We start from the raw sequence: 143,569 nt of genomic DNA on the forward strand, positions 1-143,569 counted from the left end.
CTCCTAAAAGTCCTGTGTAGAAAAAACCACCTTGTGACCACAAGGAGACCCCAAGAGCTGATCTTTCTTGTTGCTGGGGCTCAGGCACAGTTGGCACCTACAAGGAGAGCACATGTGGCTGAAAGGAGGAGGAATTCTGCCCTCCATTCCTCAACTCACTACTCACATCACACCCAGATTTTCCTCCAGGCGTGCATAGATCTGTTGCAGCAGGGCAAGTAAGAGGTGTGGGAACCTCTCCTTCATGGCTTGCTTGTCATTAGAATTCAGGAATAAGTAAAGGACCCAGACTTCACGAGTCTAAGAGAAAGGGGGAAAGAGATGAAATGTACTTTTGCATCTTCTTGGACCAGGATGCCATCATGCATTGGAGAATGAGACTCTGCAAGGATGGACTACCAGTCTTCATAAAGCAAGAGAAGCCTCTCTCTGCAACCAGCTTCTGAGGGCTCCTTTGCTCTTACCTGCCCACAAATTGGATTACATAGGAACATAGGAAGCTGCCATATACTGAGTCAGACCATTGTTCTATCTAGCTCAGTATTGTCTTCACAGACTGGCAGCGGCTTCTCCAAGGTTGCAGGCAGGAATCTCTCTCAGCCCTATCTTGGAGAAGCCCGGGAGGGAACTTGGAACCTTCTGCTCTTCCCATCCCATGAGAGGAAGAATATCTTACAGTGCTCACACTTCTAGTCTCCCATTCATATGCAACCAGGGCAGAACCTGCTTAGCTAAGGGGACGCTTGCTACCACAAGACCAGCTCTCCTCTCCAACAGGGAAAGGGTTGGCCAAGGCCTTTTTCTGACTGAGGTGGACAATCCAGATGGCCCTCTTCCCATTAATTCACATGGGCAACAGTCCATTGGAAAGTTTCCCTCCCAGGCCCCAGTGACATGAATGGGTGTGTGAGAACAAAGTAATGGTCTTTATCACAGTTCCCCTTCATCTCAATGCGAGTTGTACAGAATTCACCAGAGAGCTGGGCCCAGTGGGTCAGAGGGGTCTGCAGTTCTCACACAGCCATTCATCAAAATCTGCCACATGGGGAGGCCGCCTCATTTTGCCTCTTGGTAGTGTCACTTCTCCATCGGAGAGCCACTAACATGTTACTGTCAGGAGTCCAGGTCAAGAGCAGAAACAGCATGGAGAAGCCCGGGCCAGTGAGTGCTTGTCATTAGCTCCCGCTCTCCCAGCCTTTAAGGAGACATTCAAGACCACTCTTTTGATTCAGGCTTTTGTCCAATGAGATGCTGCCTGCTCTCTTCTTAAATTGCAACAGAAAAGTTATTATACACCAAAGAATCCAAACACTTGAAAAATAGTGAATGCACATTTTGCTCCATAATTCCACTTCTACAAGGGCTAGAGCTTAGCTTTAAATTTAAAAAAAAATTAAATCTGGGGATCCATGTTAGGGTTAGGATAGGGCAACTTTGAATCCCCATGATTTCCTATGGTGGAAATATACAAAATCAGTAAAAACTAAAAAAAATCATTAAAAATCAAACAAGTGCCCTACTGCCTTGAAATTTGGGTGGTAGGTGGCACCCATGGGGACCTACCCACCACCCAAATTTGGTGCCCCAGGACCTTTATGTGTCCTATTTGTGTCCCAAATAGATCCAAATCAAATCTAATAAAATCCAAATCAAATCTGGGGTGATTTGGAGGGACAGATTCGGACACAAAACAAATCAGGGATGATTCGATTCGGGCACAAATTGAATAAAAAAATTGATTCATGCACATCCCTAATGCCTGCAATGTTGAGGTTTCTCAATAGCACGTTTTTACACACACACACACCCCACTTTTGGTGTCAAGCACTATGATTGGATTACTTTATGAGTACATTCATGCCTCTTTAGAGTGGCTGACTCGGTGAATGACGGGCTGCAGCAGGCACACGAGTAGGGTTTCTCTCCAGTGTGCATACGCTGATGGCGCTGGAGTAAATCTAGACGTGCAAAGGCTTGACCACATGCTTCACAGGAGAAAGGGCATTCTCTGGTATGTGTCTGATGGTGCCTTTTTAATCTAGTCAGTTGGATGAAGGCTATGCCACATTCCAGGGGTGTAGCTATGGGAGAGAGGGCCCGTGTTCATCCCTCTCTCTGGCAGCCCCCCAGAGTGAGGAAGATAATGAAGAAAATAGGGAGAGGTGGATCTGGAGGGCCCTCAGGAGCTGGGGGCCTGTGTTCTTTGAACCCTTTCGCTCAATTATAGCTACGCCCCTGCCACATTCTTTGCACTTGTATGGCTTTTCCTGCTGGTGGATGAGCTTGTGTTTGGAAAGCAAGTTAGCTTTACCAAAATCTTTGCCACATATTGGACAGAGGTACCATTTTGAACCTTTTGCTATAGGGTTCCTGATAGCAGAGTCTATTTCTCCTGAGCTAATGCTGTCATCTTGATTCTGCTGCAGTACAGACCAGGGGGTTTTGAGGTTAGCACTTCCTAGAACAACACTGGAGCACTCGATCTTGTGCAAGCTGTGGAGGTCGGCAGTGCGAATGAAACCCTTGCCACACTCTGGGCATTTGCGTGGTTTGTCTGTAGAATGGGTCAGTTTGTGCATTTGTAAGTTAGCTGCACGGAAAAATTCTTTGCCACAAATGTGGCACCAGTATGAATGCCTGTGCTCCTGAAAGCCACTGAGACCTTGAGAAGGTTTTTCATTTTTCCTGCTCCAGTCATGCAAAAATTTGCCCAGCAGGGACAGCAAATTCTCATCATCAGATGAGTTAATAAGGATGATAAAGTTGTCCTCTTCTTCCCTTACATTTGGTAGATACTTTAAATGTTTCTTACCTTCAAAGTGCAAGTTATAATTGTTACCAGCAGGAACATACAGTGGGTATAGGAAAGAATCACCCCCTTTGATAGACCTTAAATTCTGGTTCCCTTACATCCTGAAATGAAAACACAAAGAAAATTCCCTTCACCAGCTGTACTTATCCAATGCAACCTATAACACCCAACTGAAAAACATCACAATTACAGCCCAGAAAAACTGTCAGAGACAAAAAACAAGAATTACTGAGATTGAAAAAGGATCACCCCCCGCCCCAATGTCAATATTTTGTTGAACCACCTTTTGCTTTAATAACAGCCTTGAGTCTGTTGGGATACTTCTCTATCAACCTTGCACATCTAGACGGAGCAATATTTGCCCACTCCTCCATACAGAACTGTTCAACTTGAACTTGAACAACTTGAACAGTTCTGTATGGAGGAGTGGGCAAATATTGCTCCGTCTAGATGTGCAAGGTTGATAGAGAAGTATCCCAACAGACTCAAGGCTGTTATTAAAGCAAAAGGTGGTTCAACAAAATATTGACATTGGGGGGGGTGATCCTTTTTCAATCTCAGTAATTCTTGTTTTTTGTCTCTGACAGTTTTTCTGGGCTGTAATTGTGATGTTTTTCAGTTGGGTGTTATAGGTTGCATTGGATAAGTACAGCTGGTGAAGGGAATTTTCTTTGTGTTTTCATTTCAGGATGTAAGGGAACCGGAATTTAAGGTCTATCAAAGGGGGTGATTCTTTCCTATACCCACTGTAGACACCAGATGTGGCTGAATCCCATTGTCGGGAAGTAGGTTGATGCTTTTGAAAACACTGTCAGTGAGCTTTCCTCTTCTTTACAGGGTGTTTTTGGAGGGAGATCCAATCTACCCGAAGGTGCATCAGAATTGCTATCAGGAGCGGAAGGTGGGAGGTAGTCTTCCTCTACTTCCATCAGGAGACCAATGTCAGAGGCACAGTCAGAAACATCTAAATGATCTCCTCTGGTGTTTTAAGTGTCATCTTCAGGCTCCGAGAACACTTGCATCTCCATCATGTAACCTTGCTAGTTCCCCCCCTGGAGTCTTCAGTACCAAGTTGCTGCTCTCCCTATAAAAAGATTGGAAATGGTTTCACTGATGGAATTTCCAGTATTCATACCAGGTCAAAAGAAGACACCACACTGAAGGTCTCATTCTGAGAACAGAGCAAAAAATCTAGTGACAATTATAATTTAAGGTGACTGAATGATTTTCACTATTTCAACAGATCCATTATATTATTCTTCTATATGCACTGAACTGTTCCTGCACATCTGAGTAGTTAACTAAACTGTATTTGCTTTTAACAGCATATACTAGAAGTTACCCAGACACATTTAAGCCCTTTCCCATTGATTCAGGTGAAGGAGTGAAGAACATGTTTCATTTACTGCCACTGAAATCAATGAAGTTATAAGTGCTTAACTTTGGCTAGATGGTATGCACAGAAATAAAAGTGCAATATAAATGCCAATATAGTAAATTCCCTCTATCCCCATAAATGTATACAAAGCATTCAGAATAATCTTTAGCCTTCCTACTTTCACTTTTTTTGGCGCTCTGCTAGCAAAAGGGCTCCTTTATTAAACTAGAGATCACTATTAACAAACAGGAAGCCATTTTAGTATAAAGCCTTTAGAAAAGGAGGGGTTCCTGTTGTACCTTTTGGCTACATGCTCACGTTTATTCAGTCTAGTACAACTACTATATAATATGGAAGCAGACAGATTACTGAAACTCCTTAGCACATACAGGTGAAACTCAGAAAATTAGAATATCGTGCAAAAGTCCATTAATTTCAGTAATGCAAATTAAAAGGTGAAACTGATATATGAGACAGACACATTACATGCAAAGCGAGATAAGTCAAGCCTTAATTTGTTATAATTGTGATGATCATGGCGTACAGCTCATGAAAACCCCAAATCCACAATCTCAGAAAATTAGAATATTACATGGAACCAAGAAGACAAGGATTGTAGAAGAGAACAATATCGGACCTCTGGAAAGTATAAGCATGCATATGTATTCAGTACTTGGTTTGGGCCCCTTTTGCAGCAATTACTGCCTCAATGCGGCGTGGCATGGATGCTATCAGCTGTGGCACTGATGAGGTGTTATGGAAGACCAGGATGCTTCAATAGCGGCCTTCAGCTCTTCTGCATTGTTTGGTCTCATGTCTCTCATCCTTCTCTTGGCAATGCCCCATAGATTCTCTATGGGGTCAGGTCAGGCGAGTTTGCTGGCCAATCAAGCACAGTACACTGTATACTTTTCAGAGGTCCGATATTGTTCTATTCTACAATCCTTGTCTTCTTGGTTCCATGTAATATTCTAATTTTCTGGGATTGTGGATTTGGGGTTTTCATGAGCTGTACGCCATGATCATCACAATTATAACAAATTAAGGCTTGACTTATCTCGCTTTGCATGTAATGTGTCTGTCTCAGATATCAGTTTCACCTTTTAATTTGCATTACTGAAATTAATGGACTTTTGCACGATATTCTAATTTTCCGAGTTTCACCTGTATGTATTTGTTTATTTCGGCCCAAGGCCAGCATAACTCCTTAGCACATAGCTCAGAACAGCAGCAAGATCTGGATAACAGAAGTGCATCTTCATTACACAAAGATAAACTAAGTCCTGATGAACTGAAGGATGCTGCCTTAGAGAGGAGAGCTGGTCTTGTGGTAGTAAGCATGACTTGTCCCCCTAGCTAAGGAGGGTCTACCCTAGTGGCACTTGAATGAATGGGAGACCACATGTGAGCATTGTCAGATATTCCCCCTCAGGGGATGAAGCCACTCTGGGAAGAACAGAAGGTTTCAAGTTCCCTCTCTAGCTTCTCCAAGACAGGGCTGGGAGAGATTCCTGCCTGCAACCTTGGAGAAGCCGCTGCCAGTCTGTGTAGAACACTTGCCCATCAAGGATGGCACTAGGCTAGGATGTTTTTCAATTAGAAACATTTTGGGGTGTGTGTGGAGGGAATGTTGCTAGTATGGAAGAGCCAGCCCAGCAGCCATCACACAAGCTCTCTCCTGCAGCCTGAGATGTGGAAGTGCTACAAGGAAGAAATGTCAAGAAAGATGGAGAATGGTGGTGTGAAGAAGGCAGATGATGCAGGAGCCTCACTGAAGCCGACCCTGCCTGCCTGGCTGCTGGGAGACTGCTTGAGGAACCAAGCACAGAGTTCCAGCACCGAAGAAAGGTGGAAGATACATAGTCGGCATTTTTACAGCACACAAAGCAATTCAGGGAGGTTCTTAGAACACCCCATATTGTCAGTTGGTTTTATGAGCCCCGTATTGTGGATGGGGGCTGCGGAGGAGAGAGTGGCTTCTTGTGGCCATTTCCTGAGGAAGGGTAAGATCTGCACCCAGGACATTGTGATTCAGAGTCCCTTCACAAAGGTATTTGACCATTTTCTCTTATGGCCACCCTCTCACACACATGCCTCCCACAGGAATATAAAAACACAAGAATATAAAGGTTCCAGGTACAGTGGGAAGAGGACCACGGGCTCCTCGGCCGTGTGAGACCCTGAGCCTTCCATCCCTCAGGGATTAGCATCCCCACGAGTGCCAGATGGGGATGCCACAGAGGAAACCTGAGAGCATGGCATGCTGGGCTTCCATAAAAACCCCCAAAGGACTCTATCTATCTATCTGTCTATCGATCTATCTATCTATCTATCTATCTATCTCTTCAATTTATATACCACCTTTCCTAAAGTGGTAATTTATATACCACCCATCCTAAGCCGGCTCAGGGTGGTTTACATTAAAAATCAAAAACACATAGAAAAACAATTTAAATCAGAAAAAAATAAACCAGATTAATTAAAACTAAAATTAAAACTAGATATCATTAAGAGCAAGGCTAAAAAGATTGGATTTCAAGACCCTCATAAAGGCCTCCGTGTAAGGTAATAGACTTATGTCCATGGGGAGCGCATTACACAACCCAGGGATGGCTCCTACAGTCCCCCTACCCCAGCGATAGTTGCTCCTGCCCCACTCGCAGTGCTGTGCTGACAGATGTGTGCCCCACTCAAGGCATTCTGAGTCACACATTCAAAGCTCTACACGGCTTGGGGCCGGGGAAGCTGTCAGAGAGCATTTGCCCATATTAATTTGCCAGGGCCCTCCGTTCATCGTCTCAGGCCCTGCTCGCTCATGGCCCTGTCACAAACAGAGATTCTGTTTGTGGGGACTAGGGACAGGGCCTTTTCGGTTGTGGCCCCTCGGCATTGGAAGGCCCTCCCTGAAGAGCTTTGCCACGCTTCCTCCCTCAGTGTTTTTAAAAAACAACAACACTAAAGACACAGCTTTTTAAGGAGGCTTTTTAAGGCCCCCTCTTGGTTTATGTCTGGTAGGTTCTTTAGTTTTTAGTTGTTATAATTTCCGTTTTTTTAGTTTTTAAAATAACGTTTAGTTTGAACTTCATAGTGATTGTGGTTTTGAACCTGACATTTAACTTGTTTCCTCCATTTGGTTAATGTTCTTGTTTTTTCTTGTCTCTGATATCTATCGTATTGCTGTGAGCTGCTCCTAGCAGTAGTGTACTGGAGGTGATGTGAATTCCGGTTCGTCCTGGGTCCGCCTTTTAGCCAATCAAACAGACGCAGTGGGAATCAATTAGAGGCATTTTATTGCACTGCAGTTGCAACAGGTAATCAGAGGGCCTTACGCTCTCTAACTGATTACAATTTGGTTATAGGTGCATCTTACATTTATACAGACAATCTGAATGATGCTGACACCCCAGACATAGTATACGTGGCAACAAAAAGGTGGACTAAATATCTAGCAATAGCAATAGCAATAGCACTTACATTTATATACCACTCTATAGCTGGAGCTCTCTAAGCGGTTTACAATGATTTAGCATATTGCCCCCAACATTCTGGGTACTCATTTTACCGACCTTGGAAGGATGGAAGGCTGAGTCAACCTTGAGCCCCTGGTCAGGATCGAACTTGTAACCTTCTGGTTACAGGGCGGCAGTTTTACCACTGCGCCACCAGGGGCTCTAGTATGCATGTGAATGATTCATTGTTCATCTGGCGATCACTCCTTATTTGGTTACATCCTGTTTTCTAAACTGTCCTGTGAGAACCAAGTTTCTTTAGATACATTTTAGTGGAGAGAGATAATGACGTTGATCATGAGAGGCCTTGATGGCTCTGAGCTGGGCTGGGCTGGGCTGGGCTGGGGTTACTTTAAGTTAGAATTAGGTTTTCTAAGTAAAATGGAGTTGCTTTGGTTTTTCTAAAACACATCAGAGGGGCGGGGTCTAAATATTTTAAATAAAGAATAATAAAGAAAAGGTTGAATGGATTCGAACTTGGGTAAACCCAGTCTCTATCCACACCACTCTAACCTCTACGCTATCCCAGCGCTCAGGATTCCAAGGGTCAGATCAGTCCTAAGAACATCGGAACGGCCCTGCTGGCTCAGGCCCAAGGAAGCCCATTTAGTCCAGCATCCTGTTTCACATAGTGGCCCCCCACATGCCACTGGAAGCCCACAGGCAGCAGTTGAGGGCATGGCCTCTCTCCTGCTCTTACTCCCCTGCAACTGGGACTCAGAGGCATCCTGCCCTTCAGGCTGGAGGTGGCCTATAGCCCTCCCACTAGTAGCCCTTGAGAGACCTCTCCTCCATCAAGTGATGCAAACCCCTCTTGAAGAGATGCTTCAATAGTAGGGGCGCGGGGCATCTTGGGGCCCTCTTAGTGCCTCCAAAATCTGCTGCCTTATACTACCACCCCATCTGGCTTCATGTCAAGGGCTCCTCCAAGACACAGCTGCCACGTCTACGAAGGCTTTTCTCCTCAGACAAGCCCTCCAGAGCTACCTCAGAAGGCCAACTGCCAAAACCCAAACAATTCTCTCCCCTCCACTCCTCAAGATTCTCTTTGTATCAGGGACCCTGCTTCCCACTGGATGCTATTCATGACACTCAAGCACGAGCTGGGTCTTGTGGAAGCAAGCATGACATGTCCCCTTAGCTAAGCAAAACCCACCCTGGTTGCATATGAACGGGAGACTTGATGTGTGAGCACTGTTAGCTATTCCCCTCAGGGGATGGAGGAGCAGAAGGTTGCAAGTGCCCTCCCGGTCCCTGCCTTCTCCAAGAGAGATTTCTGCTTGCAATCCTGGAGAAGTCGCTGCCACTCTGTGAACACAATACTGAGCTAGATAGACCAATGGTCTGACTCGGTATATGGCAGCTTCATGTGTTGCTATGTTCCTATCTTTGCCAAGAATGCTGGACGAGGGGACCTTGATCTGATACAGATACTTTTGACCCTTCTGATCATTTCAGGGAGATCTGTCATTCTTTCACAATTAAGAAGTTCTAAATGAAGAGCCGGCATGGTGTAGTTCTTAAAGTGCAGGACTAGGACAGGGGAGACCCGAGTTCAAATCCTCATTCAGCCATGATACTAGCTGGGTGACTCTGGGCCAGTCACTTCTCTCTTAGCCTTAGCCTACTTCACAGGGTTGTTGTGAAAGAGAAACGTAAGTATGTAGTACACTGCTCTGGGCTCCTTGGAGGAAGAGTGGGATATAAATGTAATAATAATAATAACCCACTGCCTTGCAGGTGGTGGGGGAGGGGGTTGGTTGGCACATGGCAGTTGACAGTTGGCACTGTCCAGTGACAGTCAAAATGAACAGAAGAAATGAAGGTGTGCAATGAATCCTCATAGGGATTCATTATGAGGAAAAGCTATTATACACCAAAGAATCCAAACACTTGAAAAATGATGACTGCACATTTCGCTCCATAACTCCACTTCTACAAGGGCTGGAGTTTAGCTTTAAAAAAAAGAAAAAAGGAAGCTGGGGATCCTTTTTAGGGTTAGGATATGGCAACTCTGAATCCCCATTGTTCCTTATGGCGGAAATGTTCAAAATCAGTAAAAACTAAAAGAAAATCATTAAAAATCAACCACGTGTCCCACTGCCTTGAAATTTGGGTGGTTGGTGACACCTGTGGGGACTTATGCACCATCCAAATTTGGTGCCCCTAGGACCTTGTTAAGTGGTCCAAATTCATCTGATTCCAAATCAAAGCAAAGCAAATACAAATCAAATCTGGGGTGATTTGGAGGGGTTAGATTTGGATACAAAAAAAATCAGGGGTGATTTGTTTTGGGCACAAATCGAATCAGAAAATTGATCTGTGCACATCCCTATTTGTTCTCCACTTTTGTAGCTAGTCTCTGCTTTACCTGTAGCTTATACAGATTTATTTACTTTCACATGTATAGCCTGTTTTTCCTCCAAGAAGCCCAGAGTGGTGCACATGGTTACATTTATCCCACCAACAGCCTATGAGGAAGGTTATGCTGAGACATAAGTGACTTTCCCAGAGTCACCCAATGAGTTTCATGGCTGAATGGGGATTTGAACTTGGATTTCCCCAGTCTAGTCCAGCACTCTAACCCTTGTACCACTCTCACTTTTTCTCTAAGTTCTTTCTTCTTGTTGATGTTATTTATTAGTAGTAGTATTCATTTTTGAATAAAGAGATAGAGCTGCCCTGGTAACTTCAGAATGCATTTACTTTCCACATAAGCAGTCTTTTGTAGCTGGTCTGTGCTTTATTTGTGGCTTGTACAGTTATTTGCCTCTGTGTGTGCTTGTGTTTTGATCCTGCTGTGTTGAAAACAAATCTACACACTCTTGTAGTTCTGTTAAGCACTATAAAGCAACTGATGTTTTCCACATATCTATGTATCTCTGCTGATAAGCAATTGAGATTTGTGTGCTTGTGTGTGTGTTTGTATTTTGATCCCACTTGTTAGCTATAAATATGCACTTTGCCAGTTATTGCTAAGGCACCTGCCTAGTTAAGGCACCTGCCTAGTTCTAGCTCCACCTCCACAGCTATCCACAATTGGCTCCACCTCTCACTACCTGAGGTTCCACCCATCACCTGCCCTGCTTAATGTCCCCCCTATACCACCAGCAGCCACCATTGACATGTAAGCATCATATAATTGCCTTACTTTCTTCAGGCAAATATCCAGTTTTGAATACTTTTCTCAAAGCTGTTATCAGGGACACCAGGAAGAAACCCACACAACTCATATTGCTGAACCTGAAACTAATAAAGAGACTTACAAAGTCGTATTTGAAACTCTATACTAGCAAATACAGTAGGAAGTTTCCCAAATAGCTTTTCCAGCAAATACAGCTGGAAGTTTTCTAGATTTATAGCTGTTTTATTATGGTTACAGTTGTGGGATGCTTGGATGGTGAATGGCCTTTCTGGGCATATTCCTGACAATTGTCTCTTTAAGGAATGGAATAGCCTTTGTTAGTTGTACTTGTAAACAGTCCTGAAAATGGCAGCATGGAACATTGCGGGAAGTAGGAGCAGCCATGTGGAAAATTAAGCATGAGTTGAGTTGGAGGCGTGGCTGCCTGTCTGGGGATTGCCTTTGGGAGTGTTGGCTCTGGCAGGTACACCCCTCACTTCTGCACCTGGGCTCACCTTTGCAGTCCTCTTTCTTGTGGTGCACAGTCCACTTTGAGTCAATAGCTAGCTTGGTGGTGTCCCCCTTACATTTGCCTCCTCCCTCCATGCTTTCATTTTTTAAAAAAATCATTGTATGCTGTATGGGTGCTTAATTGTATTTGCATGAGTCTGCACTCTCACTAGCCATACTATCTGTGGTGTGGGTGGAATTCTTTTGTGGGGGTGGACTGGGGGTTGCATTACTTCTGGATTCTTGCCTGAGTATGTGTGCCTTGAATTCCTCCTCCCTAAAAAAAAATTCCCCCCTATAGAGTATTAGTGCAAAGACATAATTACATAAACCGACAAACACACTTCAGTTGCTGGGGGTTCCTTCTAAAGCCGTAACATCTCTGGGTCATTTTCTTGGGGTATGGGTCAGAGGGTTGATTGTGCTTCCCATCTGGGCAGGTTGCAGCCCATGTATTCTGCTTAGTTTCTGCTCCACACTTGCTTGCTTTTTTCAGTTAAAATTTGTTAGGAGTATTTGTGCACATTTCCCCTTTTGCCTGCGTGGGAAAACTTACTGTGGAAGTAAAAGCTCAGTTTTCAGGATTTTGACAGTACTTCACATTTAAGGAGGTGATAGCCAAGTTATTTCACCAAGTTTCTGCTCTGCACTTGCCTATATATTTTTAATTGTTAATTTCTTTTATGAGTATTTGTGCACATTCACCCTTCCATTCACCCGCCCAGGAAAATATACTGCTGCTCAGCAGCAGTAAAATCTTTGTTTTGGGGTCCGTTATCTTTCTTAGAGAACCCCTTCCTCGCCTTTTCTCCTAGTGCCTACAAAATGGTGGGCAGAAGCAGGGGAAGACACCTGGTGCATGTGACCCCCAAATGGTGATGTCGTAACAGTTCCCATGCTGCCATTTTGAGAACACTTTAAGGCATGAATGGTGCACTACCAAAAAAGACAAATACCAAAGGGGTGGGGTGGGTGGAAATGGTGGGGGCAAGCAAAAGCAAAAACCTTAAAGCAGATATTTTACTGCTAATAGGCACAAAACCTTTTTTTAAAAAATTCCAAGCAAGCAAGTACAAGGAGTAGAGGAAGGCAAGGAGATGAAATCCATGTTTTTAGAATACAAAAGCCCTCGTGTGGATAGGGAGATAAAAGTGGATAGAGAGGCATCCTGTGGATGGCCCATAGTGACTCTGGATGCTTTCCAGATTAGCTGCTCAACAGCAGCAAAATGCCTCCATTCAGGCAAGTCCCACTAAAAACATAAACAGCAGGGGGAACAGTCTCGCAGCAACTAACAATCTGAAAAAACAGCACCTTCCTTACATGGGATATACGATGTCCTAGCTCTGTATCGCAGCGATTAAATCGGAGACAAGGCATTTGCAATGTGAATGACAACCTGCTGTCGGCATAGGGACTGCAGTGTCACAAGGCAGGAAGTGTGAAAGCACACTTCTGAGATGCAACATGACCCCATTGCAGGGTCTAATCTGGAAAGTGCCCTGACTCTGGTTAATGTTTATCCCGTTCCTCAAGCAGTAAACCCAACTGTCTCGAAAACCTCTTTGTTAAGAGGGTGGAAATGAATTATATCTATTGCAGGGAAAATAGCTACTGTAGAACAGCCATATTCTTTGGCATTAGTTGTTCTTTGGCATACATTTGCTTCCAGTTTCAGCTTAGGAAAAAAGTGTGTTTCAGCTGTCAAGTGTATTGGAACACTGAAGTAAATGAACTCGCTGTTAAAGAAGGAAAAATATTATAGGAAATAATTTCTAAGTTACTAACCAAGTCAAAGTATAGCCTCTCCTAAAAGGATATAAACACCTGAAATACTGTCGTATAACACCCAAACATGCATGCAGTCTTGAAGGTCAGTACTAGCCTGAGATGTTCACCTCACCTTTTGAAGCAGGAAAAAGGGCCAAAGATACAGAGGCAGGGAAGGAAATATACCAGTTATGTCACCTTAAGTGGTGCAGTGGGGAAATGCTTGACTAACAAGCAGAAGGTTGCCAGTTCAAATCCCTGCTAGTACTATATTGGACAGCAGCGATATAGGTAGGAAGATGCTGAAAGGCATCATCTCATACTGCATGGGAGGAGGCAATGGTAAATGTAGAGTCATGCCCTTAAGTCTGTTTTTTCTTCTTCAAATAAAAGGTTATTGGGACTGCTCTGCACATGCCAAAAGGCACTTGGACCAGGTGCCAGTATTTTGGTAAATTTAAATTTATTTCAATTCCTACATGACTTTTCATTAAAATAATATCAAAGTGGCTTACAATATAATTAAAACAATGCACAATTAAAATACAAAAAGTACAGATATGAAATATAAAAATATATCTTTATTTATAACAAATCACCAGGGCCGGATGGCATCCATCCAAGAGTCCTCAAAGAACTCAAATGTGAAATTGCCGACCTCCTTGCTAAAATATTTAACTTATCCCTGAAATCGGGCTCTGTACCAGAGGACTGGAGAGTAGCAAATGTAACACCGATTTTCAAAAAGGGATCCAGGGGCGATCCGGGAAATTACAGGCCGGTTAGCCTAATGTCCGTTCCAGGCAAATTGATGGAAATCATCCTCAAGGATAAAATTGTAAAGCACCTAGAAGAACAGGCCCTGCTCGGAGTGAGCCAGCATGGCTTCCGCAAAGGTAAATCTTGCCTCACCAACCTTTTGGACTTCTTTGAGAGTGTCAACAAGTATGTGGATAAAGATGATCCAGTTGACATAGTCTACCTGGACTTCCAAAAAGCTTTTGACAAAGTTCCTCATCAAAGACTCCTGAGGAAACTTAGCTGTCATGGGATAAAGGGACAAGTACATGTGTGGATTGCTAACTGGTTGAAAGACAGGAAACAGAGGGTAGGTATAAATGGAGAGTTTTCACAATGGAGGGAAGTAAGAAGTGGGGTCCCCCAGGGATCTGTACTGGGACCGGTGCTTTTTAATTTATTCATAAATGATCTAGAAGCAGGGGTAAGCAGCGATGTGGCCAAATTTGCAGATGATACCAAACTCTTCCGGGTAGTGAAATCCAAAACGGATTGCAAGCAGCTCCAAAAGGATCTCTCCAAACTGGGGGAATGGGCGACAAAATTGCAAATGCGGTTCAATGTTAGCAAGTGTAAAGTGATACACATTGGGACGAAAAACCCCAACTTCAAGTATATGCTGATGGGATCTGAGCTGTCGGTGACGGACCAGGAGAGGGATCTTGGGGTTGTGGTGGACAGCTCGTTGAAAGTGTCGATTCAATGTGCGGCAGCTGTGAAAAAGGCAAATTCCATGCTAGGGATCATTAGGAAGGGGATTGAAAATAAAACGGCTAACATTATAATGCCCTTATACAAAACTATGGTGCGACCACACTTGGAGTACTGCGTACAATTCTGGTCACCACATCTTAAAAAGGACATTGTTGAACTGGAGAAGGTGCAGAAGAGAGCGACCAAGATGATCAGGGGGCTAGAGCACCTTTCTTATGAGACAAGACTACAACACCTGGGGCTTTTTAGTTTAGAAAAAAGACAACTGCGGGGAGACATGATAGAGGTCTATAAAATCATGCATGGGGTGGAGAAAGTGGAGAGATTGAGATTCTTTTCCCTCTCACACAACACTAGAACCAGGGGTCACTCCATGAAATTGATTGCCAGGAGGTCTAGGACCAACAAACAGAAGTACTTTTTCACACAATGCGTGATCTACTTGTGGAACTCTCTGCCACAGGATGTGGTGACGGCCAACAACCTGGATGGCTTTAAGAGGGGTTTGGATGACTTCATGGAGGAGAGGTCTATCGATGGCTACTAGTCAGAGGGCTGTGGGCCACCGCCAGCCTCAAGGGCAGGGTGCCTCTGAGTACCAGTTGCAGGGGAGTAATGGCAGGAGAGAGGGCATGCCCTCAACTCCTGCCTGTGGCTTCCAGCGGCATCTGGTGGGCCACTGTGCGAAACAGGATGCTGGACTAGATGGGCCTTGCGCCTGATCCAGCAGGGCTGTTCTTATGTTCTTATTAATTTATTTGATTTCTATACCACCCTTCCAAAAACTGCTCAGTGCGGTTTACACAGAGAAATAATAAATAAATAAGATGGATCCCTGTCTGTAAAGGGCTCACAATCGAAAAGAAACATAAGACAGACACCAGCAACAGTCACTGGAGGGATCCTGTGCTGGGGGTGGATAGGGCCAGTTACTCTCCCCCTGCTAAATAAAGAGAATCACCACATTAAAAGGTGCCTCTTTGCCAAGTTAGCAGGGATAACTTGGGGGAAAAAAACCTTTTAACTTTTTAAGTTTAAAAGTCTTTATAAAACAATAACACAAAAAACACCAAGCAGCAGAAGTAAAAAACTGTACTCTCATATAAAATCCTTGTTTTCTAAGAACTGTGATGGAGGCTGAGGAGCAGATGCCAGCCGGGCGAGTATTCCAAAGCCTGGGGCAATGACTGGCAAAAACTCGACAGCTGAGCCTCTCTCACACCGGCATGCAGTGGCAACCTTCAAACCTCTGGGGTTTGGGGGAAAGCCTGTAGCTCCTGATACAGAAATACAGGTGATGTTTTCCCTATCTCTTTATCTGTATGCCAGGAAAAGGACGACTTGCTTGTTTTTGGTTTCAGCATGCTGTTAAAAATTCAGAAGCAGATGTGCGAGGAGCTAGAAACTCTGGAACTGCAGAATATTTGAGGGGTGGTTTGTTTTTTAAGTGTGACTTGTTTATGCCATTTGCATCCCCATTGTTTTCAAGGGAAGCAATCTAGCAAGGAACAGCCCATAAGCTTGAAGGTGGCCTGCAACGTACTTCCGGCTGGGATGGGTCCTCCCTTGAGTCCGCCCCGCCGTGGGATGGTTCAGCCAGTCGCCGTAACGTTGCGTGCTCAGTTGCTGGAAGCTAAGTATAATCTGCGTCTTTTGCTTTCTTTGCTCCTGCTCAGCGTCTAGCTCGTGAGGAGCGGCGGTGAGTCTTGGCTCCAGGGTGCGTGCGGGGTAGGAGGGAAGGAGACTTTTCCGTGGGGCTTGTCTTTTGGTGGTGGCAGTACGGTGCGAGCTCCTTGGTTTTCTTTCAGCATCGCCCTTTTCCCCAGTGGGGCTCTTGCCCCGCCCAGTATGAGGCTGCGCAAATGTACATAACCAGCATGATGGCTGTGCACGCCCAACGTTTAAGGTCCGAAGTATGGTTTCAGCCTGGACCTTCGCACGAGCTCTGTAATTTGGGCTCGACCCTGCCTCATTTAAAGTCGGTACTAAAGAAGATCTTCCTGCTTTTACGGAGCTTAATCCCACCAGGCCTCTTTAGAACATACTCCTGGAGTGTGCAAAAGAGTTCTTGGAGATTGTCCAGAGAGTTTTTTGCCTACGGGTAGTAAGAACTAGCTGTTTGCAAACCCAAGTCTGTGGGAGAGATTTTCTGGAAAGAGGGTTAATTTCAGGGAGGCTAGAACTGGGAAACACCTATATTGGGCAGCAGTGATATAAGAAGGTGCTGAAAGGTAACATCTCATATTGCGTGGCAGGAGGCAATGGGAAATCCCTCCTGTGTTCTGCCAAAGAAAACCACATGGCTCTGTGGTCTCCAAGAGTCCACACTGACTAGATGGCACAACTTCACCTTTACAACTCCAGTATCGGTTCAGAAATGAATGATTACATGGGTCTGCCCTCCCTTTTGCCTCCTCTTTCCAAAGTTGTGCTTTGCCTGTGCTCTCTAAAGCATTTCTCCTCAACTACTAATCGTATTATTTAATTAACACTTTGCACATTTCTGAACATGATGACTCAGAAGTAAATCCCACTGAGTTCAGTAGGCCTTACTTCCAGATAGTAACCACCTTAAGTGGCACAGTGGGGAAATGCTTGACTAACAAGCAGAAGGTTGCCAGTTTGAATCCCTGCTGGTATGTTTCCCAGACTATGGGGAACACCTATATTGGGCAGCAGTGATACAGGAAGATGCTGAAAGGCATCATCTCATAATGTGTGGGAGATGGCAATGGTAAACCCCTCTTTTATTCTACTACAGGGCTTTGTGGTCGCCAGGAGTCAACACCAACTCGCTGGCACGCTTTACCTTTTACTCCTCCCCAACATTCAAAGGGGCAGCGATAGGGGACAGGAGACTGTCTGGCAGCCTCTTCTCATAACCTTTACCTCCTTTCAAGGCTGGTGAGGAGGCTGTGCAATGAGAAGATGCCTGCAAGCAGCCTCCTTTCTTTAACCCCACATTCCAAAGCTCATCGGTCAGGTGGGAGCATCCCCATCTGACTCTTGAAAGGGACTGGAATGCTGCTGGCCACATAAGAGGAGAGAGCTGCCTGTAGAAAGTTCTCACTGCCCCCATGGCACCTCTCCCCAAGGCTTTGAAGGGAGCAGCCCTACAGGGCTTTTGCAGTTATCTGGAAGGGTGCCTGCTGTGGGAGAAAAGAGAGCTGCCTATGGCTTTCTCTCCTCATGTGACGCCTCTTCCCAAAGGTCTGCAGGGCTCAGAATGGAAGTTCAGATCTGAGCCTTTTGCAAAGGCAACTCATGAGGCAGGAGGGTTGCAAGCGCACGCGCACACACACACCCCGCCTCACACAGCACCTCTGCAAATGGCTTTGCAGGGCTCAGAAACTTTCAGTCTATAAAAGCCATTTGCAAAGACACCTTACGAGGCAGGAGGGCTACCAAGATCCACCCCACTCGCATGGGGCCTTCAAGAACATCTCTTGCAGGACTAAGCTCTTGACCAGAGCCTTACAGAGCTCTGAACGTTTTCCACCAGAAGAGGGAAGGTTGCTGACCACCTTACCTCCACATGTGGCACCTTGGCACCACAGCTTCCCTCTACCTGGTGTCTGTAGCCATGGCCACAGCCATTCCTCATCCTCACTGCCTCCAGCTGCCCTCTGCCTGTGAAAAAGACTGAGGGCGGGGAAATTGGAGCAGCAGGAAATGTGTTTTAGCTCTTCCTGCTATTCCAACTTGCCCTCCCTCAGCCTTTTGCACAGGCAGAAGGTGGAAGGAGGCAGTGAGGAGGAAAAAAGGGCCAAGGCAGTGGCACCTTTTTTTAGGAGCGAGTGACAGTGGCACAGCCACAGGCATCCAGCCTGCTGCCTTTGCTAAGCTGTTGCCTGAGGCAACCACTTCGCCTCATTAGTGAGCCACCCCACCCCACCCCGTCCTTTGGAATAGGTCCAGACCAGCTAGGGTAGGGCTGCCTTGCCTTGTTCTGTTTTTAAAACGCTTGTCTTGTTGCTGCAAAGAATTATGTTGGCAGAATATTTGTATATACTTTGTGCCAACATGCAGTTTTAAACATTTGACCAGAAGTACTATGGAAACTGGTAAAACTAGCCTTGGAATTAATTCTCGGGGTCTCAAAAGGTCACTTTCACAACTGAGGAAAGTTATCAGTTAACCAGGTACAAAGTGCAGCTCATGATTCCATGCAAACTTTCTCTGCAGTATGAACTGAAATGAAGCTGTATCAGGGAGGACCTGAATTTGAAATCTAGACCTGCCCTGTTTCCACTTCTTTTTGTACTGGGTGCCTGCTTGAAGGCTTGCCTAGGATGGCTTCAGTTCCTTCATGCTGGGAATTACTTGTCATTTGGTTCTGTGTTGTGGTGGTGGTCTGCTTTGGTCTTCTGCTGCAGAGCTTCCAAACAACCTACACTGTAGCCTTTCTACTTGCTTGTTGTGTGTTAAATCCTTTTCCATTTACTCTGTCTCTATCTCTTAATACCAGAATGAATAATGCTTGCACATATTGGGGGATTCTTGTTTTCAGGTTGGGACTGATGCATCCTTGTTACTTTCTCCATAGTGCCAAGATGGTGGTTCTCTCCAAGGAATATGGCTATGTAATTCTTACCGGTGCTGCCAGTTTTGTCTTAATAACACACCTTGCAGTAAATGTGGGAAAGGCACGCAAGAAATTTAATGTGGAGGTGAGTATGGAGGGCCTGCGAATCCCCCTACCTAATGATGAGTCTTAGAGGTAGAAATAATAGCTTTTCATGAGCTGGAAAGAATGAGGGGCAATATTACAGCTTACACTATAATCCTGTTTGCATTTTATGTTCAATGCATATGCAGTTGGTCTGCAATGTATACACATAAGATCTAAACACATACATGTACAGTGAATTCATACTTTATGTTCAATGCACATATAGTAGTACACTTCCTATTTGCATCCTGCATTTGAGGGGGTGTATACCCAGATTTACTTTTAAAACTCGTATGCAATCTCTCACACAAAAACATGTAAGTGTGCACAGACGCTGTGTGCTCATACAATACAATGTCGGAATAGAGCTTATGTTTTAAGGGCAGATCAGTTTGAGTACAGCCATGATATTTCGGTCTGTGGTGTCACTGGGATTGCATTGTCGTGCAGTCTGTGCTGTGCTGTTTCTGCAAAGAATTAAAGAGGTCCAGTCGTCCACAATGCTGCTTCCTGCATCAGACCTCTGGAATGAGAGAGTATAAGCATAGCTTAATGAACACACAATCTCATGACACAAAATTGTGGAGCCCAGTACTACTAATAAAACTTTTCATCTTTCCCTCTTTTGTGTTAGCCCTCATTACCAGTGATCTGGGTTTTCTGGGGGGAAATGAAATCAGGAAATTTTCTGATTCCCTAAACCTACTTTCCTCTGATCTCTGAAGCATGGGGATTCTTGTAATTTCTGTACTCGGTGATGTAGAGCACTTTTTGTCTTCTCAGGGGCACTTCCATCTGATATTACTTCACAGGTTACATTGGAAAATGTATTGTGCTGATATTGGATATTGTGCTGATCAGAGGGGAGGGGAAGTATTGACTTCTGATGCTGCCTTCCTAGGTGTGGCTGGTTCAAATTTGGACCTGGCTAGTGAGCCAAGTCCAAATTTAGACTTGGCTCACTAGCCAGCCACTATTTCTGGTGGTCACCAATCCCCTCTCTTCCCTTTTTCTGGCATAAGGTCGGAGGTCTTAGGAGAGAAGCAGGTCTTCTGTCACTTGCACTGGTTTATGGAGATGGTAAGAAACAGTGTGAGCTCTCTCCTATTGCTTAGAAAGGATGTTACTTACCTTGTTAAAAATAGCAGTGGAAATGAGACCTCTGCTGAGGAGATCTATGTGGTGCAGGACGCTCACCAGAAGACTGGGGGAAGTCTTTACTGGCAAGCCAATTTGTAGAGGCCTGGCTACAGGTCTCCCTGCCCGCAGCCCTTTGAGGTTAGGAGAGAATGCCTGCTTCGATGAAACTGGCTAGAAACCTGTTCATCATTCTACAACTTGAAGGTTCTACAACTCTCATTATCCCTTACCACAAAGGCCATTGGAGATGGTGGGTATTGTAGTCAAACAATATCTGGGGACCCAAGCTTGGGAACCCCTGCTGATAGCAATGATAGCTAAAGGGTTTCTCAATGTTCAGAGGTAGTGTACCTCTGAATAGTAATGGCTTGGGATAAGCCACAGAGGAAGACTTTTCTCTTCATGCCCTCATCATGGACTTCCAGTAGGGGTGTGCACAGAACCAGTTTTCTCAGTTCGATTTGAATCCAAACTCGATTCGGCCTGGTTCTGGTAGGACCAGACCCAGTCTGGTTTGACTGCTGGACCGGTTCAAACCGGTTCGTGGGTCTACTGGTAGAGTGGAATCCAGTGAGGATTCCCCTTGGCCAATAAAATAGCAGGAGGGCTTCCTTAAGGCTAGAGAGGGGGTGGGAGGGGAGTCAGGGGTACTTAATTCAACTTGCTTCATTCTAGAGAAGGCCCGGAATGGGTGGGCTACTCTGGAGAGGTGGGTAGGTGTGGGAGCTGCTACTGCTGCAGCTGAAAATTGAGTTAAGTACCCCTGACTCCCGCCCCCTACTACTATTACTACTACCGCTCTTCAACTAAGCGAGCCACCTAATGGCTCAGCAGGGAAATGGCTTGATTAGCAAGCCAGAGGTTGCCAGTTCGAATCCCCGCTGGTACCTATATCAGGCAGCAGCGATATAGGAAGATGCTGAAAGGCATCTCATACTGCGGAGGGATATGGCAATGGTAAACCCCTCCTGTATTGTACCAAAGGCAACCACAGGGCTCTGTAGTCTCCAGGAGTTGAAACCGGCACACTTTACCTTACCTTCAACCAAAGTTCTTAAAGCGGTTTACATAGAAAAATAAATAATAAATAAATAAGATGGCTTCCTGTCCCAAAAGGGCTTACAATCTAAAAAGAAACATAAGGCTGACACCAGCAACAGCCACTGGAGGGATGCTGTGCTGGGGTTGAATAGGGCCAGTTGCTCTCCCCCGCTAAATAAAGAGAATCACCATTTTAAAAAGATGCCTCTTTGTTCAGTAAGTAGGGGTAACCCCTCTAGCCTTAGGGAAGCCCTGCTGCCCCTTTACTTGTAAAGGGGAATCCTCATTGGATTCCCTTTTGCTAGTAGAACCCCCTGAACTGATCTGAACCAGTCCAGTTTGAACACAAACTGGCTGAACTGGGCTGGTTCAGTTTGAATAGAGCCACTTCACACATCCCTAATTTCCAGCAGAATCTGGCTGACCACTGTTGGGAACAGTATGCTGGACTAAGTAGGCCTTTACTCTGTTCCAGTAGTTGCTTTTCTTGTGTTCTTATGGATTACACAGGCTGATCTGAAAGTGTCTGGTTCTGCCTTTTGGCATTGTGTGTGATTAGATAACTTTCTATCATTGAACTCTGATTTCCGCTCCCCTTCAAAATCCGGAAGAGTTTTGAGTCCTAAAGTGAGCCAGGATGTTCTAAAAGTTCCCACCACTGTCGGCATTATACATGTGTCTAGTAGTACAAGCAGACTTGCAGGCCTATTTAGAGCAGATCCTAATCTATTCTGGCCAGTTCCTGCAGTCCTCAGCTTCTAGTGTGTGTGTGTGTGTGTGTGTGTGTGTGTGTGTGTGTGTGTGTCTTCAGAAGCAAGCGTGCTCTGGACTAGAAAAGGGGGAAGAGAGAATGAGCAAGTTTCCAGGGATCTTTTCCATGGAGTAAAAGTCAGAGGAAGGGAGCATTTCCCAAGCAAAAGTGCTCCTCTGCTGCCATTGGAGGCCTTTGGCACTGCAGTTGGGAAGAGGGCCAAAGGGCGTATCTGCTCAACTCTCAGTCTGATGAGTCAGAAGCCTGACTAATGGGCTTAACTAAGAACAGCTGGAGGTGGGCTTGCAAGCACTTCTCCAGGCATGGTTTCTCAGGAAGTGGCTAAAGGGCCTCACAACCCCAAGACTGGCAAACACCATTTCCCTAGAGTGTCTCCTCCTGGTGCTCTTTAGACTGTTATGGGTACTGTGCATGTTTATAGTCAGAATATGCTTTCTGGACAAGTTCAAAGGAGAAAGCAACCATGATGTGAAGAGTGGTTTTTTAAAAAAAATTATTCTTAGTTTTTTTTTTTCCCCTTGACAGTTTTTGGTTTGTTTGAACTTTTTAGCCTTACTAAACTATTGCTTGAATATTGAATTGAATATTGCTTGAATTTGGAAACGCAATGTTTTTGTGTTCCTGGTTTTTGTTAGGGCTTTGCCATGGGGTAGTTGCTCAGGGGGCAGCACTCTTGCTGCAACTCACTAAGGAAAGGAAAGCCTCTCCCTGTGCCTCTGTAGTTAATACATTCCTACTGCCAACCAAGCAAAGTAGTAGGCAAGGGAGGGATGAAGGAAACAGCAGCCCCCTGTGGGAATGTTCAGAAAGTGAATTCATAAGGCCTGGCTTGGTCTGAGCTTGGATGATGATGAGCCACTAATTTGTGGGGGGTGGGGTAGGGGCAGGATGGGTGTTGCCAAGAGAAGGCATCTGGGTATGGGACAGGATATACCCCATGCTGCTTAGGGTGCCAAGATAGCACCCTGTCTAGTTAATGTGGTGTGGAAGTGCTTGGTACTTCTGAGTTCATCATGCCTTTATGTCAAGGAACTGGTTTTGTTGCTTTCCAGTTATGTCATTCTGGGACATGCTGGCCTTGGCTAGAGCAGGATTTTAGCTGGTTCACAATCTCCTTTAAGTACTGCTTGGCAAGGTCCCAAAGAGGCAAGGCAGCTTCACAAGGCAACTGGCGTAAGATAGTAGCTCTTTGTCACCATGCCTATGGTATGAAAGGCTAAGCCATGAGATGCATATGTTGAACAAACAAGACAGTTCAGCTGAAATACCCCATCTCTGAGACAGCCAGATTCTTGCCAAACAACTGAATTTAAGATTGTGTTCTCAGGGAAATCACTGTGGGAAAGTCCTCTATAGTAGAAGTCAGTCCAAATACACCTAAAATTGTATTCATAGCAAATGTGTGTCTTCAACCAGATGCATGATGTAAGCCTGATAAGTACATGCACCAGAAAGTCAGTGCTAGCCATTGTTCCCTGCAATGTGTGTATACATGAGTAATAATGCATTTGCCATTATGTAGTATGCAAAGTATCCTCCAATTCTACAAGGCTCCTCAGTTCATGAGAATGGATACCTACTAACTGTTTCCCCCCACTCCTCCATCAACAGTACCCAACCATGTACAGTACTGACCCTGAACATGGGCACATTTTCAACTGTATTCAGAGGGCACACCAGAACACGTGAGTAGTCGCTTGCTTTTCTCAGTCATATGGCGAATGTAATTTGGGCCTGAGTGCTTCTTGTGCTGTTCATGATGCCATTGCTCACTCATAGAGAATCTGCTTTGGATGCAGAAGGTCCCAGTTTCAATCCCTGGCATCTCCAGGTAGGGCTGAGAGTTGGAGAGCTGCTGCCAGTCAGTGCAGACAGTACTGAGCTAGATGGACCAATAGTCGGGCTTGCTATAAAGCAGCCTCCTATGTTTGTGTATTGGAAAAGAATGTGAAAAGGCTGAGTTGTAGGCTGACAGTTGTGATGCAGTCTACAGGTGGTGAGTCTCTGCACTCCTGGATACAAATAGGACACAGGTTACAGGTAACAAAGTGATCCTTGCAGTGTGCCTGAAAACACACAAGAGGGAAATGCACATTTTAAGTGGCTGTGCCAAACCGTGGGCTGTCCACTCTGCATGTCTCATTTCTCTGTTGTGGAATACAGCCAAAGAGTTATGTGCGGGGTGAGTGCTGCAATTGCCACGGTGGAATGGGGCTTATGCAAAAGTTAGTCAAGGGCCACAGAATCCTGGGGCATTTCTAGATCTTGGAAGGGAAAAGGTGCTGCAGTGTTCTGCCAAGAAGGTTGAAAGGAAAACAGAGGGTAATAGAGCATCCATCCAAGGCTTTGCCTTCTGTGTGTCATGTTGTCTGCATGCCTTCCATGCCCCACCTCCCATCTTGTAACGTCCATTCTTTTTTCTCCTGTTTATATAAGTCCTTAATATTCTGCTCTAATGGTGGTTATGTTTTGTTGGCGTGAGTCACCCAAACAGCATTGTGCTGTAGGGGTGGGATCTAAATATTTTAAATAAAGCCTCTCATCTGTGGGGGCAGGGAGGAAGCACTATAAGGTGTCTGTGCAATACAGCATGTAGCTTCCTTACCACATGTGGGAACTTGTATACGTATCCCAGGGCTGCACAGCTTCAGCCTTCCTACAGATGCTGGGCTATAACTCCCATAATCCCTGATCATTGGAAACTGGCTGGAGATGATGGGAGTTGTAGTCCAAAAACAGCTGAGGGTGTAAGTTGTGTAGCCCTGATGTATCCACAACAACCTGATGGGGCTGGATATGTTTGCTTTTGCCCATTTGGGGTAGGATCATTGCAAGCATACTAAGGTTATTCAGGTACAGCTGGAAACAGTTCCCTGTTTTCCTTGAGTTATTTCATGGTCCCGATCTGAGCAAGAAAGGTTGGTGGGAATGTAGTGGGGGGTGGGGAGACTCTAGATTTACACTGTTCCAGGTTTCTCTAAGAAACCTTTGTTTCTGTATTTTCAGGCTGGAAATGTACTCTCCCTACCTGTTCTTTCTTGCCATCGGTGGAGTCTACCACCCAGTAAGTACCAAACACTGGACCAGTGTTCCCCCTAACAGGGATTCTCAGATGTTGTTACAATTCCCAGAATCCCCAGCTGCAATAGCTTTTGCTTGGGGAATTCTGGGAGCTGTAGTCAACAACATCTGGGAATCTCGGTTAGAGGGAACACTGTTCTGGACTGCATTTGATGACACCTGTTCAACAGGACTCGTTGCCTTTTGTTTAGCTCAATACTACTTTTTTTCAGCAAAGCGAATATGTGCCTTTCGAGCCCGAGACAATTGGTTCCCTCTCCCACCCATTTCCTCAGAGCTAAACTTTCCCACCCTTTCCCACCATCAGCATGGGATTCTGCATGTGTGCGGAATCTAATGTCCAACATAGAACTTCGCCTCCTGAGCATCTGTTTCTTTTTGCAAAGAAGAAAGGTCTTCTTCCTCTTAACATTGTAGAGTAAATATGAGGGCAGAAGCTGGTGAAATCTCTGTAGCCGCAGCAGGTTGGGGCTGGTCCAAAATGCTAGTAGTTTGGGGATATGTGTTTTTTGCCTTCTCAACTGTTTTGCCCTTCTGCATAACCACTGTTCTCTGATATCCCCTTGATAGTCCTTCAGGCCCATCTCTTTCCTTTTCCTCTTGCCAAAAGCACAGAAATGGAATGAATTGTGCCCCAAATGCATTTGGTTATTTTGCATCAACTCTGTTGCCTTGATGTGATGGTTCCGTTTTGGGTGGAGTGTAAAGTGCATGTAGAAACACTGGCTAGGGAAAGCAAACGTGTTTTTTTGTTTAATTAAAATGTTTATACCCCTTGCCTACAGTACACTAATGCCTGGAGTGACTCACAACATTAATAAAACAGATACACTGTAAAATAAGACTAATAAAGTTAAACAAGTTAACATACCAGGCTAAAACTACATTTAATTTTTAAAAAAGTTTTGAATTTGAAGTTATTTAAAAAGCTAAAAAGTGAGAACTATAAAAACTAAAGAACCTACCAGATATTAGCTGGAGACAAAACGTTTAAAAGCCTCTTTTAAAAGATGTGTGTTTAATTGTTTTTTTAAAACACTGAGGGGAAAAAGCATGGTGGAGCCAGGGGCAGAGCCACCATTGGGCCAACGGGTTCAAAGAAACTGGGCCGCCAACCAGTCAGGAGCCGCGAGAGCGGCCCCGATACGCCCACCCATGTCTGAGGCGGGGACGTATTCAGGGAGCCGAAGAAAGGGCCTGGGTGAGGGAAAGACGGATTTCGAGCCGAGCCAGGGGGACCGGTCGGGTGGGGTGGGAGAAGGCGCTGCACAACTCCAGGCAGCGAGAGCAGGAGCGGGGCACTCAGCCGTCGGGGGAAGCCAGCGAGGAGCCGGGAGCAACCCCCTGGAGAGGCAGGAGAAAGTGGGGGCCCTGCGCAGCCAAATCTCCGTTGGGCTGTCTGGGGAGGAGGGAGACCGGGCAGGCGCGCGGGCACTGACCTCGATGGGGCTGACAGGCGTGGAGGAAAGGGGGTAGGAGGCTAGTTTAGCTCCCGAGCGGGGGCAGTGCGGCCCCTTCGGGAGCTAAACTAAGGCTGGCGCTGCATTTGCAGCACCAGCCAGGAGCGACTCTTCCCTGCAAGGGCAGGGAAGAGTAACTCCTGGCTGCGCGTTGCAAACACAGCGCCAGCCTAACTAGCTCCTGAAGGGGCCGCATGGCCCCTTCAGGAGCTAAAAGACTAGCAGTGCCTTTGCAACGCAGCCCAGGAGCGGCTCTTCCCTGCAGGGAAGAGCCGTTCCTGGGCTGCGCTGCAAAAGCACTGCCAGCCTTCGTTTAACTGCCAGAGGGTCCACGTGGCCCCTTTGGCAGTTAAAGGGCAACTCCCGGCCGAACGGAGCCTCAAGGCTCTGTTCAGCCAGACCACGTCCCCGCATCTGATGTCAGACGCAGGGGCGGAGTCAGCGGGGCTGCGGCGGTGGCTGCACACAGGCCACCGGTGGACCTGCTCTGCCATTGGGTGGAGCTCTTTGAGGAGGGCATTCCAAAGCCAAGGGGCCACAACTGAAAAAACCATATCTCTGGTCCCTGCCAACCATATCTCTGGTCCCTGCCAACCATATCTCTGGTAGTGGCAGGACCATGAGTAGAGCCTGAGATGACAGGTGGAGGGCTCTAACAGGTTCATATAGGTGAATGCAACAGGTACCCCAAGCCATGTAGGTCAAGACCAGCACCTTGAATCTAGCCCGGAAGCAGACTGGAAACCAATGAAGCTGCCGCAGGATGGGTATGGTGCTCATGAAGCAACTTGCGCCCATGAGCATCCTTGCAGCAGCGTTCTGGACCAACTGAAGCTTCCAAACCATCTTCAAGGGCAGCCCTTGAGGATAGTTTGAGTAACTACTGACTGCATTCAGTATTCCAGACAGAAAGCAGGATTTCTGCTTCCTCTAGCTTGCAATATTCCCCAGTAGTGGTAGTATTGTAGCAGCTTCAACTAGTAAAGCATAATTTAAGATACCTTAATTTAGATATATTTCAATAAATTTTGCATCCCCTCACCCCACACTGTAAAATTGGATTTGGGGTTGGACCAATGTTTCAACTCGAAACAGAGAATTATATCATTAAAATAGCAACTTTCATTGTGGTCTCCTGATGCTCAAGGGAGATATTGCATTATACTGTGTGTTACATCTCTCTGGCATTATTAAAATGGGTGCAGAGAATTAGTATCTTTAGGCAGAGAATTGTGCCCTGAACATATGCACCAAATTCTATTCTAAATATTGCATAACATCCATCCAAAAGGGATGCCAAATGGGCAAGTTAAACAGAGGTTAATAAAGCACACTTTTGCAAGGCCAATAGTTCCAGATGCCACATTGCAATATGCTGTGCACTTTTCTTCTCCCTCTTTTGAAAATGTGTGGTGGTTGAGCTGGGGTTTGAACATGAAATGTAGAACTATAGCGCCGTGGGAGAACTCTGTAATGAAGATTGTATCATCATAAAGCTTGAAAATTGTATTAATCATAAAATCAAGATCAATTTGTCTTACTGGTATGAAATACTACATGGAAAGTTACCTTGTGAAGAGTGTCGTCTGACCTAATTCCAGAAAATTCTCAAACAGTGGCTAAGTTGGCACTCTCAGCCCATCACTGAAGCTGAACAACAATGGACTATTTGTATACCTAGCTTAGTAGTATAGAGCCACAGTGGTGGTGGGACACTGCCTTTCCTCCATATTGCAGTCGGGTCTATTAAATAGAAACCAGTCAGTTCCATCCTTTTGGTTTACAGTTCTTGTGATGCCTAATGACCAAAGTGAACAGCTTGGAGAAAGGAAAATACATGTTTTGAGCACCTGCTGTAATATTTGGACATGGTGTCTGGAGTGAAGGATCTGACCACTAGGCCACAAGTAATCCCTTTGAACAACTTTTTGGTTAACACCTGGTGAACTAGAACCAGCACCAGTCTTCTTTATGTGCACTAGATCTGTTGCTGTTTTCTTTCCAGCGTGTTGCTACGGGGCTTGGTGCCTCATGGATCATTGGAAGATTGCTCTATGCGTATGGCTATTACACAGGAGGTGAGTCTTTGACTGGAAACTGCAATATGTTAATTAGGTGCCACACTGCATACATCTGACTATTTGTGTTAAATCCTAGCTGGATTGATCTTTTTTCAAACTCTGCCTTCTGGTCCTATATACTTCCATCCAGAATGCAAGGGCTGAGATATAAAGCATGCCACTGGAGTTAAGGGCAGTGATACCTATATCAAGGGACTGTCTTGTGTTTCTCTCCCTGCCTCCCCTTCTCACTCAGAGTAGGAAGTTCTTTCTAGATTTAAAAAATAAATGGGCAAAAGGAAAAAATCCAGTGGGTTTTTACCTGATTATCCAATTTGCTTTCAAGAGCCAAGTACACACCTCCCCAAATCCTGCAAGTTATCTCCAGCACCTACTGAAACTGCTTCAGTGCATGGATAGGGACAGAATAGAACAAGCTGCTAGCGCTTTCTGGTCAGTTGCCAGGGAAGCACTTTACCTATGTGTTGTATGGAAAGTAGAAGAAGGGCCAGTTCTCCTGAGTGAGTGAAGCAGCTGGCCACTAATAATGGTGGTTTGTTGAATTTGCTTGCTGAGCTTCTTGTGGCAAGGTTTTTAACGTGGCTGCTCCAGACCCTGAGTTGCAAAATCTACTGCACTTTGTCCTAGAGCCTAGCTTCTTGTTTGGTATCTGATGGCGTGTGCCTGGGGAATGGGACAGAAAAGCAACTGTGTAAAACAAAATATGTAAGAATCTCACATTGGTGGTTTGAGAGAGCCATATGGGCAAAAACCGCATGGAGAAGCCTGTCCTATGTAGAAAGCAGCACCATGAAAAACTAGTGGCGACTTGTTACAGTGCAGGCAGTTATGTCCTGCAGAGACTGCTATTCAGCTTGCTTTTGGAAGCTCTTGGTGGACAGCTCAAAAGAGAGGCTCTTGGCAACAAATGTAGCTGGGATGTCAGTTGTCCACTATTTGTTCCAGTGATAAGCCTTGTAAACTAGGAATGTGCATACACTGGCAGACAGCCAGTTTGGTGGCAGTGGGGTTACCTTTAAGGACCAGGGAGGTTGAGGATCAGATCTCGAGGTTTGAGAAAGAGCTGTGTGAAAATGATGAAAAATTAGTTTCTAAAATGTATAAGCTCTTGCTTTTGGAGGAGACAAGAGATGAAGTGGTTAAAACGACTATGGTAAAATGGGCTCAAGATGTGGGGTGCAACATAGAAATGGCAGCCTGGGAAAAATTATGGAAAACTGATTTAAAGTTTACTGCATGTTATGTTTTAAAAGAAAATTATTATAAAATGATGTATAGGTGGTATTTAACACCAAAAAAACTGGCATTAATGTATAAAAATGTTTCAAACAAATGTTGGAAATGTGGACACTCTGAAGGAACCTTTTTTCATATGTGGTGGACTTGTAGGAAGGCTAAAGCATTTTGGGACATGAGATATGATGAGTTAAAGAAAATATTTAAAATGACATTTCCTAAGAAGCCAGAATCCTTCCTGCTGGGAATAACACAAGGAGTGTTTTCTACAACTAATTTAACATTCTTTATGTACGCTACCACGGCGGCCAGAATAATATATGCCCAGAAATGGAAGAGCAATGAACTGCCTTCAAAAGAAGATTGACTGATAAAAATTTTGGAATTTGCGGAGATGGCAAAACTTACAGTACTGATAAGAGATCAAAATTTAGAATGTTTTAAAGAAGATTGGAAACCATTCTTATTGTATTAAAAGAACTATTTTCCTAATATTGATTTTACAACAGGGTTTGAAATTTAGTAATATTAGCAGGTTGAGTAGATTAAAATTGTGTTTGTAAGGTTTAAATCTATGTTTTGAATTATTATTATTATAGCAAGGGTTAATTATATAGTTGGTGATTCACGAGGAGGTGTGAGCGGGAAGTCCATATTTGTTTAAAGTGTTGTGTGTGATTATTGTTAAAATAAATAAAATTTTAATTTAAAAAAGAAAAGGACCAGGGAGGGTGCTTGGCCACCTCCCTCCACTGCATTTCCCCTGCTGGCACTGCGTCCAAAATTGCTGGCGTGGGGGTCGCAGTATACCCTCTTGCCACCCTGGTCAGTGTCAGACCGGAAGTGGTCAGTGCACATGCACGCTGGTGGGGGAAGCACAGCGGGGTGTAGGGGTGGTGATGGTGGTAAGAGCACCCTCCCTGCTCATTAGAGGTAACCCGCCCCTGCCGCAAAACTGGCTGAACAGCTGAACTGATTTGGAGGTCCGGAAAAGGACCCCTGAACCTGCTTGTGCACATCCCTAACGTAAACCTTTCCCTTGCAGATCCCAAGAAACGATCCCGAGGAGTCCTTGGTTCAGTTTCACTCCTTGGCTTGGCAGCAACAACCCTGTACTCGGCTTTCCAGCACCTCGGCTGGGTATGCAGTGACTAAATATGCCCTCCATAGTGCACTGAGAAGTCACTAGGGCCTTTTCAATAATGAAATTTCCAATGTAATTAGCTTTTTAAAAAATAAAAACCCAAGTGAATTGCTGGTGTGTGTTTCTTTTACCATTATTGGCAGAACTTGTTTATTTAAAAGCTTTCTTATTCCTTCTGCCAGACACTTCCTGTGACAGCCTAGCCCTGTAGTTCTCCCCTTTGCTTACCCTAAGCACTGCCTTGCAAGAACTGTAGCACTCTGGGGTGTATTTTCACCCTAATCGAGCCATTAATGTGGCATAGAAAAGTCTGTTTTCTGTAACATTTCTCTGGGCCTGCAAAAGGAAGTTTAGACAGTCTAGGGCATTTAATGCATGCCCTTCATACATGTTCTCCTTCAGCGCCTGACATCTTTCTCTCCCTCATCTCTTCTTGCTTCCCAAAGTATGTATGTAACTCTTTTTTGCAATGTCGAAGCAAGAGGAAGCCATAGATCTTGCCTTGGACTGTTTAGGTAACAGCAAACCTAGCTACCCAGAATGAGTTTAGCACCCTTTGCATCAGCATCATAGACATGCAGAAGCAGCCTAATGCTGTTAAACTTCATTGGCTGGCCTTGGAGGCTTGGCCTGCCACAGCCGACTTCGGGTTCAGCTTTTTAGGGCACTGACTCTCCTCCTTACTTGCTGGGCAGATGCACAGTCTTTGCATTACAATAGGCTCCAGGGTGGATCCAAAATCAGATTTTTGGACTAAAATTGGATTTTTAAAAAAGTAAATATACTAAATTTCAAATTCTCACTTAAGAAATGACATGGTTAAAATTTGAATCTTGTCATAAGTATGCTACATCAACACTACATCTACAACTCTCCTACCAGGTAGGGCTGGTCATGAGAACGACCTCATTGAGTTACCTATGAATCGAACATGGACAATCATTTTAGTTTCTTCTCATGAAAATAGTTTGTCTTCCCAGGAGTGCCCAGCTCCACCAGTTCTTGCTTTTTGAAAATGTCTTGTTTTTAAGGAGACGAAGATCAAATGTACAAAAACACAGGCTGGATAGTAGTGGGGTTGGGCCAAGGAAGGGTAGAAATAGGGAAGGCATTATTCAGTGCCCAGCTTTCTATATTGCCCCACACTTTGTCACAGAAAAACTCATTGCTTCTGGGCATAAGGGACATCTTATCTAGGAATACTTTTGAAGAAATGTTTTCCCTAGATGTTGCAAATGTGCTATTGAGTTGTAATTTAACAGGCTTTAGTGATCAAATTTGTGAAGAAGTATCGGTGAGAAACTTGACTTAAATCAATTATCTGAAACTGAGTTTTTCTCAAGGTGATTTAAATCCGCCCACTATAGCAGGCCCTGTTAACATGAAGCAGGAATACAAGAACATGGAAGCCAACAGGAGTCCTAAACTTACTACTTGATGGGCAGTGCTGATCTTTCCAGTCTGCAAGTAAGGAATCCTTACAGGCACTCCCTCTAGAGATGTGAAGGTCTGGGTGGGGGCAGAAATTCAGAAGAACCAAGGTCCCCCCCCATAAACCCCCCCCCCCGAAAAATGGGGGGGGGATCACGAAATATTTTCTTTTTCAAATACTAAAAATGTTTAAGAAAGTGTTCAGATGTTTTCATATAAGAAAAGGTGTTCTAGCCTTTCCTCTCCCAAGCTCCTTGCTTGCTTCACATTCCTTCATCTTCTGCAGCATGTGAAAAAGCTTGGTCTCAGTTTGGAAATACCACTTCCAATCAAGAAAGAAACTAACACAATGCAGGCAAACCCTCTGTTCTCAGAAGTCCATGAAGGTGATTTAAAAAAACAGAAGCAGAAACTGCTAGTAGTGAATAGCTCAAAGTGAGACTGATTAAATAGGAACATAGGAAACTGCCATATACTGAGTCAGACCATTGGTCTATCTAGCTCAGTATTGTCTTCACAGACTGGCAGCGGCTTCTCCAAGGTTGCAGGCAGGAATCTCTCTCAGCCCTATCTTGGAGAAGCCAGGGAGGGAACTTGAAACCTTCTGCTCTTCCCAGAGCGGCTTCATCCCCTGAGGGGAATATCTTGCAGTGCTCACACATCAAGTCTCCCATTCGTATGCAACCAGGGCAGACCCTGCTTAGCTATGGGGACAAGTCATGCTTGCTACTACAAGACCAGCTCTCTTCTCCAATAAAGTTTCATTTGGCAAAAGTTTGTATTTAACCAGTCTTTGGGTTTTTCTTTCTGAGAGTGGTTTCTGTATCTGCTTGGGGGAGACTAAATCAAGAATACATAACTGTCTTTGTTCTACTGTAAAGTTGATAGTGATTTAGGTATAGTGCAGCATCCTACTTAATAGCTGGGCATGTGTGCATCCCCAAATCACATCTTCACTTCTGCCAAGCTCACAGAGCCTCCAGGACTCCTAAGAATTGTGTCATTACTGCAGTGGCATGCCTGCCATTGACAATAATGTGCTGCATGATTTACAAACCAGTTTCTTCTATTTTCAACATTAAATTTTTGCCTACTTCCATAAACAGTCAAACTAAGAGATGCTGGTTACATTGGAGTTCAGCAGCCCATTTTTTACAAAAAATTAAACATTTAAAAGTAAATTAAATTATTACATTTGCAAAAGTTGCTAAAACAAAAACCGGGGTTGGTGGTGGGGGGAGAACCAGGGTTTTTTCCCCCATGGCTTCAAGATTTCCAGAAATTTGATATCTCTGCTCCCTACCCATCATACTTTCCGTGAGTAACTTCTCCTTTTACTTCACTGGAAAATAACTTGTGGCCTCTTGGCATCACACCTGCCTCAAGAGAGGCAGTCACCTCATTTCTACCAGTTTCCCCATAGTGCCCCCCTCCTGCTGTTTTAAAAAAGGGAGGGAGTGGAAGAGGAAGTCTGGAGGAGAACTGTGTGTGCACTAGTGTCTTGATAGTAAAGTGTACTGGTGACACATGCCATCAAGAATGGAGGAAAGACGGGCAGTAGAATGTAACTGTGTGTCCTCTGCTGTGTAGCGGGTATTTGGCAGAGCAGAGTGCTGCACAAAGACGGCCATGCCTTGTCACGTCGTCGCCTGTTTCGGTTGGCGATGGGTTGCCTCTGCATGTGCTCATCCAAGGTCTTGTATTACTGTTATGATTAAGAGAGACTGATCTGGGGGCCTCATAACACACAGTATCACCTATGTTGTCCCAGAGACGAGGTAGCCCTCTCCTCCCTAAGTTGACCAATAAAACAGGGCTGCCAGTCTTGCTCTCTTTCAAAGTTGCTCAGGTCGCTGTGCTGGCCGCTCTCTCCGCCGAGAGTTGGCGATTCCCCTCTGCCTGAAGGCGGCCCTGGGCCTTCAGTTGTGGTGCACAGAATGGCCCCTGGGGGGGAGCTGTGACTTATCACGTCAGACGAAAACTGTAACGTATGAATTGGAGAGGTCGGCCACGTACGGCTCGTTTTATTTTAAACAGCTCTCCGTTTGTGGCTCGATTGATTCGGCGTTTTAGTGAGATCCATGCGCTTTGAAATCAGCAAAGGCTTCTAATTCCAAACCAGCTGCTCCTGTTCCGCGCCCATCTCATTTCTCGCCCGTGTCAATGGGACACAACGGCGGGCGAACCATGGACCGGTCCGGGAAAGGAGGAGGGCCTCAGGCCAGCTACTGCGCATGCGCTACTGGCCTTCATTTCCTGCCATGCGTGGTAGCTCCGCGCCGTTGTTTGAGTCGGGAGGAAGACCATGGACCAGGGACCGAGTGCTGCACGTCTTCCGGCAGCTATCGAGGCGCTGAGCCTGAGCTTGCCTGGGTCCCGTATTTCTCCGGAGACTTTTCGTCTTGCCAAGTTCGACCGGCCCCAAGTGGTGGGTGGACAGGGGAAGGGAAGGCATTTCGGTAGTGAAATGCACTCTGTCTATGTTCAGGGGTGCCCATGTCCTTATTACATAGCTGTACTGAAAATGGGTTGCGAGCTTGAACCCTGTCTCGGGTTAAGCCTTGGGTAGGAGAGAAAAAAAATCTTGTCAAAGGAATAAATGTCAATTTTTATTTTTTTATTTTTAAAGAGTTGTAGTGGGGCTCCAATACTGCATGAGAGTCACTTCCTCTAACGGAAAGCCGCATTCCAAACACGGGAGAGAGCTGGCTCGAGTTCGTGACAAGGGAGGGAAATGCACTCAACACATAGGCAGGGCTATTCTTTATTGCAATTTTCTGTCTGTGACTCAGGTGAATAGCTGAAAATGTTGGATACTGACTCAAATAAATAAAACTTTGTGACATTAAGGATATAAGGATATTATATAGATATAATGAGTACCCAGAATGTTGGGGGCAATATGCTAAATCATTGTAAACCGCTTAGAGAGCTCCGGCTATAGAGCGGTATATAAATGTAAGTGCTATTGCTATTGCTATAATATATTGACATTAGGGCTATAAGGTTACAATTCTAAATGCAATTACTGTGTTCATGTTAAAAGTGAACCTGGGGTGCAAATGCATGGTACAAACAGGCAATGTACCGCTGCACCTGTGTTTGACATAACATGTGAATGACTATACCTATGTACAGATATGTACTTGTGTATACTGTACACTCATACAAGTTTTGAACATAACATGTGAGTAGGCCTGTACTTGTCACTTTTAAGGAAGGATTCTTTTTCCCTGCCCCCAACTGTCAACTTGTCTCTCTCCCACTGTAGTGGGTGGGAGAGTAGAATATTATTTCTACAGTGAGCCAGCGTGGTGTAGTGGTTAGAGTCCTGGACTAGGACCGGGGAGACCCGAGTTCAAATCCCCATTCAGCCATGGTACTAGCTGGGTGGCTCTGGGCCAGTCACTTCTCTCTCAGCCTAACCTACTTCACAGGGTTGTTGTGAAAGAGAAACTCAAGTACATAGTACACCGCTCTGGGCTCCTTGGAGGAAGAGTGGGATATAAATGTAATAATAATAATACAGTTTTGGCTGTGATCTCTAATTAGGTATTAAAATACAATTTTGCTTACTTTCCAGTTTCTCTAAAAAGAAACCACCTGGTATTGAACCAAACACTGGGGTTGCTTGCTAGTTACTGGTGTTGCAGGGAAATGAATGGTTGGTTAGAACAGCTTAGTGACTTTTCATAGTCTAGGAAGTAATGTATGAATACAGATGCAGTCCAGTATGTTTTTAAATGGGTGTTATAAGTGATGGCTGGAGTTTTTGTTGTTAACACTTAAGAAAAGGAGTAGATGCACCTCTTCTGCTGCTTCAAGGCTTTTTCCTGTTTTGCATAATACTAATTTTAAGTAGAAGCTGCTTATTTTTCATTTTGAAACATTTTTAACTATATGCCCCTTAATATCCAAGCCAACATTGTTCAGATAAATGAAGGGCCAAGTATCTAGATCCTACATTTAAAAACTGCTTTGCTGTATCTGACCAAATCCAGTATTCTACTTATAACAGTGACTGGTTTTGATAGGCATACTGCTGGTTAACATATATCTTCTGACATTGATAGCTTTGATTTGATTTTTGGAGGAGAAAACTATCTGTGCCAATGACCATCACCACATTTTGTAGCATAGAGCTCCATAAGCTAATTATATATTGGGTTTTCATTTGTCTGTTCTGGACCTACAGTGTATCAGTTGCATTGGGTGAGGTTATATTTGTGAATCATTAATGTATTCAAACCTGTTTGTTTTTGCATCCACATGTCCCAGTGCAGAGTCTGGCTGAAGAGGGCAGACATGACAATCTTGCATTTCCTCCTTTGTTGGTGTTTTGTAATCTTTAAGAGAGGGTGGCTTTCTTGTGTGTTTGTGTGCCATTGAACCAAACTAGTAATATGGCAAATGTTCTGAGTGCTGCTGTCTTTGTCTTAAACAGAGTGTAGTCTTCTGGAAACTACTATATTCTCTGCTGAAGCAAATCCAAGGTGAAGGATGGATAGAGCCAGCTGACACAGGTAGCAAATTATTATGTTAAGTTGCTCTGCAATCCTATGCAGTTAGATCCATCAATGTGCCAGAGGGAGGATGCCCCCGCCCCTCACACCCAGACATGCAAACTGGGCTGTGCTTAATTTTGTTGTAACTTGGGATCCCAGGGACTCAAGCATTTCAAAAAGTGTCAGAAGTTAAGGATGAAGGAAGGACACTCTGCACATGCCCTTATAGTTGCTTTGGGTATTCAAGTGAACTGCCCCTGAACTGCTGGATGCCTAAGGTTTTTCCCCCCTCCTATGTGCCCTCACCTTCAATCTCAGAAACTGGCCATCCTGCTCTAAGGTATAGAAGTTTAGCATTTTGTTTGCAGACTGTTATTAAGCGTTCAGGTCAACCTACAGGTCAGCCTATGGTAGGAAATAAGAGAGGACTTTGCCTTGCTGTTCTCCACTTGAACTTGTCGCCTACCTACAGTGTGTGGAGTTGTTTCAAAGGACATGGTCAGTTTTGGAACTATGCAAAGTGATATATTCTTCCTTATCTGTTTCCTAGGCACCCTAGTTAGATTTGTCAAAAGTGTAGCCTTGAGCCATGGATACAGAAGACTGGAATTCTATCAGCTTCCTTCTAATGGTTCAGAGGGGAGTAAGGAGCTGCTGTTGGTATTTTCCTGGCTCCTGTGCAGAATTGGTTTGGTGGAACAGCTGCTGACCCTGAGCAGAGTGAAACCTTGGGATGAAACAATAACATGCATGGTGGGTACCTTTTGTATAATTGCCCTTCTTATGAGTAGCAAGGTGTTGTGTGGACCTAAATGTGTGTTTCAGTTTTGTGTGTTTGGGGTTTGATAAAGGTGAAAACATTGGTCCGGGACTGGAATATATAAATCGAGTTCTGATATTAAGTGCCTTTTATTTCAAATAGTTGGGGGCGGGGGCATTCTTGGTGAGTGACCATGTCAGCTCTAGTATTGGTCTAGAGAGTATGTTTGTGTGCAATATCCTTTTTCTGGACTTGTTGATCCACAGGGCACAATAGATTTGTCAACACACACACACACACACACACACACACACACACACACACACACACTATCTTTTATGTTTTATGTCCGAAGACAAAATAGAGTGTCAGTAAGAAGCTGGTTCTGAAAAGTGTTTGTCATGAATTGATACTGGAGGAGGAGTTTGCTCATTCAAAAACCTTAATTGTAACTGGAGAAAACTCAACATCTCATCCATACATTATCAAAGAATGGCACATGGCAGGGGTGGTTAAACATTAAAATGAAAGAAGGCAAAGAACACTGATTTGAAGAAGAATTGAAATGTCTTGGAACTGAAATGGAAAACCAGTCCAGTTAACATCAATTATGATTAAGTCCTGTTGAAACAAGTGGCAAGTTTGTCATGACTGAATGTGCATTAAATGGCACACTCACTACTGGATTGGAATTATAGTCACAACTAGATTGAGCTAGATTGGGACCATAAAGTAAATAGGTGTTCTTGTGATATTTATGGTACAATGAAAGGAGCCCTTTGGAGTTTTAGCTTTTTTGGTATGTGTTTAATTTGTTAGAAAATACAATAAAACATGTTACACAGCAGTCTGTGCTAACCAGTGACATCTTATTTCCCCCTGTATCAATGAGCACACCGTCAACACTTCTGCTTGGTCAGTTGGGTTGGTCAACTGATCTCTTAAAAAGAAACCATTCAGTAAAACAGTCAGGATTCTTTTAAAAGTGTTGATGTTGTATAAAGTACAGACGGAGTTGAGCTAATTACAAAACCCCAAGCTGGCTGACCTAGTTTTGTGACAGTGAAATTAAGTGCTTATTAAGATTTTCAAGCCTATCATTTTGACAAGCAGGAGGATAGGGGCTGTAGAGAAAGGGACCATATATGTGGTTGGGAACACTGGGGTGTAATGTAGTAGTGACTATTTAAAAGTCACATCACATTTTACCACCCCATTTCCTGCTCCTGGCCAACTTGGTTGGTATTTTTAGTTCTGAAGTAGAGAGGGCAGAGATTTCTTCTACCTCCCTACTCTCCTGTCATTGAGACAGCTGCCATAGATGTGGCTACAGGCAAGATCAGGCCTGCTTTTCCATATGCAACCTGGTCCCCCCACATCATAATTTTAATTAATTAATCAATTAATTAATATCTTGCTCCTCCTCCAAGGAGCCCAGAGCGATGTACTACATACTTGAGTTTCTTCTCACAACAACCCTGTGAAGTAGGTTAGGCTGAGAGAGAAGTGACTGGCCCAGAGTCACCCAGCTAGTTTCATGGCTGAATGGGGATTTAAACTCGGGTCTCCCCGGTCCTAGTCCAGGTTTACAGCTCTTGAGAAGAAAATAAGGAACATTTTGTCCTCTACTTCAGCCGTGACTCCTGAAAGGCTTGGGAGCAAGGAACCTTCACTCCCAACTTTGCTTTTAGATGCAGTTATCTGCATAACATATGAAGGTACCTTAGAGCAGTCTTTTCTCCCTTGAGACACATTGAAATGGGTGGGTGGGGGGATTGCAGTATACTGCCTCATGCAGGAACCAATTTGTGTGGGGGTTTTTTTTGTGTGTGGTGGCAGCAGAGCCACCGCATGATTGATTGATTGATGTATTTTATGGAACGTCAGCTGCAAAAGCCAATAGTTTAAATTCCCTGCGTTTGTAGCTTACTCACACTCTTATGCGCTGAGAAGGCAGCACCTCCTTCCGGAAGTGTCATAGGCTGAGTCAGTGCAGCTGCAGCATACTGGTGAGTGTCCCATAGCACACTAGTTGGGAAACACTGCCTTTGACCATTGGCTCATCAAGGCTAGTTTTATCTACTGTGACTGGCATCTTCTCTAAGGCCTCAGAGGATCTCTTCTTTCCTAGCCCTGCTTCTGAAATCCTGTTGATTAGAGATGCCAGGAACCTGGGGTTTTCTGCATGTGTTCTACCACTGAGCTGCTGCCCCTCTCAGAAGGGCATTCTGGATTGGCAAATTAACTGGTGTTCCAGCCCTGTGGTCAGTAATTTAGATTGCAAGTCCTATTTTGTACATCTGTTTCATAAAGATTTAGGTAGAGTTTTACATTAGATGCTCATTTGGAACCCAGTTGCAAAGTTCAAATGAAGGGTGCCTTGCCTGTTCTCTATGGAGCCAACAGCAATAGGTGGCTTGTAGCAGACTAAATTAAGTCTGAATATTGAATAAGTATTATTCAATATTGAATACGTCTGAATAACAATAAGAATATTGTTGCTAAGAAACAGCAAATGAACATCAGATTATTATTTGATTGGGAAGAGTTAATGTTTGTTGGACAATTATGATTAAGAGACAATTTTGATTTGATTGGGAAGAGTTAATGTTTGTTGTAGTGGAGTTGTCAAGCACATGTCTTTCCTTTCCATTTTCAGGTAGCATAAAATTGTTTTCTCTTGTTAAATAGTCTTAGTACTGTGAAATTTCGCACATATCCAGAAGACTCCCCACTGCAGTATTAAGAATTTGGGGTAGAAGGGAAGGTACTTTATGTATCTGATTTTTTAAAAAGTCAAACTGTCTTCTATGGATTCACTCCAGCTCCATTAAAACTGAATCCACTGAAGTGGGGGTTTTTTGCATTCAGAATTACCTCTGCATTTTTAGTTTTAATTATTATGTTCTGCAAAGTCAGTTTAGCCTCTGTGTTTGCTGATCTTTGGCTAATAATAACAGAAGTAGAAAGGTTATGCTGTGTCACATTGTACATGGGGAGAGAAGACTGACCAAGTATACTTACTCAGATAACGTAAATGTGTGTGTAATTTTTCATCTAAAATATTGATTTGATGCGGGTGCAAATGTAACTAACTAATTGACAAAAACCTCTGATTAATCACCTAAATTTTATTATTGGCCTAGTTATTAGGACAAAAATACTTTTCCCCCATTAACTCATAACATTAGATACCCAGTAGTTCTGAAAATAAGGTCATGCATGTTTTGTAAGAAATACAAGACAGGATTCGGATTGTTTTCTGCAGATCATGCCCATGGCCTTTATGTGCCCTGGAGGGCTACTGAGGTGGACCTTGGTTATTTCATCCACACAGGCTGTGTTCAGGCAATAAGAGTATATAATATGGAACTCTCTTCCTCTTGAATCATGTCTGTATTAAGACAAATTGCAAAACTCTTGGAAATGAGATTGTGGCACTTATTTTGTTTAGCTTGGATTTTGTTTTTACTTTTTGCATATAAACATACAGAAAGAGAGGATAAAAGTATCAAAATACAACAAAATAATGTTGAAAAATATTCAAAAATGGAATAATTTACAGGTGATAATAGGTTCGAAACCAGAAAAGGAAAAAAGTTATCAGATTGGAGAAAAAGCTGCAAAGGATATGGTAAAGGTAAAGTTGTGCCATCGAGTCGGTGTCGATTCCTGGTGACCACAGAGCCATGTGATTTTATTTGGTAGAGTACAAGAGGGGTTTACCATTGCCATCTCCCACACAGTATGAGATGATGCCTTTCAGCATCTTCCTATATTGCTGCTGCCCTATATAGGCATTTCCCATACCAGCAGGGATTTGAACCAGCAACTTTTTGCTCTCTAGGCAAGTTACTTCCCTGCTGCTCTATTAGGTGGCTAAAGGATATGATATTGTCTTGAAATTTACCATTCCTAAACATCAGCCATTTCTAAATGAACCTATTTTGTGACTTTCTCAAACATTCAAAATATGTAACTTTAGATGTTACATATACTAATCATTTTTAATAACAATACTTAGATGTAATACTTCAGTGTAATAATAATACTTAGCATTTGTATAGCACTTTCAGATGTTCAATGTGCGTCACATAAATTATCTTGTTATCCTTACAACAACTCTACAAGGTAAGTATTATCCACTGTATTGCAACTTAAGTGGAGTGACTTACCTCAGCCCACCTAGTGAGTTGGTAACAGAGGTGAAAGGGAAATCCTGATTCAAAGCTTGGTCTTGTAGCCACTATGCTACACCACCTCTCAATAACAGTATTTCATACTCTGTAAACCAATGTGATAAGGGAAGGGGGAATTCCTCCAGTCGTAGCCAATTAATATTTTTGCAATAGCCCCTCTCAGATTTAGTTTCTTCTATGTCCAAATGCAAATATGAACATATGAAACTGTCTTATACTGAGTTTTATTCCATTGGCCCATCTAGTCCAGTATTGTGTACGCTGACTGGGGGCAGTTCCTTAGGGTTTCAGACATGGATTTTTCCCAGGGAAAAGAGCCTATGTGAAAGTGCCAGGGATTGAACGTGGGACCTTCTGCATGTCCGGAAGGTGCTCTTTCTCTGAAGAACTGCAGAAAAACCAACGAGGTGCATGCACAACAAACCACAAAGCCGGAAATAACGTGCACACTACTGGTAAAGAAAGAAAGAAAATTAATGTGAAGCTAGAATGCCATGAGTAGAACTGCAACCTGAAAACCTGGATCAGTATATAGAAAATTGAGGTTGTTCCCATTGACAAAATACACATACCATCTATCTACTGAACAGAGTTGCTGGATTGAAACCCATATAAAATGTGACAACCAAAATATATGCTATATACATGGCAGGTCCCTGACATGGTGAACAAATATGTAAATATTTTAAAACTACAAACAAAAAAGGAAGCAGAGGATGAAGGCATGTTGAAGTTGAAAACTGAGCTTAGAGCCTCTCTCCCAGCAGTAGCTTTATCCAAACAATTGTTTGGAGAGCCACTTTCCTTCCTAACTTTAACTAGCAGTGACAGTCATGCCTGCTATATACAGCTATTCATCATTTTTGTTGATTAAGTTATGCAAAAAGCTGGTTTACACAGACTGTTATATATTATTTTGGTTGTCACGTTTTATATGGGTCTCAATACAGCAACTCTATTCAGTATATAGATGGTATGTGTATTTTGTCAATGGGAACAACCTCAATTTTCTATATACTGATACAGATTTTCAAGTTGCTGTTCTACCCATGGCATTGTAGCTTCACATTAATTTTCTTTCTTTCTTTACCAGTAGTGTGCATGTTATTTCCGGCTTTGTGGTCTGCCTCTGAAGGACAGCTCCTCCCCAATTTAATAGCTCACACAATGGATCTGCAGAGGCTGCCGAATTGAAAGGGAATTGTTGATTGATTTCCTATGACAATCCATAAGACTACAGTATCACTAAAACGATACAGCTTGTACAACTAAAATTGGCCTATTGATTTAGTGGGGCTAAAACTCAGGGTTGTTCAATAGGAATGTCTTGATGTAATAATTCTTCAGTTGCCTCTGAAGGAAGTAATTAATATATTTTTTTGATTACGTGCAAGGAGAGTTAATGATTGTTGGACATTGCTGCTTATCCCAAGGCATAGACAACCTGTACAACTGTGCTCTGCGTGTGTTACTTAATTTGCCAGCAGGTGGCAGTTCAGCTATCACAGAACATCTCAGTAGTGAACTAGTTCTGTTTGAAAATTGGCTGAACAGCAGTGAATTGAAGTCTTTCGTCCATTGATAGATGCAGGGAGGGCGCAGGCATGACTGTCACTGCTAGTTAAAGTTAGGAAGGAAAGTGGCTCTCCAAACACCATGTCAGGGACCTGCCCTGCCTTAGTTCAGGGTGCATGTGTTGTGATTATATAGTGAGACTGACTGTGATGGGGTGAGGGTTTCCAGGAGGGATGCATTCTATATATGCTGCTGGTTTTTATTGGGTTCTGCTTTTTTTTTGTTCCCTGTAGGATGTTTTTATGATTGCTGTTGCTGTTATGTTTTTGTTTGTTAGCCTACTTTCCTTAAGGAAAGGAAGCTTATGAGATCACCCAGCTTTGTATATGTGTCCACATCCACCCCCTTCTGTCAACTTCGCAATGCCTGGATCAATTTGACCCAAATGGGGTACAGTTGTAGGGACGTACAGGGACACTTCAATGTTGTGGTTTGTAATGATGTTATCCACCCCAACTCAAGATGATGACGCATGAATGTCTGAGGTGCAAGTGGGAATCAATTTGGACCAAATTTAGTACAGTTGTAGGGACACCACAATGGCATACGTAGTTTGTAATGATGTCATCTACTCCAGCTCAAGATGGTGGATGCATGAGTGTTTGAGGCAGAAGTTGGTAATTATTATCAATTAAGATTAAAGGGAAAGAAAAGTAGGCAGATTAGTTCTTACCAGGACTTATTATTAGCTGCTTTAAATCTGCAGAAAAAGGGAGGTATAAAATTAAATAAATATGCAGAGGCTGTCTGCTTTGGGCTGATAATCCCTCCTTGTTTTCTAGTCACCTACCCACGGCTAACCTCATTCTATAAGCCCTGCTTTCCAATTCAGGATTTGTGTGTATGTGTCAGTGGATTGGTTCACAACTCCAAATCATGGTTTACCTTTATGTGAATACACCTGGTGGTTTTCTGCTCCTTTGCCCCCCTGCACACTCTCTCGCTACCAGTTTTCTCTCTCGCTACCAATTTAGTGATAATCTTTCGTTTGCCATTGCATCCAAACCAGGCAAACTATGGATTTCCCAAATCATAGTTTGTTTGCAAAGCAGGATTGCAAGTCTAGTTCAAACTGTGGTTTTTAGTTTAGTTTGTGGGCAAATTGTAGTGGTGTTTTTTGTGGTGAAGGCAGCTGTATGTCCTAATTTGGATATACTTGACTACTGCAATGCGCTCTGTGGGGCTGCCTTTGTACATAGTCCGGAAACTACAGTTAGTCCAGAATGCAGCAGCCAGATTGGTCTCTGGGTCATCTCGGAGAGACCATAGCACTCCTATCTTAAAAGATCTACACTGGCTGCCGATACGTTTCCGGGCAGAATACAAGGTTTTGGTTATAACCTATAAAGTCCTAAACTGCTTGGGCCCTGGGTATTTAAGAGAATGCCTTCTTCGCTATGAACCACATCGCCCACTGAGATCATCTGGAGATGTTCTTCTGCAGTTGCCACCGGCTCATCTGGTGGCAACTCGGGGACGGGCCTTCTCCATTGCTGCCCCGAGGCTTTGGAACACACTTCCTGACAAAATAAGAGCCTCTCCATCTTTCATAAATTTTAAAAGGTCAGTCAAGACGCATTTGTTCACCCAGGCTTTTAATTAGATATGTTTTAATTGTGTTTTAATAGTTTTAACTTTTTAAATTTTAATTGTTGAAATATTTTTTATTGGTTGTATTTATTGTTTTGTAAACTGCCCAGAGAACTTGCATTTTGGGCGGTATAGAAATGTGTTAATAAATAATTAATTGTTGGTTGGGGGAAGTGTTAGTGCTTAACAGCACTCAGACCATGTTCAGACAGAACTTGCTTTGAGCTGTGCTAAGTTGTAGACTATGGGGTGAGGGACTCCCAACAGATCATAAGAAGCTGGTATGGAAAAACAGTTAAGAGCATGTGTTCTGGCCTGGAAATCCAATGCCTCTCTTAAAGTCAATATGGTGACTTTAAACAAGCCACTGTCTCTGTCTTAGGTTCCCCACCTGTAATATGTTAATGATACTTATCACCTGCATTTCAAGGTTTTTATAATGGTTACTATGATATACAATTTGGGAAGAGGATTTTTGAAGGACCATCTTTTCCTACATGAGCCTACTCACCTGCTGCAGTCGTCATTGGAAGCTCTGCTGTGTGTCCCACTGCTGTCAGACATTTTATATAAGAGAATGTGGGATAAGGCCTTCTCATTTGGGACACCCAGGCTGTGGAACTTCCTACCCGGACAGATATGATTGGGGCCCCTCTCTTAACCTTTCTGTTTCATCATGCACCTGGCTTGGCTTTGATTTGATCTTACAGCTTACTGTTTTAGTGTTTTGATTCTTGGTTTTTTATTCTTGTTCCTGTTGTGGATTTTTTTGTTTGATGTTTGTATATCATATTAACTGATATACATCAGTAAATTATGAGCTGTAACTTTGTTATGAGCTGCCTTGAAGGCCCTTTGGGGCCAAAAAGCAGGATACTAGTATGTAGAATGAATCAGTGAGTACATTGTAACTTGCTATGAAAACTAAGAAAAGATGGTACATGTGTATGAAAAAGCATCAAACAGGGGTACTGTAGACAGTTTACTTTGTGTGTTTACTTAACTGACCCCAAACTTTGCACTTTCTCAGTTTCTCTGGGGCTCAGCTCTTCCTAAGCCTTGCTTCCTGATTAAAGTCACAGATCTGTGACTTATTGCAGGAGGATAAATGGATGTTGGATGTGGCTTCCATGTGGTGAAAGTGCCTACTAAAGATCTGATTTGGAGTACTGTTAGTGCTGTTTTGAAAGGCACTCTATACATAATCAGAAACAGTCTGATTTGAGCTTTTTCTTTTGATTGTCTCTCCAGGCCCAGCTTAGCTATATAAACCCTGCCTTCTCATTCAGGGCATGAATGAGAAGTTGGGTTAAGGTGGGCATTCTGATTACAATATGCCTGTCTATTGTAACAATTTTTTAAAAGCATGTCCTGTAAACTCCACTGAGATTTCAAGTCTGTCATGAATTATCTGGATGAGAACTTTAAAAGGACTAATAAAATGACTCTTAAGTCATATGTAAAAACATATCCTACACATGGCACCTTGTTAGACACAAATTGTGAGAATCAAAAGTCATCCATAGAAGACAATGTTTTCTACTTACAGGCTAGATTTCTTGCCTAGCCAAAATATTAATGTTTTGGAATTTCCTTTCAGGTTATTAAATGCAAACATTGTGACAGAGGCAAGAGAGACACTCTTTTAATGGGATATTTGCAAATTATTACTGTATCTGTGTTGGATTTGTAGACATTTGTGATTATTTCTTCAGACATGAGAAATGTCAGTGGTATTGTTGTTCCCAACCACCCAAACATTAGATGTTGTTGCTTCTTTGTGATGTGAGAGAAGGGCCCTAGCTCAGTGGTAGAGCACTTTCTTTTTATGGGTTCATTCTCCAAGCTGTCCAGTAAAAAGGATATCTGGTTACAGGCTGGGAAAGATCTCTTCCTGAGACCCTGGAAGACCTCAGTCATAGGTCTTCTGGGCTAGATGAACCAATGGCCTGACACATTATAAGGCAGCTACATAGGTTCATGTGTGTACTATCACTTGTTCTAAAGACATATTCCTTGGAAAACGTAATTTAAAAGGTTTTATTGTTGTCTCCCTTAGTGTGACACCCCTATGAGAAACCTGCAAACTGGGAGAAATATGGCTTCAAAAGACCAAAGAGATATCCGATACCTGCAGTGGTTAAATGGCCGCCTACAGTTCCGATGGCGGAGATGCCACACTGATCAGCAAGAGCAATGCAAGCTACTGTGTAAGGTAATTATTCTCAGGACTTGGAATAGCATGGTTCACACTTCTCTTGTGATGCTGTGCAAGAGTTAAGATAATCTGGGGAGGTCCAGTTGCGGTTGCCACCGGCTCGGTTGATGGCGACTCAAGACCGGGCCTTTTCTAGAGTTGCCTCGGGACTCTAGAATACACTTCTTAATGAAATTAGAGTTTCCCCTTCTCTGAATGTTTTTAAGAAGGATCTAAAAACATAGTTTATAGTTTTAAAAGCTTTGGATTTGTTGAAATTTTCTTATATTCTGCTATATACCTACTAACTTGGCAAAGAGGCACCTTTTAACGTGGTGATTCTCTTTATTTAGCAGGGGGAGAGTAACGGGCCCTATCCACCCCCAGCACAGGACCTCCAGTGACTGTTGCTGGTGTCTATCTGATGTTGCTTTTTGAGCCCTTTGGGGACTCAAATTATTTAAATTTTAAATTATTTAAAATTATTTATTTATTATTTCTCTGTGTAAACTGCCCTGAGCCATTTTTGGAAGGGTGGTATAGAAATCGAAACAAACAAACAAACTGCCTCTTCCAAAGATTCTAGGTGGTGGACGACAACAACAATACCAATCACATTTTTTTTTTAGTATAAAATTAAAGGGCAAATGCCTAGCAAAACAGGTAGGTCTTAAGAAGGGCCTTAAAAGCAGCTAGGAAGGGAGCTGAACGGATCTGGGGGGGAAGAGTTTTCCAAAGAAGAGGGGCAGCCACAGAGGAGGCCCTCCTTTGAGCCCAGGCACCACGCACTACACCAGGGCTTGGGACACTAAGGAGGGCCAGCTGAGAAGACCTCACAGGATGAGATACAACTGGCCGAGAGGGGCAAACCCAGAGATATACAGATGCTAAGCCCATAAGGGTTTTGTAGGTGAGATCAGCACTTTTATTCATTATTTATTTTATTTAACACACTTCTGTACCGCCCAAAACTCACATCTCTAAAAACAAAAATAAATGACAAATGACAACAAAAAACTTAAAACTGTAGTTAAAACAAAATAAATGACATAGTAAAAGTTAAAACATTACAATTTAAAAATTTTAAACAATATTTTAAAATGATGCTAAAATTGTTAATACAATATTAACAATATTGTTGTTAATATTATTAATAAAATACTAACAGCAAGGAGCCAGCGTGGTGTAGTGGCTAGAGTGCTAGACTAGGACTGGGGAGACTCGAGTTCAAATCCCCATTCAGCCATGAAACTAGCTGGGTGACTCTGGGCCAGTCACTTCTCTCTCAGCCTAACCTACTTCACAGGATTGTTGTGAGGAGAAACCTAAGTATGTAGTAAACTGCTCTGGGCTCCTTGGAGGAAGAGCGGGATATAAATGTAGTAGTAGTAGTAATAAAATGTAAAATAAATAAATACTTAATTAAAAGCCTGGATGAATATGTGTGTCTTTAAAGACTTTTAAAAAGTTGTCAGAGATGGGGAGGTTCTTATTTCAGCAGGGAGCACATTCCAAAGCTCTGGGGCAGCAGTAGAGAAGGCCCGTCCCCGAGTAGCCACCAAACGAGCCGGTGGCAACTGTAGACAGACCTCTCCTGATGATCCCAATGGGCGATGGGGTTCATAGCAAAGAAGACGTTCTCTTAAATATCCAGGACCCAAGCCGTTTAGGGCTTTATAGGTTATAAACAGCACCTTGTATTTTGCCCGGAAACGTATCGGCAGCCAGTGGAGATCTTTCAAGATAGGAGTGATATGGTCTCTCCGAGATGAGCCAGAGACCAACCTGGTTGCCACATTCTGAAGCAGCTGTAGTTTCCAGACTACACACAAGGGCAGCCCCACATAGAGCACGTTACAATAATCCAGTCTGGAGGTTACCGGCATATGTATAACTGCCCTGAGGTTGTTTATCTCAAGAAATGGATGCAGCTGGTATATCAGCCAAAGCTGATAGAAGGCACTTCTGGCCACCGCCACAACCTGGGAGACCAGGGAGAGGTTCGCATCCAGAAGCACCCCCAGACTGCGTACCTTTTCCTTCCGGGGAAGTATGACCCCATACAGAACAGGCAGATCAATCTCATCTCCAGAGTTTCAACCCCACACAATGAGTACCTCCATCTTAACTGGATTCAGTCTCAGTTTGTTATCCCTCATCCAGCCCATTACCTCCTCCAGACAGGCATTTAGGGAGGTTATGCCCCCTCCCGATGATGTTGACATGGAGAAGTAGATTTGGATGTCATCAGCATACTGATAGCACCCTGCACCAAATCTCCTGATGATCTCTCCCAGCAGTTTCATGTAAATGTTAAACAACATCGGAGACAATACGGAGCCCTGAGGGACACCATACAAAAGTTCCGATTTTTAACATAGGAAACTGCCATATACTGATTCAGACCATTGGTCTATCTTGCTCAGTATTGTCTTCACAGACTGGCAGAGGCTTCTCCAAGGTTGCAGGCAGGGATCTCTCTCAGCCCTATCTTGGAGAAGGCAAGGAGGGAACTTGAAACCTTCTGTTCTTTCCAGAGCGGCTTCATCCCCTGAGGGGAATATCTTGCAGTGTTCACACATCAAGTCTCCCATTCATATGCAACCAGGGCAGACTCTGCTTAGTTATGGGGACAAGTCATGCTTGCTACTACAAGACCAGCTCTCCTCTCCAAACAACAACAGTCTCCAAGGGACACTATCTGAAACCTGCTCGAAAGGTAGGAGCGGAACCACCGCGAAGCAATGCCTCCCACTCCCAACCCCCGCAGAAGCTCCAGAAAGATACTATGGTCGGTAGTATCGAAAACTGCCAAAGAGGTCCAAAAGGACCAACGGAGTCACACTTCCTCTGTCAATTCCCAATTGGAAATCATCCATCAGGCCGACCAAGGCAGTCTCCACCCCATAGGCTGCCCAAAAGCCGGTCTGAAACAGGTCTAGATAATTAGTTTCCTCCAAGACTGGAGCTGGGAGGCCACCACCCTCTCAGTTACCCTGCCCAGCCATGGAAGGTTGGAAACAGGCCTTTAGTTGCTCAACCATGAGGGATCCAAGGTAGGCTTCTTCAAAAGCGGTCTAATAATTGCCTCAAGAGAAGGAAGCATCCTGCCTTCCCTCAGAGATGCATTTATAATCTCTACCAGGCCTTCTACAACAACTCCCCTGCCAGATAGTATAAGCCATGTTGGGCAAGGGTCAAGAGAACAGGTGGTAAGTCCCACCGTTCCCGTCAGCTCGTCCACATCCTCAGGAGTCACAAATTGGAACTGATCCAACTTAACCACACAAGAGGGGTTGCTGGATACCTCCACATCAGACACTGAAGTAATTGTGGAGATGGAATCTAAGTCGACCTGAATACAAGAGATTTCCCCCACAAAGAATTCATTAAACACGTCAGAGCAGGTAATCGATGGTTCCTGATTCTGACTTAAGGGAGGAGGGGCACATACTAGCCCTCTCACAGCCCTGAACAGCTCCGCCGGATGTTAACTTGTGGATGCAATATGGGCAGAAAAGAATTGCTTCTTTGCCGCACGTATTGCCTGAGCATAGATCTTCAAATGCGCTCTATGTTGTAATCTGTCGGATTCAGGTCGAGTCTTTCTCCACTTGCACTCCAGTAGTTTACCTTGCCGCTCAAGCCCCTGTAGTTCTTCCATATACCAAGGGGTCAATTTTGAAGTGGGTTGGAGAGGACGCTTAGGGGCGATAATGTCTACTGCCCTGGTGAGTTTGCTGTTTCAGTTTCCCACCAGGGCATCAACAGGATCCCCAGCAGAACCAACACTAAAGCCCTCCAAGGCTTCTTGAAATCCTATTGGATCCAATAACGTTCTTGGGCAGACCATCCTAATAGGTCCCTCACCCTGCGCAGGTGGGGTGTGACTGTGAGTCCAACCTTAACCAGATGGTGGTCCGTCCATGACAATGGGGAATACACAGGATTCCCCACCCATGGAATACCACCCTGATCAGAGTGAAAGACCAAATCAAGTGTGTGACCTGCAATGTGCGTCGGTCCCGAGACCGTTTGGAATAGGCCCATAGTCATCATGGCCATTATGAACTCCTGAGCCATGCCAATTTGGTCCCGAAATGAACATTGAAGTCTCCCAGCACCACAAACCTGAGGGGACTCCAACACCAAGCCCGAGCCCAAGTCCGTCAGCTCAGTTAGGGACTCTGTTGAGCAGCGGGGCAAACAGTACACCAACAGAAGTCTCAGTCTACCCTAGTCCCCAAAGTTAAGTACAATATATATTCAGTATGGTCTGACACCTCAACAGGGATCCTGGTCAGGGAGATATTGTTCTTATAGATCACAGCCACTCCACCTCCCCACCCTCGGTCCCTCACCCGGTCCTCAACAGAGTACCCTGGAGGGAGAAGCTGGGACCAGACCGGGCCCCCAGCCTCCCCCAGCCAGGTCTCTGTAATACCTACCAGGCTAGCGCCTTCATCCAGAATCAAATCATGGCTGGTTTCTGATTTGTTCTGGACCCACCTGGTATTACAAAGGAGGAAGGTGAGGTTTCAAGGTTAGTTGGCACTGCTCCCCAAGGTCAAAAAGCTGGGAGGATAGCCAGAAGGGCAAACAGCTATTAGATTTCCAAGTCTCCTTCCCCTGTAACGGCCGATTGACCTGCCAACGTTACTTCTTCTGTTCCCCCACCACCACCAGAATTGCTGCCCTGCAGTCAGTGGACACAGCCCCCGTCTCCCCATCTCCAGGTAAGCCCAGACACATTATAAAAGACCCTCACTCAGGACAAATTAAGCCCCACTATTAAATGACCCCCCAAATACAAATCCCTGGACCAGGAGGCCTTGCCCTCACTGTCCCCCAAAGTGGCTCCCCCAAAGGAGTGACCCCCTTTGGTGTCGCCCCTTCAGTGGCGAACCCCACCACTGGCAGCACCCTAAATAGCCCTGAGCAGCAAGCTCCGGCAGATGGAGTCCAGGAAACTGCCCAGTCACCCCCTGTGGGCCCCAGTCCTGCAAAGCCTCACCACAGTCCAGGAGCCTGTCCTGGAGGGCATATAGTAAGCCGGGCAGGGTGGCAGAAGCAGACAGGCATGCACCCAGCCCCTCACCCTGGGGTCTGCCTGGGGGCAGATGTTCCTCACCTCTCCTGCAGGCTTCTGGGGGGTTGAAGCCACTGGCAGCACCCTAAATAGCCCTGAGCAGCAAGCTCCAGCAGAAGGAGTACAGGAAACTGCCAAGTCACCCCCTGTGGGCCCCAGTCCTGCAAAGCCTCACCACAGTCCAGCAGCCTGTCCAGGGCGGGGGCCAGAACCAGACAGGCAGGCACCCAGTCCCTCACCCTGGGGTCTGCCTGGAAGCAGATGTTCCTCTCCTCTCCTGAAGGCTTCTGAATTGGACCCGGAAGCGAACAGGCAACCAGTGTAGCGAACTCAAAAGAGGTGTGACACTATCAAATCTATGGCCACCCATAAGGAGGCAGGCTGCTAGTTGAAGCTTCCGAATCGTTTTCAAAGGCAGCCTTAGGTAGAGTGTGTTACAGTAATACAAACAAGAGGTAACAAAGGCATGAGTGACTGTTGCTGGGGCCTGCTCCCAAAGTGCCGGTCAGCTAGTGTACATCTAAAACATATTAAAGCATTTGTTTCAAGGTCTTATCAAAATAAAATTATTCAATATGGTACATAGCCACATGTCATTAAAGTATCTTTAGCTCTAGTTCTTTATACTATTGCTCTGCAGATTTGCTTGCTAATTTGCTTTGCTTCTCTTACCAGTTTTGCCCAATACTGTCCACTCATTATTAATAATTTTTTGCAGTTTCCAATTACTGGAAACTATTGGATGTGTTATTCCAGCCACCTTGTATTACTGTGATTGCTTTCCCCTTTAAATTCTAGGAGTGTTTTTCACTCTCAAGTCTAACTGCATCTAACAATTCATCCACTATCTGTGCTCAGCTTGGTGGTTTGTACTTTGGCCTTGTGCAACTGATTGAGAGGGTGGGTGCTGAACAAAGAAGGGATTTATTACAGCCATTAAAAAGTGTTTCTCTTCTGGAGTTCTTTATTACTAGTTTACTTACATGTGGCATAAAATAGTTGCACTTTGTGTTCTTGAGGCATGGCTGACCAGTGTTGAACTTGGTATGGTGCCACCTGGCAATATAGTAGGTATGCCCTCATTGGAGGCAGATTCTGAGACCTCTGCCTCCTTGGCTGTCAACAGATGTCAACAAACCTTGCTCAGGTTTACAGCAAAATGCTTTGGCCTGCCTTCATGTTCCGTTTAAAAAAAAATTATTTCCTGCACCCAAGTGAAAGCAGTGGGCTTGCTCTGATCCGGCTAATGAGACGTGTGTGTGTGTGTGTGTGTGTGTGTGTGTGTGTGTGTGTGTGTGTGTGTAAGGATATTTGTTGGATTGGAAACTGCAGGCAAATATGTGATGTGCACTAGAGCTGGATCAGGACCACTGTTGTTGAGTTGCTATAAACTGGAGTTGGACATTTGATCAAAAAGTACTTGGTCAGTTATCTTGATCAATTTGACCAAATAAGGCAAAGTAATTGACAAGTATTTGTGATTTTAATTGTTTATGGAACTGGATCCATCTGCAGCCATTCCACCTAGCAACAGCATAGTGAGTAATCAGAGAGGCAGGCCCCCTCCACTGGCCAAGCTAAGACCAACTGGCTCCTGCCTTCTGAGAACTGGATCCACCTGCAGCCAGTCACCCACCCACACAAGGGTTGTTGATGCAAGTTATTTATTGGGTTTTTAAAAAATTCCCACTTTGGGAAGCCCAGCTGAAAAGTGAGATAAAGTAATCTAAAACAGTTCCCAAATAATGTAAAATCGCTTTTCAGTTTTTTAAAAAAGTGATTTACATAGCAAAATGAATGAAAAGATGGTTGCTTCTCTCTAAGGGGCTCACAATCTAAAAACAAACACAACAGAACATCAGCAACAGCCTCTGGGAGGGATGCTATGACGGACTGAATAGAGACTGCTACTGTCCCCCTGCAACACATAAAAGAGCCACCATTTGAAAAGATTTATTTTTGCCCGGTTATTTACAGCATTAATTGAATAGGATTGTAGCAAAAATAGATAATTACTAAAATCCAAGTCAGTCAAATGTTGTGAAACAATGAAATTAAAATATAAACCAGTTTAAATTAACTCTTGTTTATAGCTAACAGTTATGCAGATAAATGCAAAAGTCGATCAACAGCTTGAGTTGTAATTGGCTATTATCCTGAAACCCCCAAAGATACTATATACAGTTAGAATTGCTGTTTAGACTAAAATTGGATAAAGTATGTGTAGCAACTACATGCAACATATTAAAAATCTGATAATACCCATGGTGTAGGGTGGGTGTGCCGCCTCCTCCTCTTTGCAATGGTATGTCTGCATGTGTGTATATTTATTATTTATTTAGCATATTTTTATACTGCCCTGTATGTAAATCTCTAGGTGGATCTCAATCCAAAAGCAGAACATAAACACCATTTAAAATACAGATAAAAACTCTAAAAACATTAAACTATAAATTAAAAGCCAGACTAAATAGGTATGTTTTCAGATCTTTCTTAAAAACATTCAGAGAAAGGGAGACTCTAATTTTATTAGGAAGCATGTTCCAAAGTCTTGGGGCAACCCCAGAAAAGGGGTTTTGTTCATGAAATTGCCTTGAGGGTGATTGGCCTGCATCTCCTAGTTTGGGCGAATATGGCAAATTTAGCTCAAAAGGGGAGACAGTTCCAATCAGCCTTAATTTGTGCAAGTGTATGAACTCAAGAAAATCAGCTTGAGAGAGAGGTTTGAATTAAATCAAAAAGGAGTTTATTAAAAATTAAATCAGACTAAATTACTATGTGGCCCTAGTTTAAAGGCACTACAAATATGCTAAGAAACAGACTATTGTAAGGCACATCTAGCTTAAAGTTCCAAATTATGTGTAAATTCCCAGGTGGAATGGGGAGGTACTTTTAAGATAGAGCGGCAAGATTTCAGAAATAAGAGAAAGGGATAGGTTCAGCCCTGAGGAGGCGGGCAAGAGGCTATATCACCTGTCCTGAAGAGAGGAAACACCAAGGTAGAGTTTCTTGTTGCAGTCTGCTGGGGTCCAGAGAGAGAGGCACAAGGGAACATTGAGATGTTTCGCAGTGGGAATCCCAGCTGTAATATAATACACGAGGAAGCACACTGGCTCATGGAATTAGGGATACTTATAACTCAAAATGTGCCTTGAGGGCACTTGTCTTTTGTCCTGCTCTGCTGAACAGGGAAGCCCAGACAACCTTTTTTTGGAGTGCATTGTGCCTTAGTCCTTCCTGGGTAGGAATGTGTGTGAATTGCCTATGGCATTCAAGGTTGATTGTGAGGACAATTGGAGTCTGCAGGTGCATTTAAAGAATATCCTGTGCTCAGAAGGGTTTCGCAATAATTCTATCAAGAGTTTTGATGGGCACCTCTTCAAAGTTACATCACTAACTCATCTCTATTGTAATGGAGGCTGCAGATAAGAAACTTGCCTTTTTTCTCCCTGGCCTAATGGCCAGGTATTGTCTCATTTTGCGAGAAGAAGAGGGGCATTTAGATTTCATTCCAAGGCTGAAATTATCTTAGATGCCAGACATTTGCGGTAGCTAGTCCTGGGAGTCTGCTTAGCTGGGCAGCCCTCATAGAGAATGTGAAGCTAATCCCGTTTCCAATTTGTGGGGCTTGTAGTCAAATCTAGGGGTGATGAGTTCACTGCCGACTAAGCAGCTTGTCCCCAGACTGGAAGCTCACATTGCCGTGTAGCTCTTGAGCATAGCAAAAGTGCCATCTCCAAGCCTGGAGATGCAGATGCAACTAGGGAGGCTTCTGGGAGCAAGCAGAATAAGTTCAGCTGGTAACAGTTTATACCCAAGTATATACCCAAGCTCCTGCAGGACTGGGAAACAAGCAGCTTTCAGTCCTCTCTTTGCTGAAACTTTATTCAAGGTAGCCAGATAGTATGAAGCAAATTTTTGGATTGAGCCTATTTTTAAAAAATCTTCTGCCTTTCAGCTATTGGAATATTACTTCAGTGCTGTTATTGGAGTGCTCAATACTTCAGCGATTTTTATTCATATGCTTTTATTATTTTACAGGGTTTTTTTCGGAAGATATAGTAGTATTTGTCACTGTCTTGTCCAAAATTAGTTTTTCCTTAGAAATTGCCAAGCCTGCCAGAAATTTACGAATCCCAAGTATCTATGCTACATATAAAAGTATTGCTGATGTGACATGTGCCATATATATATTTATTTATTTCCTACCTAACCCACATTTCTGTGTTCTAGGTACATTCATATACAACTGGCTGTCAAGCTGACCCTACTATTGGCCATTTCTCAGTCACAGAAGCAGATATTGTGAGACAACCAGATAATTACAAAGAGGTAACCATCCTTTTGAAGTATGATGGTGTGTTAGAAATCCAGAGGAAGAACTGTGGATGTGTACACCTGAATTTGAGTATTATAGTTCCCTGGAATGTCCTAATCTTGAGCCATATTTTACCTGAAATAGGAGACTTGCTAGCTTTTTGGTTTCAGCAGCTTTCTAGCCTGCTCTGATGTTCTGGGCCTTCCTGGACCTCAAAGAGACCTTAGGCTGATATCATTGTCCATTGTCCAGTGGCTTCATAAAGGCTTCATAATGAAGGGCAAAGTCATTTTCTTTGCACTTCCTGTCACCCTCAAGGAATCATTTGGCATGAAGGCCTTGATCTGTGTTGGGTAGGTTAGAGGTCTTGTAAAGAGCATGATGTCCCCACATATTGCAGGGCATTGATGGCAACCTTAGTTGTGTTCTGGTGCTTTTTAGTAATTATGTACACATCCTCACATATTGTCAAAGTCGACTCTCTAAAAGCTTTCCATCTTGAGGCACTGTAAACTGAACTTTGAGCTTTTCCCCTTCAGACTGAATTTCCAAGTGGCTAGGTCAAATGCTTTGATTGCTGGTCTTCCGTGACCGTTGATTTTCTTCCCTTTATCTTGTTTCCTCTACCTGTACCCACAAATGTAATGTCACTTTGATTTATTGATCTGCTCAAGCCTTAGTGTCATGGTTTTGTTAAAGCTTTAGACTTATTATTTACTGCTCTCTGTGCACTAAACAGAGAATTCAGATTAACTTTAAAAATGAAAACACCAGTGAATGTTGTCTGCTACAAGAGGGTATCCCCAGATTGATTTGTCAGTAGAACATTCAGCTATTTTGGACAATGGGAAAAAACCCCTTTAACAATAACATCACATCAAAGCTCATCCATTACATCAAGATTTAATGGCAAGTTCAGTGTGTGCATGCGTGTTTAGCACAAAATTGGCAAATGCAGTGCCTAATAATTTTGATTTTAAGTGCAGGGAAATGTATTTTTCTCTTAGTGCAATATGACACTTCTATTAAAGTTACTTTGAATAATAGCTAGCACAATGAAAGAACAAAAAGAGCCACCATATCAGTATGTCCTACAGTAAATTTGCCTGTTGATGGATTGTCCTATAAATAACTTGGTGACTGAGTGCCTGAAATTAGCCAGCACAAAGATGTTTACCTGGTTTCAGTGAAATCAGGAATGAATTTTCACAGAAGAATTTCTGTGAGATAATTTGCTTTGATTTATATAAAGTGAGCAAGATGGTTCTAACAGACGAAGTGTGCTTGATAGTGAGAAACTTTTCTGAAAAAAATTAACATGTTTAAAGCCTCTCAAAGTTTCTCTTTAGGGTAGTTTTATGTATTTGTATTAAGTGCTCACTATTAATTTATTTAAAATTATTATCGCAATCTATCCCAAAGACTCAGAATGGGGTTCAGCACTTCTCATTTCAACACAAACATGACCTGCAGGTGTGGTGGGCCTATTAGGATGGTCTGCCTGAAAAGGCTACTGGATCCTGTAGGATTCCAAAAAGCCTTGGAGGGTTTTAATGTTGGTACTGCCAGTGATTCTGTTGATGACCTGTGGGAACCTGGAATAGGGCACTCACTAGGGTGGTAGACATGATTGTTACCAATGATTGCGTCCCTTCGACCTGCTTCAAAAATGGTCCCTTGGTATACAGAGGAGTTGCAGGGGCTGAAGCAGCAGGGTAGGTGACTGGAACATAAGTGGAGAACTCGGCTTGAATTTGTCAGGACACAGCATAGGACCCATTTAAAGGTTTATTTGGCGGCAGTGCGTGCAGTAAAACAAAATATTTTTGTCTGCACGTATTGCGTCTGCAAGTTCACTTTCAGCAGAGCTATCTCAGGTTATGAGGAGTTTAATTTCGGCTCATTCTATCTTAAATTACTCCTCATTGTTCTGCTGCAATGCTTTTAATGGGTTCTTTGCAGACAAAATCTCCTGTATTTGGGCCAACTTGGACTCCATTATTTGTGCAAAGCCTATGAAGAGAATGTCCAGCAATCCATCTTGCAGTGTTGAGACAGCCTTGGTCGGCCTGATGGATGACCTTTATTGGGGAATCAACAGAGGGAGCGTGACTCTGCTGGTTCTCTTGGATCTCTCGGCGGAATTCGATACCATCAACCATGGTATCCTTCTGGATCGCCTGGGGGAGTTGGGGATAGGGGACACTGCTTTGCAGTGGTCCTGCTCCTATCTTTTGGGTAGATTCCAGATGGTGGAGCTTGGTTAGCCTAGCCTCTAATTATATCTAGTTTTAATTTTAAGCTGGTTTAAATGTATTTTGATTTTAATTATTTTATTATGTGTTTTTTATTTTAATGTAAACCATCCTGAGCCACTTTAGGAAGGCCAGTAGAATGAATGGATGAAAGAAATAAAGCCCAGAGACATTGAGGCTATTCTCACAACCAGCAAAAATCGGGCTAGGAGAGCCTAACCTGATTTTTTGCTGCTCGTCTAAACCACTGGGCTCACAAGTGAGCCTAGTGGTTTACAAGCGGCTAACACGCTTGAGAAGCCCTCCACTAACCGGGGCTAACAGATTGTGTGCTGCCACAGTGCGGCTCCACGCCGCAGCAACTCACGAAGAGACCCCCAACCGGGAGGCTAAAAAGCAGCCTCCCAGCTCACGGGTCTCTCCAGCATGCCCTGCACTTACACAGAGCATGCTGGAATTCCCGGGGGCTACGCAGCCCCCAAACTCCCAAGCCCCTGCTGGCTCCATGACAGAGCCGGCAGTGGTGTGGGCGCTCAATCCGCCTGCCTAGGCAGGGCTTGCTGATCATCTCCCCACAAACCCTTTCAAAGTGGGTCTCACTGACTGTGAGACACACCTCATTGCCTCTTGTATCACAATTTTAATAATAAACAGAATTATTTTTGTGGGATTATGGCCAATGACTTTATAACAATTATCGTCACTTCACTGACATCCATCAGAAAATCTTCTTTATCTCACAATAGCACATCCCTTGTCTGCTCACCTTATAATAATATCCAAATTCTTTTTAAGACTCTAGAACTGCCTTTTCTTCCATCAAATTTATTTATTAGAATTATAGTTTGCATACTATATTTTGTGTGTGTATGGTGCATCATTGCCTGTCAGAGCTGTTCTGTGTTGTTGTTTTTTACGTTAGCCGTGATTGGCTAAACTTTTATGTATAGAAGCTATATGCAGTGAGGATCAGAATCATGCCCATCTACCTACCTTGTTCGCTGTGTGTGCTTACCACATCTTCAGAAACTGTGCAATGTTTGTTGGTTTGTTTACCACCCTGAGCCATTTTGGAAGGGCAGTATATAAATCAAATAAATAAATAAATAAATAATATTGTTAAATTTATATACCGCCTTTCATCCATGTGTGCACTTTTGGGAGTCTCCGAGACAGGAGAAGCATATCCTATGAGGCAGTCAGGCATGAGTCTGCTGGCAAAGTTCATCCAGATTGGAGTTTCACCATATAGTGATGATGCAGCAATTCTGTAGGGTCTATTTGCTATAGTTATACTTATAATATAATATTTTTCTCTTTCTCTGACAGTATTCATTGTCCATCTCCACACACACACCCATTTATTTTTAAATTTCTTCCACTAGCGATAGAAAAATTATTTTCTGAAATATAAGAATATACAGCTGAGATGCAGGACACTGTGAAATTCTCCTGTTCATTCTCTAGTTTAGCTTGTGTCTCAAAACAACTTTATATGTGAATGGTGCAGATATGAGCTTAATATGCAGTTGTCCCACACTTTTATTTTGGCCCTTATTCAGGAATTTGTGCAGAGTCTTGAGTGGCTTCCAAAGTAAACAAAGCAACAAGCACTCTTCCTTACTCCCACCGGTGTATACAAAAAGACTGTGAAATTAAAGGTAAAGTCCCCTTTAAACATCCCCTGCTAAATGGGCAAAGAGGCACCTTTTACCGTGGTGATTCTCCTTATTTAGCAGGGGGAGAGTAACTGACCCTATTCACCCCCAGCACAGTACTTCCAGTGACTGTTGCTGGTGTGTGTCTTAAGTTTCTTTTTAGAATGTGAGCCCTTTGGGGACAGGGAGCCATCTTATTTGCTTGTTATTTCTCTTTGTAAACCGCCCTGAGCCACTTTTGGAAGGGCGGTATAGAAATTGAATAATAATAATAATTATTATTATTATTATTATTATTATTATTATTATTATTATTATAGTGTACCGTCAAGTCAATTTTGACTCCTAGCACCCACAGAACCCTTGTGGTTTTCTTTGGTAGAATACAGGAGGGGTTTACCATTGCCTCCTCCCGTGCAGTCTGAGATGATGCCTTTCAGCATCTTCCTATATTGCTGCTGCCCAATATAGGTGTTTCCCACAGTCTGCGAAACATACCAGCGGGGATTCAAACTGGCAACCTTCTGCTTGTTGATCAAGCATTTCCTCACTGTGCCACTATGAGATTAGCAGGTGGTCAAATCAGCAGTGATAGTTTTCCCAGGATGAAAGAAATACTGACCACTATACTGACCTTGAAGCTTCAAATTAACATGATATGGTGAGTAGTCTCTGCAGATATTATCTTTGAACCTCTGAAAAGGAGGGCATCCCCATCTTACAAAGGAAGGCATCTTCTCAGAAGGTTTGTTCAGACTTCTCCCTGGTGTAGGACTTGGAACAGAGCTCCCAAAAGATGATGAATTTGATGTTTCTTTTGATTAATTCTTTTGAATTCTGATGTTCCTTGTGCATCGCATATACTAGTAATCACTAGTCTGTGTTTTATCTGCTTGATCCTGTAGGCAAGCAGCCTGCCAGTCCTTTTACCTGATTCCAAATAGACTACTTTAGTGCAGGTCATTAAGAAATCTGCATGCTGGCCATGCAGCTTATTAATAGCTTATTAGGTGCAGAGCCATTTTTTGAGCCAGGGATTCTCATGTCAGAATCAATCAATCTCTCAGTTTAGCTTACATTTCCTCCAGAGTTTTATTAATTATTAATGGGCAGCATCCAGACTAGTTAGTCACATCAATGAGATGAATTAGTCATTACTAACTTAGTCTGAATGATGCCTATTATTATTATTATATTTATATACTGTTTTTCATCACAAAAATTCACAAAGTGGATTACATACATTAGTCCTTTTCTAAACATAGGATATAATACTGCCTCAAAAGTTTTCATAGAAGAGCTCCAGGAATTCCCATATAATAAATTTGGTAGCTAAAACAAAGTTGGGATCCCTTAACAAATAATGTGTTAAATTTCCGGTAATGCTTGGTATATTTTGAATAGTGCTGTAGGCAAAGCAGGAGGCTAATGAGGGCATACAGAAGGTTCCAAATTCTCTCCCTGGCATCTCTAGTTAGGGTTGGGAGAGACTTCTGCCTGTAACCTTGGGGAAGTCGCTGTCAATCTGGCTGTACAATACTGAGCTAGTTGGACCAATAGTCTGACTCGATAGAAGGCAGCTTCCTATGATCTGAGATTAGGATTGGCTCTGAAGTCCTATAGTTGACCAAGGCATTCACCAAAAAGCATTAGCCTGTAGCCCACGTAAACGAGATCTAATCCTGTTGTACAGTCAACTGCATCAAGATGTGGCAGAAAACCAGGTTCTTTGGAATGCCTTCCCTGTGGAGGACAGACAAGTTCCCTTATTGGACACTTAAGGTGTACTGTGAAGACTGGCCCTTCAAAAAGGCTTTTGATGCTGCTTAATGTCCTGGATGCTATTTACTTTGAATTGTTGCTGTGCATTATTTTTTGGTGTGTGTGTCTTGGTTTTGGAATATTGTTTTAGTGGGGGAGGGGGAGAGAGAGAGAGAGAGAGTGTGTGTGTGTATGATGAACTACTTTTAGTCTTGAGAGAAACAAGTTAGAGTTGTTTGTTTTAAATAAACAAACACAAATGGCTCTTTTCAGTGTTTGTGTATGAGTATGTGTACAGCTCTAATGTAGAAGTGCCCCCCACCCCAAAGTTGCAAATGAATGGAAGGAACTGAAAATTGTGGCACACTGTACATGCATGGCACTCAGTCTACAACATCTGAAAACAAAAAAGGACAATTGAGAGGTTTTTGATTTTTTTTAAAAAAAAATAGTTATCTGGCAGTGACCTTTTAGAGTCTTATGAATATATAGTACAGATGGACCTCGATATTTGCGGGGCTTCCATTCTGGGCTGCAGCTGCAGATATGGAAACCGCATATATCAAATTAAGGGAACCTATGGGATCGCAGGGTTCCCAGTCGGCCAAAAATGGCCAAAGTTGGCTGAATTTTGCAGTGGGGTGAACTTCTTACCTTGCTCTGCTGCTCTCCTGAGTCATGCTGTGGGCCCCAAATCGACTGAAAATCAACACTCCCCCTCCCATTTTTTCACAAAGACTGGAGCCATTTTGTGGCTCCGTCAAAAAAAAAAATGGCCGGAAATTACTTCTGGTCATTTCCGGCCACCTCTGACCCACAGCTACACACGAGGTCAGCATGCTGGTGTGTGTGTGTGTGTGTGTGTGTGTATGTATGTATGTATGTATGCATGCATGCATGCATGCATGCATGCATGCCAAGGTCAGGTGTCTTTTTCCCAACCGCGGATAACAAAGTTCACCTGTACTTTCTATGTGTTCAAAGTGTTTCCTATTCATTATCTCATTTCTAAGTTATTTGCAGTTGTTTTATGTTTTCATTGCCTGCCTCTTCCCTCTTGGTATCTCCTGGTGTTAAAATAGTTCAATTATTTAATCTTCAGAATCATATAACAATTGACCTTTCAAGGTCCATCAGTAAAATGTTTATATGTATTTTATTGCATACATGGATGCATGGTTTTAATAAGGTCACCAGCAACAGTTTCTTATAATTTACATAATTTACCCTACAGTGTTTAGGAAATAATATTGGATGTTTGATCTTTTGTCTAATGGGTTGTAACTTTTTAAAAGAAAAAAAATCTGTCTTGTGTTGAATCTTACATTTAATTGAAAGGTGGTGTCAGTTATGATTCATAGTATCTTTGGCTCTCTGATGCTAACGGCCTTGGGCATTTCCTCGGTTCTTTGGTAGTGGCATGAGTGAGTGTACCCTGTTTGTGTTACCTTGGCACTAGAACATTAACCTTAGTCTCTCTAAGATGGAATATGTCTTCCTTGGAGCTTGTCCCACTGATCAGTGAATATTTATCTCAAATTTAATTGTTTCACAGTAGTTGCAGGCTCCAACATGAGTTTTGCATTAAATTGCTTTGATCACCTGCACTGGGAGATAAACAGGGAATATGAACCTGCTTATACTCGTGCATTTTTCATTGACTTGTGATATAATCCAGCCATGTATTTTAGTTCACATATAAGTGCAAGCACTGAAAAGAGTGCTGCCGCTCCAAAGGAAACAGCAGAAAAGTAAAAACTGTTTCTCCCCGATTTCCAGTTTCTTCCAGGAATAGAAAAAGTTATTCTAGTAAGAACGAATCAGCCTACTTTCTTTTCACTCTTCCTACAACAAGACTAAATTTGGTTCAAATTGAGGTCCACAAGCTAGATCTCTTGCACCTCAAATGTTCATCTGTCCGCCATCTTGGATCGGGGTGGATGGCAACACAAATGACACCATTGGGGCATCCCCATGTGTTCCTACAGCTGTAGTAAATTTGGTTCAAATCAGTTAGACTGTCCAAAAGTTAGTGCACTTGTGCCTCAAAGGTTTATGCTTCCGCCATCTTTAATCAGGGTAGATGACATCATCACAAACTACACCACTGAGGTGTCCCTTTGTATCACTCACTACAGTGATACCTAATTTGGTTCAAATTGGTTACAGTCCACAAGTTAGCCTACTTGCACCTCAAATGTTCATGCATCTGCCATCTTGGATTGGAGTAGATTACATCATCACAAACTCTGCCATTGAAGTGTCCCTATGTGCCCCTACAGCTGTAGCAAATTTGGTTCAAATCAGATAGGCAGTTCACAAGTTAGCCCACTTGCACCTCAAATGTTTATAGGCTGAAAAAGTGCCTATTGATGAAAAAGGCATATTGCAACACCTAAGAAGCTCTCAAGAGCACAAGGTTGGCTCTACCAGGTGGTTGGAAAAGGAATGTCTGTGTATAATTGCACTCATATCCTTGTTCTGTGAGTAACTAGCCAAACTTTTTCCTAGTGATGGTCTATTACAATCTGGCCTTAAGGAGTGATGTCTGACCCTTCTGCAGCCTGCTGTAACCAGTTTGCAATACATTTTGCCAATAAAATTGCTTGGATCAATTCCAACTTATGTTAGAATCATCCAAGAGGATTGAAGCCCTTGTGGCTTCTGGTCCAATTATTATGGATACCTTTCAGATTGTTCCACTTGAGGAGGTAGAAAAGCTTTCTGGAAGTTTGAGATTCGCCTTCTGTACTCTTGACCTCTGCACTTTCCCGCTTATGAAAGCTGCCAGAGCTGGTTTGGGAATTAGATCTCTTATCTATCTATCTATTTATCTAATTTGTACACTGCCCCAAACTTTCGTTTCTGGGCGGTTATGGAGGCCTGATTTAATTATATACTTAATTCTGCTGCCCACCACTCAGGTACATTGTAGAGACACAGCTGTGTATGTAGCACACTTGCTACCACACTTATCAGCAAGTGGTTTCTAGAGATGAGCCTGGATCGGTCCGGAGGCCATTTTTAAGGCCTCCGAACCGGTCCAGACTTGAGGGCAGTCCAGCACTGCTGTGGGGGGCTCTTTAAGGGTGGGGAAGGGTGTACTCCCTCCCGCCGTGTTTCCCCCACTGGCGCCTTCGTGTAGTAAAGCTTTTGGGGCAACAGGATACCTCCCTGCCGCCCCTTCCCCCAGTCGTGAGCAAAAGGCTTCACAAAGACTTTTGCGCGTGCGCACGTCACGTCTCTATGACGCGCGCACACATGACACGGAGACATGGCGTGCGACGTGCGCATGCGCAAAAGGCTTTGTGAAGCCTTTTGCCAACGACTGGGGAAGGGGCGGCAGGGAGGTATCCTGCCACCCCAAAAGCTTTACTACACGAAGGCGCCGGCGGGGGAAACATGGAGGGGGGTAAGTACACCCTTCCCCGCCCTTAAAGAGCCCCCCACAGCAGTGCTGGACCACGGTTCTGTGCACATCCCTAGTGGTTTCTCCTGGCATAGAAGGTCTTCCATTACCCTGCTATGGATGTAATGTCTTAAATGCCTCCTAGAAGGCAGGTCTCAATTTGTCTCATTAGCCTCCCTTCACCATACTTAATGGCAAGCCACTGCTGTCTCTCTTGTTCTGTTTTTTTAATGATTATTTTTTAATTTACTTTTATTTATATACCGCCTGGGATGTATTCTCAACCCTGGATAAGCCGCTGCCAGTCTGGGTAGACAATCTTGAGCTAGATGGACCAATGGTCTGATTCGGTATATGGCAGCTTCCTATGTTCCAATCTCTAGGCAGTGTACATAATCCAGATTACAATATAAAAATAAAACAATTAACACGTTCACAGAACAAAAACAATTCACAGAATAAAATAATTTTTAAAATGAGTAAAACAGTTTTAAAACAATTAAACAGTTTAAAATCAGTTTTAATTAAAAGCCCAAGGAACAGGTATGTCTTAAGGGGTCTGTTTAAAAGTAGTTGGAGATGAAGAAGCTCTTATTTTGACAAGGAGTGCATTCCAAAGCCCTGGGGCAGCCACAGAGAAGGCCCGATCTCAAGTCACCACCAGAGGAGCCAGCGGCAACCATAACCCCACTTCCTCAGATGATCTTAATAGGTTGCATTGTTCATGACAAAGGAGGCATTCGCTTAAGATCCCTGGACCTAAGTCATTCAGGGCTCTATAAGGAATAACCAGCACTTTGTATTTCATTCAGAAACATATTGGCAGTCAGTGCATTCTTTAAAATTGGTGTTATATGATCCCTTCAGGTTGTCCCAAAGACCAACTTGACTGGTATATTCTGTACCCATTGTAGTTTCCAAACTACATACTAAGGCAGCTTCATGTAGAGTGCATCACAGTAGTGAAGTCTGGAGGTTACGAGCATATGTACTACTGTTTTATGGTCATTTATCTCCAGAAATCGGCATAGCTGATGTCTCAGCTGAATCTAATAAAAAGTGCTCCTGGCCGCTTTTCTCAGCCTGAGAAATCAGAGAGAGTTTTGGACCCAGGAGCATTTCCAAGCTGCGTATCTAATCTTTCAGGGGAAGTATAACCCCATCCAGAACAGGCAGATCTAAAGTGTCTCTCAGGTCTTGATCTCCAAAATCAGTACCCCTGTCTTATTTGGATTCAGCTTCAGTTTGTTATCTGTCATCCAGCCCATTACTGCCTTCAGGCAGGCATTTATGGAAGTTATGCCATTTCCTGATGAAGTTGATAGGGAGAAATAGATTTGGGTGTCATCGGCATATTGATAACAAACACCCTACAGCAAATCTCCTGGTGATCTCTCCCAGCAGTTTCATGTAGATCTTAAAGAGCATTAGAGACAGTAGAGCCTTGTGGAACTCTGTACAGTAACTCTTGCTTTACAGAGCCACGGTCTCCAAATGACACCATCTGGGATCTACCAGAGAGGTAGGAATGGAATCACTGTAAAACAGTGCGACTCAGTCCCATCTCCCTCAGGCAACCCAGAAGGATACCATGGTCAAGAGATCCAAAAGGATCACCAGAATCACACCCTCTCTGTCAATACCTAATTGAAGATCATCCATCAGGCCGACCAAGTTGGTCTCGACTGTTAATGGAACTGCCCTTGGGTATTTGGTGAACACTCAAAAATTGCGTTCAGGCTTGGTGTGGTGAAATTAGCTCAGAGTGGAGCAGTTCCACATCAGAATAATTTTTGTACAAAGCTTGGGTGGCAGGAAAAAGGAATGAGAGAGATAGAGATTGCTGAAGTTCAAAAACAAAGATTTTATTTGAGATTAAGGGGTACAATGGAGTAAGAGAGTCACTTAAAGCAATATTATTATTAAAAACCCATTACAAGATTAACCATAAAACTGCTAAGAGGCAATTTAGCTTAGTGTCCAAATTAAAGTAGCTTCTAGGCTGACTGGAGAAAGGAGGCTCAGAGAAACAGGCTCTTTGATTTAGGAGACAAGAAAACAGGAACAGAAGGAGGCTAGATTGGGTGCAGCAGTTATCATACAACCTTGTTCCTTTCTTTATTGGCGAAGGAATCCTTGTAGCGTGGCAGGGATCGATCCAAAGGGCATCTGTTCTTGTGAAGCCAACTCCAGGTGGTAGCGAGCAGGGATGTGCAGATCTGATCTGGCAAGGGAGCCTATCTAGGGCCTGGAAGCAAGGGTGGCCCACAGAGCAAAACACAGCCAGGTATGGCAAGTGTCCACTGTAGGGTCCAAGTAACAGGTGACTTCCAAAGTATGGAAACCAAGTGAGGGGCACTGGAGACCAAGTGGAGCACACTGGCTCAAGAAACCAGGGGCAATTAAAGCCCAAATTGTGTCCTGAGGGAACATTCCAATTGCTCTTCTTTCTTGGGTAGGGAAGCTCCCTGGAATCTCAAAAGATCCCATTGTTTGTGTCTGTTGTGCTGCCTGCCTTACAACACAATGCTTGAATAGATCAATGCAAATGGAGTGATTGAACGTACAAAGATGGTCTTTAGGTAAGAAATACCTGGTAAACTAATCCACATTTTAATGGGTACATTCTGAGTTTCTATCATCCACTTTAGCCTTCTTTTGTTAAGGAGGGAATTTGATCTGATTTCCCTGCTGAGGTAATTGGTTTTTAGCTCCTTTGAGGCATCTGTGGAGGGGAGGTAAACCAAAGGAGGATCAATCATGCGGAGAGACCTTGAACAGAGTTAACTTTTGTGAGTTAACTTCCGGTGTCTCCTTAGGTATCCCAGCATGGAGAAGGTGCGAAGCTAGTTTCCTTTCAATCTGACTTTGGCAGCTGTTAAAACTAGGGGTAACTGTCCCACTGCCTACTAAGTGACTGATCCCCAATATGCCAACAAACGGAGAGCTCATGATACGGTGAGGCTCCTGAGTAGGCGTGTGTCCGAACCGGTCCGGCGGCCATTCTATAGAATGGCCGAACTGCCGGACCGGTTCTGCCCTGGTTGGTCCGGTCCGGGTGGGGGGGGTATTGCTTTAAGGGCGGGGAGGGCTTGTTTACCCCTCCCGCGCCTCTTTGCCCCCGCCAGTGGCCGTAATTTACTGTAAAATTGGGGCGCTGGAAACCAGCCGCCCCAGCCGCCGCCGCTTCCGCCGCCCCCCCCCCCCGCGAGCAAATTAGAGGGGGGAAAGGCTACTGCCTACAAGGAAGGGCTACTGCCGCCCTGCCGCCGCCACCCGCCACCCCCCCACGAGTGCTCACCAAGTTAGAAGACTTTAGAGAGGAGCTCGCGAACAGAGCTCCTCTCTTATCGAAGCCTCCGGCCCAACTGGGGCCTTGGGCGCGTGCGCACACGCGCTAGAGCTCTTCTTCCACTAGAGCTTTTGCCGGAGGCCCGGTCTACCCGCCGGGAGGAAGCCGGGTAGACCGGGCCTCCGAGGCCCGGTCTACCCGGCTTCCTCCCGGCGGGTAGACCGGGCCTCCGGCAAAAGCTCTAGTGGAAGAAGAGCTCTAGTGCGCGTGCGCACGCGCCCAAGGCCCCACTTGGGCCGGAGGCTTCGATAAGAGAGGAGCTCTGTTCGCGAGCTCCTCTCTAAAGTCTTCTAACTTGGTGAGCACTCGTGGGGGGGTGGCGGGTGGCGGCGGCAGGGCGGCAGTAGCCCTTCCTTGTAGGCAGTAGCCTTTTCCCCCTCTAATTTGCTCGCGGGGGGGCGGCGGAAGCGGCGGCGGCTGGGGCGGCTGGTTTCCAGCGCCCCAATTTTACAGTAAATTACGGCCACTGGCGGGGGCAAAGAGGCGCGGGAGGGGTAAACAAGCCCTCCCCGCCCTAAAAGATAGGCTCCCCTTTGGTGCTGGTCCGGACTGCTCCGGACCATGCACATCACTACTCCTGAGCATGTCAAGCTATACGCCTGCAGTCTCAAACATAAGCAGAGAGGCTTCTGGGAGCCAGCAGAAGAGCAGTGCTAGCAACACAACCCCATAGCCCACTTGAAAGCTAGTTTGAAATGGGTCTACATAATCAGTTCCCCCCAAGACTGTCTGGAGCTGAGAGGCCATCAGCCTCTCAATCACCAACCATGGGAGATTATAAACGGGCCTATAGTTGCCTAACTCTGAGGGGTCCAATGTAGGTTTTTAAGGTATGTTCTAATGATAGCCTACTTAAGACAAAGAGGCATCCTATCCTCTCTCAGAAAATAATGTATTATGTTTATCAGACCCTTTCTAACAATCTGATTGTTAAATAAAATAAGCCAAATTGGGCAAGGGTCAGGAGAGCAGGTGGTAGGACACACAGTCTGAAGCAGCTTGTTCACATCCTCTTGGATGTGTGCTCCTCGGCTATCTGCTTTGGCTTCAGTTCTCTTATCTGTTTCTACCTTGCTAGTATTGACTCATCACAGAAATGACTTGCAGTGACCTCGGGAGATGAGTGTGCATCACAGTTGACCTCATGATGAGGTACAGGGCAGTTCACTGAGATTGCTGTCAAGCAGGTAACAAGGGAAGAAAATTATTGAGTAACTACCAACAGACTGGGAAACTTTTATAAGCAAATGGCAATTCTGCCATGCATCCAGCTTCAAGGTGCACTCATTCTGAGGTTGCTGGGTGCAGAGAGTCCCATTTTTATAATCTGAATCAGCCCTCCATATTAGCACCACCATAATATTTGAGATCTAAGGTAAAGTATTTGGAACCCTGGTTGTGGGTTCTTTCTTTCCCCCTACCCCACTCCAGTTTCCTGTTTTGGAAGGATACTTCTTGTTCATGGCAGATTTAATCTTAAAAATATTTTTTTTTAAGCTAGTCAGCGTCTGCTTGCAATTAGTGGCCCAATGGGAAGTCTTGGCAGCGTTCTAATAATGTTCAAGCTGGTCATTCTACTTTGCAATGTTATTACCTTGAGCTAAAAATTTCCCTTGGCTGTCATCTGTCACCTAGATGTGCCCACAGTGAAAATTTTCCACACCAAAAAGAGAATTAATAGAGCTGCAGTTCTATAGTTGCTGTCACCATTTTAAAGGAAAGCTTCAGAGAAGACTTATTGCTTGGCACATTTTATTGGCCAAGCATGTGGTGTTCTTGGTCCTTGAAAAATGATTCTTTGGTTCATCAGGGCCTCCATAAATTGCTAGAGTATAGAAGTCATCTTGTTCCCTATTCATTACAGTATGTGAGGCCCCCTCTTGTGAGGTAGTCTGCGGTTACTTTAAAACAGGACACCACCACCTGGCCACCCTTTCCATATTTCTCTACTCTGATAAACTCATTCTTCATAGATACCTTTAGTGCCTTTGTACATCCTGTCATTTCATACATCTTGCCATTTCATGCTGTTGCTCGCGCTCTCTCTCTCTCTCTCTCTCTCTCTCTCTCTCTCTCTCTCTCTCTCTGTGTGTGTGTGTGTGTGTGTGTGTGTGTGTGTGTATGGAGTGGGCTGACACGTGTGATGTTAACTTGCCTTAAATTATAACTCTGTCCAGTCAGTTTAAGACTCTGCAAAATAGTATACAATGATTTAAATGGCAGAATATGATTCTTTTAGCTTTCCCTACAAAATACTCAGTTTTGCATTGACTTCCTGAAGCATTCTGGCATAATTCATCAGCTGATTTTAACCAGGAATGACTTGAACAGCTTGTATCCACTCTGGAATTTTTTGACTAGTTGGAAAGGTATTTTCTGATAATTCCAAGTTAGATTCTGCAATCCAGTGCACGTCTAAAACATCAGCAAGCAAACAGGATTCACTCTGATGTACTATCGAGGCCTAGTGTGGCTTGGGGGTATTGCAGGCTGTAATAGGCCTTACCAGCATTTGCAACTAACATCATTTACAAAGGCCACTGTGCACATGGCAGGGCTTACTATTGTGGGGCAGAATTAGCCTTCTCTAGTCCTTTCTTCAAAGGCTCAGTGATGTCATTACATCAGCACAGAGTCATTACTCCAAGCATGAATTGTCCACTTTGCTAAGCAGGGTCAGTCCTGGATCACATTTGAATGGAAGACTACATGTGTGAGCACTGTAATCCCTTAGTGGGTGGGGCTGCTCTGGGAAGAGCATCTGTATGCTTGCATGCAGAAGGTTCCAAGTTCACTCCCTGGCATCTCCAAGGTCTGAGAGAGACTTTTGCCTGCAACCTTGGAGAAGCTGATGCCAGTCTTTGTAGACAATATTGAGTTGGACCAATGGTTTAACTCTGTATAAGGCAGCTTCCTGTGTTCCTATGCATCCTTGTAGGCTTCAGACAAAGCCCTGAAACAACACCTGCTAAGTCCTACTTTGGATCAGAAACCATTCCTAACCAATGGGACCCCACAATTTCAGTCTGGATTCTGTTTGGAAAGGAATTGCTCAGCAGCCTTAATGTGAACCTAAATGATTGGGCCCTACATTCTTCCTTCCCTTTGTTTCAAAATCAGCCAAAGAGATCCATCTGGAAGAATTTGTGACAGGTAACAACTAACATGGAAAATTAACATATCCGAAGGGTTATAAGAAACAGCATAGCTTAATCAAACACAGATTTAAAATAAGGATTGTTAAAATAAGCCCTTTATTTTAAGATCTTTTGCTATAAACAGTTCTTGTTTCTTCAGATCACCACACTGGGTAAAGCTACCAAAGCAATACATGACTCTCTCAGAGTTGAGTGACAGATCAAATTAGAAAGGATGGGGAAATGTTTTCATGAACAAACTCTTGGGTTTTAAACTTGTCTCTTTGTTTCAGTCCTAGGACTTGGTGCAGGTTAAATCATTTCTTAAAAACTAAAGCATAAAAATAAAGCCTTTTTATTTTTAAAGCCTCACAAAAACCTTACAAGCACCAAGTAATTTAAAATCCCAATTATCCCTGCCCCTTGGGACTTGTTTCAAACTCTGGGACAAGTTTTAGGCTTGCTTTCTTAATAGATTCAGCACCATCACCCTAATTAAGGTATTCGAGCTAAAAATACTCTGATTCTGAGTGATCTGTTAGCAGTTGAGAAGAGAGTTGACATTTATTGAGGGGTGGGGGAATGCAGAGGAGGGAAAATTGTCTGTTTCATTTGTGTGAGAGACTTATCACATGGAAGCCAGGCACATTTCACCCCTGACAGGTCAAAATGAAATTTCCTGCTACTAGATCCTGAATAAGGCAATGTAACTCATTATAATAGTGAAGCAGGCATCTTCCACAACCACAGAACAATCCATATGTACTATACTGAGGGTTTTTGGTAAATTACAATAGGAAATTTAATATTTCAGGGTAATTTTATTTTTATTCTGAACTGTTATAAAGTGTGGCTTTTTTTATTTTTTATTTTTAAATTAGAAATAGCAAAACTCCCATTATTCATTATGGCTAAAGTATTTGGACTAAGACTGCATGCTAGAGTACTGTTTGCATGATTTATTTAGTATTTATATAATGGTTTAAATAGACAATTTAAACCATTATATAAATACTAAATAAATAGTATTATAATAGTAAATAGCACTTCCCATAAATTCTTACAGAAATAACAGCCTTGGTCGCCCTGCTGGATAACCTACACTGGAAGATGGAGGAATGCAACCTGTACCTTTTGCTACTATTGACCATGCTATCCTTTTGGGTTGGTACTCCTGGGAATTGCTTTATAGAGGCTCCATTCCTACCTCAAGAGCCATACCCAGTAGGTGGCACTGGGGGCACCTGTTCTACTCCTGACGATTGGCCTATGAAGTGCTGTAGGGTTCTATTCTGTCCCCATGCAGTTCATACATGAAACCCCTGGTAGAGATTATCCACAGGTATGGCTTGTGGAGTCATCATTATGCTGATGGTACCCAGTTCTACCTATCATTTAAATCTGCTGATACTAGGGAGGCAGTTGGTATCCTGGACCAGTGTCTGGAGGCTGTTCTAGATTGGATGCAGGCAAACAAATTGGAATTTAATTCAGATAAGGTGGAGGTGTTCTAGGTCAGTAAAACCGGTAATCCAGGCAGTGAGGTCAGTTTTATTTTAGATGGAGTCACACTTGTAAGACCAAGTTGGTAGCGTAATGATCCTATTCTTGGCCTTGCCACTGATGCAGATTTGGTTGGTGGGGACCAGGGACAGGGCCTTCTCAGTAGTGGCCCTTCATTTTGGAATGCCCTCCCAGAGTGCTTTGTAACCCCACCCCTTTCATTTTTAAAAGAATCTAAAGGCCCTCTTTGTTAAGCATTTAAAAATTGGTTTTCATTGGGTTAAACCCCAATTAGTCTGGTTTTAATCAGTTTTAGTTCTGTCTGCCATCTTAGATTGTTGTTGTTGTTGTATTGTATTTTTATTGTTAGCTGCCCCAAGCAGCAGCATGCTGGAGGAGTGGGATAGAAATATTTAAATGAGTCTTACAGTGGCCTTTTGGGGTAAAGATAAAGTGTGCCATCAATTCGGTGTTGACTCCTGGCGACCACAGAGCCCTGTGGTTGTCTTTGGTAGAATACAGGAGGGGTTTGGGGTTATCTCCAACTCCAGGAGCATTATCTCCATATTGCATTTGGGGGCCGGAGGCTGAGATTAACTGAGTGCAACTTTAAAGAGAACCTTAAAATGTGCATGAAGTAAATAGCTATTAAAATATTTGTGGGGAAAGTGATAGTTCAAATGACTTAAGAACATAAGAACAGCCCTGCTGGATCAGGCCCAAGGCCCATCTAGTCCAGCATCCTGTTTCACACAGTGGCCCACCAGATGCCGCTGGAAGCCACAGGCTGGAGTTGAGGGCATGCCCTCTCTCCTTCTGTTACTCCCCTGCAACTGGTACTCAGAGGCATCCTGCCTTTGAGGCTGGAAGTGGCCTATAGCCCTCCGACTAGTAGCCGTTGATAGACCTCTCCTCCATGAAGTTATCCAAACCCTTCTTAAAGCTATCCAGGTTGTTGGCTGTCACCACCTCTTGTGGCAGAGAATTCCACAAGTGGATTATGCGTTGTGTGAAAAAGTACTTCCGTTTGTTGGTCCTAGATTTCCTGCCAATCAATTTCATGGGATGACCCCTGGTTCTAGTGTTATGTGAGAGGGGGAAGAATGTCTCTTTATCCACTTTCTCCATACCATGCATGATATACCTCTATCATGTCTCCCCACAGTCGTCTTTTTTCTAAACTAAAAAGTCCCAGGTGTAGCCTTGCCTCATAAGAAAGGTGCTCTAGGCCCCTGATCATCTTGGTTGCCCTCCTCTGCACCTTTTCCAGTTCTACAATGTCCTTTTTTAGATGTGGTGACCAGAATTGTACACAGTACTCCAGGTGTGGTCGCACCATAGTTTTGTATAAGGGCATTATAATATTAGCAGTTTTATTTTCAATCCCCTTCCTAATGATCCCTAGCATGGAATTGGCCTTTTTCACAGCTGCCGCACATTGTGGCGACACTTTCAACGAGCTGTCTACCACGACCCCAAGATCCCTCTCCCGGTCAGTTACCGATAGCTCAGCTCCCATCAGCCTATACTTGAAGTTGGGGTTTTTCATCCCAATGTGCATCACTTTACACTTGCTAACACTGAACCGCATTTGCCACTTTGTTGCCCACTCACCCATTCTGGAGAGATCCTTTTGGAGCGCCTCACAATCAGTTTTGGATTTCACTACTCTGTTCTGTTTCTGACTTCTGTTGCTGAGGTGAGATTTGAACTAGGGACTTCTCTGCAGCCACTGTAGTATGGAAAGGGTTTAGAATTGTTAGTGGAGAAGCTGTATCTTTGTGGCCCAGCAAAGACTCTCCTTAACCACCATCACTTCCTGCTAAAATCTACAAAAACAGAGATGGCCACCGGATGATGTCCTCGTCATTTGGCTGTTTAAAGTACAGGTTGGATGTGCTCTCTCATTTCCCTCTTGGTCTTGAAGAAGAGGAGCAAGACGAGGTTGAGATGCAACCAGGTAGACACTAAGGGAAGCAGATCTACCTCACAATAAGGCAAATGGTTGCTTCTTGGTCTTGGGACCAAGGTGGTGCAGCTTTTTTTGAAATCTGGCCCAGGGCAAGATGTGGTAGAATCCTTAGTTGCATACTGTGATACATTTGCACAACCCTTTGAGGGTACAGTTGCTCGCATTTGCCATGATTTGGACTCTCTGATTAATGCAGGGTTTTGGGGGGAGCTGTCCAGTGTACTGTCTTGTCCATTTTATTGGATGAGTTTCATTTATTAGTTGTAGACTGCCCAGAGCCTCTGGATGGGGCAGTTTATAAATTAATTAAATAAATAAATAAATAAATAAATTATTGATGCCCGATTTCATTGTGTCAGATTTCACTGACTTGATCTTTGCCCTTCATGGCTTATTAAATTTAGCAGAGAGGAGATCTTTAACTGGGTCTGACAGGTTGCAAATGCCTCATTGAGAGAGCGAGTCATGATTTGTTGAAGGAAACTGAAAGCTGGCCACTCCAAAAAGAAAGAGAATTCAGAGAATGTTAACAACAACAACAACAACAACAACAGGGTTGTGGCCAGTATCCCCTTTCTGGGTAAGATTTTCTAGCAAGTGGTAGATGACCAGCTCTAGACACTTTTGGAGGAAACTGATTACCTAGATGTATTTCAGTAGGGTTTCAGGCCAGGTTTTGGAACAGAAACTGCCTTAGTTCACCTTTGGGATTGCCTATGCTGAGAGAAATGTGGGGAATGTGACCCTTTTGATTCTCTTGGACCTCTCAGTGGCTTTTGATACCATCAACCATGGTATCCTTCTAGATAGGCTGTCTGATTTAGGTGTGAGAGGCACCGCTTGGCAATGGTTCCATTCCTACCTGGATGGCCATTTCCAAAAGGTGGTGCTGGGAAATTACTGCTCATCCTATTGGCAGTTGTGCTTTGGGGTTTTGCTGGGTTCTGTTATTTCCTTGATGCTGTTTAACATCTATATGAAACTGCTGGGAGAGGTCATCTGGAGATTTGGCTTGAGGTGTCATCAGTTTGTAGATGACACCCAGCTGCAGTGTGTCGATGATACTCTTTCATCAGATGCAGGTGAGGCAGTGACTGTCCTGAATCAGTGCTTGGGTGAGGCAAAGGACTGAATAACGGTGAACAAATTAAGATTCAGTCCAGACAAGATGGAAGTACTGTTGGTTGATGGCTTGTCCACCCAGGCAAGTGATGTTCATCCTGGGTTGCACTCCCTCTAGTCTAAAGGACCAAGTTTGCAGTTCAGGGGTGCTCATTGATCCAGCATTGTTACTAGAGGTTCAAGTGGCCTCTGTGGCTCAGAGCACTTTTTATCAGCTTGTTCTGAAACACCAACTGCAACCTTACTTGCATGGAGAAAGCTTGGCCACATTTGCTCACACTCAGGTAACTTCTCATTTAGATTATTGCAACACATTTTACTTTGGGCAGCCTTGGAAAATGTTTTGGAAACAGCAGTTGGTCCAAAATAGATCTTCAAGATTGGGCATATTGATCACATCATGCAAGTGCTTTGTTAGCTGCACTGGCTCCCAGTCCATTTCTAAGTCCCAGTTAAAAGTGTTGGTTTTATCTTTAAAGCCCTAAATATCTTGCGTACAGATTACTTGAAAGAATGCCTTTTTCCATTTGTCCATCCATACCCAAACCTTTATGGAGACCCTGCTCTGAAAGCCCCCATCAACAGAGGTGAGGGTGGTGGGAACTAGGGAGAGGGCCTTTTGGTAGTAGCACCCCATTTAGTGATGTGCCGCTCCCAGTGAGACTCACCTGGCACCATCATTATGTTCTTTTAAATGCAAGGTAAAAACCTTCTTATTCTCTAAGACTTCTTATGTTTGAAAATATTTTATATTGTATTGTAGCTTTTTGTTTTAATTAGGGATGTGCACAGAACCAGCTAGCCCAGTTCAGTTTGAACCCAGCCTTGAGCCCAACCGGGCCAGTTCAGTCCGGCATCCCCTCAAACCCCCCTCCCCGGTTCGGTCGGGGGGGGGGTGGGCGCAAGCTTAGTTTTGTTTTCTTAAAAAATAAATATTTTTTTACCTTTACTTCCCTCGGGGGAGTTCCTGGAAGCAGCAGGGGGTCCCGTGGAGGTGTCTCCCCCCCACACACCGGCCTTTGAAATCACCCCCTCAGCTGGTTTGACCGCTCTTCGGCCGGTTTTCAGCCTTCACCCGGCAGCCTCCATAATGGTCACTGGGTGAAGGCCGAAAACTGTCCGAAGAGCAGCTGAACTGGCCAAGGGGGTGATTTTGAAGGCCGGCGGGTGGAGGGGGGACCTCTGTGGACACACACCCCGCTGCCGCCTCCAGGAACTCTCCCTAGGGGGAGTAAAAGGTAAAAAAAAAACCCCTAGATAGATAGATAGAATTAACAAAGATAAGCTTGCAAACCTCCCGAACTTTCGAAGGGGAGTTTGGTCCGGGGTCAGACTGAATGGGGGGGGTGCTTCGGTTCGACCCCGAACAGTCGAACCAAACCAGTTCAATGTCAAATACGTTCAGCATCGAAACTGTTTGCACACCCCTAGTTTTAATGTACTTTGAATTTTATGTCTTATTTCATCATTGTTTTGTTTACTTTGTGAGCTGTGCCGAGAACAGTTGTTATGGGGTGACCATAAATAAAGTTATTATTACAACACACATTCATAAAGCTATGCTTTTGTACTGTGTTCATCAAATAACAGAGTATTATTGAAAATGTATAATGGAATAGAGGTGTGCCAGACTGGTTCAAATCAAAACAAGCCAATCTAAAAAAAAAAAAGGCAGCCAGTCTGAGTTTAAACTGAACTGGACCCGGTCCAATATGAACTGGTTCGACCCAGTTTGAGGGGCTATGTTTGTATCCAGTGAGGTTTCCCTTTACAAGCAAAAGGGAAACCTGGCTTTAAAAGAGTTCTAAGGGGGAGGGGCAAGAGGGCACCTTATCGCTGGTGGTGCATGCCTGGAGACCAGAACTGGACTGTGAGTTCCAGCAGGAGCTGTGAGTCCAGGATGACCTCCAAATCGCGAGCCTGCTCTTTCGAGGAGAGCACGACCCCATCAAGGGAAACACTCGAAACCACAACCTGGCCAGATCGAGAACTGAACAAGAGCAACTCTGTCTTGGAGGGATTAAGTCTGAGCTTGTTTTGACCCATCCAAACCCTTACTGCCTCCAATCACTGGGTCAACACATTCATGGTATCCCCAGATCGGCCTGGGGTGGCGATGTACAATTGGATATCATCAGCATACTGATGATACTTCACCCCAAACCGATGGATGACCTCGCCAAGCAGCTTTGTGTATTGATATTAAAAAGCATGGGAGCAAGGACTGAGTCCTGCGACATTCCACAAGAGAGAGGCCATGGGCTAGAGCATGCACTTCCAATGCAAACTGTCTGAAACCGTCCACTAAGGTAGGAATAGTACCAGCACAACACTGTGCCCCTGATTCCCAAGCCCTGCAGACGATCCATGAGGTTGATGGTATCAAAAGCCACTGAGGGATCTAATAGAACCAAGAGAGGCACGCTCCCCTCATCGAGACTCCGATAGAGGTCATCCACCAGAGCGACCAATGCCATTTCCATGCTGTGCTGTGGCCTAAACCGCAACTGAAAAGAGTCAGGGAAATCCATTTCATCTAGGATTCTCTGTAGTTGAGCAGCAACGACTTTCTCCAAAACCTTCCCCAAAAAGGGAAGGTTGGAGATAGGTCTAAAATTATCTAATATCTCTGGGTCCAGGGAAGACTTCAGGAGAGGGCAGACCACTGCTTCTTTCAAAGCTAGAGGAACTTCTCCCTCCCTGAGTGATGAATTCACTAGCTCCTGGACCCAGGACCTCACACACGCCCCAGCTGAACAAATTAACCAGGAGGGACAAGGATCAAGCGAACAAGACACCGTGCTAATACCACAGAGAACTCTATCCACATCATCAGCCTCCACAAGCTCAAACGTATCCCAAATGACATTACCTCCGTCACCTCAATGGACATAGCACAATTGGAGTCCAACTCAGAGCAGAGATGAGTGACCTTATTGGCAGATAATTTGGCAAAAATGTCACAGCGGCCCTTCAGAAGGTCTTCCTTCTCCCGTTTCCCCAAAAGGGTACAGGTGGTCTGAAAGAATGCCGCTGGACGGGATTCTGCCGATGCAATGTGAGCGGAGAAATAAGCAGACTTCGCCACTCTCATTGCCACGGTATAGACCTGGAAATAGGAATGCAACCATGTTCGATCGTCTTCACTCAGAGTTTTCCTCCAGCGTCGCTCTAGGCATCTTTTGACCTGTTTCATGCCCCTTAACTCCTCTGAAAATGAAGGGGCACAAGACCCACAAACTTTAAAAGGCTGCTTAGGAGCAATCTCAACCAGTGGCCTCGATGTTCCAAGCCTCAAAGAGTCATGCTAGAGAGCTGCCCACAAGATTGCTGGGGAATTCCTCAAGCGCCCTCTGGAATCCAACCAGATCTATTAAGCGCCTGGGGCGTAAAATGGGTCCATCACCCCTGTGAAGTACAGGAGCCGCAGTGATATGCAGACATACCAGAAAATTATCTGACCATGGCAAGAGTGAGATGACTACACCCCCCTTCCTCAGATCACATCACGGCTGCTCCGAGGCAAAAACAAGATCCAATGTGTGGCTACCAGTGTGAATCAGGCCTGAGATTAATTGCAACAAGCCCATGGTTTCCATGGAGGCCATGAACTCCTGAGCAGTCACCTGACTGCCACCCAGGGCTGGTAGGTTGAAATCTCCCAAGACTAAAAGTCTAGGGAAATGAACCACGAGGCCTGCAACAAGGTCATGGAGCTCAGGGAGGACCGCTGATGGGCAGCAGGGCGGCCAGTACACCAACAGCAGCCCTATCTTGTTGCGTAGGCCCAACACCACAAACAGGCACTCACAACCCGTCACCCTCGAAGCAGAGCCCTTCAATGCTGCAAGATTATCTATAACGATCACCACAACTCCACGTCCCCAGCCATGGTCTCGGGGCTGGTGAAGCACCTGGAAACCTGGTGGGCATATCTCAGACAAGGCAACATCCCCATCCATGCCTAACCAGGTCTCTGTAATGCAAAGCAGGTCAGCTCTATACTCCAATACAATATAATGAATGGAGATGATCTTATTACGGACTGACCTGGCACTAACCAACAAAAACCCGAGACCATTAGAACCAGCAATCCTGTCACCTGGCCCCAGGATTGAGGAAGGGGAGTCAGAAGTAGGGATCGAATGTAAATTGCAAGGTCCCCTTTTGCCACCCTTAGAACCCTTTTAAAGCCAGAAATCCCTTTGCTTGTGAAGGGGAATCCTCACCAGATTCCCCTTTACAAACGTAGCCCTTTGAACCAGGTTGACCCAGTTCGACCAAATGTACGAGACCGCTGGCTGGTTCAACTGAACCAGTTTGCAGACCAGAGGTTCAGTTCAAATTTTGTTCAAATTCAAACCAAACCGTCAAAACCAATTCTGTGCACACCTATACGGGAACAAATAATTATTAACTAGCGAACCCCGCACAGAGCATCTGTGCGCTCTTTGGGGCCGGCGGTTACCTCTCCCCTCCACTTCTGCCCCAGTCTCTGCTTCCTGGCCCAGCCACCTCTCCTCCCCACTGCCACTTCTACCCCCCCCCCCCCGCCTCCCTTCCCCCTGCTTTCTGGGCCTTGCCTCCATGGCTGGGCGAGGCCTGCCGCTGCTGTGGTGACCAATTCTCCTGGGTGCACCTCAGCCAATCAGGCCCATCCGTGGCCCAGCCAATCAGCTGGCCTCTGGGACACACATTCCAAGGCACACCCAGGAGAATTATATATATTGATAGATGGAGTTTTCTGTGAATCCTTTCCCAGTTGACTGTTTTATTCTCAAAACTGAGCTCTGAATCCCTACTTAGCTACCTGTGATATATATATTGATAGTATGACAAATCTGGATACAACCCAGTTAGGAAGGCTGTTTAGAGCGGGGGGGCGGGGCGGGAGAAACAGTATTATAAAAAGTCATGCTCCTGTCAACAGACTCTTCAAAGGTGCTCAAGCTTGTTAAAAGAGAACATGTCCGGCAGTAACTCGCATTTCTTATGCTTTGGAAAGTTTTAGCAAAATTGTTTCAGATAATGTCCTCATATTTTTTGGATGGGAAATACTCTTGTAACCCAGTTGACCAGCACTTTTGTATCTGCTCCCAAGAGATGATTAACAATGTGATTCTTTTTATTTATATTGTACTTTATGTAATGTTCCTAGAATTTGATTTTTGAAAGAGATTGTAGATGGCTGGATTGGAATGCGTGATGCAGAAAATCCTGCCATTGCTGAAGGACTTAAATGTTATTTATAGACATCCCTGTTTGCTTTGGCAGCTTATAAAATTCAAAACAAATTTGAATTGCTATCTCTTTTGCTATGGAGCTCATTTAATTTAATTTAACCTAACTACTACTTCAGGCTTGCACTAGAAAATGTGTCTTGAAGATAGTTTAAGTTAATCTGCCCTTTTAGATTATGCTTTGTTTATATATTTAAATATGCATGTGATGTTTTCTGTTGCTCATAATCATCTTGGTAATAACCTTTGCTCTTTAAATAAAATGAATTGGCACTATAGTACTAATAAACTAAACTGGCACCAGCTGATATAGACCTAGTTCTCATTTAAGTAGTAAACTGCTGCCTCCAGAAGCCTGCTGGAGAGGGAAGAAGAGGGACAACATCTACTCCAGGGTGAGAAGCTGGGGTGCCTGCCTGGCTGCCTCTTCTCTTCTGCCCCCTTGGTTGCCATCTGCCTCTCCCCCCCCCCCAGGATTGATTGTGGAGAGGTTTTGCAGGACTTGCAAGGGTGACTGGGCAGTTTTTCCTGGTTCCACCTGCTGAGCTTGCTGCTCAGCCTATATAGGAAGGCTCCAGTGGTGGCGGGGCCAACACCAAAGGGGCAACACCAAAGGAGGTCACCCCTTCGGGGGAGCCACTTCAGGGGAGAAATGGGGGTGAGGCCTGGACATTTTGTCCAGCTATTTGTATAGAGGGAGGTATTCAATAGTGGGGCTTCCATTTAATTAGTTTTGTTGTTTTAGAATTGGGTTGAAGTTGTTGTAATGTGTATGGGTTTGTCTGGAGATGGGGAGGCAGTGAGCGCCTTCATTGAATGTGGGGCAACTATTCTGGTGGTGGTGGGGAATAGAAGTAATAACGTTGGCAGGTCAGCAGGCCATTCCAGGGGAAAGGTAGTCAGAAACTTAATAGCAGTCTCCCCTTCCAGCTGTCCTGCCAGCTCTTTGATCTCGGGGAACACTGCCAACAACCCACATAACCTTACCTTGTTCCTCTGTAATGCCAGGTCATTCCAAAATAAATCAGAACTCATCCATGATTTGATTATGGATGAAGGGGTCGACCTGGTGTGTATTACCGAGACTTGGTTGCGGGAGGCTAGTGGCCCAGTCTGGTCCCAGCTTCTTCCTCCAGGATATTCTATAGAGGAGCAGGTGAGAGGATGTGGGCGGGGAGGTGGAGTGGCTGTGGTCTATAAGGATAACATCTCCCTTACCAGGGTCCCTATTAGGGTATCAGACCATATTGAATGTTTGTACTTAAGTTTGGGGACCAGGGATAGATTGAGACTTCTGTTGGTGTACCGATCACCCTGCTGCCCAACGGAATCCCTTACTGAGTTCATGGACTTGGTTGCAGAACTCATGTTGGAGTCTCCCAGACTTTTGGTACTGGGGGATTTCAATGTTCATTTCGGGACCAATTTGTCCGGGGCAGCTCAGGAGTTCATAGCGGCCATGACAACTATGGGCCTATCCCAAGTTGTCTCTGGACCGATGCATACTGCAGGTCACATGCTTCATTTGATCTTTTACTCTGATCAGGGTGGTGTTCAATGGGTGGGGACTCCTGTGATTTCCCCTTTGCCATGGATGGACCACCATGTGGTCAAGGTTAGGCTTACAATCACTTTCCACCTCCACAGGGGTGAGTAGCCTATTAGAATGGTCTGTCCGAAGAGGTATTAGACCCTATAGGATTCCAAGAAGCCTTGGGTTTAATGTTGGCCTTGCCAGTGATCCTGTTGATGCCCTGGTTGAGAATTGGAACAACTTGCTCACCAGGGCAGTAGACACGATTGCTCCTAAGTGTCCCCTCCAAACTGCTTCAAAACTAGCCCCTTGGTATACGGAAGATCTTCGAGGGCTGAAGCGGCAAGATAGGTGGCTGGAGCACAAGTGGAGAAAGACTCGACTCGAATCCAACAAATTACGTCATAAAGCACATTTAAAGATCTATGCTCAAGCAATACGTGTCGCAGAGGAGCAGTTCTTTTCTGCCCGTATTGCTTCTGCAAACTCACATCCGGCAGAATTGTTCAGGATTGGGGGGGTGGGGGGCTAGTATCTGCCCCCCCTCCCTTGAACCAGAATTTGGAGTCATCGGTTACCTGCTGTGATGTGTTTAAAGAATTGTTCGCAGATAAAATCTCTCGGATTCGGGCAGACTTAGATAGAGACTCCACAATTAATTCGATGTCTGAATTGGAGGTGTCCGACAACTTCTCTTATATGGTTTGACTGGATCAGTTTCAGTTTGTGACTTCTGAGGATGTGGACAAGCGGCTTGGAGTGGTGAGGCCTACCACTTGTTCTCTTGAACCTTGTCCAACATGGCTTGTTCTATCTAGCAGGGAGGCTGTTGTACGAGGCCTGGTGGAAATCATAAATGCTTCTCTGTGGGAGGGCAGGATGCCTCCTTGTCTCAAGGAGGTAATCATTAGACCTATTTTTAAGAAGCCTACATTAGATCCCTCAGAGTTGAGCAACTAAAGGCATGTCTCCAACCTCCCATGGTTGGGCAAGGTAATTGAGAGGGTGGTGGCCTCTCAGCTCCAGGCAGTCTTGAAGGAAACTGATTATCTAGACCCATTTCAAACTGGCTTCCGGGCGGGCTATGGGATAGAGACTGCCTTGGTCAGCCTGATGGATGATCTCCAATTGAGAATTGACAGAGGAAGTGTGACTCTGTTGGTCCTTTTGGAGCTCTCAGCAGCTTTCGATACTGTCAACCATAGTATCCTTCTGGAACGCCTGAGAGTATTGGGGGTGAGAGGCACTGTTTTACAGTGGTTCTGCTCCTACCCCTCGGACAGATTCCAGATGGTGTCGATTAGAGACTGTTACTCGTCAAAATCTGAGCTTAAGTATGATGTCCCTCAAGGCTCCATACTCTCTCCAATGCTTTTCAACACCTACATGAAACCGCTGGGAGAGATCATCAGGGGATTTGGAGCGGGATGTTATCAGTATGCTGATGACACCCAGATCTACTTCTCCATGTCAACTTCTTCAGGAGATGGCATATCTCCCCTGAATGCCTGCCTGGAAGCAGTAATGGGCTGGATGAGGGAGAATAAACTGAAGCTGAATCCAGATAAGATGGAGGTACTTATTGTGTGGCGTCAGAACTCCAGAGATGATTTTGACCTGCCTGTTCTGGACGGGGTCAAACTTCCCCAAAATGAACAGGTTCGCAGTCTGGGAGTACTTCTGTATCCACACTTCTCCCTGGTTTCTCAGGTTGAGGCGGTGGCCAGGGGTGCGTTCTATCACCTTTGGCTGATACGTCAGCTGTGTCCGTTTCTTGAGATCAACGACCTCAAAACAGTGGTAGATTTGTTGGTTATCCTCCAGACTTGACTTTTGTAATGCGCTCTACGTGGGGCTGCCTTTGTGCGTAGTCCGGAAACTTCAGTTGGTTCAGAATGTGGCAGCCAGGTTGGTCTCTGGGTCATCTTGGAGAGACCACATTACTCCTCTGTTGATGGAGCTACACTGGCTGCCAATAGGTTTCCAGGCAAAATACAAAGTGCTAGTTATAACTTATAAAGTCTTAAATGGCTTAGGCCCTGGGTATTTAAGAGAACGTCTTCTTCGTTATGTGTCCCACTGCCCAGTGAGGTCGCTTGAGGAGGTCGTCCGTCTCCAGTTACCGCCAGCTTGTCTGGTGGCCACACGGAAACTGGCCTTCTCGATTGCTGCCCCAAGATTGTGGAATGCGCTCGCTGCTGAGATACGATCCTCCCCATCTCTAATTAAAAAACATTTGAAGACCCTTCTTTTCACCCAAGCTTTTTCAGCTTTTTAAATTTGTAGGTTTTAATTTTATGCTGTTCTTAAATTGTTAAACTGTTTTAACCTTTTATATTTGTTTTAATTGTTTTTATGTCACTGTTAACTGCCCAGAGATGAAAGTTTGGGCGGTATATTAAATAAATAAATGAATGAATGATAAAATAAACCAGTGTCTGAGCTGGAACATGTCAGACTGCAGGTGGGGGCATGATAGAATGCTCCATAAGCCTTCTCTCTAACATGCTGGTTTTCTATGTGCAAAGTATTTTCTATTTTGTATGGGGGAACATTCCATCACGTGAGCTACCATCTTCAGTATAAAGTCATACAGACACAGGTTTGCTGCCTAAGTGTAAACTTAGCCATAGTTGGTGATAATGTGAATTGTGAACCACAGGTCAAAAATTCAGAAGTGGCCTTAGGCAAGCCATTGTCTCTTGGCCTCTGCCATTATCTCCATATTATATGAATATATGTTAAATCAACTTAGCACCCTTCATGTTACCATTAAAAAATGGGAGGTAGACATAGGCCACCCGCTTGCAGAAGGAAGACTGGGATAGAATCTGATCATTCCATCATCTTCTCTCAACATAATGCATTCTTGGTAGGGCTGCCTTTGTTCAGAAACTTCAGTCAGTTCAAAATGTGGCAGCCAGATTGGTCTTTGGGGTATCCTGGAGAGACCACATTATGCCTGTTCTTTAACAGTTGCACTGGCTGCTGATATGTTTCTGGGCAATGTACACAGTGCTGGTTATTACCTCTAAAGCCCTGAATGGCTTATGTTCGGGTTACCTGAGAGAGCTCCTTTCTCAACAAGATCCCTACAGCTCAAGACCCATTGTTTTAGCCTGGCTTTAATGATATCTAGTTTTAATCTGGTTTAAGTGTGTTTTTGTTTTTATTGTTTTATTATGCGTGTTTGATTTTAATGTAAACTGACCTGAGCCACTTTAGGAAGGGTGGTATATAAACTGAATAAATAATAGAATTGGCCATTAAAATACTTCTGAGGTTTTCCGACTACTAAACTCCTATGCAGCTAGCTCACATAAATTCAGCATATTCATCCAAATGCTGGTGAAGAGATGGCCATGTAGGCTTATACATCCTCATGTGGTGGCTCTGTCAAAGGTTACAGCACTTATAGAAAAGAGTCATCCAGGTTATAGATGAGATTACAGGATCAGAATCCCCTTAACAGCTGCGGTAATATTACTGCATTGCTTTGACATAAATAACACTTTAGTTAAAGAATCTCTATATATAAAATGCTTAGGTGATATGTGGATCGCTGGAGGTTCTTGAGGAGTAGGAGGAGAGGGAGGGGGAGAAAGAAAGGGGAAGGGAAGCGAGAAAGAAAGGAGGAAGAAAGGGGGAGAGAGAGAGAGAATGGAAAAAGGAGGGGAAGAAGGAAGGGAAAGAGGGAGAAACAAGGTAGGGGAGAGAAAGAAAGAGGGGAAGGAGGGAGAGAAAGCCTTCAGACCACGTGAATGTTTGAGGACAGGGAGCAATGTTGGGTCATGTCAGGTGTTAATTGAAAGGACAGGTTTTTTGAGGACATCTCCTTCCTCCAGTTTTTAGTCATGGTCAACTTTATGTAGGGGTCTCATGAGTAAGATCCTTTGACTCATTAACTATTATATCAGCAAATCAAGAGATCAAATACTGGATGTATAAAGAAACTTGACACTGAGCAATACAGCAGGGGCTGTGGCAGAGGGCAAGGAGAGCAATAAAGTACTAGTGCACAGATGCTCTGCGCGGGTAAAGCTAGCTGATAGTATTGCTTTTGGTAGCAATCAAAAGTTTTATAGCAAAGCACTGGAAGGATTACAAAACGCCCTGTCTTGCATTATGGTTTAATAAAATATGGACAATTTTCCTTCAAGCTAAAACTTCCTCATAAATTAAATCAGTTTTACACAAGTCATACAAAATGATGGTTGCCCTATCTGAACTATCTAGACCACTGGTTCCCAACAAGAGTTCCTCCAGATGTTGCTGAACTAAAACTCCCATCATCCCCAACTACAATAAATTGTGGCTGGGGGTGCTGGGAGTTGTAGTTCAGCAACAACTGGAGGAACTCTGGTTGGGAACTACTGATCTAGAGCAAAGGAAAAATGCAATGACAAGCCACGGAAAGGTTGAAATGCACAATTATTCTGTAATTGATACGGTGTAAAGTGTGTATCCAAAAATTTGGAAACAAGTTGTTGGGGGAGGGTGCAGGATTGATGGGTATTATTATTAAAAGATATCAGAAAGATATAGTTTTTACTTGTATAAGAAAAGGAGGAAAACGGCAAATAAACATACCAAAAAAACCCTGGATTTTTGGTAACCTATTCTAAAGGGATGTTGTAAGGATGACCGCAGTAAAGTATGTGAAGCACAGTGCTACATGGGGCAAAATACTAGCAGTATTATGAAATACCCTTAACAAAATTCTTGCTTCTGAACCTGGGGATTTTAAGTTCAGAATTTGGGTTGTGGTGGTGCACAATCCTATCAACACTGTGCTGAGAGAGCTTCTTACTTTCAACAGTGTAGCAATAATGAGACAGGATTTTCCTTTTTGCCTAGTTGTTGCAGTTGATGGAATCTGAAAGTTCTCGTCTGGAAGCCTTTCTCAAATGGAAACCCCTGGAACCACTATATTGGTGTTGGATGGTATGGCTCAAATGAGATTAAATTCTTGTATATGTTAGTATCATTTTGCAAAATGTTATGTCGCAAATGTATTTTTCCCCCTGCTCCTTCCTTTTAGAGTAGAGCTCTCTGTAAAGGGATGGAAGAGACTATCATTATGAATGATGACCTTCTTTATTAAATCCATAATAAAACCTAGGCAATGTTGAGTGTTTGCTTTAGGTTTTAGGATGTCATTTGGAGTAGGGGGACCTTGTTGACGCTTATGACCAGTATTGCCCTTAGAGGATGGTGAATTGGGGCAAGTGCCCAAGCCAGAAAGAGGAGGAAGTCGCAGCTGCTGCTGGTGGGCACAAATGACCTGCGGCTGAGGAGGAGAAGGGAGAATAGGAGGATATCACAGTAGAAGGAGCTGTGTCTGGCAGGCCCAGATGGCAGCAGCTGTATCTCACACTGGCCTTTCTGCCCTGCCACAGCTGCACACACGCACGCTTTTCTCGCTCTCTCAAAATCCCCGCAGCCCCGCACTACCAACAATTCCCACTTGGGCTCTGTATCCCACTAGGGATAGCCCAGCTTATAATAGTGGATTAGGGATTTTCACGAACAGCTCGGACAGCTGCAGGTGGGGTGGGGATCAGTTCCTTTAAAAGCAGGTAAGCAGGACTTTACCTGCTCCTCTGCCACCCCACTGCTTTTCTCGGCATGGTGCTTGCTATTCAAAAGGCCACGTGCAGCTTTTTGAGCAGCCAGTGCCACACTTGGAAAAGAGGTGGGGTGACAGAAGAGCAGGTAAAGTCCTGCTTACCTGCTTTTTAAAGGAGCCAATCCCCACCCCACCAGACCAGTTCTAATTCCGATGCCCAAACCGTTTTGGTGCTTCCCTAAGGAGGCGCCAAACTGGTTTGGGCACATTCCTATAGTGGATAGACTGCTATCTCTGCTGCTCGCAGACTGGTTACCAAGACTTCAATGAATCCTTGGTTCTCCAGCTCTCGCCCCACTCTCACAGCATGCCCTCTTGATTCTGTATGGCAGAAAGAAACTGCTTGGCTGCTGTCAAAGTGTTCTGCTTTCCTCTTTTCCCCTACAATGAAGTAATGCCTGTTCACTTGTTATGCTTTTAAAAATATGACAGTACAAATAGCTTTTCTAAAGAGGACTTTATTACAGACTCTATGGCTCTAAATTCTATAAGCAATCAAAACTGCAGGCAGGTAGCATGTTTGGAATTGCAGATTTCCTTGAACAACAATGAGTGATCTTTAGGATCAATAAAACCCTCTCTGTATCTGATGATGCCTTCAGGAAATAAGAACATCCATCCTGCTTAAATCTTCAACTGCATAAAATCTTAGGCAACGAGTTGAAAGAATTAGTTTTTAAACTTTGAAGCAATTTACAGGAAGGCCTCTAATACATACCTGTAAGAGAACTTGATAGACAGAGTCCACAGATACATGTATTTGGACCAACTTACATAGGAGCCTTGTTAGTCCTGTGGAATGAGAATGAAAGTAAACCCATTAACCTTTTATTACACTAAGTTTATTACTGGTGAAAATGTTCACACTTTTGAATTACACAGAAGCAAAATTAGGAAGTAGCTATTTATTTATTTATTTGCATATTTTTATACCTCCCAAAACTTATTTGTCTGGGAGGTTTACAACAGATAAAAACAACATTAAAACATTAGTTAAAAACAAAAACAAGCAATTTAAAACACAATTTAAAAAAAAATTAAAACAATGCTCTAAATAAAACAACATTAAATAAATCAAAACAGTATCAGTTAAAAGCATCGGTGAACAGATGTGTCTTTAAAGACCTTTTAAAAGCTGTCAGAGATGGGGAGGTTCTTATTTCAACAGGGAGCGCATTCCAAAGCCTTGGGGCAGCAACGGAGAAGGCCCGTCCCTGAGTAGCCACCAGATGAGCTGGTGGCAAATGCAATCTAATTGTATTAGACTAATACAATTAATATTGGGGCTCAGTGTTTAGGAATCCCTGCATAGAGGTTTGTAGAGGAAAGTATCCAGTTTCTGGTAACCTGGGAGGCCAAAGACTTGAACCTGTTCAGTCCTATTGCTATCTAAGCTGAATATGGCAGTGAATTCAGTTTATTTCTGCCATACAGAAGGCTATCTCTAGCTTATTTGATTTTGGCAGGGTTAAAAATTTCAATTTCAGGCACATCTCTTAAATGTGTCCGTATATGTTCCCGCTCAAACACAGCCCCCAGCAAAAAGATCAAGAAACTGAAGAAGAAATGGCCTTATTGGGATAAATAATCATAACAGAAAGTGTAATATGTGCATTATATATATTTTAACTTCCCTCCACAGTATCTGAATTGGGTATACAGGGAGGTGGCCTGTGAATGGGTGAAACCACAGGAAATGAACCTGCAGTATTTGGGGGCCACCTGTCACCCACTGGCCTGAAGATCTCTTAGGAGCGTTTCACATATTGTTTGGCAAATCAGCTGGAGATTAATGAGCAGAAAATGAAAGTTCTCATGTTCACCAAAGTATGTCAGACAATCAATTGGTCAGTTTGGGGCAACAAAATCGAATAGGTGCAGAGGTTTAGATATTTGGGGGGTAGTTCTTAGTGCTGTGGACTCTTGGAAGCCCCACATCAACAGTGCCACGCAGTCAGCTCAGAGGCTCTATTAAGCTCTATTAAGATTCTTCTATGGCAAAGGAGGGGAATTGGTACCAGCTGTTTGAGGCCAAGTCATTGGACCAAATTTTGTATGGCACACAACTAGGAATTTACATCAAGCATATAAGGAGATGGAGACTGTCCTGACTAAATTCTTGAGGGCAGTTCTTGGTACATCTAGATGTGTGTCCAATGTAAGTTTGAAGTTGGATTCTAAGAGTGGAGGCAATGGCATGGAAGCTGATGGGCAACTATTGGCTGATGCTTAAATTGTGCCCTGTGGGTTTGACCCCTCTGGCGCTCACTAACAATTATAAATTGGGATGGGAGATGGCACTTAAGAAGAAATTTTTGTCCTATTGACTATCCCCCAAGTACCTGCTGTCTTTGGGCCTTGTCCAGGCCCAGAGGGTATTTGCGCAGAGACTAGAGGATGTAGAATGCCAAAAGTATTATCTCTGACCTCAATCGAGAGTATTATGTAAATATAAACTGTTCTCCAACAAAATATCATTACTTATCTTCCCCAAGTTACGTAAAGCATTCTTCAGAGCCAGATTTGATGTGCTCCCCTCAGCAGTACTTTTTGGCAGGTATAATAAAACACTTCAAGCCAATAGGATATGTCCTTGCAATGAAGGAGTGCTTGAGACAATACAACATGTTCTTTTGTACTGCTCCTTCTATAAAAACTCACGTGCCAGCTTGATTACATCCTTGTTATTGAACAGGCCAGGTGTCTTACTATACACCTTTTCTCCTCTCATGAGTGTGTAGAGATTACCTGAAAGGTAGCCAACTTTTGTTTGACAGCCATGAAAATCAAAGGACCACCAATGAGATGTAATTTGATCTTGCTATCATTAGTATACTTAATTTGATTTGCTGTACCTATTGTATTGCATTGCATTGTATTGTATATGGGGGAGGGGGGTGTTTGGCTTTTGACTTTTGTGTATCTGTTCATTGATCATAAATAAAGTTCTTCTGAGGGTCATCTGTATTTATCACTAAAGCACTGTATTTTCACACATAGAGGTTGTCAATGCTATCTCACCTTTTTGATTATCTGTCACTCTTTAGGAATAATATGGTAAGAGGTTCTTCTAGCAAAACTACAGGTTATAAAACATTAATTAATGTATCTCTGGAAATCCACCCTCTTTCTTCTTCTCCTTCCCTGTCCCTGCCCTGGCAGGAGACTGTTTTAGGTCCTGAAATAGAAAGTGTAAAACTCCACAATGTGTGTAACAAGAACAATCCTTTGCCAAGTGCTGACCTAGGTTGCCATACTGTTGGCAAAATTGTTGAAGACATTGACAGATGTAAGAAAGATCTGGTGACCCTTCGTGATGGACTTCATGAGCTTATAACACATAAGAAATTGGGTTGTTGTGGAAAGGTAAGAGCCAGTTTGGAGGTCTGTTTAAAATTCCATTTGGTTTGATTACATTCAGAATTTTATTGCCTGAGTTTGTTCTCAGTCAGCTTCTAATCCTAAGAAATCTGATGTCTGATTTATATGATATCCTCTCTAAGATGAAATATGTATACTCAAAGTACCACCCATTACTGCATGTTTTAGCTTCCAAAAAAGGAAGGGCAGCCTCCCTTCTCCTAGTTAACATGTAAATCTGCCTTATATGAGGTCAAAACATTGGTCCATCTAGCTCAGTATCGTCTATACTGACTGACAGCAGCTCTCCAGAGTTTAACTGGGATCTTTCCTAGCTCTACTGCATATGCCAGCTATTGAACCAAGGACTTCCCTGTATGCAAAGCACCTCTTGCCCTGTACCCTTGCCACTTCTTGCTCTGCCAAGGAAAGGTCCCTAAGTGCTGCTTCTGCATGTTCACCATTATCTTGGCCGCCTGCTGAAAAATAGCTGGCTGCTAAGTAGCACATTCTTGCTCTGGCAGTGTATTCTCTTTCCAGTAGACACGTGGGTGGATTCCACTCCTAACAGCTACTATATTTGAGCATTAGTGCTTCATCACAAAGGTCCAGAACCTCCCCTCCATCTGTTTTGTTATTGTTCAGACAGACGTCCCACATTATTCTGTCACCACTCCTCCATTGTCGAGCCCCACCAATTACTTTTAAGCCATAAATGGGAGAAGAATATTGGATGTATATGTGTAATGCTGATGAAGATACTGCAACTGCAAGGATGGTAACCTAGTGGCCCATGGGTTACATTCAGCCCCCACTATAGATTTTTCTGCACCCCCTGCATCCTGTCACTGGGAAGGTGGCCTTCCATGCAGGGAATGAATTAAGGATGTTCCCCAGGTTCTGTATGGCAACTTGTATGCTGCTTTTGCTCTACCCTCCACCACTCTCTGAAAATTGAGTTCACTCAGGAAGAGGCATTGACCTGTCCCAAAGGAGCTTTAGAGTCATGCTCCATTTCTCCCCAAGCTGGCAGGTGCCCTTTTCATCATAGAAAGGGGGGGGGGGCCTTTCCAGGGTTGTGACTTCCATTGTTATGTATTCCCCATATAAAGAGTAAATATGTTGTACAGCCTTGAATATTGTGCCTGCTTAAAATGTAGCCTCCATACACCCTGTACTTTTCCTTGGTCTCTCAACCCCAGTCTTCTCTCTGCAGGCTTGGGAGACTATGGAGGCAGTAGCACTGACTTAGCGAGAATGATAGGTGTTAGTAGTGAGAGACTTTGCAGTCTGTGGGGGGCAGGGGGCGGGACACACAAGACTGGGAGCACATCTCTGTCAGCAAAATAAAGCAAGAGGTGAGTCCTGCATTTGACTAAATATGCATAGGATTGGCTGTTTCAAAAGACTGGATCTGTATAAAGTGAATTAATTAAATCATCAGAATATACAAGCAGAGCACAGCAAGCCTAATGTGAATAATGTATATTGCTGCTTCTTTTTGTTCAGCTTAAGATAAACTATGTAAGAGGTTGGTGGTCAGCATAAAAGTTTTAGAAATTTTAAAAATGCATTGTTAACATCTGATATAGCACTGACTGCTGTATCAGTGTTCTCCCAACCTGCTGATGGAGAGCACTGGAAAATGCAGGTGTATGGTAGCTAAGTTGTCAGCATAGCATGCAAGACTGTAGGATGTGTTTACTGCTTACATAGAATCACAGAGTTGGAGATAGTTTTATAGGCAATCTAGCCAGCCCCCTACTTGATGCTAGAATTCCAGACATAGAACATCCCTAACAAATGGCTGTCCAGCCTTGGCTTGAAGATCTCCAGCAAAGGAGAACGAACACACACACACACACCATCATGAAACATTGGTTTCATCATCAAACTGGTTTTGCTGTTAAGAAGTCTTTCCTAATGTTCAACTGAAATTTACCCTCGTGTAACTTAAAACCATTAAATCTAGCTCTTCCCTCAGGAGCAGCAGAATTTCTAAGTGAGAAACTTCAGGTATTTGAAGAGTGCTGTCATGTCCCCTTCCAGTCTTCTCTTCTCCAGGCTAAACAGACCCAGTTCTTTCAACTTTTCCTCATAGGGTTTTTCCGCCCCCTGATACCTAATCTATCTTCCTTATCCTCCTCTGAAGTAGGGGTGTGCACGGAACCACGGAGCTGCAGTCCGGCACTGGGGTGGCGGGTTCCTTTAAGGGTGCAGGAGGGTTTACTTACCCCTCCCGCCACTTTCCCCCGTCCAGCGCCCGTATTTTCTTTAGTAATTGGGGCGGCAGGATACCTCCCTGCCACCCTTTCTCCCAGCGCTTGGCTGCAGTGCAAAAGGCTTTTAGTAGCGACGTGCGCACGCGCAAAAGACTTCTAAAAAGCTTCTAAAAGCCTTTTGCAGCGAAGCTGGAGAAGGGGCGGCAGGGAGGTATCCCGCCGCCCCAATTACTAAAGAAATTGCAAGAAATTCTAAAAGCCTTTTGCACTGCAGCCAAGCACCAGGAGAAGGGGAGGCAGGGAGGTATCTTGCTGCTGCAATTACTAAAGAAAATACGGGCTCCAGATGGGGGAAAGCGGCGGGAGCAGTAACCCGAATCCAAACCACCCATGTCCGGACCGGTCCGGAGGCCTGTACGTCCTCCGGACTGGTCCGTGCACATCACTACTCTGAAGCTTTTGCAATTGTCTACATTCTCCTTGAAGTGCAGCACCTAGAACTGTACACAGTACTCCAGATGAGGTCCAACTTAATGCAGAGTAAAGTTGAAATATTACTTCTCATGACTTGGAAACATTAGTTCTATTAATGCAACCCAAAACCTCATTGACCATTTTTACAGCTGCATCACTCTTCTGACCTGCAGTTCCCAGGATCCTCCTTTTCTCCTATTTGTTGGACCACATTAGCTCTTATCCAGTTGCTGGACTGGACCTCACCCACGCTTCAGGGTTTCTCAAAGATTATAGAAGTTCTGAGAGTACATCAACAAGTTCTTTTAGTAACATAGGATGCAATTCATCTGTTCTTGAAGACCTGAAGTCCTTTAATGTAGATAGGTGTTTCCTGACCTATTCCATGTCATTCTTGAACTGCAGTCCTGATCTCTCACCGTTCACACTGATTTTGTAAGGTTACATTGCAGCCTCTTGTCCTCTTTCTTTTGAACAAGGTAGAAGTTGAGTAGTTACAAGACTTGGCAGTGAGGTGAGTGCCTTAGCTTACAATTCCCATGCTTTTTGATGCATGAGCATCTTAATCCTATTCTTAAACTGAACGTGTTTTGATCCAAGAAAAGTTAAGATCAGTTAAAAGCCCTTAATCACGAACACAATTTATAATTTACTAACAAGATGAGGAGTTTGTTTATTTATTTATTTGGATTTTTATCCCACTTACTTTCAGAGGTCCATTCTGCTGTATTTTTCTGTGAATTTCAGTTAAACATCTTCTCAAAGATGGCCCCACAGAGGCTTGCCTTTGCTGTACAAGCATGTGTTTGAGTATGGGTGTGTTTTGTTTTGATTCCAAAGATTTTATCAAATTCCAAAGGATAGAAAACATGATGCATAATGTAAAATAAAGGTAAAGTGTGCCATCAAGTTGATCTGTCATCCACAGAGCCCTGTGGTTTTCTTTTGGTAGAATACAGGAGGGGTTTACCATTGCCTCCTCCCGCGCAGTATGAGATGATGTCTTTCAGCTGGCAACCTTCTGCTTGTTAGTCAGGCATTTCCCTGCTGCACCACTTAAGGGAATCCTTTATGTATATGATTGCAGTGCTTTTTGCATACTACATTTGGGCCTTACATTTGCTTGCAGTTCTTTCTGTCATGCAACCTCTATACTTCAGTGTCACCCTCAGTTCAAAAGATTATGTTCTATTATTTTAAGATGACTACCTTTCATTTCTGGATGAAATCAGCAGTGTTTGCCACTTTCAGCTTCTTTCAGAATAACACTAGTGCACCTGCAACTGCTTTAAAGAGGAGTTCCTTGCTTTTAAAATATGTGAGATGAACTACACATTTCCAGCTGTATGTGTTTAACAATATTCTGCCTTGTGAGATTGACTCACTTACGTGTAGGATAGCTGTTTGGGGTATCAATGTCATTAGGCAGATCTGGGATTTCTTCAGTGAAAGCTGTATGGAGTTGTGGTTGGAGAGAACTGTGGTGGAGATTACTCTGCCATAGATTGTGTTATTGTCCTTTCAGTGCTTTGTGTAGCATTTGGGTAGCTTTGATTGACTGGATGTGTTTAGGCCACATGGGCATTGTGGAAGGAGTGAAGAGGATGGGTTTGGATTTCCACTTCAAGAACCTAAAGGTCTCAGGCCAATCCTGAATATATATCACAGTTGCTGTACTTGCATCTACCTAAGGTGAGGGAGCAGTGTAGGCACTGACTGTATCATTCCTAATTTAAGAGGGGTTCTACTGCCCCTGCTCCATGACTTCCCCTCCACACTTTCAGCTACATTATGCCTGGCAGCAACACACCTCACACTCACCTACAATGCCCACTTACACATGTCCCACAACCCACACTCCTGCCAGTGAGGCCAGTGGCATTGGATGTTGCTTGCCCATGTGGGGGGGGGGGGGTGTTTGTGTGATTGTGCAACATGTGACTGGGGAGAAACAGGGCTGAGGTGTGTTGGACAGGGGGCTTCTGACCTCTCCTCTCCTCTGAGGCTGCCCTTGGCCAGAGGGAGTTCCCAGGGCTTGTCGATGTCTATCCTTGAGCCATTGCTGCCATTGTTTATGACATGTATCCATTTATTCTTTTGCACCATTTGGATGGCAAAAGAATAACAAATAGTAATATTCAGAAACCAGCTGGCAACATTTTAGTTTTCCAGGACATTTTAGGGTTATTTGTTTGTTTATTTGTTTATTCGATTTCTATACCGCCCTTACAAGAATGGCTCAGGGCGGTTTACACAGAGAAATAATAAACAAATCAGATGGCTCCCTGTCCCCAAAGGGCTCACAATCTAAAAAGAAACACAAGATAGAAACCAGCAACAGTCACTGGAGGTCCTGTGCTGGGGGTGGAGAGAGCCAGTTACTCTCCCCCTGCTAAATAAAGAGAATCACCACATTAAAAGGTGCCTCTTTGCCAAGTTAGCAGGGGTTAGTGTCTGTTTCCACCAGTGTTCACTCAGCTTATTTTGTGTTTGACTTTTGAGTGGCACAAGATTCCTTGAGTTTGCTACTGCAGACTAACATCAAAGATAAATTTGGGGGGTTCTATTTCCAGAGATCGAAAAGTGTTTGTGTACACTACTATGTACATTACATTAACTAATGCAAACACAATGAGGCTCCATTCCATCCTTATATTTTGCATGTGTCAGTGTTGGCCAGTTACCAAGTGCACTGTTGATCCCCAAGACCACATTTGTCTATTGCCTTCACATGGTGGAGTGACTCTCTTGATCAAGATAGTTGCTTTGTCATCACCTCCTTTTACCATCCTCTCTGTCAAGATACATAGGAAGCTGCCTTATACCGAGTCAGACCATGGGTCCATTTAGCTCAGTATTGTCTACACAGACTGGCAGCAGCTTCTCCAAGCCTGCAGGCAGGAGTCTCTCTCAGCCCTATCTTGAAGATGCCAGGGAGGGAACTTGGAACCTTTTGCATGCAAGCATGCAGGTGCTCTCCCTAAAGCGGCCGCATCCCTGAAGGGAAATATTTTACAGTGTTCACACATGACTCCCATTCAAATGCAAACCAGGGTGAACCCTGTTTAGCAAAGGGGACAATTCATGCTTGCTGCCACAAGACCAGCTCTCCTCCTTCCCACCGCAAACCTTAGAGTGTTCACCCAGGTGGCAGCTTGCCAAGAGCCCCCCGAAACCTGGAGCTAGCACTACTTGCAAGCACACATTATTGGCCTAATTATCATTCCCTCTTTACAGGTCAGAGCAAGAAAGCGGGCACTGCTGGGAGAAGGAGAGTTCTGTAAGGCTGTCAGAAAAGCACAAGAGGTTGCGGAGCTGAAACTGTCTGATCTTAAATGCAACAGTGATGTTTGTAGAATCGGTAAAATGCATGGTCCATACAGACTTGTATTTAAAGCCAAGTGTTTAAAGGGCAGCAAAACGGGTTTTGTAAAGTCAGCACCCAACAAAACTGTTACTGAAGGCATCATCACTGCAGCAGATGTAATCAGTGATCTGAGGAAGCAAGAAGCAAGATTGAAGGCAGAGCTGAGGCGGCAGCAGGAAGAAGATAGACAGAAGATCCATGAAGCAGCAGAGAGGCTTGGCCAAATGCTCTTCATCCCACCCATGAAGAGACAAGAAGCAAAAGATGCAAACTAATTATAGGATTTGACTGGTTCGTTAGCTTTGAAAGAACAGCCTTGGGCCATTGTTGGTCTATTATGCCAACCTCTGTAGGCAACCGGTTTTTTATCCTTTCCTGTGGTTTTTATTGTTGTTGAATATATTATTTTTGAAATGTTCTGTATATTGCCTTAGGTGTGTTAAAAAACTTAGAGGTGATTAAAAAAACAAGTTGCAAGTCTCACTTCTGTTTTTCAATTTTCATTTTTGGCATGTGTCAGTCTTCAGGTTCACTTAAGTTGGAGTACACTTACTTATACAGACTGGGGCTCAGCCAAGATCACAGTTTTGATTCAAATAGTAAAGGGGGAGATGGGGCAATTTTAGGGAAGGGGTGAAAGCTGTTATTTTCAAGGGGAGGGGGTTTAGGGTGGCAGTGTAGCAAAAATTGCTACAGCCACAGGCACTGGAGTAATAGGAGGTCCTCAGCAACTACCCGCAGCAGGTGCCAAATGGACCTAACACTACCTGCAGCCACTTCAAAAAATAATACATTTTTAATGCCACTGTCACCACCTAATAAGTGTCCCAACCCCCAATATATTTTTAACAACTTTTGGCCTTGAAAATAGGGGTGTGCCCAAACCGGTCCGGCGGCCATTCTAAAGAATGGCTGAACTGCCGGACCGGTTCGGCCCTGGCTGGTTCGGGTCCGGGTGGGGGGTATGTCTTTAAGGGCGGGAGGGCTTGCTTACCCCTCCCACCTCTTTGCCCCCTCCAGCGCCCGTATTTAACAGACTAACGGGGCTCTGGAAACCAGCCGCCCCCCCCCCCGCCGCGAGCAGATTTAGCCGAAAAACTACCAATACCACTACCCGGCCTTTTCCCGGTGGGTAGACCGGGCCTCCAGCGATCGGTGTCCTTTGTGGCGCGCGCATGTGCGCGCGCGCAAAGCTTCAGTATGCTGAAGGATTTCCTAGCGAGAGGAGCTCTGTTCAGGAGCTCCTCTCGTTATTTACAAAGCATCGGGTGAGGACTCGGTCGGGCAGGCGGCTGGGAGGGAGGGAGGGCTGGCGGGCGACGGCGGGGGCAGTGGTATTGGTAGTTTTTCGGCTAAATCTGCTCGCGGCGGGGGGGGCAGCTGGTTTCCAGCGCCCCGTTATTCTGTTAAATACGGGCGCTGGAGGGGGCAAAGAGGTGGGAGGGGTAAGCAAGCCCTCCCCGCCCTAAAAGGAAGGCCCCCCTTCGGTGCCGGTCCGGACTGCTCCGGACCGTGCACATGTCTACTTGAAAAAATGGATAAAGGCTACACACACCCTGGCCCAATTGTCACCTGAAGTGTGGGTGTATGTGTGCACGCACAGGCCTTTTCATTTCGCCCTGCTGCAAACAGGAGATACTCGATGTAGAAATCCAGGCAGTGTACAGCATTGTTAAAAGAGACACGAGTAGAACCTCTTTGAAACATCTTGTAAAAGATGCTTTCTCCCCACTTCTGCCAGAGAAAAAAGCTGGGATGCTGTTACTTAAATGGTTTGGAACATAGGAAGCTGCCATATACTGAGTCAGACAATTGGACTATCTAACTCAGTATTGTCTACACAGGCTGGCAGTGGCTTCTCCAAGGTTGCAGGCAGGAATCTCTCTCAGCCCCATCTTGGAGATGCTTCTAGGGAGGGAACTTGGAACCTTCTGCTCTTCCCAGAGCGGCTCCATCCCCTAAGGGGAAAATCTTACAGTGCTCACATGTGGTCTCCCATTCAAATGCAATCAGGGCAGATCCTGCTTAGTGAAGGGGACATGCTTGCTCCCACAAGACCAGCTCTCCTCTCCTTGATGAAGGATCTCTCCAAAAGATTGCAGACGATCTCAGCTGATAATTAAAACTCATGTATAGACTATTGCAGAAGAATGCATGGTTCTGTAGGAAAATACTTGTATAAAAATAAGAAATATAGCCTAAGGTTGAACATTAAGGAGTTACTGACTTTGTCTTTGAGATATTTCTCCTATAACACAGAGGCTTCATATGGCACTTGCTTTTTTGCTCCCATCAGGATTTTCCCTCTTATAAGAACTATGATTTTATTAGATACCAGTGTTAGTTACTTTCTTTTTCCTTTCATTTCTGCCTTGCGGAATTGAAATTGCTTTTTCTTTCCTGCTGCTTTAAAGTATTACAAAAGAACTTTGTCAAATACAAGAGACAAAGTTTCCCATTTTAGAATTAACAAGGTAAAAAGTAAAACTTGCATTCTCTATGAAACATCCTGTAATATAAACTTGTCTGACTTGTCCTTCCAGGTGTAGCCAATTGGGCTAATAGGATCTTTCTTGTGTAATGCAGATATATATTTTTTTAAAAAATAAAAATAAAAATTGAGGCTTTTGAGAGTTCCTTCCTCAATGGGAAATGGTTGTCTTTTTAAAAGCTGGGCACAGATTTCTGCTGGAACCTATTTGGTTCTAGCAAACTTTTTCTTTTTTTCTTTTCATAGTACTGTGCATTAGCAATAGGTGTTTGTGTGTCTGTGTGTTTAACTGGTTGCCTGCAAAAGCAAGCCCTGCCTGGGTCACATGAAATTAGAATCCCCCTCCCCTTGCCTCGTGCAGGTGGGAGGGTGTTTGTCCCAGCCCTGGTCACGAGGCCCAAGGAGCAGCCTTCATTGGCTGGCTGGCCCATGGTGGGCGGGGCTTCGTGAGAGGCTGAGCGTTTCTTCGCTTCAGCCTCTCAGTCGCTTTCTGGCTTCCGTGGTGGAAGGAGCTCGATTGCAGAGCTCCTTCCTTGGAGGCTAGGTGGGGGGAGCGCCCGACAAGCAGGCGAGGCGCACTTTCAGCAGTGTTCCGTCGTGGGGGCTACAGTGACGGCGGCGGCAGCGGTCCCGCTAGTTGTCGGGGACCTCCTTGGGCGTCTTTCGGCCCGGTCGCGGCTGCAGCATTTCGGGGCCTAGCGGGCCCGCGGCGGCGCATCTCGGGCGCTTCTCCAGCAGGGCTTTTGTCCTTTGTTGGGAGTTGGGCATTGGCGGGGTTCCTTGGGCGGTTGGGGGCTGGCGTTTCTCCCCCAAGTCGCTCTATTTTCCTTTTAAGAGTCTCGTTCCATCGTGATTTTGTTTGCTTTGCCTTTGGGGCTTAACGGGCCTGCTTAGGAGTGGGCGTGGGGGGGGCCTTCCAACCCTGCTCTGAGTGGGCTTGTAGGCCCGGGTGGTGACTAGGCGTGGTGCTAATTCGTTGGGGGGGGGGTCTTTCTACTCTCAGTTATTTATATATATATATATATGATTTTTTTTTTTTTAAAGGAAAGGTTGGTGATTTTGTGCTGGTTTTCTGTGGGTGGTTTGTTGGTGGTGTCTATCCCTTGCGGGTGCACATTTATTCAAGAAGATGCCAGGGAAGGCCAAGGGTAAAAAAGGGGGATACCCTGTCAGACAGCCCAAGAGGCCTGCTCCCCCGCAATCATCTTCGGATGAAGAGGATGAAGAGATGACTCTCATCCGGGGGTTAATTGCTAGAATGGAGGCTTTGGAAAAAGCTAAGGCAGCCCCTTCTGATAAGGGTGCTGGTCCTTCGGGTGGGGGTGGCGTGCCTCCTCCCAAGGTTCCTCGTCGGACTAGGGGTTCTGTGAAAAGCCAGCTGCTAACTTCTCTTTCTAGTAGGTTGGCCGCGCTTGAAGATGGGCTAAGCCCTGCCGGACCGGGCCCTGCTACACCGGCGTTACCGCCTCCTGCACCTGAGGTCCCAGTGCCTGAGCCGCCTTCACCGTTGCTACCTCCACCTGCGGCACCGGTCGGCCAGCCACCAGCGGATCCGGCTAGTCCTTTGGCCCCAGGTGAGCCAGTTGCACCTACACCACCCAGCGTCACCGGCCAGTGGCCTTCCTTTCCCTGGCCGATGCCTGCCGTGGGTGGATGGGGCCCAGCTTCTTACTGGCCCCCATATACACAATCTTGGGGTGCGGGTTCCCTGCTGGTTTTTCCAGGGGTTGTGGCGGGCTTACAAGGCGCTGCGGAGCAGGTCTGGTCAGGTAACCGGCCTCCCAGCGGGTCGCTCCCGGGGGTGGCTCCTGCTTCGGTTACCACTATGGGGTCCCAGCTGGGTTTTTACCCAATGGGTATTGTGCCATCTCCACAACATGCGCCCTATGGGGGTATGGGGCTCCCACTAGGCGATCACTTGCTCCCTTCTACGAAGGAAAAAATTCTGAAGGGGGAATATGTAGACATATTTAGTTTATTGTTTAGAGAACCTGAGGTTAAGCATAAGGAAGGGGAATCCTGTAAGGAGCACGAAGCCACCAAGAGGAAACCAGTTGAGAAAACTTGGAACAACTGGCTTTCCGGCTTCATGATTTATATGGGGGTTATTGTTCAGGCCCAACCTGCAAGGGGTCCTGCCCTGCTTAAATACATGGACATTATTCACAGGGTGGTCTCCGACTTTTCTGGATCCTCCTGGGTGCGATATGATGAAAGTTTTAGAATGCAGGCAGCCTTGGATCCCACTTTACCCTGGGATGCTCCTCTACAGGAACTATGGCTGGTTACTATGTCTCCAGCCCGGCCGATAGAGGGAGATAGGTCGGACAGTGGGCATTTGCTCTCTAAACCGTCCGGGGTTCCACCTGCGGGGAGTACGGGGCAACAGTGGGTTCAACCCCACCTTGTTTGCTGGGAATTTAACACCAATGGCAGGTGCTCCCGTTCCCCCTGTCGGTTTAAACATACCTGTGGGGTCTGTGGGGCACGTCACCCAAGTTCCTCCTGTCCTAGGGCCAAGTTCGGGGGCTCCGGGGGCAAGTTTAGACAAAGGAACAACAAAAAGGGTGCCCCTCCCCCACCCCCTCCAAATAAAGGGTCCTAGCCCTGTCAGGTTAAAGGTGCTGGAACGGTTGTTGTTGGATTATCCAGACCGTTCAGCAGCTTCGTATTTGTTGAGTGGCTTCCGGGTTCCGGATTCCCTCTTCGGCGCATAGGGGTTTAAGTAATTCCCGCAACCTAAGATCAGTGGTTGGCAAGGAGGATATTGTCATTAGGAAGATTAAAAAGGAAGTGGCCGCGGGCAGGGTGATGGGGCCTTTTGCTAGCCTCCCCTTCCCGGGCCTTCGGGTTTCGCTGTTAGGGGTGGTTCCTAAAAAGGTCCCTGGTGAATTCAGGTTGATTCATCATCTTTCCCATCCCAGGGGGTCATCAGTAAATGATGGCATCCCTGATAGCCTATGTTCTGTACATTATACCTCATTTGATGAGGCCGTAGAGGTTGTTAGGAGCAGGGGCCCCAGGGCCCTCTTAGCGAAATGTGATATTGAGTCTGCTTTCCGCCTGTTGCCAGTGCATCCAAATGACTTCGAGTTGCTGGGTTTCGCTTTTGCAGGTCAATTTTATTTTGATTGGGCTTTGCCTATGGGCTGCTCAATTTCCTGCGCGGCATTTGAATCATTTAGCTCCTTCTTGGAATGGGCAGTCAGGCATCTTGCGGGCCTCTCCTACACGGCTCATTATTTAGACGATTTTCTTTTTGTAGGCAAAGGGAATTCTAGGGAGTGTCACCATTTACTGCGCTCCTTCATGGAGCTGACGGACCAGCTGGGTGTGCCCTTAGCACAGGACAAAATGGAGGGGCCAGTCACACGCCTTTCCTTTTTAGGAATTGAGCTGAACACCGTTGCCGGTTGCTCTAGGCTGCCTCAGGTCAAGCTGTTGGTCCTCTTGGACATGGTTAGGTCCCTGGGTCGCGCCCGTAAGGTCTCCCTGACGGAGCTGCAAGTGGTTTTAGGTCACCTCAACTTTGCTTGCAAGGTGGTGGCTCCGGGCCATGCCTTTTTGCGCTGGCTATGTGACCTGACTGTGGGTGTTCGGGCTCCCCATCACAGAGTGCGGATTACGGAGGGTGTTCGTGCTGACCTTGCCCTTTGGGAAACATTTCTTGCTGACTTCAATGGGGTCGCGTTTTGGGGACAGGATAGACTCCTTGAAACCGACCTACAGGTCCACTCTGATGCGGCAGGTGGAATTGGTTTCGGGGTTTATTTTAGGGGACGTTGGTGTTCAGCTAGGTGGCCTATGGAATGGGTTAGGCGTGGGATTGCTCGCGATTTGACTTTTTTAGAGCTTTTCCCAGTTGTGGTGGCCGTGCATATTTGGTCAGCTGAGTTTGCCAATTCTTCAGTTTTGTTCAGGTGTGACAACCTGGCGGTGGTCCAGATTGTCAATACCCAGACCTCCCAGTCACCAAGGGTCATGGGCTTAGTTAGGGCTTTGGTTTTACAGTGTCTGTGGGCTAACATCCTTTTTTGCTCCCGCCATGTCCTGGGTATATGGAATGACATAGCTGACGCTCTGTCTCGTTTTCAGTTAAACAGGTTCAGAGAGTTAGCACCCGAGGCTGCCCTACTCCTGGAACACATGCCGGCCTTTCTTTGGGAACTTGGCGGGCAGAAGCACAGCAGGCCATAGTGGCATCTCTGGCGCCTAGCACCAGAGCGAGCTACGCAGCCAAGCTGGAGGCTTTCTCTCTTTTTCGGGAGTCTGAAGGTTTGGTGGAGGTTTGGCCTGTCCCTGTAAAACACATCCAGCAGTTTCTGGTTTTCCTTCATAGGGCGGGGCGTGCGGTGTCCACCCTGGGGGGCTATTTAGCCACGCTAGCCTTTGAGGCCCAGGTTCGGGGGGTTAGTGACTCCTCCACCGACCCTCGGGTGCGGCGTATGTTAGAGGGTTGGACTAGGGCGGAACCCAGGCCCAGGGATTCCAGGCGCCCTTTTACTTTGGATCTGGTGGCTCCCACATTGGACCGCCTAGTTGGGTACTGCTCGGGGCCATGGGAGGTGTCATTGTTTAGGGCTGCAGTTTTAGTTGCCTTCTTTGGGGCTTTTCGCCCGAGCGAGCTGATCCCCCGCAGCGGGTCCTCCCCCCAGGACCGCTGCTTGCAATATTCCGATTTATCATTCGGTGAGGGGGAAGCCTGCTTGCTCCGTCGCTCTAAGACGGATCAGAGGGGCAGGGGCCAGACAGTTCGCCTTGCAGTGGCCGGGGATGTGAGTGTGTGCCCCGTAGTGGCCTTGAGGCATTACGTTGGGTTAGCCCCCTTTTCAGGGGGCTGTCTTTTTAGTCATAGCGATCAGACTCCTCTTACACAGTATCAGTTCCTGGTGGTGTTGAGGAGGGCTCTGAAGGCCGCGGGGGTACCTCTCCAGGGATTGACGTTACATTCATTTCGTATCGGTGCAGCCACCACCGCTACGAGTATTGGGCTGCATGAGTCAGAAGTCCAGAGAATTGGAAGGTGGAGGTCCGTGACGGTCAGGCGTTATGTGCGCTGACAGCGGGCGGTTGTTTTATGCACTGTTGACTTGTTATATTTTTTCTTGACAGGTGCTGGTGGGGCAGCGGTCCCAGTCCGAGTCCTGATGTGTGGCCATTCCTTGGTCTTTTGGGCTTTCAAGCGGGCCAGCACCTCCCGCTGGGGATCCCAGCTGGGTTTTGGAAGCAATGCTTCAGTTTACTGGTTGGGCATGAGGGGCATGCTCTGGAATCAGTTGCTTCCAGCGTTAAGGGATTATTTAGATAGGTTTCCCTCTCCCGACATTCTTGTTCTTCATCTTGGGGAGAATGATTTGGGCCGGCGGCCTGGTCTCGCTATCTTTCAGCAAGCCTTATCGGATTTGGCTGTTTTGCGCAGGTGGATGCCTGGCGTATACGTTATTTGGATTAATTGGCTCCAACGCAGAGTTTGGCGTGGTGCTCGCTCTGGTCTCAGTTTAGAGGAAGCACGTAGAAAAATTTCAGCTGCAATAGGCAGACTGGTGATAGCAGCTGGGGGGTCTGTGGTTTGGCAGCTGGCTTTGGCTGCTCGCTTCCCCGAGCTCTTCTGCCCTAACGGGGTGCATCTTTCCGAAAAAGGTTGTGATTTATATTTACACAATATCCGTGAGGCCCTTGCTGAAAGTTTAGGCAAGTGTGGGGCAGGAAGGTCAAGCGATGGCTAACCTTCCTGGGTGGCAGGAACAGTGCGGGCTGTGGGGTAAGGAGGTATAGATTTAGGTGAGCACCCTTGGGCATTTTTAAGGTGGATTGGTCAATCGCTTCCTTGTGGCCTGTGCGGCACGGGAAGACTTTGATTGCCAAGAAACCTGCTTCAGGGCTTCACCAACCTTTGGGCTGTGCGGTCCGGGGAGGTAAAGATCCGAAGCTGTTCAGATCCCCTCTTTAAAAGGGGGGGGTTGGCTTTGAAGGAATTGGGCAGGAGCTGCCTGCCTCTTTCCTGAGCCAGGGTGTGTCGCCCTTGCTGGCAATGGGTAGGACGTTTTGAATCCTAGCGCATGCCTAGGTGCCCGCACTGTTTAAGTTGGTGATTAATCACCTTGTTTCAGGCCGCCATGCCTGTTGTTGTTAAATATTAATAAAGTGTGGCCTGTTTCTCCCATTAAAAAATGTCTCTGTGTCTTCTTGGGCCGGGGTCTGGGTACAAAAGAACATTCCACAGGTGACATGTCAGTCATCCGCCCCCGCCGCCACCACCCCCACCCCACCCCCCGCCAAAGAATCAGCAGTGCTGTTCTTTATAGAACACTCTATATCTTATAGCAGCCTTTCTCTTAAAGTGTGTTGGGGCACAAAGGCGGCACAGAAATGGGACATGTCAATAAATCTGGGTTCTGTGCATTTTCACAGATCTTACAAATGCTTTAATAATCCTAATCAAAACCTGCAAAGCAGGAAATCTCTGGAAAATGCATAGTAGTGAGATGCTTCTAAGGGACGCACATTGAAAATGAAAGAGGTTATGCTGAGCATGAAGAAGAATGAAGTATAACTTGGGAGAAGAGGTTCACGTTCAGCAGTTAGACGAAAGAGTGGGAAGAGGCTAGCACACAAGTGGGTAACTAGAATTTTAATGGGTTGGGGAGAAGAATGAGTTTTGCCTCTGTTTGCTTCTCCTGCTGCCCGCATCTGTTATCTGCCCCCCAGGACTGGGGGCTGTGCTGAGGTGAGGCCTTGCAGGATTGGGGCCGGGAAGGAGGATGACTTGGCAGTTTCCTGCATTCCATCTGCCTAGAGCTGCCTGCTCAGGGCTATATAGGCTTCTGCCAGTGGTGGCGGGCCCGCCAACGGCAGGGTCAACGCAAAAGGGGCGACACCAAAGGGGGTCGCCCCTTTGGGGGACAGCGAGGGCCAGGGCCAGGTCTCTTGGCCTAGGTATTTGTATATGGGGGGTGGGCATTTAATAGTGAAGCTTCTGTTTTAATTTGTCCTGGGTGAGACAATCTTAGAATGTGTCTGGGCTTAACTGGAGATGGGGAGACGGGGCGTGTCCACTGACTGTGGGGCGGCCATTCCGGTCGTGGTGAAGAACAGAAGAAGTAACGTTGGCAGGTCAGCAGGCTGTTACAGGGGAGGGGGACTTGGAAATCTAATAGCTGTTTCCCCTTCCGGCTGTCCTGCCAGCTCTTTGACCTTGGGGAGCAGTGCCGATCATTGAAACCTCACCTTGCTCCTCTGTAATGCCAGGTCGGTCCAGAACAAATCAGAAACCATCCATGATTTGATTCTGGATGAAGGTGCCGACCTGGTATGTATTACAGAGACCTGGCTGGGGAAGGCTGGGGGCCCAGTGTGGTCCCTGCTTCTTCCTCCAGGCTACTCTGTTGAGGAGCTGGTGAGGGACCGTGGGCAGGGAGGTGGAGTGGCTGTGGTCTATAGGAATAACCTTTCCCTTACCAGGATCCCTGATAGAGTGTTGGACCATATTGAATGTGTGTACTTAAGTCTGGGGACCAGGGATAGACTGGGACTTCTGTTGGTGTACTGTTCGCCCCACTGCTCAACAGAGTCCCTAAGCGAGCTGATGGACTTGGTCTCGGACTTGGTGTTGGAGTCACCCAGGCTTGTGGTGCTGGGGGACTTCAGTGTTCACTTTGGGACTGATTTTTCCGGAGCGGCTCAGGAGTTCATAGCGGTCATGACGACTATGGGCCTATCCCAAGTGGTCTCGGGACCAACGCATATTGCTGGTCACATGCTTGATTTGATCTTTCACTCTGATCAGGGTGGTGTTCCGTGGGTGGGGAATCCTGTGATTTCCCCATTGTCATGGATGGACAACCATCTGGTTAAGGTCGGACTCACAATCACTTCCCACCTTCACAGGGGTGAGGGTCCTATTAGGATGATCTGCCCGAGAAGGTTATTGGATCCAATAAGATCTTAAGAAGCCTTGGAGGGCTTTAGTGTTGGCTCTGCTGGTGATCCTGTTGATGCCCTGGTGGAGAATTGGAACAGCAAACTCATTGGGGCAGTAGACCTGATCGCTCCTAAGCGTCCTCTCCGACCCGCTTCAAAATTGGCCCCTTGGTATATGGAAGAACTACGGGGGCTGAAGCAGCGAGGTAGACAACTGGAGCGCAAGTGGAGAAAGACTCAGGCCGACTTAGACTCCATCTCCACAATTACCTCAGTGTCTGATGTGGAGGTGTCCAGTGACCCCTCTTGTGTGATTAGGTTGGATCAGTTCCAGTCTGTGACTCCTGAGGATATGGACAAGCTGATTGGAATGGTGCAGCCTACCACCTGTTCTCTTGACCCTTGTCCGACATGGCTTATATTATCTAGCAGGGGGGTTGTTATAGAAGGCCTGATAGAGATTATAAATGCGTCTCTGAGGAAAGGTAGGATGTCTCCTTGTCTTAAGGAGGCAATTATTAGACCGCTTCTGAAGAAGCCTACCCTGGATCCCTCGGACTTGAACAACTACAGGCCTGTCTCCAACCTTCCGTGGCTGGGCAAGGTAATTGAGAGGGTGGTGGCCTCCCAGCTCCAGTCAGTCTTGGATGAAATTGATTATCTTGACCCATTTCAAACTGGCTTTCAGGCTGGCTATGGGGTGGAGACTGCCTTGGTCAGCCTGATCGATGATCTCCAATTGGGAATTGACAGAGGGAGTGTGACTCTGTTAGTCCTTCTGGACCTCTTGGCGGCTTTCGATACTATCGATTGACCATAGTATCCTTCTGGAGCGTCTGAGGGGGTTGGGAGTTGGAGGCACTGCTTTGCAGTGGTTCCACTCCTACCTCTCGGGAAGGTTCCAGATGGTGTCCCTTGGAGACTGCTGTTCTTCAAAATCTGAACTTTTGTATGGTTTTCCCCAGGGCTCCATATTGTCTCCAATGTTGTTTAATATCTACATGAAACCGCTGGGAGAGTTCATCAGGAGATTTGGTGCAGGGGTGCTATCAGTATGCTGATGACACCCAAATCTATTTCTCCATGTCAGCATCATCGGGAAAGGGCATAACCTCCCTAAATGCCTGCCTGGAGTCGGTGATGGGCTGGATGAAGGATAACAAACAGACTGAATCCGGCTAAGATGGAGGTACTCATTGTGCGGGGTCGGAACTCGAGAGATGATTTTGATCTGCCTTTTCTGGATGGGGTCACACTTCCCCAGAAGGAACAGGTACGCAATCTAGGGGTGATTCTGGATCCGAGCCTCTCCCTGGTGTCCCAGGTTGAGGCGGTGGTCTTCTATCAGCTTTGGCTGATACGCCAGCTGCGTCCGTTTCTTGAGGTGAATGACCTCAAAACAGTGGTACATCTGCTGGTAACTTCTAGACTGGATTACTGTAATGCGCTTTGTGTGGGGCTGCCCTTGTATGTAGTCTGGAAACTACAGCTGGTCCAGAATGCGGCAGCCAGGCTGGTCTCTGGGTCATCTCAGAGAGACCATATAACTCCTGTATTGAAAGAGCTACACTGGCTGCCAATATGTTTCCGGGCAAAATACAAAGTGTTTAGTTATAACCTATAAAGCCCTAAACAGTTTGGGCCCTAGGTATTTAAGGGAACGCCTTATTCGGCATGAACCCCACCGCCCACTGAGATCTGCTGGAGAGGTCTGTCTGCAGCTGCCACCAGCTCGTCTGGTGGCCACTCAGGGACGGGCCTTCTCCGCTGCTGCCCCGAGGCTTTGGAATGCGCTCCCTAGTGAAATAAGAGCCTCCCCATCTCTGACAGCTTTTTAAAAGTCTTTAGAAACACATCTCTTCACCTAGGCTTTTAATTAATGTTGTTTTAATGTTTTTAATGCTGTTTTAAAATATTATTTTAAAGTTTTTAAATTGTTGTAATGTCTGTGTTCCCCCTCTCCCTCCTCATTTTTGTCTTAACGAATGTTTTACTTTGTTTTTATTCTGTTGTAAACCGCCCAGAGACGTAAGTTTTGGGTGGTATAAAAATGTTTTAATAAAATAAAAGAATAAATAAATAAATGAGTGTGTGTGGGGATGAGTCAGTTAAGGAAAGATTGGAGAACTTGTGCTGGCTGGAGTGATGGAGGGGGTTAATTTATGTGGGGCGTGTGGTGGAAGAGTAAGGGGGAGCATACGGATGTCGGGGTGGGAGGGAAGGGGCGTGGGTGTGAATAGTTGATGCCTGTTTGGTGTATATCGGGGTACCCCTGACCCCAATAGGGGAGGTTCATTCCTGGGCGGACGGAGCCCAATAATCAGCCCAGACGAGAGGACTTAAGATCAAGATTTTATTTGCCCTTAAGTAGCAAAGGTGCTGCTTGGCTCGTGCTCAAAGTCCTCTCGTCTGTGCTGATTATTGGGCTCCATCCGCCCAGGTGATCCCACTAGGTGGATTTTCCCCACAAGAGGTCATCTTGGCAACAGCAGTCCAGCCAAACAATGAACCTTTCGTTGTATCCTGTGAAGACTTGGACCGGGGAGACCCGAGTTCAAATCCCCATTCAGCCATGAAACTAGCTGGGTTACTCTGGGCCAGTCACTTCTCTCTCAGCCTAACCTACTTCACAGGGTTGTTGTGAGGAGAAACTCAAGTATGTAGTACACCGCTTTGGGCTCCTTGGGGGAAGAGTAGGATATAAATGTAATAATAAAATAATAATAATAAACTCTCCGTTACCTGTTGTAACTCTGCTGGGTAATAAAGTGGTTCTAGAATATTCATGGTGAACATAAGAAGAGCATTGCTCGATCAGGCCCAAGGCCTCTCTAGTCCAGCATCCTGTTTCCCACAGTGGCCCACCAGATGCTTCTGGGAACCCCGCAAACAGGAGATGAAGGCATGCCACTTCTCCTGCTGTTGCTCCCCTGCATCTGGTCTTTGAAGACATCCTGCTGCTGAACCTGGAGCAGTGGCAGCCTGTGAATGCGCCTCCGGGGGAGCGGCGGGAGGCACCTTTAAGAGTAAATTAATTCGGTGCTCACCTCCGCTGTGGTGGCGGCACCTGAATGCTGTTCGGAGCCGCAACGTGCTGCCCAGCGGTCCCTACGGCGGGGAGGCGCCTCCACCACTCACCTGGCTTCCACGGAGCCAAGCCCCCGCCAGCGGCCAGGTGAGTGGTGGAGGCGCTTCCCTGCCGTAGGGGCTCCTAGGCAGCCCGTTGCAGCTCCAAACAGCGTTCAGGTGCCGCCGCCATGGAGGTGAATTAATTTACTCTTAAAGGTGCCTCCCGCCGCCGCCCGGGGGCGCGTTCACGGGCTGCCACTTACCTGGAGGTATTGACTCTGTATTGGCTCTGTAGCAAAGACACTGTCAACCTGTTTTTGTTCTGCCAATCACTATGAAGAACAAAATATTCAGCGTTAATGTTGCCAACCTGGCTAATGTGTTTTGCAGGGAGAGCAAACAACATAATTCAGACCAAAACGCTCAAGTAATAAAGCAAACAATTGAAATATGCTGGATGGTAATTACAATAGAAGTATACGAGTCAATTGGTAGAACAGTTCAGGCACAGCTAAAGCAAATCCCCTAGAAATCTGACTTATTACAGTGTGCTACTTTGGCAGTCACCCAGCAAATATTTACTAGGGATGGAAAGTTTGGGAGCTACATTCCCAAATGCAGCTTGAAGCAGCAACTGTGTAGCCTATTCATGGAAGGCCTTTTGTGGAAGAAAAGCGGGATCTGTGCCCAACATGATGCACGGTTATACCGGGGCTGCTGCACATGGAATATCTAGCCCAAGTGGAGTTGCAGAAGAGTGCAGTTGCGCAACTCAAAAATGCACTCCTGCACATGCACAATGGGAACAAGTGCAGGCAGGCATTTTTGAGTTGTGCAACTGTGCTCTTATGCAACTCTGCCAGGCCTAGATTTTATATGTGCAGCAGCCCCAGCAGAAACAAAATGCTGGCATTAGACTGCGTATCATGATGGCCAGCATCTTTATAGTGAACTGGACCTTTTCCAGCAAGATAGTCTGACTAGAGCTGGTAAATGGTGGAGGGCCATGCAGGTGGCAGATGCCACCCTTAACAAAAACTACCCCTATAATCAGTTAACACCTGGAAGTTTCATGTTGCAATTATAGGAACATAGGAAGCTGCCATATACTGAGTCAGACCATTAGTCCATCTAGCTCAGTACTGTCTACACAGACTGGCAGCAGCTCCTCCAAGGCTGCAGGCAGAAATCTCTCTCATCCCTATCTTGGAGAAGCCAGGGAGGGAACTTGGAACCTAGATGCTATTCCCAGAGCAGCTCCATCCCCTGAGGGGAATATCTTATTGTGCTCACACTTCTAGTCTCCTATTCATATGCAACCAGGGTGGACCCTGCTTAGCTAAGGGGACAAGTCATGCTTGCTACCACAAGACAAGCTCTCCTCTCCTTCCAATCGTGCTGGAAGTCTTAAAAATCACCACAAACCAGCACAGGGTTGGGGTAGAGAATAGCAGTGGGGAAAGAAATGCAATTGTTTGGCAGGAACATCACCTGGAATAAATATCAATAGAGGAAAGGCTGATATGAAGCACTCTTCATCTGTCGCACCCACTATAGAGGCATAGCTTTTCCTCGCATTTTATTGTAATTCTTGCAGAATTGCCAAAAAAGAAAAAGAGCCCACCTCAGATTCCAGGCATTAGTTAACTGGGTCTTTTGCTGGAGGAAATAACATTTTGAACTAGCAGCATTAGAACTCGTCTGCATTTCAGACTATTTTATCATGCCATAATTTAGTGGGGGGCAGAGCAGGGAGAGAGAGAGTTTGGCCATACAGGGATTTGGGGGGAAGGGATATCATCAGTGCACTTTAGTCAAGGGGAAACTGCTGTTGTACCATGCGGGGGGCTGTGTAACAACCAAGTTTATGGATCTGTTTTAGTTTAGAATTATGAGCATGTGCACACACATTCCAAGAGAGATTTATGAGATACGTTCTTCTGCATTCACTCCGCAGTGGGAAGGGAAATAAAAGCAGACCAAATAGTTATTGTCAGCAAGCATGACTACAGTCTACAGAAAAAAATGGGTTTTGTTCTGTTAAACATGAGATTGGTGTACAAGTACAGTTCCATATGGAAAGGAGAACAACTATACCTAAAACAGCTGTGTAAACAACAAAATTTTGGAAGGTACTGTTTTTCTCAAATATAAAGATGAATCATCTAAAGGGCCTTTCTTTTCTACTACTGTTAAGGGAGATTCTAAAAAGTCTCCCTGTCACCAACACTGTGTTTTATTTAGGAGAAGGCTGGACATAACTCTTCTCTATATACAGGTTACTGTATTTGCCTATTCTTAGGACTAAATTTGAAGGCTGAGTACTACTATCTCCCCACATCCCACAGGAGACATGAGCTAGCAATCAGGGGTGTAGCAAGGTTGGAGTGGGCTCAGAGACAAGATTTTAAAATGGGCCCCCGCCCTCTCTGAAGCTCAGCTCATGAAGTAAAGAAATCTTAAATGAGGCTGAATAGTGGTAACAAAAAGCATAGTTTTGATAGATAGATAGATTAGATATACCTGTGTGCCACAATAGGACATCATCCTAAATTATTTTTTAAAAGGCTTTGTAAATTGTGGACGATGCAAGTCAATTAATGGTACTAGAGAAAGACATGCTGTTCTGGTAGCTCCAGGTCTTAACACTCACATCAGTTTCGGAGGATGAATACAACTGAAGGAAGCCCGGGCGGGTGTGCAGCTGGGGGAGTCAGTCATGTGACTTGTGTCTGGGGGCCCTACCAAGGCAGTGGGCCCCCAGACAACATTCTCCCCTTGCCCTATTATAGTTGCACCCCTGCTAGCAATACTTCCAGCCTTTGTGTTGAGCTGAGAGGTATGTTTGTTGAGGTTGTATCCCCCCTCTTCTTTCTTCCTTAGCCCCCCGCCCTCCAGGTTCAACTCAGGAGGCATTATGAGTGAAGAAAAGGGGCACTGTGCGGGGGGGGGGACATTTAGGCTGAAGTCCTATCTGGGCCAGGTATTTTGTTTGTTCAGGTCTGCTTAGAGGCAAGCCAAGTGGAGGTTTTTTGGAGGTGCTCCTGGCCTCTCTCAACAAGCCCCGAAGTCTTTGCTCTGTGCCTTGTAATATTTGCTGAGACCCACAGCTGGGTCTGGGTCTTCAGTCCATTATGCCGGGCCTGGCCAAATGATTTATAAACAGAGATGGAGGTGCTGAAGAGAGTTTCAGCTATTAGCCCACAGATCTAGGAAGCTTTCAAGAAAGCCAAGTATGAGTAGTTCACGGCAAGGCAGTTCACATGGTGATAAATAGGGTAGGAGAAGCATCCTATCCTAATTTGGGAGCTGTGCATGCTATCATTTTCTGCTCACACCTGTTAAGTAGCAGCTAGGTAGGAGGACTCTGTCCTACCAGCAGCTGTACCCAACTCTTTAACGAGGTAGGAGGAAAAGCCCTCCTACCCAGCAACCACTTAGCAGACTATCATGTTTGGTGCCTCTGACTTTTTGTTTTACATGAGCAGAAAACGGGACCATGCAAACAGCTTCTGAACTAGGGTAGGATGCTTCTCGTACCCAATTTATCACTGTGTGAACTCCCCCCCCCCCCCGAGTATTTGGCAGAAAGGTTTCCTTAGAGGTTTGTTGTCCATTTACATTCCCAGTTTACGTTGCTGCTGCTGTCCTCTGTGTTGGGAAATAAATAGAAAAAATTTGCCTCAGTGAGAGTTCCCTTCCCACAAACAGCCTATTAGGCATTTTTATATCCAAGCACAGCTTGTATTTTATAGTTGTATGTTGTATGTTAAAGAGACAAGCTTTGTTAATAATAAGTGGAATAATAAGTGGAATAATAATAATAATAATAATAATAATAATATATAAGTGGAAAATCAGACATCACCAAGACCTGGCAATGGCTTAAGAATGGTTGCTTGAAGAAAGAAACAGAGGGTTTAATACTGGCTGCACAAGAACAGGCACTAAGAACAAATGCAATAAGAGCAAAAGTCAAAAAATCCACCACAAACAGCAAGTGCCGCCTTTGTAAAGAAGCAGATGAAACAGTGGACCACCTAATCAGCTGTTGTAAAAAGATTGCACAGACTGACTACAAACAAAGGCATGACAAGGTAGCAGGGATGATACACTGGAACATCTGCAAAAAATACAAGCTACCTGTAGCCAAACATTGGTGGGACCATAAAATGGAAAAAGTTGAAGAAAATGAAGATGTAAAAATATTATGGGACTTCCGACTACAAACAGACAAACATCTGCCACACAATACACCAGATATAACTGTAGTCGAGAAGAAAGAAAAACAAGTTAAAATAATCGATATAGCAATACCAGAGGATAGCAGAATAGAAGAAAAAGAAATAGAAAAAATCACCAAATCCAAAGATCTACAAATTGAAATTGAAAGGCTGTGGCGAAAAAGACCAAAATAATCCCAGTGGTAATTGGCGCCCTGGGTGCAGTTCCAAAAGACCTTGAAGAGCACCTCAACACCATAGGGGCCACAGAAATCACCATCAGCCAATTACAAAAAGCAGCTTTACTGGGAACAGCCTATATTTTGCGACGATATCTATAATAACCAACAGTATTGATGATAAAATTCAGCCATCCCAGGTCCTTGGGAAGGACTCGATGTCTGGATAAAACAAACCAGTCAATAACACCTGTCTGACTGTGTAAACAAGAAATAATAATAAATATGTCAAATTCAAATAAGTTGGAGGAAACCAGCAAATGCCCAAAGACCATAACCATATTTTTTCATGAAAAAAATCAGTGAATTGCATGTGAAAGGGGTCATTAGTAAGACAAATGGTTATCTTTTAAAAAACAAAACAACAAGAAAACATACTCCTTGCCATCCAGATTCAACATCTTGCATGCCAAAATAGCTTCATCAGTATAACTACTGCCCCCATGGGCAGCCCCTGAGCACTTGTGCTCCTCCCCATCTAAACCCCTTCTCACAGCCACCTTTTACATGCCAAAATATGTAGTTTCCCTCTGCCAGCTTAAACATCCCTGTCATCTAAGGCTACAATTCTATGCATATTTAAGCCCTGTTCAGACATTCACTTACATTCAGGCACAGCACCTTAGAAGCACATCTGAAAGCCACACACCCTGTGCTAACATTCTGTGAATTGCCAATCCCTGCTCACCAGGGATGATCTGCAGAGGCAAATGCTGTACTCAAGGAGAGATTCTCCCCACCATGACTGTGGACACTGAGGCAACCGCATTCTGATTCACAGGACAAATCTCTTCTCATGTACTTTGTCTCTTTAGACAAGTGCTGACTTATGCTGAGTGGCGTCAGGGGCTCAAAGCACATCAGCACAGGGGTGGGTCTTACAGATGTGCTCTTGTGTAAAAGGTAAAGTGTGCCGTCAAGTTGGTGTCGACTCCTGGTGACCACAGAACCTGTCTACCATTGCCTCCTCCCGTGCAGTATGAGATGAAGACTTTCAGCATCTTCCTATATCACTACTGCCTGATATAGATGTTTCCCATCGTCTGGGAAACATACCAGCAGGGATTTGAACCAGCAACCTCTGGCTTGCTAGTCCAAGGTGCAATGCCCATGACAGCCTGAATTTCTGAATAGGGCTCTAATTGTGAATCCTGTTTAAATCAGTGGGACTTTTATTTTATTCATTCATACATACATACATGCATACATTTGTATAGGATCAGCTGTAAGTTTCTTGTTCTGCTAATCAACGGCCAATACTGTTCCATATGCTTTATATCCCAAGGCCTTACACAGTCTCCACACTCCCTGGCACCTGTGCTGCCATTTTAAATGGAATGGGAGAGAGGCTGATGTGAAGGCAGAAAGTGACAAAGGACACAGGCTTCCTAGCTTGAGGACGGTACCAAAGTTTGTGTGGAGTGTGTTGGAGTGCCATGGGCCACGCTGGAAAGTAAGGAACAGGCTGCCAAGGTTCCTGGCATCATATCTGACAATTTTCTCATATAGTTTAGAAATTGCAGTCATTATCCTAGCATGCTGTCAGCACTTAAAAAGAAATTATGGCTAATCATTAGTTGAGATGCGTTCCTGCTGGTATGGGGGGAACTGCCCCTTTTAGAAATCGCTTGGTCAATTCCCAGCTCAGTTTGTACTCTGGCATTAGTGGTGTCATCAAGAACATGACAAAATCTGAGCCCTCACCCAACCTTGATAAGCCTTCAAGCCCTCGCAACCCACTCACCTATCCTCTTGCCTGAGCTTACCTCTCACCTTCTCTTCTGTTGTTTGAGGCAGTGATCAAATAGAGGAGGGGTAGGAGGTCTCTCTTCCCCTGCCCTCTCTGGCCCATTGTGTGCCAAGTTAGGAGTACTGGGAAACATAAATGTTCCTAGCATATTTCCCAGTGCTCCTTGCATCTGGGATGCACTTGCAACACTGTGCCAGGTGCAAGAGAGGGGAAGATTGAAAGAGACTCCCACCATTCTACCACTGCCAAGCAGCAAGAGAGATAAGTGGTGGGGCTGGTGGTGGAAGGAAGAGGGTTTGGAGACAGGTGGCCAGCTGGGTTTCTCCATACCATTTTACTCCACACTAGAGAAGAATGTTCAGGACCAGATACTTTTCTTGGACCAAGGCCAGCATTGCAAGCTCACTGAGATCCTATTTCAAGCCAGGAAGTAGACATTTAGGTTGCATCACTAGCTAAAGCCACATTTTGGTGAGGGTCCTTCCAACATTACCAGAGCAGCATAACAACATTTATCACCTTGTAGCAACCTCCACACTGCTAACAGTGGAAGGGCCCAAAGTGAAACTGCCTTTGACCTTGCTCCAAATTCGAAGAATGGGGATTGTGCAGGTGATTGCAGGGAAATGGACTCTCCTTTCCTACTGTCTTCTAGGACCTACTTCTCCAGGGCATCGTTTTCTCTTGCACCCCTCCTACGACAAGCTATAGACATCCACACTTCTTCTTTGTCATGTCCTGATATAAGTCATATGGGGATATTTAAAATTGATATAAAGGTAAAGTGTGCCGTCGGTGTCAACTCCTGGCCACCACAGAGCCCTATGTTGTCTTTGGTAGAATACAGGAGGGGTTTACCATTGCCTCCTCCCACGCACTATGAGATGATGCCTTTCAGCATCTTCCTATATCGCTGCTGCCCGATATAGGTGTCAGCGGGGATTCGAACCAGCAACCTCTTTCCCCGCTGCGCCATTATGATGTACTAGGGTGAAAAGAGAGAAGCATTTCCATGAATATCCGGTGGGGGGCAAGAGGGGGCACTTGCCTCAAATTGAGCTAGTCCGATTGAATTCAATGGGGCTTGTTCCCACCAGGTAAGTGGTTATAAGATTGCAGGCTTTCTCTCCCCACCCCCCCACCCAGAAATAGTCTAGTGGACACCCATGGCTGTTCCCTTGAACTGGCAGAAACTTCTGTGGGGCAGGCATACTCTCCTTAGCACCTCCAACAGAGATGCTGTGGGTTAACATGGGCAGTTACAAGTCACTCTCCAATGGAGACTCCATTTCACTCCCAGGCAATAGTCTCCAGATGGATCTATGGAAGCTGAGTGGTCAAGGTCTTGTCATTCCTCGTTCCAGCCCTCCATGGCTAAGGGAGCATATTTCTTTTCTTTGGGAGGGTAACAGTGAATATATCCTCCTCTGCAGCTGCATTTATAAATAAATATTTTTGAGTCATGAATCCTTTCTCTCACCACTCCAAGTGATGTAATTCAGTGTCTAAACTGTTGAGCTCTGAATCAGGAGGTCCCTGGTTTTAATCTCATTTGCAGTGAGTACAATAGGTGCTCCTAAGCAAGCCACTTTCTCTTTGCCTCCAACCTTCAAGTGACGGGGCGGGGAAATAATACCAACCTTCCGTACAGGTTGTTGTAAGGATGACAACAAATTGTATATGGAGAACAGTATATGGAAGTACTGTACAGATGGAAAATTGTATAATAAGCTGATAAAACTTCAACACAGCCCTTTAACTTCCTGATTAGCTTCACTGCATCTACCCAGTAGTATCAGACTGATGTTGGAGATATTATACTGATAAAGCAGGTTGTATACTGCCATATATATATATATATAGAGAGAGAGAGAGAGAGAGAGAGAGAGAGAGAGAGAGAATACTATCTCTCTCTATATATATATGTATGTACAGTATATATTGTACAAATCTTTCTGGAAAGTAATTATTTTGAACTAGAATATGAATGGTTATAATATTCTATAGAATCCTAGTATTAATTTTATTAGGTTTTCTGAGATCAGGTTGATCATGCAGAAATTGAACTATTGACAAGTCTTAAGATCCATATAGCAAGTGTATAAATGTTAAAGGGCAGGACACTAATCCTCCAAGTTTAGTTTCTGAAATCTACCACAGGTAGGAATGAAACTATCAAAACAGAGTGACTGTTGTACTGTGCAATGTTCTGTGTAAGTTTTAATTAAATAGTGCAGTTGCACAGGAGTGCTCTCGCGCAAACATACTAAATTGTGTGAATAAAGTTGTGCAATGGCTGCCCATCACTGTGTTTGTGCAAGAGAGCTCTTACTGTCTCTATTCTGCCTTTTCTATAAATTATCTTTTCATCAAGGGGTGCCAGGTGCCCTAGGGCTTTTACTTGGCCAGTCTATTTTCTGATAAGTGTATGTCTGTTTTCTGTTAATACCAAACATTCTGTCTTGGCTCTTTGCTTTTAGCATTGACATAAAACACACACACATATATATAATGTTTCCTTCATGATCTCACATAGGCATCTATATTGAGGTTTTGATAATATGCAGGTGTATTCACACTTAATTGATTAACTAATTTGTTGAAAAACAAATTCATAGTGCCCTTCCTAAAGCCGCAGCACTAAGGAAAGGATTTTCTGAGATGTATGTTTTTACATGTTAATGACATAGTTATTTTAAGAGTCTGCCTGACAGTAGAAGAGAAAATGTTAACTTTGAATTGACTCCCCACCCCCCACCCCAATGCATTTAAAAAGGGCATGGTACAGCTTACTTAAATTTCCTATAAGCTTAAACTCACAGAAATCTCATACATGGGCTAGATTTGCATATTTGGTGATAATTTGTAGTTTTATTTTTTCAAAACCTTCATCAGAAGAAAGACTTGAGGCTATCTCCTGAATTGGCCCTCAAATTGCATTTATTTCCATCAATGGCTGTTGTGACAAGGGCCATGGTTGTATGTGTACACTGATGTCATTTCCCTTCACTTTCTCCTCTCTATTTTGTGCCAAAGGGCATCAAGATAATTAATGTAAACCGCCCTGAGCCTTTTGGAAGGGTGTTATAAAAGTTTTAATAATAAGAAAGAAAGAAAGAAAGAAACTAAAGGGATATCATAGCTAATTTTAGTCTTGACCCTGCTGTACTCAGATATTACATTTCCATTTACTTCCATGAAAATGTCAAGATGACATTGATTTGACTCAACAATTGATGGAGTGGTAAAGATGTGTGTTTTTCTGATTCAAATAAGAAAACAAATGTAGCTCACAGAGAACTCTGTTCTGGGAAGGATGCCCCCCTTCCACCCAATCTTTCATTCCTCGCAGCAGCTTCCTTTACCAAGCTGGCTGGATCAAATGTGTTCATAAAAAGCATGCCCTAGTTGTACTCTCAGGAGTAGGGAATGTAGTTCAGGCAAAAGAACCAAGTCTCCATGGGTTTTTCATCTGATGATACATAACTTTCTAGCTTCAATACTGTGATCTAAATGGTCAAAAGACAATCTCATCATTGCTCCATGTGCAAGCCCTGAGTGTGTGTGTGTGTGTGTGCACGCCAAAGTTGTGCACCACAGAAGCATGTAATTGGGAAGCAACCCAATTTATCCAGCCCCCTGTGTAGCACAAAATCAGCCCTCCCCAATCGCCCCCAAGCAAACTCTGCAATCTAGTTCAGAGTGTTCCTTTTGCAGGTAAAGCGAGGTAGACCAAAGACTACCTGCTCCCTTGGCAGGTAGATGGAAGACTCCTGAATATTTCTTCAAATGACTCAAGGAAACCCAGCAATATGCTAGTAGGCAAAAACTTCCAACACGTCTAGTCTGTCTTATCCTGAGGTAAATGGTCCAAACTGAAAGCTTGTTCAGAATTTATCGAGCAGACTCGGGAGGTCCGCAAGTTCATGCATCAGAGCTCTTCCATGCCATTAATTAGATACTGTTTTAATTGTGTTTTAATAGTTTTAACTTTTTAATTTTAATTGTTGAAATGTTTTAATCTTTTATTGGCTATTTTTATTGTCCTGTAAACCGCCCAGAGAACTTGTATTTTGGGCAGTATATAAATGTATTAAATAGATAGATAGATAGATAGATAGATAGATAGATAGATAGATAGATAGATAGATAGATAGATGTGGAATTTACATAGGGTATTAATATTTTTGCTATAGCAGTGGGGAAAACTAATGACTGCTGATTCTTCAAGCAGCAGAATAGAAATCCCAAGATATCCTACATACATGTATTACTCTCACTTGAACCCAGTGAACAATTTCTCTGGGAACACTTGAGCAATCAGTGCTCCAGAATTCTATCTAAACTATGTTGAGCAAGGTCAGGAATGTGTTTGTAATATTTCTTGGTGATTGCTGTGATGAGCTCCATGTCTTGCCTTGAGACTAACTTGTGCTTCACTCACTGCTCTAGTCTGCTCTGCAATATGCATTCTGCACTGCAATGAGTACTCAGTCAAAATGTGACTGGAGGCGTCATTTTAGTTGAGATTATGGCTATGCTTGCTGGCTGTTAAAGGTGCTGCTGTGGCAGCTGTTACAGTGCTGAAGTAAGGAATCATAATTGCGTGTGAGAGGGCAGCTTGTGCCAATGACACTACTGCAGTGCAGGCACTGTGGCTGGTAGTGGATTCCGGGTCAGTGATTCTTTTTTGACCATTTTTGTATGGTGTGTTTGGCAAAATGTGGTGTTCTGTGTTGGGAGGAATTCTGTGCTTCTGTTCTGCAGTGTTTTTCAAGGAAGGGTTGCAATATTTGTGCACTCTCCTTGTTCGGCCATAGGGAACAATGGGGAACTCAAAACACCCCATTGTTCCCTATGGGTAGGTCCTGAGTGGGCTTGCTGGCATGGCATGATGGGTGCTACCTACCACCCAATGCACAAAAGAAATGGGCAAGCAGGCAATCTAAAACAAAATTTTAACCTTTCCCCCAAACCCCAATAGGATCCACGGGAAGGTTTAAAAAAAACACCTAAAAATTGCCTGCTTCCCCATTTCTTTTGTGGATTGGGAGGTAGGTGGCATCCATCATGCCCTACCACCCAACCCATTTTGGTGTCCCCAGGACCTACCCATGGGGAACCATGAGATGATTTGAATTCCCCATTGTCCTCTTGGCCGAGTCGCTCAAATTGATTTGAGATTATTCACAATGGCCACTGTTTCAATTAATTAACTCAAGTATTTTCCTATTTGATTTGAGCTTGAATCGAAAAACCATTCTGTGCACTTCTTTAGTCCAGAACTATCAAATCATTTAATAAAATTCCAATCCCATTAATGCCTTATTTGCTAAATTTGAGCAAATGGTTTCTTAAACATAATTTGATGATGTGTTTTTCATAATTTTTGGATAAACACCTCAAATTCTCTTCCATCAACTATTTAATAGCTCATCACTTTCCTTCCATTGTTGCTGTGCAAAGATCCCAACACTGGCACCTTTTCTTTTCCCTCCTTCTGGTTTCCAAGCTGTCAGAGAAAAGGGTGGGACTTGAATGCTTTTTCTCTTCTTTCTCAAATCTTTCCAGTTGCAGCCAGAATTCATTTTCAATATATATTCAGACAGCTTTGATCCCAAGGCTGCATTAACAAGGATTAGCTTTCTGCCCATGAGGGTGAGAGCCAGAGACTGAATCTGCTGGCCGAACAACTTCTTTTGAATCCTCCACAGGAATTAATGCCTTTGCCTTGCTCTGTTTTTCTTGAGATTGATGTCCCTTTTCAGGACAGTGGACCATGAAGAAGAAAGCCAGCCCCCAACAGAGAAAATTGTGTGGGCTGTGAAGTGTTCTTTTCCCAGGTGGCCCACTTGAGCAGGATTTTATCTAGCTCTAAATTGAGAAATATTGCAGTAAAGAAACAAAAAGGTTTCAATTTCTAGTGTCTTCTTTCTGTTGTTACAATGACATACAAAAGAAAAGGAAATGGATGTATATCTTATTTTAAAATTTAATGGACCAACTTTCCTTATGCTCAAGATAGTTTGCAATTCATAATTTAAAGAAATAGCAATTTAAAATACACTTAACACAATTTAAGAAATAGCATCAGAAAAGACAACCAATACTAAAAGCAAGCAATAAAACCCAAGCACCAGTATGTTACATTTCATTGGGGACTGGAAATAAAACATGAAGGCTAAATGCTTTGGGAATTTAAGGGATGGCGCTTGGAAGACTGACAAAACAAAGCATTAGACCCTGGGACTGGGTTTTTTGCTTTTGGCCTTTGGAGGATCACTTTCACCAAAGACCATTTTTCCAACATTGATATTGCTTCAGTATAGCCCTGACACTATATTTATGCTCTAGTAACCTGGATCATTTATGACTGCAATGAACTCTCCATGGGGCTGCCTCTGAAGACAGTTTGGAAGCTACAGCTGGTGCCACATGCTGTTGCTCATCTTTCAGTTAGAGCAGGATTTTAAGAGAACAAGTAAGTGATTTGAGCTAAGCTGTACTGGCTGCCAGTGAGTATCTGAGTACAATTCAAGGAGTTAGTTTTAGGGGTGTGCACGGAGCCATTCTGACTGGTTTGGTTCAAATTTAAACTGAATCGGAACTGAACTGGTCTGCAGACTTCCAGTCCACGAATTCATTAGACCAGTAGGGAGGGTCAGCTTGTGCACTCGAGCTGGTTCGGCCCAGTTTGACAGGTTTGGAATGCTTGTAAAGGGGAATCTGGTAAGGGGGATCCCTAGCAACTAAAAGGGGGATCAAAAGAGTGGCAGGGGGACTGGGCAGGAGGCCATCTTATGTGCTGCTGCGGCTTGGTGGCGGTGTGGCAGGGTCTCATCAGGCCCTGCCGGCATTCCCCCACATCAGCACAGGCCAGCGGGGCCCAAACTGGTGGGGGGGGGGTTTACCGGCAGGGCCTAGAGAAGCCATTGCCAGCCCACTGCCACCGCTGCATGTAAGGTAATCTCTCACCCATCCTCCACCACTCTTTTGAAACCCCTTTTAGTTGCTAGGGATTCCCCTTTACAAGCATTCCAAGCTGGTTGAACTGGGCCAAGCCAGTTGATCTGAACTGGGCCTGTTCTGGTTCAAGCTTAAACTGTTCTGGTTCAAGCTTGAACCGGCTGAACCAGGTTCAACTCGAACCAGTTCTGCACACCCCTAGTTGGTTTTCACCATTAAAACCTCCATGGCTTCAGCCCTGTTAATCTTGGGGAGTGCCTCTGCTTATAAGCCTCCCAGAGCTTTGAATCTCATTACAATATTTGCTGCAAATTTAATACAATTATATCATAAGAGACAGTCGAACAACCGTCCCCAAATGAGTACTCAGTAATAGCTTCATGTCATTCTGGAGGAAGGTATTGCCACAGGGCTCTATCCTGGACCCTGAGCAGTTCAAATTTCATAAATAACGTAGAGGAAGGGAAAGAATCAGATTTGCAGATGACAGGAAGCTGGCAAGGATAGCTAACACCTTAGGACACAGAATTAAGGTTCAATCTGATTTGGATAGGCTCATACCAGGCCCAGCAAACCAGATATGATGCCAAATGTAAAGTCTTCCATTTGGTTGAGAAAAACCAAATACGCAAGTACAGGATGGGGGAGACCTGACTTGGCAGCAGAACATGTAAAAGGGACCTAGGTGTCTTAGCTGAACCTGAGTCAGTAGTGTGGTGCAGCTGCTTAAAAAGTAAATGCAACCTTAGGCTTCATTAGCAGGAGCATAGCGTCTTAGATTAGATGAAGGGCTGCCCCAGGGTTTAGGAATATGCTCCCTGTCAAAATAAGAGCATCTTCATCTTTGATGGCTTTTAAAAAGGTGTCTCAAGGAACACCCGTTATCTCAGGCTTTTAATTAAAATTGTAAGTGTGCCACTTGTCAGGGGGAAGAAAAGCTGCACCTGCTAAAATTCCCTTTTCTGTGTATCTGTTAAAGGTACAGGGTAAAGGTAAAGTTGTGCTATTGAGTCGGTGTCAGCTCCTGGCACTCACAGAGCCCTGTGATTGTCTTTGGTAGAATACAGGAGGCGTTTGCCATTGCCATCTCTCGTGCAGTATGAGATGATGCCTTTCAGCATCTTCCTATATCACTGCTGCCTGATATAGGTATTTTCCATAGTCTGGGAAACATACCAGCGGGGATTCAAACCAGCAACCTCTTGCTCCCTAGGCCAGTTACTTTCCCGATAGCTCTGTCTTCAAATCTTCCCAGTCCTTTATCTTAAGTGAATGAAGCCATTATCTGATGAGCTGCACCTGCAGAAAGTTCCTCCACTATGAATGTACTAAAGAGACAGGAACCCTGTCTTTTCCATCTGTCCACCCTACTTGATGGTAAGATTCTTTTTATCCTTTACTTTTTGAAACCATAGAAAAGTAGCGTTGTACAAGGATTGGTAAGTCTGCCAGAAAGGGAGGGAGAGAGAGAAGAGGGGAGGGGAGGGGAGGGGAGGGGAGCTGATGGCTGCCATTCTTAGTTTTATATCCTGCCCAGCTGGAAGCACTATTTCATTAAAATGAAAACAGAATAGTCTCAGGTGAACCAAAACCGTAGTCATCTGCATCTATTTCTGTTGCAGCTCCTTCCTATTTCCTAGCTTATTGTATAGGCATCTCTATGTGCACACTTTGCAGTTAGATAATAATAGTTAATTGGATAATGAGATAGGTTAACTGATTTCAAGTGCTGATGGCATGAATAATTTCCTATCTTCTATACATGGCAATTTAATTATGTTAATGCTCTGGTCAGTGATAATGCCGACTTTAGCAAAATTTGGACCATACGCCGGAAAGACTGCTTGCCTGAAAAATGTTCCAGAGCTACTCACTGGACGTGTGCAGACATCGCATGGAGCTTTGTCTGAAGCTGAGCTCCACGTGACCCCCCTCTGGCCTGCAAGCACAAATCCCGCCCCCCATCCCCATGTGACTGGCTCCTTCCTTTGTAGGTTAGGATATGCCGAGATTGGTCTCGACATCCGAACCCGTCAGTCTCAGCTTATGCTAACCCATTTGCTTCAAAGAACCCAAGATCTGAACCTCACTCCAACCCTCGGGCTTAGAGATCAGGTTCTCTATAGCAAATAGGCCGAGATTGGTTGGTAAGGTAAGACTGGTGAGTTTGATGGTTGCGGCCAATCTTGGCATATCCTTACCTAGGAAAAAAACAGGCACTCACACGGGGAAGGGAGGGGCTGCTCCCATGGCCAAGGGAAGCCACGCAGAGCTCAGCTTCAATCGAGGTTCCGTGTGATATCCGAAGCTGCCCACTGACTCTTCCAGCTTCTTCAGCTGCATGAGGGAATTTCTGCAAGCATAGGTATAGCATCCATTGGACAAGGGGGGTGACAAATGTCCCCTGGCCCACAGGGTCTGAGCGGCCTCCAAGGCCAGTCCCCTCTTGCCATCATGCAGGCCCATCCTGGAAGGCCCCACGGCAGTGGCGCCTCTGGCACACACTCGCCGAGCAAGCAGCAAGCCCTTGGCCTCGGCTCACACCATGCATGTACAGCTGCCCTGCTGGTGGCTGCCAGACAGTCCCTTTCTGCTCTAGAGCCAGCTGAGGAGGGAGGGCAACAAGCCCTGTGGTGACGGCGGTGGCAGTGACAGCACACATGCTGAGTGAACCGTTACCCTAAATTCCTTCAATCAGCCCATCAGCAGTGGTTAAGACTGAAACCCAATGTGCACTTACCTGGAATTACATCTCATTGAACAAGGAAACATGGAGGCTTGAGCTGCATTAGTTGTTGTTGTGGGGTGCCTCCCCACCCTCAGCAACAAACAAACACTTCACTCAAGGAGTTTGCTTGCTCTAAGCCAGCCTCCACGGGCAGCCAAGCAAAAACAGAACGGGAGGGCAACAGACCGGCCATTTTAGGGTGAATTTGGATCCGCTGGGGTGGCACCTTTACAAGATGGCCTGAGTTTTCACAGCAAAGAGCAATGATAAGGCAAAAGGGAACAGCTGCTACTACGATGATGATGATGATGATGATGATGATGATGGACTGAGATATGAGAGGGCATACATTTAATATGCCATTAAAGTCAACGTACATATTTGTAAGATTGAGGCTGGAATCGCAGGCACATATTGTTTCTAAGTCCAAGTGAACTCTGTGGGACTTCTGTCCCAGTGCACACACTTCAAATTGCACCCTAAGGACCAGTTTCAAGCTAACCTTCGTCTGCCTGGTCCTTTTTGTGCTCATTGAGGGGGAGGGGGAGGGGAGAAAGAATCCGCTTGTTTCGTCACTACATGCAAGAGTGACATCCTCTTAGAATATTTTTTTAAGGAAATGCCAAGTAAAAATAATAGAGGGGGACAAATGACATCAGACATCAGGGGTGTGGCTTGGGATGCTGGGGCACATGCGATGGAGGCACCCTAGCTTGACTTTGTCTTGCTACGCCCCTGACTGCAAGCAAACTGATGGAACCGCTGAAGCTGTGTCCATGCTGCCTGCTTACTTGTCTCCAAATGAAGAAAATGTGCCACTGGCATGAGACAGTACAGGGCAGGATGGAAGTGGAGATTGAGGAGCTGCTCAGCTGCTCAGGGATAAGTCTCCCTCCCCCCTCTCACCATGACAGACTGTTGGAGCAGAGCAGAGACAACTCAGATGTTGCTGACAGCAGCACAACCACTCTCAGAAGCTGCTGCAGCTGGGCCAAGCAACACAGAGGACAAATCTCTCTTTTCCCTCACACTTATCAGTGGTGCTCTGTCAAAAGCCCTGGACACTACCCATGCAGCCCCTTTCAATAGAGAACTGCCCCGGAGAAAAGAGGGCGTGTGGCCATCCTACTATGGAGGGACAGAATAGCCATCTCTAAACATCTGAAGCACTATCACACAGAAGGAGGAGCAGGCTTGTTCTCCATTGCTACTAAGAACAGGGCTAAAACACAAGACCAGCCCTGCTGGATCAGGCCCAAGGCCTATCTAGACCAGCATCCTGTCTCACAAAGTGGCCCACCAGATGCCTCTGGGAAGCCCACAGGCAAGAAGGTGAGGGCATGCCCTCTCTCCTGCTATTGGTCCCCTGCAACTGGTATTCAGAGGCATCTTGCTTCTGAGGCTGGAGGTGGCCTATAGCCAACAGACTACTAGCCATTGATGGACCTGTTCCCCATGAATTTGTCTAAGCCCCATTTAAAGCCATCCAAGCTAGTGGCCATCACCACACCCCATGGCAGAGAATTCCATAGATTAATTATGTGCTGTGTGAAAAAGTACTTTTTTTAGTCGGTCCTAAATTTCCCAACCTTCAGTTTCATGGGATGGCCTCTGGTTCTAATGTTGTGAGAGAGGGAGAAAAATTTTCTCTGTCTATTCTCTTTACTCCATGCATAATTTTATGTACCTCAATCATATCTCCCCATAGTCACCTCTTTTCCAAACTAAAGAGCCCCAGATGCTGTAGCCTTGCCTCATAAGGAAGGTTCTCCAGGCCCCTGATCATCCTGATTGCCCTCTTCTGCACCTTGGCTTGATACCAATGGCTTGATATCAGATATATGTATTACAATCATTGATCAGCTACAAATTACAGCAATACTACATTTGTTGAAAATCCAGTCCAACAGATAATATGCTTCTCCACAGCAATGGAGAAGATGGAGTCTGATGTTAACTGTTGGTGAATCTTGGTGAACACACCTAGATGGAGCCTGATGTTAACTGTTGGTGAATCTTAACAGCTGCCCCACAAAATTAGTCAACATTATAGGTGACAGATGACTTCTTATCGGATAGAAGGAGCGGGGCATAAAATGCATCAGTTCGTCCAGGGAAATGCAATAACAAGGGAGTAATAAAACTATGATAATTATCAAGGGGGAGATAATTCAATCATAAAATTGAATTTAGGGGAATTGAGGGGGAGATTTTATGGTATAGAAGGGAATGACTTGAAATTATAAGGCAGCAGATTTAGGCTAGACATGAGCAGGATCTTCCAAAGTGTAAATGTTATTTAACCGTGGAACAATCTTCCTCCTGCAGTGGTGGGTTCTCCTTCAGATAATGTCTTCTTCGTTATGAACCCCACCGCCCATTGAGATCATCAGGAGAGGTCCGTCTGCATTTGCTACCGGCTCGTCTGGTGGCTACTCAAGGACGGGCCTTCTCCATTGCTGCCCCGAGGCTTTGTAATGCGCTCCCTAGTGAAATAAGAGCCTCCCCATCTCTGACAATTTTTTAAGAGTCTTCAAAGACGCATCTGTTCACCCAGGCTTTTAACTGATACTGTTTTGATTGTTTTTAATGTTGTTTTAGAATATTGTTTTAAAAATTTAAATTGTCATATTTTAAATGTCTTGTTTTTGTTTTTAACTAATGTTTTAATGTTGTTTTTATTTTGTTGTAAGCCACCCAGAGACGTAGGTTTTGGGTGGTATAAAACTACGTTAAATAAATAAATAATAAATAAATTGGACATTTTCAAGCTGTGGCTGGAGAGCCATCTGTCAAGGATGCAGTAGTCGTTTCTTGAACTGAGCAGGGGGTTGGACTAGAAGGCCTCCAATGTTCCTTCCCACTCTAAATTCAATGATTTTATGATTCTAAAATGTGTAACAAATAAACTTTACTTAACACCATGCAGCTCTTCTTATAACAATTGTTTGCAAAATGGCTGCTCCTCTAGGTTTCAGTTCTCTGCTGCCTTTGGAGTTATACATATATGGTCCTGGAATGTACTTTTGGGATGTGGAGAAGGAATGCTCTTTGTCTATGAAAGTTGATTCTTCTCCATGTATCAGTTAGATTTACGTACCTAATTCTACTCATTTATTCATATGCCTTCTACCTTCAAGGCACCTCATACAAAACTCATGAGACTTGAAAACAATGTTACGCTACCTGTGGTTGCCCCACTTTTCTGAGCAGTGAGAATTTCCAGGGGTTTACAGTGTGCCTTGGATTCTGGTTTCCTTTGCAAGGAGAGTCTTTGTAATACAAAAAAGACAGTGCCACTGTGATGTTTGGTTTATTTACACAAATGTACAGGTGGAGCACTGGGTGGAGATAGAAGATTACAGGCCTTTCCTGGGAGTCAGCAGTCGATTGCATCAGAGAGGCCAGAGCCTGCATCCAGAGATGCGACAGCCTTCTGCCTTCACTGCTCCAAAGCAGAGGCTCTCTGAATTCCTTCCTTGAGGCTGCTCCTAACAGCTCACCTGCTGTTTTTCACTCGGGCTTAACATACAAATCTCTCAGGGGAGAGGAGAAGGGACACAGAGTGGTGTCACTTTCAGCTCCTCCTTTCAAGTGGGTCGCATGTGATTTGGGCCACGGTGTTGCTTATTCAGATTAGTCAGAAACCCCATTCAGAGCTTTGTTTTTCAAAACCCACTCACAGTTACAGCTTCGAAAGTGGGTAGGAAGTCTCTCTTGCAGGCAATATCACCCCCCGCAGCTGCTTGTGGTTACAGAGGTGGTTGTGTACACAGGGAAACCTGTAACCCCCCTGTGTACACAAACACCGCTGTGTGCATAGGGAGTGGCTAGAGGGGTGAGTGACAGCACTGGGACAGAACTTCCTTTAAAAAACAACAACATCTGAATGGGGCTAGAGTAATTAGCAAAACATCCTCTGAGCCTCTTTGCCCACATTATCCAGTGGGCGAACATACAAAAGGACAGGCAGTCAGCTAACTATCCCAAATTCACAACAATAATAAGACAATCCAAATATTCAAAGCTACAGCAAACAATTAAAACACATGCACAAATAAGCAGAATTTAATATAAGCAATATTAAAGCAACAGCCTGTTAGAAGCAAACTAGATTATTAGGCGCTCCTGAAAGAAATTGAGCAGACTGCTAAAGTGTGAACAACTTGTTCAGTTCCATCTTTTCTAAAATTCTAAAGTTCCCCTTTTCCAGTCCCATGCAGCCATTTAAATTATGACAGTATATTATCAATGTCCTGTGGCAGAATCCCATCACCTGCAGGTAGTTTGATATGTATTTGTGGGCATATTGATGGGATTGTCACCTTCCTACATTTGGATAAGATTTAAAAACCTAACTATGGGAAACTCCTATATTGGGCAGCAGTGATATAGGGAGGTACTGAAAGGCATCATCTCATACTGCACAGGAGGAGGCAATGGTAAACCCCTCCTGTATTCCGCCAAGAAAACCACATGGCTCTGTGATCGCCAGGAGTCAACACCAATTTGATGGCACAATCTTTCCTTTTCTTTATTAGGCGAGCAGCATCTTCTTTGCCTGGAGGGGTTCCAGATGGAACATGACCATGGGGTAAACTTAGAGTTTTTGTTTAGGACAGACATAAAACTGTCTCAATTTCACACAGTTTAAACAAAGGATTTTTGGGCTATTTTGACACTGGGAGATGTGATTTATTCCCTAGGTAACACATCCATGGCCATTGAGAATGTACAGTGCAATCTGGCTGTGTGAGTGTCCTTGGCAAGACTACACCCCCTGCAGGGATGGGTTATTATACCACACACACACACACCAGTGATAGTTTATTATACTACACTGCCTCTGGAGAGGAGCTACTATGAATAAGGTAATAAAAGAAAATTGCAGATGATTTTGAAAAAGGGCTTTTATTAAGTCTTTAGAGTGAACAGGCACGACAGATACTTACTTGTGTTTCCGAAAGGTGTCACCTCAGTCAAACAGTTGCTTCTCCTTACTGACTAATAGTGCTACAAAAGAAGATGCTGAACTGTGAATACTGCACAGCCAAAAGCATAGAAAGCACCAGCCTCTCGGGAAGATATTTTCAGACTTTGTAAGCATCTTCATAATTGGGCTCAAGGATCACCCAGAGCTATAATCATGCTTGCCACATTTCTTTGTGGTAAGAATCAGACATTAGGGGTGTGCACAAACCGCGTTTCAAACCTTGGTTTGTACATAGTTTGGGAGTGGGGAGCAGGAGCTTTAAGAAAGAGGACAACAGGTCCTTACCTGCTCTCTGCCACCCCATGCAGCTTCCTATTGTGTGTCCCAATAATACCTGTGCAGTGCCAGCATGCACATGATGCCCGTGCATGCGCGGGTGCTATTTGCATAGTGAGCATGATGTTGCTGACCATGCAAATGGTGCCCACGCATGTGTGGATGCCATGTGAGTGCTGGCCCCACGTGGGGATTCTTGGGACATGTGCCAGCCCAGCAGGAAGCTGCATGGGGCAGCAGAGAACAGATAAGGACCTGCTCTCATCCAGGGGTGTAGCTAGGGGAGAGGGGGCCCGTGTTCATCCCTCTCTCGGGCGGCCCCCCAGAGTGAGGGAGACAATGAAGAAAATAGGGAGAGATGGAACTGGAGGGCCCTCAGGAGCTGGGGGCCCGTGTTCTTTGAACCCTTTCATTCAAGTATAGCTACGCCCCTGCTCTAATCTTTCTTAAAGCTCCTGTTCCCTGCTCCCAGACTGTGCTTGAACCGCAGTTCATGGACATCCCTATCAAATGCTTCATTCAGTATTATCCTTCTCACTCCCAGTAAGAATGAGGGAAAAACAACATCTGGACTCAACAAACTTTGAAAAGAAACAAAGACAGAATACCAACAGCACAGGTTTCTGTCTTCAGCATTCATGGTCCAAGTGTTGAAATCCAGCACCTACCAGAGGGATCAATGAATCCCAAGTGTCTCTGCAATTAAACCACCACTTTCATCACCCGGAAGAAGAAAAAGGCATTGTTGCACATGTACACAAAACAAAGGCCCATTCACATGACCATTTGGGGAGTGGGTTGGAAGGTTAGAGAGTCCCTACCTCAGTAGCAGCAGATGATCAGAACTGAGTGAGCAAACCCAAGAAACACACAACTAAGCCTGGCAACACATCCTTTGCTGAAATGAGGAGCTGCAAGCATGAAGAGTCCAAAGGCCTAGCAGGCCTTCCCAGCATGCTTTGCACTGCCACTAGACTGGAAAGCCTCATTACATCATCAGATGCCCTCTGATTGGTCACAAAGGAGCAGGAGGTGGACCCAGCCCTGCTGAAGCCACTCCAGCTATGGGATCATAGAGTGTGCTTTGCAGAGTGGTACATCCATGGATGGCAGCACCTGTAGCCACAACTCATCATTCAGACCTGCTGGGTCCTGCTTTTTGGACCACATGACCAAAAAAAGCAAGGTGGGAGACTTCTCTCCTCCTCCTACCTGGGTTAAGAGCAGGGTACAAAAGCTGGACTACCCTGTTTTGAGAAACTTGAATTGAAAGATTTTCATGTGTTCACAAAATCATGCAACCAGGTTAGAATGCTTCCCACCCTGATTTTGATGATTGTGTGAACAGGCCTAAAGAGTCAGGCACAAGGATAAAGAGATATAACATTAAATATTCTGCAATGAGAACAAGTATTGGGTATCTTTTGAACTAACCTTGATGACACAACATGGGCAGGAGTGACAACTGAGTGTTCTAAACAGCTGGGAGAAGGGCAATTTTGATGCATTTCATGAAGTGGGATCGGGTGGATTTTGGACACCTTGAAGCTCTTCTTCTACCATAGAGTCTTTGGTTCTATTCATACAACATATTTGTGGATACAAATGCACAAAGAAGGAAAGCAATAGGGTTGCCCCCACTGGCTGTGTCCCTGACTTCCACACAAGCACACATTCACTGGCTTTGTTCAGAGCTTCAAATGAAAATATGCAAGTCAAGACAGGGCCAGTAGGCATGATCCCACTCCTTGTGTGATCATATCCACAGATGTCATATGAGCTGAGCTTTTATATGGCCTTTACTACTCCCAGCCTCATTTCCCCATCTACAAAATGAGGAAAACCCCTTTAAGCGGGGACACTGTGAAGATAAATACAAAGTATACAAATCACTTCAATATTTTAATGTGTGAACAAAACATACAGTAGTAAGAAGATGAAGTTAATGGGCTGGTTTGGATGATGCCATATTTACCTGAATCAAAGTCTAAGTTTTTTCCCCAGGTTCTTTGATGTTAGAAATCAGAGGGTCAGTTTAAATTCAATGTCCTGTTCCTTTGGGGTAAATAAAGGTATAACCTGGATTTTATCTCTATTTTTAAGTGGGTTGTCTTAAATTCAGAGTAGTCTTTTTTGACTCACGAGAGTTAAAGGGGAATGTTCTGAGAGTATTCCGTGGATGCATCTTTCATAGATGTTCTGACATCCAATGTATTTCTTTATCGCTGGGCGGGGGAGATGTTTCATCCAAACTATTGCTCTGCATGCAAATTTCAATGAGTATCTGGGTCACGTGTAAAGCAATGGTTTAGACAAGCCACCCCACTATGCAATAAAGCACCAGGAGGACATCAGGGCCTTTTGGTAAGATGTCAGGACTGGGGCACTCTTGGTGTGTCTCCCTTCTAATCACATGAGCCAGAACAGGATTGTCTGGACTGGTCCTTTGAGGGTGTGGCAACCTCTGAATAAACGAGCTCATTCTGGAAATTCTTGAAAAAGCCAGGTCTCTCATACTGGGCTAAAAGTTATCTCTGCACTTCCTCTCCTTGGCTTCTGTATGCACATAGAAACAGCCTGTTGCCATGGTGATAGCTGTAACATCACAAATGCTATACAGCCATTTATAAATGACTAATTGTTCTACATTTTAAACAGCAGGCAAAATGCCCAAGAAGCCCAAAATAGACTATTGTAGCCAACAAATAAAAAGCAGCTGGAATTCTTTGAAACTCATTTCACACTCTTTGGCATTTATAGTTGAAGATGGACGTGGTCTGCCTCTGCTGGATGGCAGTGGGGGTGTTGATACTGTCTCTAGGAGAAGGCACTCCCTGCCTTTCTCCCCTTCCCCAGAGGCTGTTGCCTCTTTCCTGCACCATCACCTGCAGCTGGATGGACACAGTCAAACCATTTTGGAGGCCAGGAGCAGGTTAGAGGCAGCCATGAGCAGCCAGGGAAGGGCAATGGGAAGGGAAGGGCCAAAGGGCTTGCTGGATCTCAGAGGTAGCTTTGTGAGGAACGGAATGCTGAACAGTTGCTCTGCAGCAGCAAATATGCACAAGTGGACTCTCTTTGGCTTTCCCAGGGCAGATCTAGATTCTATACATGCATCAGTTGCAGCTGCCACAGTGTGGGAAACAGAGGCACTCTTACCCCTGGACTTCCAGGTCAAAGTCCGGGGCCGCCAAATCCTCTTTAGTCTGTCCCGAGTGGTATGGTTGCCAGGCCACTGAGTGGGACCTCTGCTTTAGAGACCGAGTGAGGAGTGGGGAAAGAAATGGGATGGGGATATGTTAAGTTGCATGTTGAAATGTTTTGCATAAATATATCTGTTTTATATTATTACATTCTTGTGAGTTCAGTTGCTGTTTGTCCCAAGAACCCATGTGTTAAAAATATTGCATGTGCCACATTGTGTGTGTGTGTGTGTGTGTGTGTGTGTGTGTGTAAGGAGATGATGCTTAACTTTCAGTGAGCAGGGTGGGAGGGGGCTCCAAAGGCCTTTAGGTCTAGGCTCCAAAATTACCTAGATGCACCTCTGAGGGGAGACAATCTCCTGCAAAAACTTAGGTTACTTGGGGAACTGGAAGGAAAAATAGTAGGAAAGGGGACTGCTGGAATGGGGGCAGGGTTCAGATGAAATGTATCCATGGTAAATTATGAAATGGGAATGCTAGTATAGGGGAACACCTGCCTTGAAACATGGTGATCATCCCAAGAGCGATTTCTATTAGACTTGGGACAAATATGCCACAAAGTATTCTCAAAAGAGTCTCATGGTGAATATATGAGGTGGGAAGTTCCAAGAATATCCTGCTGGACTTCCAATTATTCTCTGAATGATCTCTGAATGATTCTCAGGGCTCTGGCTTCATTTGCAAATGAAAAGTTAAACTGCACCTTTTTGCAAATCAATTACCAGCAATTACCAGCTCAGCACAAGGAATTAGTGTCTCTCAGCAGGGGAGGTAGAGTCATGCCTTCTCTGGAAAAGGTAGTTTAAGGTATGGAAGAAAGAATAATTGTTTGTTTATTAATCAGTTTGATATTTGATTAAGCTGATGAGCATGGGATTGGCACAAGGATGCCTGGTTAGCTTAGTGGTTGAGAAGGAGACTTGAACATGAGTTCTTTCTCCAATGCTCTGGAGACTGTGGTATGGCCATGCTCAGATGTTTACAAACAGATTGGTACCTTGCAACTCTAAAATTCTATTGTTTCCCTGTGGGTCCCCAGCTCTGGCTGGACCCTGATGCCCATCACCCCATCATCCATTGCAGCAGGGCATGATGAGATTCAGCGTCCTACACTAGGAGGTGTGCCAAAGTTGAGCAGCCATGCTGTACATCAGGGCTGAGGCCATCCTGAGGCTTGCTGGCTGTAGCTAAAGTAACACTCATCACCCAATTGTCAATTGCAGCAGGGCATGATGGGAGACAGAGCCCAACACCTATAGGCAGGCCAAAGTTGGGCAACCATGCTCCAGGTTGGGTGAATCCTGAGGCTCACTGGCTGTGGCTGGACTCCAATGCCCATCACCTTATCAACCATCGCAGCAAGGTATGATGGGATTCAGAGTCCAACACTAGCAAGCAGGCCCAAGTTGTGCAGCCATGCTCCAGGTCAGGGGTAGTGTGGCCATTCAGAGGCTTGCTGGCGCAATGACCATCACCCTATCAACCATCACAGCAGGGCATGATGGGAGCCAGAGTCCAACACATGCAGGCGGTCCAAAGTTGGGCAGCCTACCACACAGGGTTGTTCTGTATGAAGTATGCTCCTTCTTCAGTATGAATGCACCACAGATGTTGTAATCTGTCTCCCATCATTCCCTACTGCTATGGACATTAAGGCTAGGGATGTGCACAAACATCTGATTTGAGATGCCAAAATGATTCAAGTACATTTCATATATATACAAAACTTCCATACCTTACAACAAACTGCCTTTTTCAGAGAAGGCATGACTCTATCTCCCTTTCTCCCCTCAGTGAATCCCTATGAGGATTCATTACACACCTTCATTTCTTCTATTCATTTTGACTGTCTTTTCGACAGTGCCAACTGTCAACTGCCATGTGCCAACTACACCCGACTCCCACCTGCAAGGCAGTGGGGTACTACTCAGTTTATGTTCTAGGATTTTTTCCCCAAGTGTTTAGGATCTTTGGTGTCTAATAAACTTTCCTCATAATGAATCCCTATGAGGATTCTTTACACACCAAAGAGTCTAAACACCTCAACAATTCCTAAAATATAAACTGAGTATCCAGTGGCTTGTGGGTTGGGGGTAGTTGGAACACAAGATGCCACTAATTCCCCACCCCCACCTGCAAAGCGGTGGGGTCAAAAAGAACAGAAGAAATGAAGGTGTGTAATGAAGACACCAAAGAATCTAACAGTTCAAAAATATCTAAAAAATAAACTGAATACCCCAGTGTGCAGTGGGGTAGGGTGGGCTGAGGTGTAGTTGACACATGGCAGTTGACAGCTGGCACTGTCCAATGATAGTCAAAATGAACAGAAGAAATGAAGAAGTATAATGAATCTTCATAGGGATTCATTATGAGGAAAGGTTATTAGACACAAAGAACTAAACATGTCAATATCCCTAAAATTTAAAATGAGTACTTGCAGGTGGTGTGGGGGGCGGGGCGGGGGTGTAGTTGGCACATGGCAGTTGACAGTTGGCACTGTCCAGTGACAGTCAAAATGAACAGAAGAAGTGAAGAAACATCCTCATAGGGATTCATTATGAGGAAATGTTATACACCAAAGAATCCAAACACTGGAAAAATAGTGACCACACATTTTGCTCCATAACTCCATTTCTACAAGGGCTAAGCTTTTTTTTAATGAAAGCTGGGGATCCGTGTTAGGGTTAGGATATGGCAACTTCAAATCCCCATTGTTTCCTGTGGTGGATTACAAAAATTACAAAATCAGTAAAAACTAAAAAACTTCATTAAAAATCAACCAAGTATCCCACTGCCTTGAAGTTTGGGTGGTAGGTGGCACCTGTGGGGACCTACCCACCTTCCAAATTTGGTGCCCCTAGGACCTTGATAAGTGGTCCAAATTGGTCCAAATATGAATCAAATCAAAGCAAATACAAATCAAATCTGAGGTGATGGGGGTAGATTTGGATACAAAACAAATCAGGGGTGATTTTTTTTGGGGGGGGGCACAAATTGAATGGAAAAAAAATCAATTTGTGCACATCCCTAATTTGAAGCATGATCCCTGCTCAATTGTATTCTCATTTATGTCCCAATAGTGTGTCTTTGGTCTCCTGGCAAATGCCATGATTCCCCAGAAGGAACAGGTACACAGTCTGGGGGTGCTTCTAGACACAAACTTCTGGTTTCCCAGGTTGAGGCAGTGGCCAGAGTTGCCTTTTATCAGCTTCGGCTGATATCCCAGCTGTGTCCATTTCTTGAGATAAATAACCTCAGAACAGTAGTACATCTGCTGGTCACCTCCAGACTTGACAATTGCAATGCGCTCTATTTGGGGCTGCCTTTGTACGTAGTCCGGAAACTGCAGTTGGTCCAGAATGCGGATTCCAGATTGGTTTCTGGGTCATCTCGGAGAGACTATATCACTCCTATTTTAAAACATCTACACTGGCTGCCAGTAAGTTTCGGGGCAGAGTACAAGGTTTTGGTTATAACCTATAAAGCCCTAAACAGCTTGGGCCCTGGGTATTTAAGAGAACGTCTTCTTTGTTATGAACCACACCGCCCACTGAGATCATCTGGAGATGTTCGTCTGCAGTTGCCACCAGCTCGTCTGGTGGCTACTCAGGTACAGCCCTTTTCCATTGCTGCCCCGAGGCTTTGGAACACACTTCCTGACAAAATAAGAGCCTCTCCATTTTTCACAAATTTTAAAAGGTCAGTCAAGTCAAGTTTGTTCACCCAGGCTTTTAATTAGATACTATTTTAATTGTGTTTTAATTATGTTTTAATAGTTTTCACTTTTTTATTTTGTTGAAATGTTTTAATCTTTTATTGGCTGTTTTTATTGTTTTGTAAGCCGCCCAGAGAACTTGCGTTTTGGGCGGTATAGAAATGTAGTAAATAAATTTTTAAAAAACCAAATTACTACCCCTGTAACGGCCAGCTGCTCTGTCAGCACCCATTCTTCTATTCCACACCACTACAGTAATTGCTGTTCCAGAACTGCCAGTTGCACCCCCCGCACCATCCCACTCAAGAGAGCCACTCAAGAAATCACATATTTGTCATGATAAAGCTTCATCTATTCATTTTCTCCACATTTCTGCTGTTTTGGGGAATGTAAAAATACTCGAGTGACAATTTTGCCTAAGTAAAAGTATTTTTTTAGCTCAACAATCAAAGAAATGCCTCGCCACAAGAGCATAAATGGCAACTTTGCATCTGTTACCTCCTGACAGTTGGAGACCAATTTTTTTTTTTTAATTTCACTGCACTGTTTAGCTCCTTCTAGATTACTCTACCCTGCTTGGATAGATAGCTATAAACATATATGTTCGATGTTTCCGAAGCTGGTTAAGTAAGGAGATTTCCCTCAAGAGCCTGCAGTTAATATTAAGTAACATTTTATAGGCCTGTGCATGTTCAGAAAATTTGGAATCGGACATTACCTGATACAACTTCACCATTGTAGGAACAGGCAGACCTTTTGAAAGGGACTAATTTTAATTTATTAATGGCTAGAAGGGAAAGTGAGGAATTATTTCTAATCTCAAAAGCAGAAACAAAGTACTTTCACTTTCACTGTGTGCTTCTGCAATGAGGAAGACAAAAATTAATATAAAATCAAAGGAATGTCCTTTCCCCCTCCACATGTGGGGTGGAATGATGGTCCTATGGAGGGCTTCATATCCAGAACATTTTGTAAAGTTCTGGCTTGAAACAAGCCACTTATCCCTTTTTTATTATCCACCCTCCAATTCACCAAAAATCAGAGGAGTAACCCACAGCCTTGAAAAAAATAGCACAGGGTCCTGCCAATGTGGACTTCATGTGTGCCAGATTTCACAACTGTATTCTCATCCACTCAGGAGATATAAAAGGGGGGCAAAGGGGGCATGCTGCTACCTCTTTTCATGAAGGCAAAGGGCAGATTCCCCCATATGTTGGTGGAATGATGGTCCAAGGAGATTCTTAAGTTTCAGAAGTTTTTGTACAGTTCTGTTTTGAAACAAGCCAGATTTCATCATTTTTAGCCATTAAAAAAAAACATTAAAAATTCACCAAAAATCATAAAATTGACTAAATCTCTTTAAATTCACAAGAGCATGCCCTGGCCTCCTTCCCCATATGTGTGGCAGGTTTTAAGGCTGTAGGACCAACCAGTGCTTTTTGGTAATTTTGTTTCAATTTCCCAATTCACCTCTATGGGGGGAAATGGAACCATTTTGCAAATTCTGAAATTCTGAAGTATTTCCAATTAATTTAGATATTTAATAATTAATTCCAACTTTACCAATCCAATGTATGAACAAAAATTGATCTGGATTTTACCTCTTTTTACTGATTTTTTTGGCAATTTCAGATAAAATCCAAATTTTTCAATCTGAATTTGCACAGGCCTAACATTTTATACTCCAAAATTCAGAGTATACATACAAATTTTTACTTCCAAAATGTGTGTGGATCTTGTTCTCTCAGAGTATCCAAAACAGCCTGTACTTCAACAGTTTCATTCCGCTCACTCATAGTTGGCACCTGGAATGTGTTTTGTAATAATTTCCACATGAAGTTGGATAATCTATGCGTAAAAATACATTTAAAAAGAACAGAAGAGCAAGATTACCTCCAATGTGTTATTAGGGATTCAGACAGCTCTAGTCAAGCAAAATTTCTCTTAAATCTTTGAACCTGTGAGACCCACATTCCACTCCCTATTCAGTTAAAAAAAAAACTCACTGAGGCTGTCCACATGAGCAGTGTGGAGACCTGGATGGGGTTTGGCGGAGAGAGCGGGCTTGGCCCACTCTCCCCACAGATGATCATCCTGCTAGCCCTGGGTGGACGGATCCACCACCCACACGATAACCAGCTCCGTCATGGAGCTGGTTGGGGCAGTTGAGATCGTGGGCTGCCCGGCACCCGGAAGTCCCAGAATGCCCTGCGCAAGTGTGCAGGGCATTCTGGGCAGCCTCCCAGTCGGGGGTCTCCTCATGAGTTGCTGCAGTGTAGAGCTGCACTGTGGTGACTCACAATTAGGGAAATGGGGTTAGTGGAGCGCTCACTCTGCTAACCTTGTTTAACAGGAGGTATTTAGAGAGGTTTGCTGCCAGGAGCTGTGCGACTTCTGTTGAAGCACACGGCCGCTGGAAAGCAGGCTGGGCTCCCTTAGCCCACTTTTCAGCGGTCGTGAGAATAGCCTCACTGTATACATTTTTGCAAAGCCACTGTCTCCAATCCCAGCCTCACCCAGGTTGATACTCTGAGTTTGTTAGAGGAAGGACTGGATACAGAGTGAAGAAAATAAACCAGCAGAAGAACTTAAAGCAGATTGCAGGAGAGACTCTTCAGTAAAAAGCAAATGCAAATTTAGAAGCTAAAACATCCCTCCAGCAAGCACAGAAATAGTACTGATCTCTGCTTCCTTGGTACCTGCTGCTTTTTGGCAGCTTTCCTGTTGTGTGACATGACCTAGGCATTGCAACAGAAAGGATTGTTGAGGGCTTTTGTGTGTTTTAAGATGATCTTAGCCAACATTTTTGAAAACCTGAAACCAAAAGCAGACTATCCATCCAACTGGATAGTGAAATCCAGCAGCCTCTCCTCTCCTGTTTGCCTGCAGGGGAACTGCCAAAGAGAGGTGGTGGATGACAAAAAATAAATTATGATGGTCACATTAGTCTTCAAGTAGAGACCAGAATGCCATTGGGATGTGTTGCAAGTAATTTTTGACAAATGCAAGAACAAAGAAACAAAACACCATACTTGGGAATAATCAGTGATTCTTCAAGTTCTAGGGAGGAATGCGGAAGAATGCAGAAGCAGCAGATG

At 44.7% G+C, this 143,569-nt stretch overlaps 3 protein-coding genes and 1 long non-coding RNA gene across 7 annotated transcripts; 3 read left to right on the forward strand and 1 right to left on the reverse strand.

Moving 5' to 3' along the window:
* Positions 1 to 16,151: 16,151 nt before the first annotated feature.
* Positions 16,152 to 31,355, forward strand: MGST3 (microsomal glutathione S-transferase 3). Of its 2 annotated transcripts, none has more exons than XM_053247103.1 (6): positions 16,152 to 16,314; positions 19,162 to 19,285; positions 23,852 to 23,925; positions 25,247 to 25,304; positions 28,787 to 28,859; positions 31,144 to 31,355. In XM_053247103.1, exons 2-6 carry the CDS (start codon positions 19,169 to 19,171, stop codon positions 31,251 to 31,253), a joined length of 432 nt encoding a protein of 143 aa, XP_053103078.1. In that variant the 5' UTR covers positions 16,152 to 16,314; positions 19,162 to 19,168; the 3' UTR covers positions 31,254 to 31,355. The 2 variants fall into 2 exon arrangements, with proteins under 2 accessions (XP_053103078.1, XP_053103079.1); XM_053247104.1 differs by having other exon boundaries at positions 16,176 to 16,332.
* A 2,853-nt stretch (positions 31,356 to 34,208) lies between these two features.
* Positions 34,209 to 99,384, forward strand: TEDC1 (tubulin epsilon and delta complex 1). 3 transcript variants are annotated; one of them, XM_053247101.1, is made up of 8 exons: positions 34,209 to 34,367; positions 37,118 to 37,196; positions 37,729 to 37,931; positions 47,362 to 47,517; positions 56,822 to 56,920; positions 88,707 to 88,793; positions 92,641 to 92,844; positions 98,772 to 99,384. In XM_053247101.1, the coding sequence occupies exons 1-8, from the start codon at positions 34,338 to 34,340 to the stop codon at positions 99,174 to 99,176; spliced, it is 1,263 nt and encodes a 420-aa protein (XP_053103076.1). In that variant the 5' UTR covers positions 34,209 to 34,337; the 3' UTR covers positions 99,177 to 99,384. The 3 variants fall into 3 exon arrangements, with proteins under 3 accessions (XP_053103076.1, XP_053103074.1, XP_053103073.1); XM_053247099.1 differs by lacking the exon at positions 34,209 to 34,367 and adding an exon at positions 34,924 to 35,101; XM_053247098.1 differs by lacking the exon at positions 34,209 to 34,367 and adding an exon at positions 35,313 to 35,465.
* A 1,062-nt stretch (positions 99,385 to 100,446) lies between these two features.
* On the forward strand, positions 100,447 to 107,551 carry LOC128323632 (uncharacterized). Its single transcript, XM_053247102.1, has 2 exons — positions 100,447 to 102,966; positions 106,505 to 107,551. Exons 1-2 carry the CDS (start codon positions 102,522 to 102,524, stop codon positions 107,116 to 107,118), a joined length of 1,059 nt encoding a protein of 352 aa, XP_053103077.1. The 5' UTR covers positions 100,447 to 102,521; the 3' UTR covers positions 107,119 to 107,551.
* Positions 107,552 to 123,918: 16,367 nt separating this feature from the next.
* Positions 123,919 to 134,509, reverse strand: LOC128323634 (uncharacterized). The gene is made up of 3 exons (XR_008306398.1): positions 134,378 to 134,509; positions 133,240 to 133,300; positions 123,919 to 124,467 (listed from the first exon to the last, which is right to left on the reverse strand). It is a non-coding gene; the product is annotated as an uncharacterized LOC128323634 (long non-coding RNA).
* Positions 134,510 to 143,569: the final 9,060 nt, after the last annotated feature.

The sequence above is a fragment of the Hemicordylus capensis genome, chromosome 4, assembly GCF_027244095.1.
Source record: "Hemicordylus capensis ecotype Gifberg chromosome 4, rHemCap1.1.pri, whole genome shotgun sequence".
NCBI classification, from domain to species: Eukaryota; Metazoa; Chordata; class Lepidosauria; order Squamata; family Cordylidae; genus Hemicordylus; species Hemicordylus capensis.

What these genes read in the sequence shown, in the direction of transcription:
- MGST3 (XM_053247103.1), top strand. Translation starts at nt 19,169, where the DNA reads ATGGTGGTTCTCTCCAAGGAATATGGCTATGTAATTCTTACCGGTGCT. An exon ending in GCAAGAAATTTAATGTGGAG is followed by an intron (nt 19,286 to 23,851) that starts GTGAGTATGGAG and finishes CTCCATCAACAG; the next exon opens with TACCCAACCATGTACAGTAC. An exon ending in TCGGTGGAGTCTACCACCCA is followed by an intron (nt 25,305 to 28,786) that starts GTAAGTACCAAA and finishes TTTTCTTTCCAG; the next exon opens with CGTGTTGCTACGGGGCTTGG.
- TEDC1 (XM_053247098.1), top strand. Translation starts at nt 35,328, where the DNA reads ATGAGAGTCACTTCCTCTAACGGAAAGCCGCATTCCAAACACGGGAGA. An exon ending in ATGAAACAATAACATGCATG is followed by an intron (nt 37,932 to 47,361) that starts GTGGGTACCTTT and finishes TGTCTCCCTTAG; the next exon opens with TGTGACACCCCTATGAGAAA. An exon ending in AATTGGGTTGTTGTGGAAAG is followed by an intron (nt 92,845 to 98,771) that starts GTAAGAGCCAGT and finishes CCCTCTTTACAG; the next exon opens with GTCAGAGCAAGAAAGCGGGC.
- LOC128323632 (XM_053247102.1), top strand. Translation starts at nt 102,522, where the DNA reads ATGCCAGGGAAGGCCAAGGGTAAAAAAGGGGGATACCCTGTCAGACAG. An exon ending in GGCTAGTCCTTTGGCCCCAG is followed by an intron (nt 102,967 to 106,504) that starts GTGAGCCAGTTG and finishes TTTTCTTGACAG; the next exon opens with GTGCTGGTGGGGCAGCGGTC.